The sequence below is a fragment of the Macaca thibetana genome, chromosome 14, assembly GCF_024542745.1.
Source record: "Macaca thibetana thibetana isolate TM-01 chromosome 14, ASM2454274v1, whole genome shotgun sequence".
Classification (NCBI taxonomy): Eukaryota; Metazoa; Chordata; class Mammalia; order Primates; family Cercopithecidae; genus Macaca; species Macaca thibetana.
The window spans coordinates 43,173,589-43,317,767 of NC_065591.1; the positions used below are offsets into that span (position 1 = coordinate 43,173,589).

A 144,179-nucleotide genomic window follows, 5' to 3' on the forward strand; every position below is an offset into this window, starting at 1 on the left:
CTGTATTAGTCCATTCTTACACTGCTATGAAGAAATAACCAAGACTGGGCAATTTATTAAAAAGTAAAGAGGTTTAATGGACTCACAGTTCCACATCACTGGGGAGGCCTCACAATCATGGTGGAAGGTGAAGGAGGAGCAAAGGCATGTCTTACATGGCAGTAGCCAAGAGAGCATATGCAGGGGAACTGCCCTTCATAAAACCATCACATGTTGTGAGACTTATTCATTACCATGAGAACAGCATGGGAAAAACCCATCCGCATGATTCAATTACCTCCCACTGGGTCCCTCCCAGGACACATGGAGATTATGGGAGCTACATTTCAAGATGAAATTTCGGTGGGGACACAGCCAAACCATATTATCCTCCAAATCTTTCTTCCAGACCGTTGCTTTCCCGTTTCTTTCACAATTTAAAAAGGGCTATTTTCTATAAACAACCCTTTATTTCATAATATTCCTAACAGCTTTGCTTTCTTGATTAAATGTTGTCTGTTAAACTCTTTGTTCTATTTGTTCTTAGAATGGGATGTATCCACCATAATTTTTGTCCAGTCTACACTTTTATTTTTTTGAATATATTGGTAAAAGCAAATAAATTTAATTTACTTCCTTTTTTTAAAAAAAAAAAAATAGAAACTAAAGGGCTAGAGCTCTTAGGCTGTAGGATTTTAACTACTTCCATATACAACAGAATTGGAACAGTTCTACAAATTTGGAAACCCTGACTACCTGTCTTAACATACTTCTTCAATGGGCTGGAACAATAAATTAATGTTTGAGAGTCATTGTAGAAATACTTTGGGCTAGGGAATTTGGCATCTTATGAAATTACCATCAGTATTATTACTCCCCCACCCCTATTCCCCAAAACATCCCCCAAAAGAGATTTTTTAAAGCGTCTCTTCCAAAGACTCTGTTTCCAGAGATCTGGGAATAAGAGACCTAGGGGTATGCATTTCTAACAAGCAACCCAGATAATTCTGATGAACAAGGTTGTGGACTTCTTTATGAAAAACATGGGACTAGAAAAAATATGTGTGAGCTATTTCTGTTAGCAGTGGCAGACATCCAAGTTACCCTGAGTTACCAGAGGCGAATCCGTATGGGTCCACAGCAACTTCAGTCCTTGCCTCCTCAGAAGAAAGAATTCAATTGAGGGGCAAAAAACAGAAAAAGAGACCAAGGCATTTTGGAGCAGTGGTGGGACTTTATTTTAAAAGGCTTTAGAATAGAAAAAAAAAAAAAAAAAAAAAGGAAAATTCACTGGGTGGAGACCTAAGTGGGCACCCAAAGCTCCAAAGGAGAAAAAAGGCATTTAACCATGATCCTGGGACTTTATCGGCTTGTCTCTTTCCCATGATTCTTCCCTTAGTGTGGACTTTCTGCATCTGCAGTGCTCTCCTTACCCTTTGGAATTAAACTCACGCCCATCTGAGGCTTTCTTCCTTTTTCAGGTGGAGTGTGCCTGGAAGATCATACTTCGCCATTTTTGTCTCTTAACATGCATGCCCAGGAAGTTGCTTCTCCCTGGGGCCTGCATTCAAGTAACACTTTTAATGTTAACAGGTGTGGATCATCAGGAGGTTGCCTCTCCCTGGTTGCTGAATTATCATTTTTAGAGAAACAGTATGATAATCGTGTAATCATCACCTACATTCCTAGTGAGTGTGTCGGGAGCCCTCTCTTGCCCCGCTCATTGCCTATCTACCTACCTGTAATTTTCAACATGCAATTTTTCTTTTTGGGGGACTCTCTGTTCACCCTTATCTTCCAAAGTAGTAAAAATAAGACAAGACAACAAAAACTACCACCTTCTCAAATTTTTCTAGATTATGCAGCTTTCTACTTAAAGGAATTTGCATTGTCAATATGCAAACATGTACATGTGCAAAAACATGTAATTTCATGAGTTAAACATGTTTTTTATATATATATATATTTTTAATGTTTCTAAACAAATATGACTCAAAAAGGAATAAACTCCAAAAATATCAACATTTTACTGTAAGAACAAATTGAGTTCATGTCAAAATGTAGTTTAATATTAAGTATTACTTTATTCACTGTATAAATTTGATTCTCTTGAGATTTATGTACACATTATTTAAGACAGCTTTTCCTGCATAACTGCATATTATTTTTCCTGGAAGAAAAAAACTTGGAAGAAAGAAATGTTAAAAAGGAGCACTCATTTCCTGGGTTAACACCAGGGGACATAATCTCACACACAGGAGAGATACACCTAGTCAAACCTTTGAGGAAGATGGAAGCAGGTATCTCACACCAATTAAACCACATTATTATTTTCTTTTTAACATTCTCATCATTTTTCACATAATGCTGAAATAAATAGAATACTGGAATTATTACTCATAAAAGTAGAGGAGTCAAAATTTGTCTAGAAAAAGAATAACACAGTAGTTATACCGATTCATTGTGGCTGACTTGTAAGCCTGACCAATGGTGCTTTTTGCAATGCTATTTTTCTTCATAACATTCTTAGTTATATAACAACTATTAACAATTTAAAAAAATATGAGAGTTTCTTTCAAAATAATAGATTCCCTTTTTGAATGATTGTTACAGATTTCTCACCTTCAACTGGAGTCAATCAACAGAGATCCATACCTACTCATAGCGCCCAACGCTACAAAATCACTTTGGAATCTAAGTTTTATTTTGACACATAATAGTTGTCACATTGAAATTTTCTTTAGCTTTTCTCTCGCTTTAATTAGGTGTCTTTGTTAAGAGATATACCTCTTATCAACAGCAGCTGGACCAAGCTTCCTCGGAACAGCTCTTTCCTCCAAAGAAACACACACAGGATTCATAAGGAAATAATTCTTTCCTCCCTCCTACTCTTTCTCATCTCCCGTCACCTTCATCTGTCCTCCTCTTCCTTCTCTTCTTTGATAACTTGCAGAATGGCTTGGTTAAAAGAAGAATATTAAAGCTAAGAAGTGTCAAAAGACACAGCAAAAGTAAGACAGCATTTCATTTAAGTAAAACATTCCCTTCTTAATGGATTCCTCTAAAATAAATGTTTTGAAGTAGATTTTGCTTCCTGTGTGCAAAGGAAAATTGTTGAAGGCAAGGATGAAAGAGGGCATTTGAAAAGAGTTAAGTATTGTTTTGGCTTTGGCACTTAAAAGTTTATTTCACATAAAATCTCAAATGTTCCCGAGAACATTCTGAATACAAAACAAAACAAAACTATGCACTTGGTCAGCGGATATAATCACCTGCCATGCTGGTAATTATCAACTTATAGGTGGTGGTTGGGCTCTCTTAATGCAGCCCTCCTATAAAAACCAATGGTTTAATTGGATGAGACACATCTATCTGAATTGGTTTGGCTCCTGATTTTGGTTAGCACGCTTTCAGGAAAGTGAGGAATACCTGTATTTCATTTTTAAACCTGAAAAACAAAGATAAACTTCTTGGTAAGAAATTTAAAGGTGAATAAAAAATATCAGTCCATAACATTTTAAAAGGAAAATATCTATCAATCATGGGAATTATTTACTCATCTTAAAAACAATTTCTTTCCTTGCTGTTTTCTCCATACACTTCCAGAAACCCAAAATTTAGTTGGTATATTTTAAAATTGCAGGGTACAGATAACTTTGTGAATTAAATTTGTCTTTATTTATCATACAGTCTAGCTCTATGAATACTTTTAAGCTTTAAAAATTAAAGTTTATTATATTCAAGAAACCAGTTTCCATACTCTTTCTTATTTTTATCAGCACCCAGGAAGGAAGCAATATGAGCTGTGTGCACTCTACACTGTAGCAATGGAGAATTTGATTTGACATGCCAAAAATCCTGCATTGGTGGCAGATATCATGGTAACTCTGACTCCACATATGAAATCATCTTTCAATAATGAGATCATTTCAAATTACTCAAAAATATTCATAAAGTCTACTCAGTGGATGACAAATCAGTACCGGGCATTAGTCCCAGTCCAAACTGGGGTGACCGTCTCATAGTTTATAAAATCCATAATCCCCAGTTGTATATGCTTACTATTGATCAGTAGTTAATACCATCTGCCATATATTTAATACTGGCAGTACCACAATAATTTATTAGCATCAGATAATGAAATGTTAGTTTAAAATATTGTGATAAAATTTCTTATGTGTGTGATTATAAAACAATATTCTTTTGGAGGTGAATTATAATTTGAAACTAGAGATTCAAATACTACATAACTTGACTGTATCACTCTAGTGCTAATAATTATTTATATAGATATGTGTGTGTATAGATACACAAATTTATATATACTTAGTTTTTTTTTTTTAAGTGAAAAAAGAACAAGGATTTTTGTGCATGTAACACAAGCCTAAATTTGAGAGGAATAATTCAACAAACATTTTTACCCCGTAGATTATTAAGTCTATGAACTCATTCTTAGTTGGTTGATTCACTTTTGGTGTTCAAGTCTGTGGTTGCTGTTATACTGACAATTTCTTTAAGACAAGCTTACATTTAAGATGTTACATCACATCAAATCACTAGCTAACAACATGACTTCTTCTGTGTCAGAGGTATTGGAACAAGGCACTGAGCATTGTATAAGATGACACATCAATAGAAAAGATTGTAAACTTATTAAAAGATTTGCAATTATTTTAAAGCAAAGAAATGTTTATCATAAACAACTTGTACCTAACTTATACAAACAGGCTTCATGATGTGAAATTGGCATTCCAGAAGAAAAGTGATTTTTAAGAAATTTAGCAATTTTCTAGATTAAAATCCACAAATTAATCAATATACATTGTCTTGCATCCATTAACTACTAAGAAAACACATTTACTTCTCTATTGTATCTTTGCTTGAGAACCTGAAGCAATCTAACAGCTTCATAATGTTGTTTTCCAGATAAGATCAGTCTTGAAACTATTATGACCAAATTATTATCTCTAAGAACTAAGTTGTTTTATGTTGAAACCCAAAATTCCAGTCTCGAGAAAAGGAATTCTGCATTTACTGGGAAGAACTATCTGGGATTCTGATTGTAGTTGAATGTGTCAGGAATAAACTTCCGCTATGATCCATTAACACTTTAATGTGTGAGTTTTCTTATGTCATCTGATCTTGGCAATTCATTTGCACATTTTAAAATGATAGGATATACAGGGCTCAGTCAGCCTCTTTGATCCCTTTCTTTTTGCCCCAACAGTTTTCTTAATGGGGAAGGAGGTATCAAATAACCCAAGAGAAGACCATAAAAATAAACAGATGCACTGGAAAGTGATGGGACAGCCCAAGGCCAGTGTTTCTTACTAAACTGCAAGACTCCATAATATCCCAGTATTCTGATTCTACCTGCACTTTCAACAGTCATTTACTCAGAAAACATCTGAAGAGGGCCCAGTCAATGAAGCAGAGAAGTAGTACATTTCCAGCATCACAAAGTTGGCCTCTATAAAAGTGTATAAAAACTTTTGAGTTAAAAAAAAAAGGGGGGGGGGGTTAAAATTGACACATGGCTTCTGACCTCTGGCCCTAAACCCAGAGGAAAAAGTGAAGTAAGGCAGACCACCTGCTGCTTCCTCATTATGCTGATTAGATTGTTGATTTAGCCAGCTGTGCTTTGTTTTCCTCAATCATGACATGCTTGGCAAATTCATTAGAATTAATTCCCAAGTTCTCTTTTAATTTGTTGAGCTCAAAATCATGGAGAATCTTGATAGTCATTAACTTTTCTCGCTTGATTCTCTCCACAACATCTTTTGGAACATCAGGTATCATCCAGGCCAGCAAAAATTTAACTAAAAACACAACATGCTAGAGGAAATATAAAGGAAAGATTAGACACTGTTAGAAGTGTCGCATGTTCAGCAGAAAGTCTTTAAAAATCATTTCACTTATTTAAAAAACTGCTCAACATATGAGGTAGAAAGGCAAGCAAGAAGATATGGTCCCTGTCCTAGAACTTTCATACAAAGATCAACATTAAACAAATAAATATATACTTAAATATGTAACTAGCAATATTCCAGTTGAACATGATTATTAAATATACTCTTTATCACTGCTCCTTCCTGAAAAGCTGATAAAATATTTATAAAGGAATTAGATATAAAGGAATTAGACTCAAAAGATTGAAAAAGGCTAGCAAACTTGCAAATGATGATGTGGTGACTGACAGTGGAAACCAAAAAGACAAAAGCCAATTTTGTTTTAGATTGTGAGAAAAGTTCAGGAAAGAAGGCAATAAGGACTTTTGAAGGTATTAGTGTGAGTTGGAGTTGAAAACAAGAGGATTAGATAAAAATTTGCATAAGGAGCACTTGAATTTTCGGAGCCTTTCTCCCATCTGTATCCAGGTATTCTTTTACTCCATACTACCCCCTGGAAGCAGCTGAAGAGTTTATTTTCTGCATAAATTATACCAGAAAGCTGTGAATCCAGGGGCACCAGACACAGTGGATGTATGAAAACATATTGAAAAAAAAAAATGTGAAAACAGTGAAATTCAGCACGATGAACTGTGAGATACTTAGTCCCCTCTGCGTTGCTCAAGTCTTAGAACACAGGCAGCCACAAAATATCTCAATAGGCAGATTTAAAGAGTTTTCTCTGGGAAAAGTAACTACTCTGTAAAAGCAGAACTGTGGATGTCAAAATTTTGTAAGGATCCAATGAAAATGTCAGCTCACTTCCTTATCAACCTACGGTGAAACCCACCAAGTGACACCACTCCTGTATGCACAAAATGCTTAAAGTCAGCTTTTCACTGCCACGCTCTTAAACATGAGCAGAACCACCCAATACGTAGGAAAGTCTCTGACATGGAAAAAAAAAAAAAAAAAAAAGAACCAGATATAAGGAAAGGAGTAAAAGAAAAAAAGTAGAATTTTTTAAAAGATATTAATCCAGGTTTTCATAGAGGAGAAAACAAATAATTAGAATTTCAAACTAGAAAGTGTAAATTTGAGTAACAGCAGTTCCAGAGAGACAGCACAAAGAAAGAAAAAAATTTATCAAAGAAATTATGCCCGCAAATTGTCTCAACTTGATGGGTAAGTACGTTTTTAGATCTAAGGGGCTCAATGAGTGTTAAAACAATGAATGTTGACAAATAGCAAAGAACCACCTTGTGAAGCTTCATAAAAATGGGGCTAATGAGAGAATCCTAAAACCGTATTGATTTTAAAAATAGTTAATACACAAAGACTGGGGAGTCAGAATAGTATTGCATTTTGTAGCAATACTGGAAGCTGAATGAAAATGAAACAATGTCTTCAAAACTTCAGGAATACCAAAATAATGTTGATTAAAATTTTTTCAAGAAAACAATTTTTAATTATAAATTCTATTCCAAATAATCACATGTAAGGAAAGAAAAGAAATTTTCAATATTCAATTCCTCAAAAATGGACAGCCCATAATTTTTCCTCAGATATTACTGGAAGATGTGCTTCACCAAAATAAGCTAGAAAACCAAAAATGGGAGAAACATAGATTGCAGAAAATATAGTCTCCAATAGAAGACAAGATGAAGAGGAGTCCCAGGATGATGCTTGGTTGGAGCCTGCAATTATTACAAAAAATTAATACAAATAATAAATAAATTAAAACAAAAGAATTCCTGAACTAATTTACTGGCTGAAAGGTGATCTAAACTTCTGATGCAAAATGTTGGAATGAAAGACTGATAAATTCATAAAGAACTAAGAGACAGAGGGAGAAAAGAAAAGCAATATTATAATAAAAGAAATATGTTCAGAATGTAAGACAGGAAACAGATGTGACTAATATTTATAAAGTCATAATTTATAAACCCTGACTATTGTATTTATATAAAATATCTTACTCAAAACTGATGGATAGAAATATTTCAGAATTGAGATTAAATATCAAAAATATGTAATTTAGTATATAAACAGCAGGGTCTCAGGTGGCACTCTGTATCAAACACTTAAATATTTCTGCAGCAAAGTAAATGAAGAGTCACTCTAAAAATAATAAATAAAGGCTATCAAAAGCCTTAAATTAGATCATATATTGCTGCTAAATAAGTTATCAAAATACTTCCTCTTTCCTGAGGTTTTGAATTTCAGAATAAGACAAAAAAAAATGCTTTAATTATTGAGCGGTAGGAGAAAGAGAAAGTTTTTTTTTTCCCTTCTCTCTTTCTCTCTGGGTGGGTGTGTGTGTGAGAGATCTGCCAAAGTAGAATGTCAGTAATTGATACCTAAAACTAAAAAATAAAAATATATAACTGCGAAATCATGTTCTTTTGCTATACAAGGGTAACTACTAGAAGAGTGAGTTTAAAAAGTTGAGATGTTTACTTTGGATATTAGAATTTTAGGGTAGGCAGGAATATTATGTACGATTGCTCTTTTGTTTTTTTGCCATGCAGAACTATTTGATTTTTAAAATTACATGTGAAACCTTGATAACAATAAAAATAAATTAAACAGAAACTGGTTGGAATGGCATGCTCTTGGGTTAGGATTGTCTTTTATTGGGCTTTATCCAGGGTGAAAAAGTGCCTTTATTTTACTTTTCTCTCCCTGATCGGCCTTTTTGCCATATGATTTGTATCACTCAATTTGAAATTTTGTCCAATACTGCCTCTGTATTGGTTACCTTTTCTTCCATGCCTTATCTCTATAATTACACTAGATATTCCACAAGAGAGGAAGCATAAAAATAATAGATAGAGTACAAACTTGGGAGTGAGGCACATTTGGCATTGAGACCCAGCATTAATGTTAGTTAGTTAACGTTAAGCCAGCTACTTATTTTTGCTGAATCTCAGATTCCTTTTTCAAAGGTGAGCGATAAGGTCTAATTTACAATATTGTTACGATTTAATACTGCCTCTGGAACTAGTAAATAATAGGTACTCCGTAAAATCCGTGGGTTATTTCCCCTTTTCCTGACTTCAAGGGAAAAAGACCGTATTTGTTTTCCTTTCCTTTTCTGTCCCCATGACATGTTCAACAGCAGTAAGTGAGTAATAGGCAATCCATTGTACTGAAAATATCCCTAAGATTCTTTTTATGACAACAAATACAATACTTCCTTCAAGACAATTTATTGAGATATTGCTAACTTTCTGATGAGAGGTTACCTTTGGAAATACCTGCCTAAAGAGAGGAGAGTAACTGGAATGAAAGTTAAGAACAGCTTACTTCCATAACAATGATGAAGGTCATCTTGGCAGCAAGGACATGCCAGAATTGCATATTATGAAAATATTTATTCTCATGATCAGGAGGATATCTGTAATCTCTGTACCTGAAAAGTGGAAGTAAATGCAAAAAAAAAAAAAAAAAAAAAGTTATAGCTTCAACTAGAGAGACCTAATATAATTTCTTATTATTTCTCTTAACAGACCTGTCTAGCTGATCAGAAAAATCAGGTCAAAGTTAATTGATATTATGAAACATTTATCTTTCTTGTTCACATAAAGTCAGGGTATATGCTACTTACATGCAAAATAGAACTAAGAAGAAACACACAAGTGAAACTTCTCTCTTGCCCTTCAAAGACAAGCTTCTCAAATAAGTTATTCAAAATTTGCTGCTTCCACTTCCTCTTTTCCCACTCCTTAACACTCCCAATCCTTTCCTTCTCTCCTATCCTTAAATTGCAGGTATATATTAATCCTTTGATTTGACTTTCAAAAATAAGAATATTATAGGCCACTTCTATCTTCTTGAAACTCTATTTTCTCTTGGCTGTTCTGATGTTGTATTGCTTTGTTTTTCCTAACACAATTCTGAAATTTTCTTAATGTCCAACTTTGTGTGTTCATTCTCTTCTATAAAGTCACTGGATACTGGTCTTACTGAAATAGTTAGTCCAGCTAGTGGGTAATCACATCTAGAAATCTGACACCACTGGCCATGCTCTTAAACACATTAGGCTATGATTTCATTATACTCAAATATGTAATATAGCAATATAATAATGTCTGCTTGTCTTGCAATATTTTGCTCTTTTTTTTTTTTTTTTTTTGAGTCTCAAATGAAACAGCTGGTTTAAATTAAGGGGCCTTGATAAGCATATGTGTGTGTGTGTGTGTGTGTGTGTGTGTGTGTGTGTGTGTGTGTGTGTCTTTAAATTGTATGGTGAAAAGATCCCATAGTACATGATACACTGAGTGTAAAAACAGTAGGTTCACATATGCAATTTTATATTCCCTATACAGAATAAAACCTTTTAGCAGGATAGGTGGTGAACTAATCATATTATTATATCATATTATTATATCGTTATTTCTCTCTCACACACTCTCTTTTCTGAGGACACAGATAAATTCAAGTAAGTTAAATGTATATACAATATGACAATGTTGTATGATCTATAGATTATTGCAGCTTTGGACTAAGGGGCACTTGTTGGTGACAAACCCTTTTGATAAATTAGAAAGAAAAAATTTTAAATTAATGTTATCTTTACCCATAATCTCTTAGTTTTTGCCATTTTACCTTTTCAAATCTGAATCATGCAATGTGTGAATTCTAGAATGGATACAATTTATTTATACAGGATTTTTGTTGCCCTAAGAAAATCCTTTATATTGTAAGACATAAAGGTAATACATAACTTAAGAAATACACTTAAAGGATAAAACTAAAACCTAAACAAACAAACAAATCACCTGCAAGTGATGAAGTCTCGTTTTTCCGAAGGTGCAGTGTGGTTTGGAAAATCGGCTATAAGGAATACTGACAGGCTATTATTCACATATCCTTTCATAGGCTGCGTGGCATTTGTTGAGTAAGCATAGTAGTAAACTAGACGGGGAATGATGTCCGACGTAAATGCAACAATAAAGGCCTGAAGAATAAAAAAAGAGGAAGATCATGGGCTGCCAATTTAGTTTTAATAATGTCTGACTTGTACATCTCTCAGTACCTTAAATTGTACAGATGCAAAATAATTAAATACTATTACAAATCATAGTAATATGCAAGTCTTTGTCCTGAAACACAAAACAGCTCATTTACAGTGTGTGATCAGTATTCCAGGATTTCATAGCTACAAAGTGGCTAAGTAGAGAGTCAGACCAAAATGTATCTGTCTCCAAGAACCATGTTCTTTCCATCAAGCCTTGCTATTTCTTACATTTCTTATTGTTTAACAGCACAGTTCTACTATCCTTAACCAAATTCACTTTCTTAGACTAACCCAATGAGGTAGGACTGCAGGGTGTGGTGTGTGTGTGTGTGTGTGTGTGTGTGTGTGTGTGTGTGTGTAAGAGATTAACAGGAAAGGAATGAAGAAACTGAATATCATGTGTTTGCAAATTTCTCACAGTTCAGTGCAATTAATTTCAGTATTTGATTCCACGGGAATGATATTTTCCCATCCTTTCCTAAGTTCCGGAATAGTATAAATAGCATATTTCTTTTAGGTTAGATATGTCAATTAAAAACCACCTGGCTCTGGCACCTATATTTTTAGTGCTATGCTTTAAAAATTCCATTGTAATTTCTATGGCTAATGGTCCATTCGGGCTTTCTATTACTTAGTGAATAGATCTGACATTTTGCTTTCTAAACAAGTGGTCATTTCAAATATATTTCAAAATATATTGGAGTAAATTGGTACACAACAGTCTCTCATACTTTTTTTTCCAGAGTTTTACTTACTTTGTCTAGCTCTTGATTTACTTAGCAATTATGTCACTTTTTGTTTTCTAATTTGATTATTTCTGATTACATCTTTATTCTTTTTTACTACTTTCTATCAATTTGATTTACAATTTTTGATAGTGTCTTAAGTTATATACTCAGCTCATTTTCCAGTCTTCTTTTAATAATTAAAAATGTATGGCAATGGAGTTTTCTGTAATAGTGGTTTTGGCTCATTCCTATAAGCTTTCATTTAAATTAAGCTCTGTGATTTCAATTTTGTTTTCTCTTATATGAATCCTACTTAAAAGTATTAGATTTTCTTTTTTTATTATCTTATTATCAACTTCAATTTGTAAAGTATATTGTAAGTTAAAATGCATTGTAAAAGTTATACTTTTGGAAATTTATTTTTCTTACATTTTAAGTATTTCATAAACATAACAGGTAAATGTACATTCTCTGTAGTATACAAATACAAATATAATCATTTTTTAATTATTTTATCCAAACACATTATACTGTTACTTATTTTCTGTCTACTTTGTCACATGCTGTGAAACTGTGTCATTGTTCTTGTATTTCTAAGAGTTAGCATGACATCGGTTTTTCTGTATTGGTCAGTGCTTAACAGTTATTTTGGGATCTTTTAGCTTTATAAAGTATCACCATGATGAAATCAATGTAAAGATTAAGCATCATTCGCATCTCCCCGTGCCCCCCAAAATGAAATACAAAGTCACCCCACTGAAATAGGTCCACTTACATTAGTTGCAACAGAAAGGACAGCCATTCCATAAAGAATGTCTTGCCAAACACCTATGCTATGAGCTTTAGAAGCTACAGTTCTCCTGTATTGAGTGGTAAGTTTCCAGGCATCCACTCGAATCTCTACAATATTATTTATGAGAGCAAGAAGAGGAGCCAAAGGAAAAGAGGCCACAAATAGTGTAACAAATCCAAATTGAATAACTGTAGAGAAAAGAAAAAGGCATGAAGTCATTATTGTGAAGGAGAAAGACAAAAACACCCTGTCCAAATCCTGCTACTTCCTTCATTTTGGAGTGATCCACACGAATATGACAATTCAGGCTTCTGTCTGTCTGTCCAATTCCTCCTCTCCACAGGGGACTTACCTGCTTGCTAGAACTGGAAGAAAGAAACTGGGCATGCATGGTTGAGTTCCTTCTTTGCTCTTCCATTAGAAACATGCTTGTTAGAACAAAATCTATTTCTCTTTGCCTTTTATTATGGGCTAAGTTTAGGTTTATGCTTGTCTAGTCTTTACATTTGTATTAGCAATTTAGTGAAGTAACCAAGTTTTTCAATCTTGCTAGCCCATCTACTTTTATGTATGTATGTATGTATGTATGTATTTATTTATTTTTTATTATACTTTAAGTTCTAGGGTACATATGCAAAACATGAAGGTTTGTTACATATGTATACATGTGCCACGTTGGTGTGCTGCACCCATTAACTCGTCATTTACATTAGGTTTATCTCCTAATGCTATCCCTCCCCTCTCCCCCTACCCCATGACAGGCCCCGGTGTGTGATGTTCCTCTTCTTGTGTCCAAGTGTTCTCATTGTTCAGTTCCCACCTATGATTGAGAACATGCAGTGTTTGGTTTTCTGTTCTTGCGATAGTTTGCTGAGAATGATGGTTTCCAGCTGCATCCATGTTCCTACAAAGGACACGAACGCATCCTTTTTTATGGCTGCATAGTACTCCATGGCGTATATGTGTCACATTTTCTTAATCCAGTCTGTCATTGATGGACATTTGGGTCGGTTCCAAGTCTGCTATTGTGAATACTGCTGCAATAAACATATGTGTGCATGTGTCTTTATAGCAGCATGATTTATAATCCTTTGGGTATATACCCAGTAATGGGATGGCTGGGTCAAATGGTATTTCTAGTTCTAGATCCTTGAGGACTCGTCATGCTGTCTTCCACAATGGTTAAACTAGTTTACAATCCCACCAACAGTGTAAAAGTGTTCCTATCTCTCTACACCCTCTCCAGCACCTGTTGTTTCCTGACTTTTTAAAGGTCGTCATTCTAACTGGCATGGTATGGTATTTCATTGTGGTTTTGATTTGCATGTCTCTGATGGTGAGTGATGATGAGGATGTTTTTATGTGTCTGTTGGCTGCATAAATGTCTTCTTTTGAGAAGTGTCTGTTCATATCCTTCACTTTTTGATGGGGTTGTTTTTTTCTTGTAAATTTGTTTGAGTTCTTTGTAGGTTCTGGATATTAGCCCTTTGTCAGATGAGTAGATTGTAAAAATTTGCTCCCATTCTGTAGATTGCCTGTTCACTCTGATGGTAGTTTCTTTTGCTGTGCAGAAACTCTGTAGTTTAATTAGATCCCATTTGTCAGTTTTGACTTTTGTTGCCATTGCTTTTGGTGTATTAGACATGAAGTCCTTGCCCATACCTATGTCCTGAATGGTATTGCCTAGGTTTTATTCTAGGGTTTTTATGGTTTTAGGTCTAACATTTACGTCTCTAATCCATTTTGAATTAATTTTTGTATAAAGTGTAAAGAAGGGATCCAGTTTCAGCTTTCTACATATGGCTAGCCAGTTTTCCCAGCACCATTTATTAAATAGAGAATCCTTTCCCCATTTCTCATTTTTGTCAAGTCTGTCAAAGATCAGATGGTTGTAGATGTGTGGTATTATTTCTGAGGGCTCTGTTCTGTTCCATTGGTCTCTATCTCTGTTTTGGTACCAGTACCATGCTGGTTTGGTTACTGCAGCCTCGTAGTATAGTTTGAAGTCAGGTAGCGTGATGCCTCCAGTTTTGTTTTTTTGGCTTAGGATTGTCTTAGCAATGTGGGCTCTTTTTTGGTTCCATATGAACTTTAAAGTAGTTTTTTCCAATTCTGTGAAGAAAGGCATTGGTAGCTTAATAAGGATGGCATTGAATCTACAAATTACCTTGGGCAGTATGGCCATTTTCACGATGTTGATTCTTTTTATCCATGAGCATGGAATGTTCTTCCATTTGTTTGTGTCCTCTTTTATTTCGTTGAGCAGTGGTTTGTAGTTCTCCTTGAAGAGGTCTTTCACATCCCTTGTAAGTTGGATTCCTAGGTATTTTATTCTATTTGAAGCAATTGTGTATGGGAGTTCACTCATGATTTGACCCTCTGTTTGTTATTGGTGTATAAGAATGCTTATGATTTTTGCACATTAATTTTGTATCCTGAGACTTTGCTGAAGTTGCTTACCAGCTTAAGGAGATTTTGGGCTGAGACAATGGGGTTTGCTAAATATACAATCATGTCATCTGCAAACAGGGACAATTTGACTTCCTCTTTTCCTAATTGAATACCCTATATTTCTTTCTCCTGCCTGATTGCCCTGGCCAGAACTTCGAACACTGTCTTGAATAGGAGTGGTGAGAGAGGGCATCCCTGTCTTGTGCCAGTTTTCAAAGGGAATGCTTCCAGTTTTTGCCCATTCAGTATGATATTGGCTGTGGGTTTGTCATAAATATCTCTTATTATTTTGAGATATGTTCCATCAATACCGAATTTATTGAGAGTTTTTAGCATGAAGGGCTGTTGAATTTTGTCAAAGGCCTTTTCTGCATCTATTGAGATAATCATGTGTTGTCTTTGGTTCTGTTTATATGCTGGATTACGTTTATTGATTTGTGTATGTTGAACCAGCCTTGCATTCCAGGGATGAAGCTCACTTGATCGTGGTGGATAAGCTTTTTGATGTGCTGCTGGATCCGGTTTGCCAGTATTTTATTGAGGATTTTTGCATTGATGTTCATCAGGGATATTGGTCTAAAATTCCCTTTTTTTGTTGTGCCTCTGCCAGGCTTTGGTATCAGGATGATGTTGGCCTCCTAAAATGAGTTAGGGAGGATTCCCTCTTTTTCTATTGATTGGAATAGTTTCAGAAGGAATGGTACCAGCTCCTCCTTGTACCTCTGGTAGATTTCGGTTGTGAATCCATCTGGTCCTGGAAATTTTTTGGTTGGTAGGCTATTAATTATTGCCTCAATTTCAGAGCCTGTTATTGGTCTATTCAGGGATTCATCTTCTTCATGGTTTAGTCTTTGCAGAGTGTATGTGTCCAGGAATTTATCCATTTCTCCTAGGTTTCCTAGTTTATTTGTGTAGAGGTGTTTATAGTATTCTCTGATGGTAGTTTGTATTTCCGTGGGATCAGTGGTGATATCCCCTTTATCATTTTTTTATTGTGTCTATTTGATTCTTCTCTCATTTCTTCTTTATTAGTCTTGCTAGTGGTCTATCAATTTTGTTTATCTTTTCAAACAACCAGCTCCTGGATTCACTGATTTTTGGGGGAGTTTTTTTGTCTTGATCTCCTTCAATTCTGCTCTGATCTTAGTTATTTCTTGCCTTCTGCTAGCTTTTTAATGTATTTTCTCTTGCTTCTCTAGTTCTTTTCACTGTGATGTTAGGGTGTCAATTTTAGATCTTTCCTGATTTGTGTGCATTTAGTGCTATAAATTTCCCTCTACACACTGCTTTAAATATGTCCCAGAGATTCTGGTATGTTGTATCTTTGCTCTCATTGGTTTCAAAGAGCATCTTTATTTCTGCCTTCATTTCATTATGTACCCAGTAGTCATTCAGGAGCAGGTTGTTCAGTTTCCATGTAGTTGAGTGGTTTTGAGTGAGTTCCTTAATCCTGAGTTCTAGCTTGATTGCACCGTGTTCTGAGAGACAGTTTGTTATAATTTCTGTTCTTTTACATTTGCTGAGGAGTGCTTTACTTCCAACTATGTGGTCAATTTTGGAATAAGTGCGATGTGGTGCTGAGAATAATGTATATTCTGTTGATTTGGGGAGGGGAGTTCTGTAGATGTCTATTAGGTCCACTTGGTGCAGAGTTGAGTTCAATTCCTGGATATCCTTGTTAACTTTTTGTCTCGTTGATCTGTCTAATGTTGACAGTGGGGTGTTGAAGTCTCCCATTATTAATGTGTGGGAGTCTAAGTCTCTTTGTAAGTCTCTAAGGACTTGCTTTATGAATCTGGGTGCTCCTGTATTGGGTGCATATATATTTAGGATAGTTAGCTCTTCTTGTTGAATTGATCTCTTTACCATTATGTAGTGGCCTTCTTTGTCTCTTTTGATCTTTGTTGGTTTAAAGTCTGTTCTATCAGAGAGTAGGATTGCAACCTCTGCCTTTTGTTTTGTTTTGTTTTCCATTTGCTTGGTAGATCTCCCTCCATCCCTTTATTTTGAGCATATGTGTGTCTCTGCATGTGAGATGGTTCTCCTGAATACAGCACACTGATGGGTCTTGACTCTTTATCCAATTTGCCAGTCTGTGTCTTTTAATTGGACCATTTAGCCTATTTACATTTAAGGTTAATATTGTTGAATTTGATCCTGTCGTTATGATGTTAGCTGGTTATTTTGCTCATTAGTTGATGCAGTTTCTTCCTAGCATCAATGGTCTTAACAATTTGGCATGTTTTTGCACTGGCTGGTACCAGTTGTTCCTTTCCATGTTTAGTGCTTCCTTCAGGAGGTCTTGTAGGGCAGGCCTCTCAGCATTTGCTTGTCTGTAAAGCATTTTATTTCTCCTTCAGTTATGAAACTTAGTTTGGCTGGATATGAATTTCTGGGTTGAAAATTCTTTTCTTTAAGAATGTTGAATATTGGCCCCCACTCTCTTCTGGCTTGCAGAGTTTCTGCCGAGGGATCCACTGTTAGTCTGATGGGTTTCCCTTTGTGGGTAACCTGATCCTTCTCTCTGGCTGCCCTTAACATTTTTTCCTTCATTTCAACTTTGGTGAATCTGACAGTTACGTGTCTTGGAGTTGCTCTTCTCGAGGAGTACCTTTGTGGCATTCTTTGTATTTCCTGAATTTGAATGTTGGCCTGCCTTACTAGGTTGGGGAAGTTTTCTCTGGATAATATCCTGCAGAGTGTTTTCCAACTTGGTTCCATTCTCCCCATCACTTTCAGGTACACCAATCAGATGTAGATTTGGCCTTTTCACATAGTCCCATATTTCTTGGAAGCTTTGTTCATTACTCTTTTTTCTCTAAACTTCTCTTCTCGCTTCATTTCACTCATTCATTTCATTCATTTGATCTTCAATCACTGATACCCTTTCTTCCCATTGAAACAATTGGTTACTGAAGCTTGTGCATTCATCACGTAGTTCTCGTGCCATGGTTTTCAGCTCCATCACGTCATTTAAGGACTTTTCCACATTGGTTATTCTAGTTAGCCATTCATCTAATCTTTTTTCAAAGTTTTTAGCTTCTTTGTGATGGGTTCGAACTTCCTCCTTTAGCTTGGAGAAGTTTGATCGTCTGAAGCCTTCTTCTCTCAACTTGCCAAAGTCATTCTCCGACCAGCTTTGTTTCATCGCTGGTGAGCAGCTGCGTTCCTTTGCAGGTGGTGTGGGGGGCACTCTGATTTTTAGTATTTTCAGCTTTTCTGCTGTTTTTTCCCCATCTTTGTGGTTTTATCTACCTTTGGTCTTTGATGATGGTGACATACAGATAGGGTCCTGGTAAGGATGTCCTTTCTGTTTGTTAATTTTCCTTCTAACAGTCAGTACCCTCAGCTGTAGGTCTGCTGGAGTTTGCCAGAGGTTCATTCCAGACCTTGTTTGCCTGGGTATCAGTAGCGAAGGCTGCAGAACAGTGAATATTGCTGAACAGCAAATGTTGCTTCCTGACTGTTCCTCTGGACGCTTCGTCTCAGAGGGGTTCCCAGCCATGTGAGGTCTGTCCCTACTGAGGGGTGCCTCCCAGTTAGACTACTCGGGGGTCAGGGACCCAGTTGAGGAGGCAGTCTGTCTCAGATCTCAAACTCCGTGCTGGGAGAACCACTACTCTCTTCAAAGCTGTCAGACAGGGTCATTTAAATCTGCAGAGGTTTCTGCTGCCTTTTGTTTGGCTATGCCTTGTCCTCAGTGGTGGAGTATACAGTGGCAGGTAGGCCTCCTTGAGCTGTGGTGGGCTCCACCCAGTTCGAGCTTCCTGGCCACTTTGTTTACCCCTCAAGCCTCAGCAATGGTGGGCACCCCTCCCCTAGCCTTGCTGCCATCTTGCAATTAGATCACAGACTGCTGTGCTAGCAATGAGGGAGGCTCAGTGGGCATGGGACTCTCTGAGCCAGGCACAGGATATAATCTCCTGGTGTGCCGTTTGCTAAGACCCTTGGAAAAGCACAGTATTAGGGTGGGAGTGACCTGATTTTCCAGGTGTTGTGTGTCATGGTTTCCCTTGGCTAGGAAAGGGAATTCCCTTACCCCTTGCACTTCCCAGGTGAGGTGATGTCTCGCCCTGCTTCACCTCTCACTTGGTGGGCTGCTCTCATTATCCTGCACCCACTGTCCAACACGCCCCAGTGAGATGAACCCTGTACCTCAGTTGGAAATGCAGAAATCACCTGTCTTCTGCTTCACTCATGCTGGGAGCTGTAGCCTGGAGCTGTTCCTATTCTGCCATCTTAGATTCAATCTACTTTTTGAGATCAGGCATAATGACTGATTCATTTGTATATTCCCAGCAGCCATCTGGGGGTGTGTGTGTGTGTGTGTGTGTGTGTGTGTATGTGTGTGTGTGTGTGCTGGAAATGGAAATATACATCTTCTAGAATAAGAAATTTGTTAAGGTCTTGATTCTCCTTACTATCATGACATCTTTCTAAATAAGTTTTATTCTCTGTCTTCATTAAGACTCAATGAAGGATCACATCTGTGTAAGTTGGCTTATCCCCACACTTTTATTCTTTTGTTTACAACAACGTTTTGGGTAAAAGAACCCATGCAACTAACAGCCCAAGCTTCCCAAATGATTGAAGAAAAAAAATAAAAAGCCATTTAATGGAAATGGCTTTCCATTAAAGGAGAAAATAAAAAAAAAATTCCATTATTCTTCCATTTTTAAATATGTTTCAAATGTTTCTGGAATTTAGTTTCTCTCATCTGACTGAATCGGTCTTGTTATCAAGTGAAAAAAGTACATATTCATTTCCTTTTTTCCCTGCTTTCTCTACCTAACCTACGAGGTAGAAAATGAAGAGGAAGTATTATGTAGAAGCAACACGAACTTTCTAGGTTCACATCTAATATCTCTACCTAAAATCTTTGTGGTCCATAAAAATCTTATTAAACTATGCAAGTTTCAGAATCCACAACAATAAAATGTGTAGAATAATGAATACTCTGCAAAATTGTTTCAAAATCAGAGATAATATATAAAGTTTTCAGAATAAATTAATTATGTCTTAATAAGTGGTAAACAATCTTAAGAAACCTTTGTTTCAACTTTTTAATGTCAGTAATAATCTCTGATGCAGGTATGTGCAAATTCATTTGAAACTTACACAATTAATTAAAAATTATAGCCTCATCACCTTATAAAGCAAAGATTATCTGAGCTTACAAAGAGTTGTATAAAATAGATTCTATTTGTCCTAAATTTATATTTCAATCCATGTGTCACATAAATGTATTGCACTGGAGAAGCATGAAGAATTTTGGATCATTTCATACATTCTACCATGGTTTTACGGGCTCTTGAAAGGTAAGAAAATTTTTTTCTTGGCAGGACACTGGGGCTTACAAATGTAATCCCAGCATTTTGGGAGGCCAAGGTGGGCGAATCATGAGGTCAGGAGATCGAGACCATTTCCTGAAGCAGGAGAATCGCTTGAACACAGGAGGCAGAGGCTGCAGTGAGCCGAGATCGGGCTGCTGCACTCCGGCCTGGGTGACAGAGCGAGACTCTGTCTCAAACAAACAAACAAACAAACAAACAGTTTCCTTAATTCTATGAGAGAAACAGGGAAAGTTGCTTGAGATAAAACACTCTGAGCAGACCATATAAGCAGTTCCCAGAAAAATCTCTCTGAAAGTTGTTCCTCAAGAGTCTCTTCTCTATTCAAACCTTGCAATGTTTTGGATGTTTCTTGTGTTCAGCTTGTATTTCCCTTACATAATCACTTTTAGCCTTACTTTTAGCCTCACAGAAAGGACATACACTAACTGCAAGTCAAACTCTGGAAATTTTTCCAAGCAACTTATTTTGTCTTTGAGCTGTCACTGAGGCAAAGAAATGGAGAAATAGCCATCAAAGCGAATTTGAGATGGGTGTTAAAAAACGACTCTTACTTGATTTGGTTCAACAATATTAACATTCAATTAACAGGAATTATGTCTCTGAGATTAGTGTTTTGAAACTAAACTTTATTCCACAGTCTGTTTGATGGAACAGGGAAATAGGAACAAATTTTCTTTATATCCCTCCACTTATCGTTTTTGCCAATCAGCCAGTGATTTATTGAACACCTACCACGTGCAAGGCAGAAAGAAATATCAGGAGCTGAAAAACCACTCATTCATGCCGACTCTATGTTTCAGAACAGTGGTTAAAAATTACCTGTTTCTAAGTACTCATAGAAAAGCCCAAGGGGTCCAAAACTTTCAAGGTCATGATCCTGCTCCCATCGACTATACAGCTTCTCAGAGTTTGTCCGAGCTTTTCGGCGTCTCCACCAATTCAAAGCCAAGCTGTTGGAAATGATAAAAGTTAATATTATGAAATGCAACTAACAAGAAAACGATCAGAGAATCAGAGTGTTAGATCTGGAACCTAGCAGAAATTAGAAATTGAGAAACTTAAGATCACAGAGTAAAGGGAAATGACTCCAGCCAAAGCGCAAATCAAAATCTAGTGTTCTTTTCATGATACATGCAGAAGTCAAGAGTTCTTTATTAGGGTGATCGAGAAAATAAGACAATCTTTACTCTGTTCAGAGAAACATATTCACTCAGAGACAGCATGGCTAAGGAATAAGTGGAGGAGAGGGTTATCACTAAAAACCACTTACTAATCCTGATGCTGTCATGATGCTCGGAAGAAAATTCAAACAAATATGAAATTGATTATAATAGGAAATGACTTAAATAATGTGAAAATAAATACAATAACATTAAACAAAATTTTAACCAACTGTATTCCATGCTATATAAAAAGATGATATATCTTGAGAATGTATTACTTTTTTAAAAAAGAGAGTTTTAAAAAAGAAAATAAAATTAGCAAATCAATAAATATATTACATTGACTGGTTTGAGGTGAAAAATATAAAATCATCTCAATTGATGCAGAAAAATGTATTTGACGTATTAAAACCTACTTAGGAAAGAAAAGTAGAAACAGAAAAAAAAAATTATTTCAATCTTATCAGAAATATCTACTAAAATCCTAGGGCAAACTTTTCCTTCCTTCCTTCCTTCCTTCCTTCCTTCCTTCCTTCCTTCCTTCCTTCCTTTCCTTCCTTCCTTCCTTCCTTCCTCTTTTCTTTTTCTCTTCCTCCCTTCCTTCCTTTCTTTCTCTTTCTTTTTCCTTCTTTTCTTTCTTTTTCTTTCTCTTTCTTTTCCTTCCTTCATTCCTTCCTTTTCCTTCCCTTCCCCTTCCTTCCCTTCCCTTCCCTCCCTCCCTTCCTCCCTCCCTTCCTTCCTTCCTTCCTCCCTCCCTCCCTCCCTCCCTCCCTCCCTCCCTCCCTCCCTTCTCTTCTCACTCTCTCTCTTTCTCTCTCTCCTTTTATCTTCCTCTATGTCTGTCTCCTTTATTTCTTTCTTTTTTGAGACAGGGTCTCACTCTGCCACTCAGGCTGGAGTGCAGTGGTGCAATCACAGCTCACTGCAGCCTTGACCTTTTCTCCTGCCTCCACCTCTCAAGTAGCTGGGACTAAAGGCATGTGCCTTCATGCCTGGCTAATTTTTAAATTTTATTCTGTATGATGGGGTCTCATTTTGTTGCCCAGGCTGGTCTTGAACTCCTGGGCTCAAGCGATCCTCCCTCCTCAACCTCCCAAAGTGTTGGGATTACAGGCATGAGCCAATGCACCAGGCTGCAAACATCATTCATAATAGGGAAAAGTCTGAAGCATTCACTTTAGAATCAAGAACAAAATAAGAATTTGCATGATCACATTCAAGATTACTGGAGATCTTAGGCGTAAAATAAAATAAGAAAGGCAAAATCATTGGAAATAAAGGAGAAATCTGTGATTATTAACAGTGATGTGATTGAATAGAAAACCCAAGTGAAGTCAGACAAAATAATTAGAAATAATATTAGGATTTATTAATATATTTCATTCCTCTATACCCACAACACACAAGTAGAAAACGTATATATTTTTTAAAATATATCATTTACAATAGCAAATAAAAACTACCTAGAAATTGATGTGACAAAAGATTTATAAGACCTATATGTAGAAGTTTAAAATATTTATTAGAATTCATTAAAGTCCATTTTAAGTGTTCACGAGTAAGAAGGCTTGGTATTATTTTTAAAAATTCAATGGTTTATATTGAAACAATTAAAATATAATTTCAATGAAAAAGCCAAATTATTTTTCCATGTAAAATCTGACAAGATGTTTATAAAATTTATACAGATTGATAAAAGACCAAGAATAGCCAAGACAGTTCTACAGATAAAAAATAAGTTGATAAATGTTGCCCCACAAGATATCAAGACTTAGAAAACTGTATTAATTAAGAGATTGTAGTACTGTATTCACAATAGCAAAGACATGGAATCAACCTAAATGTCCCTCAGTGGTAGAGTAGATAATGAAAATGTGGTACACATACACCATGGAATGCTAGGCATCCATAGAAAAGAACAAGATAAGATCATGTTCTTGGCAGGAACATGGATGGAGCTGGAGGCCATTATCCTTAGCAAACTAATGCAAGAACAGAAAACCAAATACCACATGCTCTCACTTATAAGTGAGAGACAAATGATGAAAACACATGGACACATAGAGGGGAACAGCACACACTGGGGCCTATCAGAAGGTGGAGTGTGGGAAGAGGGAGAGGATCAGGAAGAATAATTATTGGGTATTAGGTTTAATACCTGGATGATAAAATAATCAATACAACAAACCCCCATGACACAAGTTACTTGTGTAACAAACCTGCACATATACCTCTGAACTTAACAGTTAAAAAAAGAGAGAGATTGCTGTACTGGTACAGGGATAAACAAATCTTGGGATAGAATGGAAAACTTGAAATAGCCTTGCACTTGGTATAATTGTAGACAGTATTTATATGGCATGTAGATAGCGTTTATATGGCATGTGGATAGTGTTTATATGGCATAAAAAGTATTGTAGATAATATTGTATGTAGATGAATAGTATTCTAGATGATGGAGCACAGGAAAAAGGAACTTTTCAATAAATGGTAATATAAGGGTTTATACAATATATAGTTTATAGATATATATACACATATATGTACAAAATAGACTTGTATCTCATATCAAACATAAAAATCCTGTCCATATGTATTTAGAATTTGAAAGTGAAAAACAATAATGTTAGAATGTATAAAAAATTTAGAAGTAAGTATATGAGAATATATTTGTATATGTCTGTGTGTTTCCATATAACTTTTTATCAGTACATCTGTATATCCAGTATTTTGCCCAGAACCTTACTTTTGGCATAACTTTAACAGATATAGGAAATAATAATGAAAATGTCTTATAATCCCGGGTAGGAAAATATTTCTTAAACAATTGTTTAAAAATGCTAACCCACAAAATAAAAGACTGATAAATTCTACCATATTAAAGTTATGTAATTTTGTTCATCTAAAGCAATGGTTTCCAACTGGGAGTAATTTTGCCCACAATGACACAATTGCACTCTCTGAGGATATTTTGGTTGTCCCAACTGGAGAGGGATGGGTTACTGGCATCTAGTGGATAGAGTCCAAAGATGCTGTTAAACATCTTACAATGCAAAGGATAACCCGTACCCCACAGCTAAGAATTATATCAATAATTCTGTGGTTGTGACACTGTGACCTAAACATACTATTAAAAAATAAAAAGATGACAGTTATCTTAGAATAAAATGTTTTCAACATATACAACCAAAAAAGAAGCAAATAAACAAAAACCAGTAACCAGAAGTTTAAAAGTATTCATAGAAATAAATTGAAAAAAAGATTGACAAGTAGGAAAATGGTTAAACAACATGAACAAGCATTTAATCGAAAAGGAAACAAATATGGCCAAAAATGCTTATTCATGTTGTTAATCAGAAAAAATTATACTAAAATGAGATATCATTTATAGCCTCCAGTTGACAAAAATTAATAAGACAGTATGAAGTACCATAGCAAATGTGGATTAAGAGGAATATTTATATATTGCTTATACTCAAGCTAAAACACAAAGAGGAAAAATGAATGATGTAAAGAGGAAAAAGCACCTGTGATTTCTGAGACACTATCAAACAGATGAGCATACTGTAACTGAAGTCACAGTGGAAAAGAGATCATCCAGTTCAAGAAAGAGAACATGGCTAGAAATTTTGGAAGCTCTTTCATGTGCTTCATTCCATTTATAAATTCTTCAATCCCCACGTCCATAGCCATTATCTTAAATTTTATAAGAATCACTTCCTTGCTTTTTTAAAAACTAGTTTTGCCTATGATCCATTTTGAGTACATTTATGAATGAGGTGTAAGTTTCACATAGCTTTTTATTATTTTGCACATGGGATGTCCAATTGTTCCAACACCATTTACAAAAAAGCCTACTCTTTCATCAATGAATTGTTTTTGCACCTGTCTTAAATTAAATGGTCCTGTTTGGCTAGAGCACAAATTTCTGCAATAGCTGTTTCTACAATCTCTACTCCGTTCCACTGGTTTAAATAACTATCCCTTCACCAACCCTACATTGTCTTGATTAATGTAGTTTTTAGTAAGCGTTCAAATTGAGTAGGGTATTTCTTACAGCTTTATTCTTCTTTTATCATACTTCTTTGGGTTATTTTAGTTAATTGGCCTTCCATATACATTTTAGAATCCACTTGTCTATACCTATAAAAATTCTGCTGATATTTTGATCATAGCAACAATAAAGCGATATATCAATTTGGGGATAATTGACCACCAACATGATATTTCTCACCATTTATATAGTTTTAAAATTTATTTAAGATTTTATAGTTCTCCCTACACAAATTCTATATGATTTTAGATGCTACAAAATTATTTCATTTGTTTGGAGCTAACAAATTCTGTGCTAACCAATGTTTCTTCCATCCTGTACTTTCACTTTGTGATCTCCTTTTGCTTAAGAAAATCTTTCAGTAGTTCTTTCCATGACAATCTATACATGCAAACTCTCCTAGTCTTTTCATGTCTAAAAATGTCTATTTTACCAGCACTGTAAATAATAGTTAACCTGGTTCTAGAAATGAAAAGGGAACATTATTTTCACTGAGAACCTTGAAAATACTATCTTTTGGCATCTAATGCTATTGATGAGAAGCTGATGATAGTATAGACGACATTCATTTGAATAAAGTTAATCTTTTTCATCTAAGATTTTTAAAGATTGTCGGTTTATCTTTGGTGTTCTGTAGTTTCACCATAATGAATCAGGGTGTGAACTGAATTATATTGTCTTGAATTGAATTCTAGTATCTTGATTCATACTCAGAATTTGTTTCCATTTCTGAAACTTGTGTTTTTCCTCATTTTTGAAAAATGTTCAGCAATTACCTATTCAAATATTTTTTTCCTTCACCATTCACTCAATTCCCTTTTTCTGGAACTACTAGTAGATTAATGTGGAAGCCTCTTAATCTAACATACCCTTATTTTATTTTTATTAAATGTCATGTATTTGTTACACTGTATAAGGTAGGTATTTCTCACTATTATTTTCCAATTCACTAATACATTCTTCAAACATGTCCAGGCTGGAATTGTACCCTGGAATTTTCCCATCTATTGTATTCATTATTTAAAGCATAATTTTTCACATATGTGCAATTGCTTCCATTTCATATTTACTTATTCTTATTTCATTTCTGTCCATTTTTATTTATTTCCTTACCTGTTTTAATGACAGTATCACCTTCCCTTATGTTGTTAGTATTATCAACATCATTTTTTAAGGGCTTTGCTAGAATATTCTAGTTAGAAATATCAGCTGGAGTAAGTTCGCTTTCTAATAATTGATTTTGTTCACAGCCTTTGTAGCATTAAATATTATCACATTTTGAAATTCTGGTTATTAGGAAAGCTCGGGGTTTTTGTTGTTAATTTTTTTTTTTTTTTTATTCTTTTACCTCCCCTGTCTTTTGTCTCTCTCCCTCTCTGTGCATATGTATCCCTCATCTTCTGTTTGGTTTAGGTATTGCCTCCATTCAGTCCTCCGGGTTCTCAATCTAGAGCTAGAACTTAAAATAAAAGTTTGGGGGCCAGGCACTGTGGCTCACGCGTGTAATCCCAGCACTTTGGGAGGCTGAGGCGGGTGGATCACCTGAGGCCAGGAGTTCCAGACCAGCCTGGTCAACATGGTGAAACCCTGTCTATACTAAAATTAAAAAAACTTAGCTGGGTGTGGTGATGTGTGCCTGTAATCCCAGCTACTCAGCAGGCTGAGGCAGGAAAATTGCTTGGACCCAGGAGGCAGAGGTTGCAGTGAGCTGAGATTGCACCATTGCACTCTAGTGTGGGCGACACAGTGTGACTCTGTCTCCAAAAAAAAAAAAGGTTTGGCTATTTCTCTTATGGATGTGGTATATCTAAGCATGAAACTAGAAGGTTAGGCTCACATTTATTGCCATTTGTGAGGATAAGTCCGTGCTCTTCTTTTGTTAGTACTTGAAATAGAGCCCTGAGTGGCACTATGAAATTGTGTATATATTGGAGGTGCGAAGGTGCAGGGATGGTGTTTTCAATCTTCTTTCATGAGTGAGAATAAACCCAGTCTCTGGCTTCAAGTGCAGTTAAACTGGATGAGCCGCTGTATTAAGTGGAGCACTTTTACTCCACTTTATATTGCATACCAAGCCCCGACACAGTCATTTCCTAACTAGGAGCCGTGCAGGATCGTAGACTTATGATTTTATAATTCTTTCTCTTTTTATCCATGACAATGTCCATCCACTATTTGAGATAAATTGTCAGTTTAGTTTTCTCTTTTTATAATGTATTCATTATTGCTGTGTTTTGATCAGAGAGCAATCTTTCATTGACCTGAAAGTCTCCATCATTTCATTTACAATCTATTTTTATGTCTAGATTGCATGACACATGGATATTTTTACAAAGTTCACCTTTTAGTAATATCCAGAAATAATACACAGCGTGTAGAATAAACTGCAGAGGATATAGCATTTAGATGTCCCAGTGAAATCTTCACAGGAGAGAAAAGTAACAAAAATGCACATTTAAAAGATTGTATTCATAACATTATATTGTACCTCATAAATACAGATAATTATTATTTGTGAAATAAATTTTTAAAACCTTGCCAGCCATGGAACCAAAATAAATAAATAAATAAAAATAAGAGTTTATATTACCTTAATGCAACCTTCACTGTTGATTAAAAATAAAGCTTTCTTTTGGCTTAAACATTTTCTAACGAAGGCATCATGATAATCAAAAAATTCCATCATGTTCCAGAGGAAATCTCTCATGGTTACTTAAATCAAATAAAAAGCTTGTAAGTCATACATACGGATAAATGGCTTCTTTAATGTTTCCAAAAATCTGTTTTCCGGTCATTATAATGGTCAGTTGCGTTGTCAATTCTATAAGACAGCCTCCAGGATCACACTAGTCAGAAGCAAGATGGGAGAAAACAGAATTGAATGATCAAAAAGATGGAAATTTGCAACATCTAAAGGAAACCCTAAACCATAAGATTAGAATCTCGAGGTTTTGGTTGGAAGGGTTAAGAGATATTTAGTCCAATAGCTCCAAACCTGATCACAGACCAGTGCCGGGCTAGCTGCATTAGATTCATCTGTGAACTGTGTTAAAAAACACAGATTTCTGGATCTCATTCTTAGAAAATTCTAAGTCTTTATATCTGGGTTAGGGTTGGGAGTTGTTATATCTTCCATTTTCCAAAATTTGGAAACCATGGATCTGTTCTAACTCTACTACCTATAGTAGAACCATTTCTACAGAAAGTAATCAGTCTTCCCTTGCAGGAAATTTTTAGGAATAAAGACTTTATGTCATTTTACGTCTCATATTTTACTGCCAAACCATTGGCAAAATGTAACTTCTTGCTCAAAAATAAACTGAGAAGTTTATCAAATGACAGGATTCATCTGTGAACAATACTCTCTATGGATACAGTCAGTGTCTAGGTATCTTTTGTAATTTTTTAGCATGTGAATCAGTGCTTGGCACACAGAAAGTGGTTAATACTGAGGTATTGAAGCTACACACCTCACCTCACCTCTCAAGGAAATTCTTACCTCTTCACTTCTCCACTCATCAAATAAATATGTGTATTTTCCGGGATAGCCTACGAACTTCCCTTTAAAGAAAGCTACGTAGAAGCAGGATGAGTAAAAATTTACAAACTGAAACAGGAACATTTTCAAGGTAAGACTGCTCTCATACTCCTGGTATGTTCGAGGAATTTCTATTAAGTAAAAAAAAAAAAAAAAAATCGTTCAGTGCATCTTCTTATTTTTCCTTGAACTTCGTACTCCCTGGGACAAGTGAACATCAAGTAACTACAGATTTGTGTTAGATTTTCTGTTATACACTTTGTATTAAACTAACCACTGGAAAAGCCTAGGAAGCTGTTATTACCACAGTCAGAGAGACAGCATTCTTGTCTTGGGGTTACACAGAATTTGAAATTCAAACCCAGATGATATGGTCTGGCACTCTGTCCCAAGCAAAATCTCATGTCAAATTGTAATTCCCACGTGTCAAGGGAGGGACCTGGTGGGAGGACATTGAATCATGGGGGTGGTTTCCCCCATGCTGTTCTCTTGGTGTTGAGTGAATTCTCAAGAGAGCTCATGGTTTTATTTATTTATTTATTTTTGAGATGGAATCTCACTGTGTCACCCAGGTGGAGTGCAGTGGTGCGATCTTGGCACACTGGAACCTCCGTCTCCCAGGTTCAAACAATTCTCCTGCCTCATCCTCCTGAGTAACTGGGACTACAGACGTGTGCCACCACGTCTGGCTAATTTTTTTGTATTTTTAGTAGAGACAGGGTTTCACCATGTTGGCCAGGCTGGTCTCAAGCTCCTGACTTTGTGATCCACCCGCCTCGGCCTCCCAAAGGGCTGGGATTACAGGTATGAGCCACTACACCCGGCCAATTGAGAGCTAATGGTTTGAAGGTGTGGCACTTCCCCATGTACTCTCTCTCTCTCCTGCTGCCTTATGAAGAAGGTGTTTGCTTCCCCTTTACCTTCCACCATGATTGTTAAGTTTCCTGAGGCCTCACCAGTCATGTGAACCGTGAGTCAATTAAACCTCTTTCCTTTACAAACTACCCAGTCTCAGGTAGTATCTTTATAGCAGTGTGAAAACGAACTAATACACCAAATAAGAAAACGAAATAATACACCAAATAAGAAACTTATGCTCATCTCCAAACACTATCTGCTATCCTATAAGCCACTAGAACTCATCTGTTTACAATCAGGTTTGAAGAAAATAAGATCACGTCAAGGGCAGGGATGATTTCCAACAGAATTGTGTTGCCCTCTCATGAATTCAATGGCTATATTAATTTTGAAAATAATATGATTAGCAAATAGTGGCAGAAATAGTACACATTTTCCCTCTCCTTTATTTAAAATGCATGAGCATGATCTGTCATTTAATGAATTCTAAAGATAACAAACTATTAAATTATCTTCACCCTGCAATAGAGGGTCATGAAGCACAAAAATGTAGAAAAGTATGTTTTCCTGAGCTGATGATCTCCCAGTAGCATGAGCTGATCCAGCCAAATCATGACATTTTCAGCAATACTGAAAGTATCACAAAATATTTTAAAGACACAGATAACTCCCCCATTTTAGTGAAATGTAGCTGTATTCCTACAAAACTTGTAATGTGAACTTGAATGATTTTTTTTTCCCCACTGAGGAAAACAGTGAGTTTTTAGGTGCTTTTATTTTTTTTTATTTATTTATTTTTTAAATTTATTTATTATTATTATACTTTAAGTTGTAGGGTACATGTGCATAACGTGCAGGTTTGTTACATATGTATACTTGTGCCATGTTGGTGTGCTGCACCCATCAACTCATCATCTACATCAGGTATAACTCCCAATGCAATCCCTCCCCCCTCCCCCCTCCCCATGATAGGCCCCTGTGTGTGATGTTCCCCTTCCTGAGTCCAAGTGATCTTATTGTTCAGTTCCCACCTATGAGTGAGAACATGCGGTGTTTGGTTAGGTGCTTTTAAAAGCAATTTATCTGCTGTGATTTTCTCACTGTTAACAGCAGAAGTAAGAATGAGAGAGAACTCCAAATTTGAAGATAGTATATAATGAAAGTCTCATCTCAGTGCTCATTCCAGCGCTGACTGAATAATGTGGTCTTTTGCTTGACATCGGCCATGATGCCTATGTACAACAGATTCAAAGGAGCTTGAGCCCTGGAGTGAACTCAGAGAAGAGGCTGATGCCTTGATTTGAGTCTCCGATCTTACTGCTAACTTGCCAGGAAAAAGAGCAAAAGCGACTGTGCTCTGTGCTGCTCTACCTAACTCAATCTCTCACTTAACCTGTGATCCCTTTCGATTACTTTCCTTGTGGCTTTAAGTAGAAATGTTAATATTTTAACAAGAAAATAATCCAAGTTCTATGAGATGGCAGTAGAAAAGAAAAGCACTAAAATTTAGATTTATTTAGGAGAAGCTGACTTTTCCGTTTTTTCAGAATAACTTCCAAAATCAATACTTTCTAAGAACCATACACATGAAATAACAATTATCTGTGTCTTCAGTAAAGTGATTATTTTTCTTAGGATTCAGCTAGACCCATCAAGGGAGAATTAAGACAAGAATACTCAGAAAGATAAATAGAGTCCAAATTCTTATTTTTTTTCCAGTTCTTTTTGCTGCTTCCGTTATAATGGACCTTGAATTGTGGCTCTTAAGCAATTTTGAAATAGCAGATATGAGTCTACCTATAGAGAAAAATTGCCTTAAAAGGTACCCTTTGAAAATGAACTCCTGGGGAGCTGATCCAAAATAGACATATAGCATCAATAAGAATCATTCTTCAGAATCACACTAATGATTTGGCGAGCTTACCCATTTTTGTGATCCATGCAGATATCTTTTCATAAAAGAAATTCAAGATCAAGATGACAATAAAGTTCAAGCATGATCCTGTGAGTGATGTGGTTATCTGAGGAGTAAGGAAGCTTTTGACCTGCTTTAAGGATGCATCACTTTCCATGAAACTAGCAAGTGTAGCAAAGACTGACAGGCGATACACAATTACAGCTACCATACTGGTGACAACAAGAGACATCTGGGAAAGGAAAACAAAGAACTGCTATTTGGGTCTCTGCATCTCTGTTAGGAATACATATCTAACATATTGTTTATTCTGTTAATCTCATTATATGAAGTTTAGCAGGTCTCATGTGCAAAGCAAACTAAGTCAGTCTCTCTTTCCCTAGATGGCAAGATGTGAACACTGGCAAGGTAAAAGGGTTAAAGATAAGGCATATACTAGCTGCTGGTTAAGTCTAAAAGAAATGTCTTCATTGTTCATCCTTTAGGCTTATTCTCTAGTAGGGAGTGGCAACCTATAGTAGAAGGCCAAATCCTGCCTGTGGCCTTGCCTGATCTTATATGGTCCTTAAGTTAGGAATGTTCTTTTGCATTTTTTTTTTTTTAGACAGAGTCTCACTCTGTTGCCCAGGTTGGAGTGCAGTGGCACAATGTTGGCTCACTGCAAGCTCCACCTCCCGGGTTCAAGCGATTCTCCTGCCTCAGCCTCCTTAGTAGATGGGACTACAGGCGCCTGCCACCACACTCGGCTAATTTTTTGTATTTTAGTAGAGATGGGGTTTCACCGTGTTAGCCAGGATGGTCTCGATTTCCTGACCTCGTGATCTGCCCACCTCGGCCTCCCAAAGTGCTGGGATTACAAGCGTGAGCAACCGTGCCCAGCCTTCTTTGGCATTTCTAAAGGTTATAGAGAAAAGTAAAGGCAATTATGTTCCAGAGACTATATGTGGCACAAAGCCAAAAATATATATGGCTCCTTTATAGAAAATGTTTGCTGATGCATGCTCTACATTGAAGTTGAAGATGTAGAATCAAGATCACTTATTTTCCTAAGAAAAATACATGCCAATATTGCATTTCACTTCCCCTCAGAATATTGCCATTAGTGCTCTAATATGCCTGGTAGTTTAGAAATTTATATAGATTCTGTATAAATTTTGTACACTTCCAATATTGCAAAAGCACAAAGATGGCTTTCTACCAATCATTAGAAATTTTATTCTAAAAGTTGAGGAAATGAGTCAGATTAAATGAAAACTAGAAATCAAAACCAGAAAATTTTCTGGGGATATACTCCAGATTTCTCAAAAGAGAGTCCTGAATTAATGATTCTCCCTGTTTTATTTTATCACATCTCCTTAATAATTATTACATAATCTAAGAAAACATATTTTTACTGTTTTAAAATATGAAAATAATAGATTTATCTTTAACAAGAAATGTTAAGGATAACATTTCTTGTTAAAGATAAATCATATGGGGTTTATGGACTAGTGAGTCTAAACTATAATCTACAACTGTCAATTATTTATATTTCAACATGCTAACTAACCCCTTAGAAGGTAACACTGCCTGTTTTCCTAAAATTAAACATTAACTGTTAAGAGGGAACACATTTGGAAAAAGGAAGAGCAGGAAATAAAGTGGAAATAAAGATACATTCATGATTTTTCTAAACTAACCAAAGAGTCTGGAATCAGAGTAAGTTTGTTATTCTGTCCTGATTTCAAGTGATCACTTAAATGAAGTGTTGTGAGGCAGGGAGGGACAGGCTTTAAGACAAAGCATCTCCTCTTCCTCGAGATCTTTTCCCAAAGTTTAATTATGGAAAATCCCTATAAATTACAGTTTATTTTGTGTAAGAGCTATAACCAAGATAAAAAGACCAGGGAGGGAGAGGGAAAGGAAGGACTCAAGAGACATTGCAGATAACACTGTTGAGATAGCTCATTTAATCACCTGTTGAAGAAATTATAGCAATTTTTAAAGAAATGCTCACCCATAATGTCACTGTGGCTCCTGAAAGAAAGTACCATGGAATACGTGCATATAGAGGCATGTAAGGTTCCATCTCCTGTGATGTTGAAGAAATCACAAAGAAATTCAAAATCTCCCCTCTAAGTCAAGACTCCAAGCACTAGTCAATATCATAGAGCCCGGTTAAAGCAGGAACCTCCCAAAAGGGCCTACTATAGGCCATGGAAAGCTACATTATAGGAATGGTTCCTTCTCTTGAAGGAGAAATCTCTAGGCGTCCTAGATGGGGTATTTTACACATGATATGAGACAAAATGGATACACACAATTTCCTAAATGCTGAATTACGATGTTTAGGGCCTGGCACTCAGTAAATAAAGTCAAATAATGAAGGTTGCTGCTTAGGCAGACATGCTTTATGATGTTTAATGGTGTTATAATTTTATCTAATTGAATCGAATTGCATTGCTCTGCAATTGCTCTGCATAATATTAGATGCTTTCTTTATATTTTTCAGATAAACTGTGTTCTTCCACATAGCTCAGGAGCCAAGACTTCCACCTTTAATCTTTAAGAGTCATTAATGAAAGATATTGATTATACAGCTGACATTCTTAGGCACATCAAGAAGCAAGTAGATTTTACCTAAAAGAAGCAAAAAATAATAAAAGAAAAAAAAAGCTGTCAGCAGAAATCAAAATCATGTAATTCTATAACATAATATTTCACATTTTAAGAATTTTAAGGGTGTTCTGAATAAAAATACGACTCTCAACAGGCAGGGTAGGCTGTCCAAGAGTCCTACAGACCTCAGAATGTGTGTGGATGTATGTGTATATGTGACTGTGTACATGTATATTCATGTATGCACCCAATGTATGTGTGCTCATGCATGTGTATGCATATTTGTGTGGGTGCACGTGTGTGTTCCCAATGCAGACTTAAATGTGACGGTTCTGGTTGCCCTTAAACACTGAAGAAGCACTGCAATAATTAAAAATAAATACATAAATAAATAAATACATAAAAAATTCTGTTTCTTGATTTCTAAACCACGAAAGCTAAGTGAAGTCAATGATTCACAGTGAATCAATACATATGGCTTTTCAACCGGATTCAAATGTAAGCATTCAATACATTTTTTTTCTGTTAATTTTTGGCAAAGCTGATGGGACTGCTTTTGTTTTATTTTTTATCTCATGAAATAGGAATAAACATCATGTCATTATTCTGTCAATATCTTTTAATATATTTTCTTAATTTCAAACTGCCACCCAAATTGTTAATGTATTTTCTGAGATGCTTTCATGCTCTTTGGAGATGTTTTTGTGATCTTCCAATGAAACTTAGTAATTGTTTAGTGAAGCCTAAATGGTGAAAATAATTTTAAATGTTACATTGCAAGAATAGTTTTCTGAAGAGAAGAGGGAATTCTACTGAAGAGAGTATATTTGGGACACATATTATTCTCTTTTAAATAGCAGCAGGAAACACATTATGGAAAACAGATTATGGAAAAATAGGGGCTCGAAAAATATGTAACCAAGATTCTGGTCTTTAAAGGAAAGCACTTCCATTTTCACATGAAAAAAGTGAGGTACCAAAAAGTTAAACAACTCAGTTAAGAACATACAGCTGGTTTGTCAGCTAAGCATTCTAATACATAGACTTCTTCCCCCACACACCAATACAATGATTGTCAATATAATTAATTAAAAGGGGCCATGTGAAGAAAAGTTAATCTAATAAAACAATCACTCATAAGACCTCAATCTTAATATAAATACTATGTTAATTTTTATATATCACTTAGGATCATTTCAATGTCTATACATTTATATACAAAACCCACAGCATACACACTATTTTCCTTTTTGAACTTAGTTTAACGTTATTATGCCTTGGATTTGTTTCAAAATAATTTAGTGACACAAAGGAGTATGAGTATGAATGAAACAAGATTGTCCATGAATTAAAAATGATTAATTCTGAGTGATGGGTTCATCCATGTGGTTCATTATACATTTCTATCTACATTTGAAAGTGTTTGAAAATTTTCATATATATACATTCATATATATGTATTTATATACATGTATGTATATTAGAGACAAGTAGTTTATGTCATTTATATGTTGCAGAATACTTTAAAGGCAAATTAAACTATGATTATATGAGAAGAAACCTATGGCAGTGTGTCCATTGAGATATGCTGCCCATTTCACAGTATTCTAGTCTACCTTGGTCACTGGATTCAATTTCCTGTGTTTACACATAGCTTCAAATTCTGGTCTCAGCTGAAGCTGCTGCTGTTCCTCTTCAAAGTCCACCAGGTCCCACTCATATTCCAGTCTGGCTTGTCGTTGTTTCCAAAACTCCAAAAATAAGGTGACTACAGGTAAACAAATATATATATAAAAAAGATATAAAAAAAAGTTAAAAACTTTTTCAACTTTTCCCTTTAATCGCTTTGGTTGCAGGATGGTTCACATGTTTCAGGTGGCTATTGTTTCACTGTTGTGTTTGATTAAAACTTCATCAATTATTAATGTTGGCATAATATTGTGTATCCGATAACATACTGAAAAAAAACTCATACAAAAATTTAAATTAATTTCTTGGTCAGTGGTCCAAGCAAGAATTATTTTCAGACATATTAATAGATTTCTTCATTCAGATAATTTGAAGTAATATTTAAAATTAGCTTTTTATTAACACTGAATTTTTTTTTTGCATGTATCTTTTATCTTTTATGGAAATCATTTAAGTCATTGTACTGCTTTCTCAGGCTTAGGGAAATATACCTAGGAAGCATAAAAGTCAATCCCCAGCACAATTACTCTCTCTTTTAAAATACATATATTATGTATACACACAAAACTTCAGCTTTCTTTTCATGTCTTTATTTGAGTCTCCTTCTGTCACCCAGGCTGGTCTCAAACCTCTGGCCTCTAGTGATCCTTCCACCTCAGCCCCCCCAGAGTGCTGGAATTATCAACTTTCAATTGAAGAATATATATTTACAGAAAAGTACACAAAATATAAAAGTACAATTCAAAAAAAATTACAAAATAAATATACCCATATAATCAGCACCAATATAAAAAATATTCCATTACAAATGGATTTACATAAATGGTATACAACTGATAGTTTTTCGTGTCAAGCTTTTTTTTTTTTTTTTTTTTTTTTTGGTTCAACTTTGTTGCTGTGTGCAGTGAAAATTCATTTATTTTCATTGCTGCATAGTATTCAACTGTATGGTTAAATTGCAATTCTGGTTATATATTCTTGGACTGACAGACATTTGAGTTGTTTCCAGATACCTGCTATTACACATAGTGTTGCTGTGAACATTCTTGTAATCTACTGGTGTGCATATACATGCCTTTCTATTGGGATATACTTAGGAAGAGAATACTAACATCTCCAATATGAACTTATGATTTTATCATCTATAAAAGATTCAACTTTCTGACTCACTACCTTTTAAACAATGTAAAGAACTATGGATATCCATACATTTTTTAAAATCCTAATTATATTTTTATCATTGTAGTCATTTAATTGCTGTCTCAGCTTCCAAAATATATTTTTCCAGTGCAAATATATCTATCTTCTGACTGTTGGTTTTTTGTTTATTTGCTCATGTATACATTGGCTTATGTTTTCCTTTGCTCATTATTTAAACTTTAAAGAAATAGTTAAACATTTATTAAGTGGGAAGAACACTGTAGACTAACTACTTAACAATTTTAAAGTGTACAATTAATTATTGTGGACCATTAGCACAATGTTGTACAGACCTTATTCATCTTGCTTAATTGAAACTTTAAAGTATGCTTACTGATTAATAACTGCTCATTTCCTAATCCTCCAACCCCTGGTAACCACAATTCCACTCTTTGATTCCATGAGTTTGGCTATTTTAGATACCTCATATAACTCCTCCAGTTAAAAAGTAATTCAGCCCTCCTCTGTACTCCCTCAGCATTTACAATGCACTTCTATGAAAGTAGACTTCAGATTCTTTCCCAATTAGATTGTGACTTTCTTAACCATAGGTTATATTTCATTCACTTATTCATACTATCATTTAACACTGGTTGTGAATTTCATGAGGCAGAAACTTTTACTCTATTAATTTCATTACTGCTGTATGCAGTAAATACATTGTTAGCAGGGAGAACAGTTTCCTGAACTTGGTACTGTTAAACATTTTAATATTTGCTTGTTTGTTTATACCACAACAGGACAACTACCATTAATTTTAGAAGCAGTATTTGGTTACCATGGCTATGCAAGAGATTGGATGTCATATACATAATGCTAAAACTTTTAAATACACTAAGCATTTAAAATTTTTTGTCTCAAAGTTTGTTAATGCTGAAGTAGAAATAAGAAAGTTGGCTGACATAGAAGGGATTTTGAGATAAATTAATGATGGTACAAAATAGCTAGCAAAAAGAGTACTGTAAGGAAAGAGAAATGATATGGACTAAAACCAAAATTGTTCCCATGATTTCTATGGACTTTTGTGATTATAAGTATATAGGAATCACAGGATTCACATATTTCCTGAAAAGGATTTCAGGAAATTAAAGAGACCCTTGGTTTGGGCCTTACATTTTATGCCTAAATAGGAATTGACCTTTTTTATTTTTAAGAAGAAATACAATTAGCACTTAAATTATTCATTGATGCAACATATATTTGAATACATACCATATGCCTAGCCCTGGAACTATGGAGATGAAAGCCATGGTGTTTGTACCAAAGGAGCAAGTAATCTAGTGATGAACCTGGCTTATACACAATAACAATCATGGAGGCATGTACACTAAAAATGTGTCTTACAATCAAGGACTATGTATGTGCATATTTAAATTCCTATTGCCTAGAATAGTACCTGTTCCAGGGTAGAAACTTTAAAAACTAGTTGCTGAATTATATTAAAGTATAAATAGAATGAAATCATTAAATTTCTGAAATAAAGCATAGGTGAACATCTTACATTATCTCTGAGTGGGAAAGGTGTTCTAAAGAAACACAAAAACAAGAAAAACCATAAGGAAAGTTTTATGACCAGTAATATATATTAAAATGTCCATTGACTATGAATGAGATCAAATGTAAATTACAAACTGAAAAAAATATTTGCAATTTCTGTGGCAGACAAAGGATTACTGTACTTATACAAAAGTACCTGTGAATTATAAAAATAAATTAAATACTTCAAACATCAAGGAGAGCCAATGGTCAGTAAATATTAAAAACGTGACCAGTCTCACTTGTGATTAAGTAACTGCAAATAGTGCTGTGATAGTGCTGTGGGGTGCTCCACACACACCCACTCTTCTATTTATGATGTAATATAAGGCAGGTGTTGGTGCACAATTTCTCTCCATGGAAACAATGGAAAATTCTCACAATGCATTTGTTTTAATCATGCACCTATCATTCATTTTCGATTCCAAGTAAGGAGAGGTAGGATTTGGCAGCCTCATGATAAATAGATGTATATACAACAACTTACAAAAACTGGGGTTGCTGTTAAACCATTAATAAGATTTCTAGATTCTTTGTTCTCTTTGAATCTAGGGTGCTCTCTTCAGACCACAGCAGCCAAGCAGAAATGAGAGAAATCCATAAATCCCTCTGCTTTGCACAAATACCTAAATATTTTGATGTTATTTGCCTGGATAATGCAGCCCTTGCCCAGTTTTTTGTATTTTTTGTTTTTTGTTTTTTGTTTTTGAGATGGAGTCTTGCTTTGTCCCCCAGGCTGGAGTGCAGTGGTGTGATCTGGGTTCACTGCATGCAGCTCCACCTCTCGAGTTCACGCCATTCTCCTGCTTCAGCCTCCCGAGTAGCTAGGACTACAGGCGCCTGCCACCACGCCCGGCTAATTTTTTTTGCTATTTTTTAGTAGAGACGGGGTTTCACCATGTTAGCCAGAATGGTCTCGATCTCCTGACCTTGTGATCCGCCCACCTGGCCTCCCAAAGTGCTGGGATTATAGGCGTGAGCCACCGCACCAGGCCACCCTTGCCCAGTTTTGAATGGCACATATTTGTGTTTGTTAGAGGTGTTTTTTAATTGAGAAAAATGTCTAATTTACACCCACGAATTCCAAGTTTTGTGATATATTTTAGACCAGTCTTTAGGTCTCTTCTAACAAAGTTATTCTTACAGAACATATTTTCCTTGCTAATGATAGGAAAAACTTCATGACACTTTAACTTTCCAAATGAAACGGAAAATATGAAGTCCTGGGCAGGGCATTTTCAAAATTAAGGGAAATTCCACTTTATATGAAGGTTTTTAATGAATGAATGTGGAAGTGGAAACTATAACTTGACAATTTAGATGAAATAAATGTTCATTAGTCCTCAAGTTTTTGATCCTTGTTCCGGTTTGTATACATGACTCAATGTCTTCCAGCCACAAAATATTTGTTTACTCTCTCCTGAATTAAGTACTTTTTGAGCCTGTTTTTAACATGGCACTGAAAGACAGTGAGAAATTAATGTATTTGATGTTTCAAAAATTATGAGAAATGAGAAATGAGCTGATGTTTAATAGAGACCTTTGTGGACCAAGAACCAATGGCCACTAATATGCACTCCATCACTGTATTAATGCTAACAAAGACCCAATGATCTAAAACCACATTTGGTATGTAAGATATTTCATCTGTCATATGTTATATGGAGACAAAACAACACATTAATAGGAAGAAAGCTGTTTCTTTATGGGACTATTTACTCACCCCAAATTCCCATGAATATTGCAAAGAACACTGTTGACTCATTATCAAACAAATGGGAGAACTGTAAAAATAACAATAACAATAACACAAAGATAATTTAGTACTAAATGTAATGAAAAGGAGGAAAATTCAAAGCCTTTTCAAGATATTACAATGTATACATACCTTTGAAGCCAAACACGTACTATTTAGTCTCCAATAATCACACACTTGATCGCAGAGTGGGCACATGATCATCTGACCACCAATCTCAGGGTCACAGATTTCAGTGCTGCAAGAGGAACAGCCAAGTTACTGAAAAGTGATAGGCGTTTAGGTAAAAGTCCAAGCTGTTCTTATTAGAACAACTACTTATATAACTTCTCACATATCATAGAGGGGGCAATCAAGCAGCAATTTCTATAGTGGGTCAAGTCATGCTTTGAGGAGTAGACTTTTCAGAGCCCATCATTAAAAACAGATTTTCCATAAAGCACCAGGTGAAAGGCTACTGTTATGTTTGAGTAGTTTTTGGAAAACATCAATTATCTGCTGCTATAAGGAAACATTCTGAAGGAAACATCAGGGAAAGAACAACAACAGCTTCGTTTGGCACAAGATAAAGACGTTTTCTCTATCTGGGCAACTCAGGTGCACTTACCTGCTTGTGTTATCGTCCATTGATAATAAACCATAAATAAAACAAGCTAAGCCAACTACAGCTGCAAAGAATAGCATTTCTGTGTAAAATCCAAGAAAGACAAAATAGATACCAATTTTTTCTCCATAATAATTCCTGTTGAAAAGAGTAAAAACAGAATCAGAATATGGAAGAATGTTATAGTACAGAGAGCCTTGATTTTTTATTCAGACAGGCATATATTCTAATTTTGGCTCCATTGCTTTCTAGACATATAATTTTGGTGAAGTTACTCAACTCTTTAAACTTCAGTTTCCATATCATTATCATGTTTTAACACAAGATAGTACTTATTCCATAGTGAAAGGGCTGATACAAGGATTAAAAGGGACAACGGATATAAGTAGAAAGTCAATTAAATGGAATTTAAATTTACAATTTAAATAAGATAATTTGGAAAGCCTCTGTATTATAAAGATAATTTAAATGGTCTTTAAATAAACTACAGAATATTCTACAATGTAATTTCTAGGAATGAACTTAACAAATCAAAACCATATCCAAAATCTGCATGGACTTTTGCTTTATCCCTCTTTCTAAAACTGAAAACATTTCTCTGACCACATTGTAGGTATACATTTCCATCTTTCTCCAAGTCTGAATCTTGGAAGTTTACAGGATTATAACATAGGTAGCAGGCCAAGGAATTAAACATGACTACTTTAGCAAAAATTCTATGAAATATGGAGCTCAGCTCTTGGTTTGCAAAGAACTGAAAAGTGACAGCATTTATTGGCACAACCTTTTAATTCTCGCAACCGAGTATTTTGTTTTTAACCGAGTACCCCATTTAGCAATGAGAGAAAGTAGTCAGAAAGTAGACTTTCTGACCAGAAAGTCAGGTTTTCTTGTTATTGTTGCTGTTTAACCTGATTAATCCTCCTCCTTGTTCATATAGATCCCAGCTCACCAAATCTGTGAGTCTTTCCACAGTTTCCTAGGCAAAAAGATGTGATACCTTTTGTGTTCTAGTAGCGTGCTATATGATTCTATGAAAGTACTTAATATTAAATTGTAATTTATATATATGCTCAACAAGAACACATATCTGAACATAACAGTTATAAATGTTTTTTACAATGATATTTTAAAATATATTTATCATATACAATATTAATTTTATTGAACCTCCCACTCTTCATATTTCAACACTCTTAAAATTAGCAGATATCTTTCTGCTTATCCTGTCTTTTTTCATGCTTTTCAGTGATGATGAACATTTTTGCATTGTTAATTTCCCTAATTTGGTTTTCCAGATCACTATAAACTTTAAATTAAATTACAATGCTATAATATTCCCCTGTTAATCTGCCATTCACAACTTCCTTAGCTTACTCATACTTAGAGTGAATGAACTTTGTTTCTCCCAGTTTTTTGCTGAAAAATGTAGAAAATACTGTGATAGTACATAACATCAAAATCAGAAAAAAGTACAAACATATATTTTATGAAATTTACTGTTTACCATGTCTATTTTAATGTTTTAAAAATTACAGAATCAATGTTATTAGAAATATAATATCAACATTATTGCTATAGACTTAAACATTCTTTAATAATTCATAAGGAAACTGGATATTTCAACAACCTTAGTTTTAAAGTACTACTTTTTTCTCCTTTTTGATTGTCACAATTCTTATTCCTTCAGCATAAAAAATAAAATCCCTCAAGAACTCTAGACCTGTCAAAAAGAGAAATTGCTGAGAATTTACTAAATGAAATCAGGCAAGTATTTATTACATGTGGAAATATACAAATTATTTTACTAAATTTTGGACTTGGGTGTCTAACAGTAACAGATTAACACTAAATAATCTTTCAGGATCTCAGAAAGCAAGAGATATTTATTAGACTTGCAATATGGTTAAAATGTATACATTATTGAAATCACATTTAATATTTAATTTAAACTATCTTGTTGGTCATAACTAAGAAAATAAGAGAAATCTAATAATATGAGACGCTATAAAAGCTCAAATATAGGGAGAGACTTCTTTTGAGTATTATTTTTTAGAAAAATATGCCATATATTTAAATCTATGATCTTTTTTAACCTGTCCATTTTACTTACTAGACTTTCAACTGATTGTGGCACTGCACCATCTAATATAGCATCTGATAGGTAGAAGAGATTCAGTAATATTGGTTGCGAGATACTGTGTGAGGGGACTGCCCTCATTTTGTATTTCCAAGATGTACTACTTAGTCGAAAACATAGTAAATAATCAAAAGAATGATGATAGAATTAAATTGAATACAATCTTGAGAAATCAATCAATAAATGCAAACTTTATTTCTAAAGTGATTTATTTTTACAATGAATCCATAAACATCTGAGAAACTTAGCTTCAGTATTATCCTCACATTGTAATAACATTATCCGTACCACACTGTATTTAGTCTATGCTATTTAGTATGTGGCAGTATTTCAATTTTATTTCTAAGCGTTAACATACAACATATGGATATCAAAAAACGTTACATGAAGTGTAAGCTGGAAGGAAAAAAATGAGCTGATAGACCTGATGTGCCAGTGATCAGTCTTCAATTTTATATGCTCTATCAGCCCATTTTTTTCAATCTTGGCATTGCCATCTTACCCAAAATTATTATCTAATGTGACAAAATTATCTGTGCTCAAAAGGCAGAAAAGCCAGTTCCAGATATCTGGACACGAAAGTGATGTTTGATATAGACGTAACATGAAATATGTGAAATCTAGGAACTCAGATTCCTATAAACTGTATCTCTTTCTAGACACCCTATCATGCTGTCTTCCTTATTTTTATCCTCCGTATCCAACAATCCATTAGGTCCAATGAATTCTGTCATAAAAATATTTTTCTAATTCATAGTCTCCTCTCCTTCCCGTTGCCAATGCCTTGAAAAGACTTCTAATATTTATTGCTGAACAATTTTAACAACCTCCTTACTTCCCTGAGTTCAATCTTATATCCATCTAAATCATCTTTTGTTTCCAATAAAATGATGTTTCTAAAGTAAAAACTGAGCAATACCCTTTTCTTCCTTCAAAGCTTCATCTTTTTACTTCAGCATTATTCTTCAGGATTTTGTTCCTGGTAAACATTCAAATCTCCTTTGCCGACACTCCTACATGAAGAACTAAACACACAGTGCTCTTGTGTGTTCTCTTTGCCTGAGATATTCTTACCTAACTTCTTTACCTACTATCCTGCTACTTATCTTTCAAGACATAGTTCAAGAATGAACACTGTGAAGCTTTCCTAGAGGTTGTCATGAAGATAGGTGCTTTTCCCTCTGTATTTTGTTTGGAGTATTACTGTGCTGTAACTAATATGCATTTGTGTGTGTTCCTGCAAACAAATTCATGTTAGGAAACCACAATCTGATTATCTTTGTAGGCACAGTATCTTACTTGATATGTAGTGATGCTTAATAAAGTCTCATTAAAATAAATGTGTAAATTGTAATTATGCATCTATGAATAAATTCTTTCTTTTCTTTTTTTCTTCTTGAAACAGGGTCTCACTCTGTTGTACTAGGCTGGAGTGTAGTGGTGTGATCTCTGCTCATTGCAACTTCTGCTTCTCGGGTTCAAGCAATTCTACTGCCTCAGCCTCCCAAGTAGCTAACAGGTATGTGTGCCACCACACTGGGGTAATTTTTGTATTATTATTATTATTTTTAAAAATAGAGACGGGGTTTCACCATGTTGACCAGGATCGTCTCAAACTCCTGACCTAAACTGATGTGCCTGCCTTGGCCTTCCAAAGTGCTGAGATTACAGGCAAATTCTTTCTATGTTAAGAATATTTTAACTTTTATCAGGTCTACCCATAAAACCTTTACTAAAACCCATGAAATCAACAAGGAGAGGAAAAAAAATCCAAACTCAATACAGGCCTTCAGTATCATGACACAGAACATCATGATCATCAAATTACCTGTAAGTAAGGAAATAAACACAACTTCAACACCTGCTGCTACAAACCTAAGATACAGGAGAGAAGTGGGGATGTTTAAGAAATTATAGGGGAAAAATGTAAAGTAGGGTGGGAAACATAAAGAAATACAGCTAAAATAACGCCTAGAGAAAAGTTTAACTAAATCCCCTAATGCAGAATATATGTTGGGATTTGGTCATTTGTAATCTATAAGAAACAATCTGAAAAGAGCAGGACTGGAAGTGGCAGCCTGAGAAAAGCAATATTTCTTGAGAAGAATCAGATACAAAGAGAAGACTGGTACTCCTTGGAGGAGTGGCAGTAAACAGAAAAAAAGGAAATAAGAGAGCAGAGTTGGAATGGGTGCAGCACACCAACATGGCACAAGTATACATATGTATCAAACCTGCACGTTATGCACATGTACCCTAGAACTTAAAGTATAATAATAATAATAATAAAAAGAAAAAAGAAAACCTGCAAAAAAAAAAAAAAAAAAAAGTAGTTTGTCCAAGGTCATAACTAGAGGGTAAGGAATTAGGAAAAGAAGGAGAAGGGACAGAAATGAGGAAGGGAACAGAGGGAGAAAATTACTTTTCAGGAAACAATCTTGTTCAATATTTATCACAATATTCCTTTCTGTAAATGGGATTTCTTGTAAAACAAATACTACTTTTCCACTAACTTCTTTTATTGTAAAATTAAAAACAATTCTTTAAAAAAAATAACCCATGGCCAGGCGCGGTGGCTCACACCTGTAATCCCAGCACTTTGTGAGGCCGAGGTGGGTGAATCACGAGGTCAGGGGTTCAAAATCAGCCTGACCAATACGGTGAAACCCTGTCCTTACTAAAAATACAAAAATTAGCCGGCTCTGGTTGTGTGCAAAAAAAAAAAAACAAAAACAAAAACAAACAAACAAAACCTACAACAGCATAATTGAAAACCCTGAGGCAAGGGCTAAATTAAAAGGCCAAGAGCTAGATTAAGAGGCTCACCAGGCTTTGAGGACATTATATAGAACCTTCTTACTTCTGGATCTCCTGGTTACTGTCAACATCTTGCCCGGATTACTGACCATCTACAATGGAACTTTTCTGATACTTCAACTCAGCTAAGTTTTGGAACATACAGCCATGGAGAGACTGTAAAATGCATTTTTGATGGCAGGTGCTTTAATCGTGCTAACCTAAAGATTCCACAGGTTTAAGATATGTTATGTGAAAACAAGTAGGTACCTTATTTTGAGGTTCTATAAGGTCAAACTCTGTAAAATTAAATGCTAGTTAAAAGGAGAAAAAAAAAAAGAAGAAATGAAAGAAATAGGCTTCGCAGCGCAAGGGAAGATGGGTGCCCACAGCTCTGAGACTCACAGGAAGCTTCAGGTCCAGCACACACAGAAACAGATTCTCCCTCACTCCCATTCACCAGGTTGAGCATTCCTCATCTGAAAATTCAAAATACAAAATTCTCCAAAATCTAAAACGTTTTGAGTGCCAACATGATGCCACAAGTAAAAAATGCTACCCCTGACCTCATGCGATGAGCCAGAGTCAAAACACAGGCACACAATGATGAAAATGACATTTTTAACACTGCAGAAAATGTGTCTACAGACAATATTTTGAGAATGTGTGATGGACTAACAGAGAAGGGCATTCTAGTGCTAGAAACTCTGTTCATAAATTAAAAACAAATTGAAATATGTAGACCACATCCACAAAAAAATGTAAAAGAAAAACAAAGTCAAAAAATGTGAAGTAAATTATTTAGTTTGATAATTCTCCCCAAATAACATGAAATTGAATAATACTGTAATAAAAACCTAAAAACGGAGTGAACTCTTCTCAAATAAATATTTGCTGATACAAGAAAACCCCAGAAACATAAAAACTAAAAAAAGGAATAGAGAAGAGTGGAAAGATATAAAACAAAAATTGATTGAACACCAGAGATAAGTAGAGCAAATTATAAATCGTATCAGATCATATCAGAAGTAATACTGAAATTAGCAAGTAACAAAGGAAATACAGACAGAGTGCCAGTGATCAGAAGGGGCTCTCCCAGGATCCCGAAGCATACCAGGAAGGAGAGAGGGTCATCTCTCTTTTCACCCCACCACAGAGCACTGCTGTGAACAGGCAGAAATACTGAAGCGCTGCAAGGCGGAGCCTATTTGCTGGCTCTTACTCCTAAGTGCCATCTACTGGATAATAGCCCAAATTACAACACCAAAAACACTGCCAATATACAAAACTGTGAAACTCAAGGCAAGAATCCTGCCACAAAGACCCTGTACAGAGCCTTGGCTCTCTGAAAATACCCAGTAATGAAGCCAATTGATTATATTTAACTTACACTAGAGTTAATGGAACACCAGCCCTCTCAGGCGAAAAAGATTCAGTGCAAGAACTCTGGAAAATCAAAAAGTCAGTGTCCCCTTATCTCCAAATGAACTTCTCAGCAATGGTTCTTAACTAGATGGTAACGACAGAAATGACAGACATAGAATTCAGAATCTAGATGGAAATGACACTCAGTGAGAATCAAGAAAAAGTTAAAACTCAATCCAGTAATCCAGAAATCCAGTAAAACAATCTGAGAGCTGAAAGATGAAATAGCCATTTTAGGAAAAAACAAAACTGAACTTCTGGAAAGGAAGCAATCACTACAAGGATTTCATAATATGGTAGGAAGTATTAATATCAGAATAGACCAAGCTGAGGAAGAATCTTAGAGCTCAAAAACCAGTTCTTCAAATCAACTGAGCCAGACAAAGGTGAAAAAACAAACAAAAAAAAGAACGAAACCTCCAAGAAATTTAGAATTATATGAAGAGACCAAACTTATGATTTATTGGCATTCCTGAGACAGGAAAGTAAACAATCTGGAAAAAATATTTGAGGATATAGTCTATAAAAATGTCCCCAATCCCACCAGAAATTGATACACAAATTTAAGAAAGATGGAGAACCCTAATGAGACACTATATCCCCAAGGCACACAGTCATCAGACTCACCAAGTTCAACACAAACAAAAAAAATTTAAAGGCAGCTAGAGAGAAGGGTCAGATTACATACAAATGGAAGCCCATCAGGCTAGCAGCAGACCTGTCAGCAGAAATCTTACAAGTCAGAAGATATTGGAAGCCTATTTGTAGCATCCTTAAAGAAAAGAAATTCTAACCAAGAATTTCATATCCCAACAAACTAAGCTTCCTAAGTGAAGGAGAAATAAAATCCTTCTTAGACAAGCAAATTCTGAGATAGCTTTTTACCACTCTACAAGACTTATAAGAGGTCCTTAAGGAGTACTAAACATGGAATGAAAGAACAATACCTGCCATCACAAAACACAGTTAAACACATAGTCCAGAGACACTATAAAGAGACTATACAATCAAGTCCACAAAACAACAAGCTAACAACGTGATGACAAGATCAAAATCTCACATATTAATACTAACACTGGATATAAATTGTCGAAACACTGCATGTAAAAGACATAGAGTGGCAAGCTGGATAAAAACACAAGACCCAACTGTCTGCTGTCTTTAAGAGACCCGTCTCATGTATAATGACACTCACAGGTTCAAAGTAAAGGGATGGAGAAAGATCTACCATCTAAATGGAAAACAAAAACAACAGGAGTCTCTATTCTATCAGATGAAACAGACGTTAAACCAACAAGAATTAAGAAGGGCAAAGAAGGCCATTACATAACTATAAAGGGCTCAATTCAACAAGAAGACTTAACTATCCTAAATATATATGTACACAACAATGGAGCACCCATGTTTATAAAACAAGCCCTTCTTAACCTATAAAAACACTTAGAGAGCCACATAATAGTAGTGGGAGACTTCAGCATCCCACTGACAGCATTAGACAGATCACTGATGCAGAAAACTAGCAAAATAATTCTGGATTAAACTCAACACTGGACCAACTGGACCTAATAGGCATCTACAGAGCACTAACCAATCACATAATATATATTCTCATCTTCTCAGAGATCACATGTTTAGTCATAAAGCAAATCTCAATAAATTAAAAAAGACAAAATCATATCAAGCACACACTCAGACCACAGTGCTTTAAAAATAGAAATCAATACCAACATATCTCAAATCTGTACCAATACATGGAAATTAAACAACTTGCTCCTGAATAACTCCTGAGTATAAAACCAAATTAAGGCACAAATCCAACAATTCTTTGAAATTAATAAAAATAAGATCCAACTTACCAAAATCTTTGGGATGCTGTTAACGCAGTGCTAAGAGGAAAGTTTACAGCTCTAATATGCCTCAATTAAATAGTAAGAAAGACTTCAAAATAACAATCTAAAATTCCACCTAGAGGGACTAGAGAATAAGAACAAACCAACTCCAAAGCTAGCAGAAGAAACAACTAAAATTATAGAAGAATTGAACTAAGTTGAGACATAAAAATCTATACACAAGATCAATGAAACCAAGAATTGGTTCCTCAAAAGAATAAACAAGATATATCACTAGCTATATTAACAAAGAAAAAAAGGAGATCCAAATAAGTCTAATGAGAAATGACAATGATGATATTATAACTAATCCTATAGAAATCAAAAATCCTCCAATACTGTTATGAAAAATTCTATTCACATAAATTAGAAAATCTTGAGGAAATGAATAAATTCCTGGAAACACAAAAGCTCCCAAGATTAAACTAGGAAGAAAGTAAAAACCCGAACAGACCATTATAAGTTTTGAAATTTAATCATTAATTTAAATATCTACCAACCAAAAAATTCCCTAGACCAGATGAATTCACACCCAAATACCAGCAGACATACAAAGAAGAACTGGTAGCAACCCTGCTGAAACTATTCCAAAAACTCAAAAAGGAAAAGCTTCTCTATAACTCATTCTACGAAACCAGCACCAGCCTGATACCAAAATCTGATAGAGACACAACAACCAAAAAGAGACAATGTCAGGCCAATATCCCTGATGAATATAGACACAAAAGTTGTCAACAAAATACTAGTAAACTAAATCCAGGAGCACATCAAAAAGTTAATACATCACGATCAAACTGGCATTATTCCTGAGATACAAGCCTGATTCAACAAGTGCAAATAAGTAAATGTGACTCACCACATAAATAGAATTATGAGGAAAAATGATTAACATATGATCATCTCAATAAATGCAGAAAAAGCTTTTGATAAAATTCAGCATCCCTTTCCATTCATGATAAAAAAGACCCTCAATAGTCTTGGTATTGAATGAACATACCTCAAAATAATAAGAGCCATCTATGATAAACCCACAACCAACATCATACTGAATGGGCAAAAGCTGGAATCATTCCCCTTGAGAAATGAAATAAAACAAAGATGTCCACTGTTGTCACTCCTATTCAACATAGTACTTAAGTCCTAGCCAGAGGAATCAGACAAGAGAAAAAAAATAAAAGGCATCCAAATAGGAAAAGAAGAAGAAAAGCTATCTCTCTTTGTTGACAAATGATTCTATACCTAGAAAGCCCTAAAGACTCCACCAAAAGTCTCCTAGACTTCATAAATGACAGATAAGAGACTTCAGTAAAGTTTCAGGACCCAAAAGCAATGAACAAAAGTGAGTAGCATTTCTATCTGTCAATAATGTTCAAGTTGAAAAGTCAAATCAAGAACACAATTCCATTTTCAATAGCCACAAAAATGAAATATCTAGGAATACAGCTAATCCAGGAGGTAAAAGATCTCTACAAGGAAAACTACAAAACACTGATGAAAGAAATCAGAGATTAAACAAATAAACAAAACAACATTCCTTGCTCATGGATTAGAAGAATCAGTATAATTAAAATGGCCATACTGCCCAAAGCAATTTACAAATTCAATGTTATTCCTATCAAACTACCAATGACATTTTTCACAGAGTTAGAAAAAGCTATTCTAACATTAACATAGAACCATAAAAATGGCCAAATAGCCAAAGCAATCCTAACCAAAAAGAACACAGCTGGAAGCATCACACTACCTGGCTTCAAACTATGCTATAAGGCTGCAGTAAGCAAAATAGTGTGGTACTGGTAGAGAAGCAGACACATAGACCAATAGAACTAAACAGAGAAACCGGAAATGAAGCTGCACACCTCCTACCATCTGGTCTTCAACAAAGCTGGCAAAAACAAGCAATGGGGAATGGATTCTGTATTCAATAAATGGTACTGGGATAACTGACTAGCAATACACAGAAGAATAAAACTTGGACCCTTATCTTTCACCATGTAGAAAAATAACTCAAGATGGAATGGAGTTTTAAATGTAAGACCTCAAACTATAAAAATCCTAGAAGAAAACCTAAGAAATATCTTTCTCTACATCGGCCTGGGTAAATAATTTTTGGCTAAGTCACCAAAAGTAAGTGCAACAACAAAAAAAATTGACAAGTGGGACCTAATTAAACTGAAGAGCTTCTGCACAACAAAAGAAACTATCAATAGAGTAAACAATCTACAGTATAGGACAAAACATTCACAAACTACACATCCAACAAAGGTCTAATATCCAGAATCTATGAGGAACTTGAACAAATCAACAAGCAATATCCAAATAACCACATTAAAAAATTGACAAAAGACATGAACAGACACTTCTCAAAAGACGTACAAGCAGCCAACAAACATATAAAAAATGCTCATCATCACTAATCCAGAGAAATGCAAATCAAAACTGCAATTAGATACCATCTCATACCAGTCAGAATGACTATTATTAAAAAGTCAAGAAATATCAGATGCTGGTGAGATTGTGGAGAAAAGAGAACATTTATACACTGTTGATGTGAATGAAAATTAATTCAGCCACCGTGGAAAACAGTTTGGAGCTTCTGCAAAGAACTTAAAACAGAGCTATCATTTGACCCAACAATCTCATTACTGAGTATATACTCAAAGCAATATAAATTGTTCTACCAAAAAGACGCATGCACCCATATGTCCATCGCAGCACTATTCACAATAGCAAAGACATGGTATCAACCTAGGTGCCCTTTAATGGTGGAGTAAATAAATAAAATGTGGTATATATAAACCAAGGAATACTACACAACTGTCAAAAAGAATAAAATTATGTCCTTTGCAACAACATGCATGCAGCTGGAGGCCATTATCCTAAGCAAATTAATAAGAGAACAGAAAACCAAATGTTGCATGTTCCCCCTTGTAAGTAGGAGCTAAATATTGAATACACATAGACATAAGGATGACTACGATATACACTAGTGACTACTAGAGGAGGTAGTATGGGAGAGGGGTGTGGGTTAAAAAACTCCCTATTTGTTACTATGCTCACTACTCGGGTGGCAGGATCTGTAACCCAAACGTTAGCATCATGCAATATATCCACATAAAAAACATGCATGTATACCCCCGAATCTAAAATTAAAAAGTTGAAATTATATTTAAAAATTGGGACAGCCTAATGTTTTTCAATAGAAAAACCAATAAATGAATTATGAAAAATTTATAATAAGGTATTCTGTGTTCCACTAAATAGTATCAGACAGATCTTTGTGTATTCATAGAAGGATATCAGTAATATACTATTTAGTGAATACAGAAAAATCTTAGCATGAAAAAGAAGAGAAAGATGCCATTGCTCTCAGAAAAAAAAAAAAAGTTTCTCTGCTTTTTTATACATAAAAACAAAAATAGGACTAAATCAATATTATCCAAATCAAGTCTAGTTATTTTTGTGGAGTTTGATGAAGGTAGAATTTCACTTAAAACTTTGTTAATCTCCTAATTATTTGAAATGTTTTTGATAAATATTTTAGTTTCATAACTTAAAGTATTAAATGATTATTATTCAAAACAGTTAAAATAATGATTCAAGAAGGAGTTAGCATGATTTATCAAAAGCCCCAGTTTATAAACTGACTAACTGACATTTATTTTTCAAAATGTGTCCTCTAGTTTCACTTAAACATACTGTTGAGATAACATTTCAATTGATTTGGATGGATCCATTCAAATCAGTCTCATGAAACAGATACTGTGATGCTGTGTAAGCATAGCAATGCAAGTATAAATCACCAAGTAAAAAACACTGCCTATAGTAGCAAGAGATCTCTAATCTAATAGCTCATTGAATAAAATCATAGAAGTCTCCTAATATCCTGTATGCTTGTAGTATTGCTATGCTTTAAAGCAATAACCTGCAACCATAGTCTTCTTGCTTAGCTAATGAAACTGTCTAAAGGATTGAGGTCATAGAACAAATGTCGTCACAGCTCACTGAAAGCATACACACAAACATCAATACACAACCTTTGTCTTATGTTCCAAATTTCTGGACTTCAGGAGAAACAAAAACTAATATGTACTAAACACTAAGTGCTAGTCCCTATGCTAAAAAGTAGTAATATCGCTATTCCCATTTTACAGATAGTATAGATACTATAACTACCATGCTAAAAAGTAGTAATATTGTTATTCCTATTTTCATAATGGTTAAGTAACTTGACCAAATTCATATAACTTTCAAGAGGCAGAACTTGGATGAGAATTCAGCCTAGTTAAATGCTAAGGTCTAACCTCTTAACCACTATACGATCTCTGTTGTATTTCATCAATTTAGCAACAACATTTTCCTAAATGAATTGCTAATTGATAGTGTAGATATGAAACCAAGAAGTTGTGAAATGTAGTGGGTAAAAATAGTAGTTAAATAAAACAGAATATTATGCCATTGTGAATAAAAATCACATTATCAAGTTTTAATTGGTCTGATCCTATGTATGAAACTTACTTAATCAAGTCTAATGGCTGCTCCTTGTAGAAATAGGAAAATCGAGCCCAATTCTGGTGAAGTATGTATCTTTCATTGGTGGGATTGGGAGGTTCTGATGGCTTCCAATATTGACCCTGCAGATATTCAAGAGGAGGGTACATAAAAGATGAAGCAAAAGACAAAGGTGAAGTAAATAAACACTGCTGTTTTAAGAAGGTTAGTAAACAAGGGTATGTTTTCTTTTACTTTTAGATTTCATATTCAATTGATATGAAATTATTTCACAAACTATAATAATATTTATTTATTAAATTATCACACAAAGATATCTCAAAATACAAGTAAAAGTGTAAGACTTTGGCTTTACTCAAGCTATTCTTTCACGTGGAATGCCCTTTCTTCTCTGCTCAAATCCTAATGCAATATTCCAGGCCCAGAGAGCCATATCACTATATAACTAGATAGGACTTTAGAAATGGGCTAACACTTTTTTTATAGATGAAAAAAGTAAACCTCAAGGAACGTTAAGCAATGAATCCAAGGTCATACTGCTATTATGGGAAGAGACTCCTGTTCTGTCCTTTCTTATAGCCACTTGCCAAAGAACTTAAAATATTACAAAAAACTTTAGCATTTAAGGGGCTCAGTATTGCTTCATGCATAAGCTCTTCTCCCATTGTTAGATACCGACTAATATTATTTATATATTTTCATGGCCTAGCAAAGTATTGTGTACACTGTGGCTGTTTAAGACATTTTGTTTTCACCGTAGACAAATGAACTGCTGAAGGCAGCACTGAATAGATATCCAGTTTAAAATTTAGCACATGTGAAAATATATATATGATAAGGCGTTAAATTTTGCATCACCAAGATTCCAACTTTTTTCTTCTTCTGTAGGTAATTCAACTGAATCTTAAGAAATTAAACAACCAAAAGAGCAGCCTATGTGGGTATTTTGAAAAATGATTCTGTAAAGCACATAAGGGAAAATCCAGTACCTAATGTTGCATTCAGAAGAAAAGAAAGATTAAAAAGTAAAATCAATAGTAAGTTATAGCTATCTCTAGTGACAGCTCAGTGACATTGCATTTCCAATGAGCCTATATGACTCTACTGAAAAGCTACATGTATAGTTTAAAACTGGTGATGACTGAAGACATTAGTTTGGCTTTATGATATGGCATTGTAAGGATAGAATTAATGCCCTAAAAATTAATTGAAAAAAAACCTCAAAATCTCTAGAAAAAAGAATGAGCCCTTTTGTGAAGAAAGATTGGCACAGAATGCAGTGCAAAGTGTTTATTAACCTACTTTAGATCTCTGCTTTACCAAATGTCCATGTTATTGTTTAGAATCTATAATCTCCTAAGAGTTTCTTTGCCCCAGGAAAAAAAAAATGTGACAGTGGGCCCTCTGTATCTGCAGGTTCTGAATCCTCAAATCTATCCAACAGAAGATTGTAAATGATTTTAAACAGCAGTAAAAAAAAAGACATAGCATAACAACTATTTACATTTATATTGCATTGGGTATTATAAATAATCTAGAGATGAATTTAAGCATGTTGAAGAATGTGTGTAGGCTATATGCAAATACTACTACATTTTATATAATAAACTTGATCATGCTGGAATTTTGGTATTCAAGGGTCAGGGGATTGGTTCTGGAACCAATCCTCAGTGATTAGGTACTATATATGTGTTCAAGGGCTGTTGAATAAAAGAAGAGGCTGTTTGTTTTCTCTAATACTAAGTTACTAAATTGACACTCCTGTTGAAAATGGTGACTCATTTTGGAAAATTTCCTTTACTTTTACAGGAAACACATAAAAAAAAAAAAAAAAAAAAAACTAATCAGTGTCGAACTGACTTAGAGTAAATTCTCATACTACTGAATAAATATTGCATATTGGCCAGTTGTGGTGGCTCATGCCTGTAATCTCAACACTTCGGGAGGCTGAGGCGGGCATATCATCTGAAGTCAGGAGTTCAATTACAGCCTGGCCAACACAGCAAAACCCTTTGTCTACGAAAAATACAAAAATTAGCCAGGTGTGGTGGTATGTGCCTGTAATCCCAACTACTCAGGAGGCTGAGGCAGGAGAATTGCTTGAACCCAGGAGACGGACCTGCAGTGAGCCAAGATTGCACTACTGCGCACCAGCCTGGGGGACAGAGCAAGACGCCATCTCAAAAAACAAAAGTAAACAAAACAAAAATTAAATATTAACAGAGGAAAACTAGCACAACAGACAAAGTCCTAGAAAAGGAAGAGCTTGGCTTTGGGCTTTTGGGAACTATTACAGCAACACTGTTCAAAAAATGGGGAATTATTTAGCTGCCACTTGTTTCAATTAAAATATTTGTTTCTTCTATTACTGAGAACTATATTTCTTGCAAAGAGAATACATCATCAAAAAGTCTTTTTAAGTATGGAAGAGTAAAACTGTAACAAAAGAAACAATAAAAATAGATGTCCAAGGGATGATCTCACAGTAGAATATATACACATTGAGCCAAAGGATTTCTACTGTCAATAGGTGGTGAAATTTAAACACTGGCTATTCAAATGAGAAAGTTTCCATCAAAAAGTTTCCAACATCTGAGGTCAGGAGTTCAATTCCAGCCTGACCAACATAGCAAAACCCCGTCTCTACTAAAAATACAAAATTATTGTATTAGGCTAAGAAATTAGGCTGAGTACTGGTTCCAAGGCCAAGTTTTCAGGTTTGGTTCAACAGGCGAATCATGTAAAATGTCACTTCTCTATTAAACTTATAAACTCAATGTTTTCATACAATGATTTGCCAGCCCCCCCAAAAAATTCTTCTGAATATCAGTTGTCATAACATCTGAAGCATTCTTATGCTTTAGTTTATATTGCAATTGTACGCATGCTTTATTTCTAGGAGAGTCCTAGACTATGAGCTTGGATTCATGGTTGTGTTCCAATAATGGCTAACAGAATGCTTTACATATAATTGAAGCCAATCATGTATTTGATGAATGAATATGTGAATGCATGTAATTTAAATTCCTTACAGCTTCAAAACTTTATAAATGAGAAAAGAACTAATGGATTCAGATAGAAATTTCCAAATATTATGTTCTAAAATGTTCTTTTAATGTGACTGCTATTTTCAAAATGGGTTCTAATAAAGTCTTTTGCAAATGTAAAAGTTTTTAAAATACGTGTCCATTTGAAACTTCAAAGACACATTTAGTATATATCTCGGCATAGCTGGTAAAGCTCTCAGCTTGGAACCAGGAAGTCTTTGGGGATTTTCCCACCAGGAGAGAAAACTAAGCAATTTGAAGTAAAGGAAGATTCTCTCTCCCAGTAATGAACATGGCAGTAGGAAAATGAGCTCAGAATTTCACAATCAAACCTATACATACATCGTGGAGTGGATAGGCAGATGAATAAGTGTTAGAGTTTAGCAGCCTTTCAATCCCAAACCTTTTCTTCCCATCTTCTATGCCGAAAGGACATCTTGAGAGAATATAGTACACCTACAAGGTAAGTACAAAAAGACACTATCACATTTCAGAACTTATGCTTTCCACATTCCTTTAAATCACAATTTTAAAATGTCTACATTGAATGTAGATACAGGTTCTAATTATAGAAGGAAGCTTCTCTTGGTTGTCTGGAATATGCAGAGTGTGGGATTATATGGAGTTTGCAGATATTTTAGCTTCTGAGTCTGAGAGCTCCCCATTCCTTTGACGGGGTGAAAAGGTGAACGGACCATAATTTATTGTTTCTCCTGTCCAAACCTCCTCTTGAGTTCTTTGTGCCAGAATTTCTACTATAATTAGGGCTTCAAGTAGGAGACTAATGTCACTACTGACAGTTCAATTGGGGGAATATGGAGTAGAATTGATATTTATCCAAGCTGTCTTGAATACTTCTTCAATTAATTATTTTTACAAGGCCTTTTACCTGATATCTGAATTTATTAGCCAAGGTGATCCTATCTCTACAGCCACTTTGCAATGACTTGCATATTTCTATCAGTTTTATCCTGAATATAATTGGGCTTTGGTGTCCTCTGTTCTTATATTTCTGTGAATTCAATCTCATCTGCTTTTTGTCTTCCAGCAACTCTTCAAAATTTCTGTATTTCTAATTGCTAAATTTGTTTTTATTCAGCACTGTTTTATACATAGTCCCCAACCTTTCCTTTCTTTTACATTTTACCATTCAAAGACTCTTTGATTGGGATGGTTGTAGTTCTTGAATCATCATCATCTAAACTCATCATCCATGTTAAGAGCAGCTCAATATCCCATCTTGGTAAAGAAATCATAATTTATGCAAGGTAGTTTTAATTTTTATAAACAATGTCATAAATATGACCTGTTTTACATATTTTGGATTATTTCCTTAGGAAAGGTTCACCAAAGTAAGAACTCTGTCTTGGGATGTTAACAAAGTGGAAATATTTATACTACCAGGTATTAAGATGTATTATAAAGCTATGATAATAAGTAAAGTATAGTATTGTAAAATTAAAAAAAAAAAAACTGAATTTAGGCCTGAAAAGACATTATTTGAAAAAAGTTATTGCAACAGGTGGAGAGGGACTATTGCAATAGAAAGATTCAGAGATCTGCAAACATCTGAAAGGTCGGGCAGAAAAGTGATCTGATTAATAGGGAGAAGTAAGCAAGTGTCAGGGATGATCTTTCTTTATGCTAAGGAGGAGCTGCTACACATGACAATATTGGCTCAAGCTGAGGGTAGGTTAATGTCCAGGTTCTTATAGGGAGAAGAGAAGCTTAATTAAAGTTTGATCAAGTTAAGGTCAGCTTCTTGTTCTGATGGATCAATAAGGATAAACAGTTCAGCTAACCATTTATAAAATGAAGAATGAGAATTTGGAGAAAGTGAAGTGTGTCTAGTCTTTGTTACCATAAACTGTTAGTAACAACAAAAGGGAGATACTGCAGGAGGAAGGATAGATGTAAAAGAAGTAGATTTTCCCTGGTGCCAAAAGGGAAAGTGACTTCCCCTACCTCCTTTTTCTCAGGATACAAGGGAGTCTTCAAAAGACTCATGAAAAATGGATATGTGTGGTTTTCAAATTTTATGCACAAAATTAAACTCATACTAACTTGTTATAACATGTCCGAACAGGATTTAGTTTGAGGGACTAAGAAGGACACATCAGTTTGAAAAGGGCTGCTGTCAGAGCAACATAAATTCTGCTAAAATTGAAGCAAGAACAAATATCAAATTTATGGTGAAGCTTGAGGGGAGGAATGGTGACCTCACTGATGCTTTACCAAAAGTTTATGAAGTTTATGAAGACAATCCCCCTAAAGAGATCAACAGTTTATAAATGAATAACTCATTTTAAGAAGGGATGAGATGATGTCAAAGATGAAGCCCACAGCCGCAGACCATTCACATCAATTTGCAAGGAAAAAAATCCACCTTGTTCATGCCCTAATTGAAGAGGACCAAAGACGAACAGCACAAATAATAGGCCAACACCACAGATATCTCAACTGGTTCAGGTTTCACCATTCTGACTAGAAAATTATAGTTCAGCAAACTTTCCAATCAATGGGTGTGAAAATTGTTGTACTCAGTTCACCTGTAGACAAAAGCAGTTTTCAACGGAAATTTTGAATAAGTAGAATCAAGATCCTTAAGAATTTCTTTGAAGAATTATGACAGGGATGAAACATGGCTTTGCCAGTGCTATCCTGAAGATAAAGCACAATCAAAGCAATGGCTACCAAGAGGTGGAAGTGGTTCAGGGAAAGCAAAAGCAGACAAATCAAGAGCAAAGGCCATGGCAACAGTTTTTTTGGAGGATGCTCAAGGAATTTTGCTTGTTGACATTCTGGTGGGCTGAACAATAGCTTCTGCTTATTATGAGAGTGTTTTAAGAAAATAGTGCCAGGCACTGCTCAAAGCTTTTTATGTCTGAACTAATTTAATTATCTAGGTAACCTATGAAGTGGATATTATTCCTGTCTAAGCACAAAGAAATAGTGGCACAAAACCATGATTCTTTGTGAGAGAGGTTTTAATGGGAAACTTAAAGATCCTAGGACTTCAAATGCAGAGAAAACAATACTATTTAGAAGGCAGAAAACAGTTTTAAATGAAGGAAAAAAAGTTTTGAGGTTTCTCAAATTCTATCCATATATAAAGAAATTAAAACATTTCATTTCCATTTGGAATGATAAATATTTCCTTTACTATGCACTGACTGTATAAAACCAAACTCTAAGACTGTAAAACCATTTTACAAAGATCTTACAAAATCAAAGTCCTCTAGATCTCAATTAATTGCTTTTTCCAATACTGTATAACATCTCTTCCTTTACTACATCCATACCATGAACCACTCATTTTTAAACAACAGTTTGAGAGTTAGGGAGGGTAATGAGTTTATGTGGTCTAATTACACTTTCAAACTGCTCAATATCACCAAATGCTTATATCCTATACAGAAACACCTTGCAGAAATGGTATGACATCTGCACATGTATAAAAGCACACACAAGCATACATCTCGGATTCAAAGGGATGTGCCCAAAGGTCTTCTCTACCTACAATTCTGTTTCTTGATGAGGATGGAAAGAAGGTTGCCTGATCTTCGATGAGGAAGAGCTCCTGCCGATGTCTGCTGAATTGGGCAGTAAAGTATTCAGGATGGGGATACTTCACACTCGTTGGGAGGCTCACAGGCCCAAGCACATAGCTCATAGGAGTTTGCTTAGGTCGGGGAATATCACTCTCCTTAATAGGCATTTTGATTCCCAAGACTTCAGCATAGGTAACTAATACCTCCCAAGGGGCATGGATCTTAACAAAATAAGTTCTTCCATCTTCAGAGTCCTGCATAAAAAAAAAAAAAGCAAAATAGCAGAAAGCTTACTGATCAGTTTGTTACTGAGCTGATTAAATAAAATAAATAATATTTTATAAAATCTCAAACACACCAAAGTATTTTCAATTTTTTGAAATTTTCAGGCAAAACTTTGAGAAAACAAAATTCACAAAACATATAGTCATAGTTACATAAACATGTGTATATGTATACATATAACGTGTGTATATATGTGAGAGACAGAAAGAAACATATAAAGACACACACAAACAGAGAAAGAATATTTTTAAAAATATATTTCATGGTCAATGTATACTCATCTCTAAATCCACAATTACCTATGTGGTTCCGGGCAATTTCTTAAGTTTTTAGTAACTAGCTGTAAGTTCAAAATTTTACTTAGGTTATAATATAAGGGATACATATAGACTGTAAAATGTACTCACTCTTCTTACCCAACTTCTTTGTTTTGCCTACACAAAGAGGAAGAACTTTAGATAATAAAGGTTCATTGCATAGGAAAAACTACGGATTGTATGGTATAATAATTTATTAGTTCACTGAAAATGGGAGAACTGGAGAGTAATGCTTTAGGTTTTCTTTTTTCTTTTCTTTCTTTTTTTTTTTTTTTAAGATAGAGCCTCACTCTGCTGACAAGGCTGGAGTGCAGTGGCACAACTATGAAACTCCTGGGCTCCAGCAATCTTCCTGCTTCAGCCTCTCAAGTACTGGACTACAGGCACAATGCCCAACTAATTTTTTATTTTTTATTTTTTGTAGAGACAGGATCTTGTTATGTTGCCCAGGCTGAAACTATTAGAAATTTCATAGATAGGGTAAGATATTAAATAGGACTTTAAAAACAATTTTGAAGGGAATTCTAGAAAAACAGTAAAAATCAGTTTAAAAAGAAAACTTGGTATATTCATGAACAGAAAGAATGTCTAGGCTTAAACAGCAGGTTATGCTGCAAGACAGCCTGGTTAATTATTTAGGGGACCAGATTATAGCCAGACTTCAAAATGAAACTGTTATGAGAAAAAGTCCACATCTTCTTTTTCTTTGTATCCTGAATGCAAACTGTGTCCATTTATTACTGCATATTCACAGTACTCATCTACTTACCTGTAAGACTACAGGCCTTATCATCCCAGTGCACATATCTGTAGCCAAAAGAGCTATTGTATTGCCTCCAAACACAGAGTCTATCCAGTCAAAGGCCAGAATAGGATAAAACAACACTTAAAGAGTCTGGTATAAATTATCAACTACATTTACCCTTTTGTCTTCTATTTCCAACTCAAGACCTGTTTTTCTCAGATTTTTTTCAAACTCTTTTCTTCTTTCCTATGACCAAAAAAAAAAAAAAAATCAACACAATTATGCAGAACACTTTTGTTTTATTTGCTCAGTATTGACAGATTCAATATACAATGGCTGTGACTTTGGATAGCTCTCTGCCTCTCCCATGGTTGTATATAAAAGTGCTCCATCTGAATGTCAGGTACTGCTTTTCTCTTGTGCTATAATTCGCAACAACTACAAAAATGCAGTATATCCAGGAATAATCACCAGGAAATACGCAGAGCTTCTATCTGAAGAAATGCACAAAACTTTACTGAATAACGTAAATTTAAAAACTTTATAAACAGAGAGACATGCTCCAAGTTGAAAAGACTCACTATTACAAAGATCAATACTCTTCAAATAAACTATATATTTAATGGAATTTTAAGCCAATATGTCATCAAGACTTTTTAATCCAGAAGGACAAAATGGCTTCACTTAGCAAAAAGTAAACTTAAATTTAACTATAGGTCATTACTGAAAATAACCACTTGGGTGCCTAGTTTTTCATTTGTTTGCTTGTTTGTTTGTTTTGTAGTGACAGGATCTTGCTCTGTCACCCAGGCTGGAGTACAGTGTTGTGATCACAGCCCATTATAACATCAAACTCCTGGGCTCAAGTGATCCTCCCCAGCCTCCTCAGTAGCTGGGACTACAAGCAAGTATCTCCACACTTGGATACTTCAAAAAAAATTTTTTTTATAGAAACTGGGTCTCATTATCTGCCCAGGCTGGCCTTGAACTCCTGGCCTCAACTGATCCTCCTGCCTTAGCCTGCCAAAGCACTGGTATTACAGTTGTGAACCACCCATCCACCTTTATTAAAGCAATGTATTGATGACAAAAAAAAAGTATTTTTATATTTTTAAGACATTTTTATTGAGTTAAAATACACATATATAACTTACCATCTTTACCATTTTTAAGTGTACAGTTCAGTAGCAATAAATACATTTATACTGTTTTTCTCCCTTTATCTCCCTCCTTCCCCTTCCCTTTCCTGGCTTCTGGTAGCCACCAATCTACTCTATCTTGAGATTCACATTTTTACCTCCCACACATGAGTGAGAACATATGACATCTGTCTTTCCGTGCTTGGTTTATTTCACTTAACATAATGGCTTTGATAATATTTCGTTTTTTCAATGGCTGAAAAATATTCCATTATATGTATTTGCCACGTTTTCTTTACCATCCAATAATGGGCACTTTTCCTTTGCTGTGCAGAAGGTTTTTGGCTTGATATAATCCCAGTGGTCTATTTTTCCTTTAATTGCCTGGTCTTAACCAAAGAAGTCTGTCTAGATCAACATCCTGGAGCATTTCCCCAGTGTTTTCTTCTAGTAGTTTCAAAGTTTCAGTTCTTACAGTCAAAGCTTTAATCCACTTTGATTTGATCTTTTGTATGGTAAGAACTATGCGTCTGGTATCATTCTTCCATATAATTATCCAGTCTTATCAGCATCATCTATTGAAAAGCCTACCTTTTCTCCATTGTATGTACTTGGCCCCCTTTTCAAAGATGAGCTTGTTTTAAATGCATAGATTTAAATCTGGATTCTCTATTCTATTTCATTAGTCTGTGTGTCTGTTGTTATGCCAGTACCTTATTGAAGGTATGAGATGCAGGATAGTCATTTAGTTATGCACAGTTGGAAGAGAAATGTGGACTGGAAAAGTAAATTCAGGGATTGTATGATTAATGTATATAAAATCATAAAATATATTATTTTAAAACACTAAGACAGAATCATCAAATACATCAGCGTAAGTTAAGGAAAGGTGAGGATTAAGGACTGTGCCCTGAGGCACTTCAATACTAAGAGATTTAGGAGAAGACTGAGAAGGAGCAACTAGTGAAATAAGAAAAAAACTAAGATAATGTGGAGTCCTGGAAGCCACATGAAGAACATACACAATAGAAAAGAGAAGGATCAACTGTGTCAAATATTGCTAATAGGTCAAGTAAGATGAGGGCTAAGGCTTGACCACTGGATTTTATACAAGGAGATGGGCAGAGTGGCTGGGACGAAGGCTTGAAAAGAACGGGATTAATATATAATTGGGCAGAAAAAAATACAGAAATAGTAGATAATAGGAAAACTGGGACAAAAAGAGGGTTTTTATTCATAAATTTTTAATACAGAAAAATTAACAGCGTATTTGTTCATTGAAGAAAATGGCCTAGTAAAGAATATCAAATATAATTTAGGAGAAAGAGGAACTAATTTTAGGAGCAATATCCCAAAATAAGTATACAGAAATAAGTTAACAAAGCAGGCATTAAACTCCTATCCTTAGAAAGGCCTGGCTGCAACTTTCAAAAGGTTGGTCCTAGTGTCTGGGACTTGCTTTTCTGAAGAGTTCCTTCCACTCCCAGAACTGATAAGAGTGACTCATTTTGCCTATATTGTTTTTTCAAATAGTGTTATTTATGCTGAATATCTGCTTTCCTTCTGGGAGTATGAAATTTTGGTATGTGCTAAGCTGAAGGCGACAAGGTAACCAGCCCCTAATAAAAACCTAGTGCACTTTAATGGGCTTGCCCAATAGATATTTCACATATGTTTTCATACATTGTTGCTGGAAAAAGTAAGTGTATATCCTGTGATTCTACTGAGAGAAGAATCCTTACAAGCTTGCTCCTGGTTCCCTCCAGACTTTGTCCCATGAGCCTTTTCCCTTGCTGGTTTTGCTTTTTATCATTTCACTGTAATAAAATGTCTCCATAAGCATGACTATAAACTGAGTCCTGTGATTCTTTGTAATGAACCCCCAAACCTGAGGGCTATCTTTGGCACTCCTGAATAGTAGGCAAGAAGAAACAGAATGCAGGGCACACGTGGAGGAGTTGCCTTTAGGTAGAAGGATAAATAGTTGGTCTATGGTAACAGAGAGTAAGATAGCTTACACAAGCAAAAATCCTGGTGGATGGACAGATGTGGTAGTAGAAATTTATAGGTTTTCTCTTCTTGCTTCAGTTTTCTCAATGAAGCAGAAAAATGTGATCAGCTAAGCTTGAAGATGGGAGGAGGTGTTGTAGGTGTGAGAGAGAAAAAAACATTATAAAACAGTCATCTAAGAAAGTGGGAGGCAATAGAATATGGAAGGAAAGTATGATTGCCACAAAGCATAAGGACCCAGTTAAGGTCCATGGGCACGAATGTAAGGTAAAGTCAGTCAGTAAATTGTAAGTTTTCCTTTCTGCATGTGTGCTGGCATGTAGTAGGTGGGGCTGGGTTTAACTAAAGTTGTTGTTTTGTCAAGCACAACTGGGAGAGGGGAAAGGGACTTGATGAGATATGTAACACAGTAATTACAATTGTTGACCATGAGACATAAACTGAATAAAGAGTGAGAGGGGAATAAGAGCAGCAAAAATCAGTAAGATGATTGCATCTTATCTGGTCCTGGTGAGGTGGAAGGAGGAAGAATGTGGATCAGAAAGATGTGAGGTGTAATCAGACAGTTGTACACATAGAATGAAATTATAAATAGTTGCAGTTATTAGTAATGACAAGTTCTAGGTGAGTGAATGGCTGAGTAGAAGCTAAGATCATTGGAAAAGGGAGTTCAAGGAACAGAGAGGCCAGGGTGTCAAAATAATCATCCAAGTATGAATTGATATTATCAATGATTTAAAAAGATTGCTGGAAAGACTGACAGTGATCTAGGAGCTAAAATTGTTGAGGAATAGAAGATGCAGAGACAGATAAATAACAAAAACTATTCAGGATAATAATAAATCTGATGAGATTTAAAGCTCAGGAATTTCAGGGACAAGTGAAGGAGAACATTAGCGACAAGATACAAGGAGGGCAAGCAGCACTTACCCCATCTCTAGGGAAATGCTCTGTAAAGAAAAATAACCATCATTTGAGAGGACTGCTACAGGAATGTTCAGAGAAGAGATGAAAATGATGACGGTTCATGAATTTCAGAGGCCTGGTAGAAGGCTTTCTAGACAGTGGGTGGAAAAAAGGGACAGACCTGTATGTGTACAGAGTCTTGGGGGAATAATATCTTTATTTTTACTTTTTATTTTATATGACATTTATTTTGTAAGTATATAAGTAAATGTGTGTATAAAAATGGATTAATTTATGATTTCAAATACTGAGTATTTATCGAGCATCCATTATAATCCAACCACTGTTCTAGGATTTGGGTATATAGCGATAAATAAGACAAAGTACTTGGCCTCATAAACTTAATTTATAGTGTTGGAGACAGCAAACAAGTAAAAACATGAACAAATAAGCTCATAAAGTGATGTGTAATACAAATAAAACAAAATCAGGAATAGAGCACAATATAAAGGCTATACCTGGAGGAATAGATTAGTCATACGTTTCCAAAATGAAAATATCATACAAAAGGCAATTATCATATTCAGACACATACCTCAAATTTTGGATGTTACATTTAATACTAAAGTGAGCTATAAAAAGAATCAGATACTTGGAAGAAGAAGAAAAAGAAGTTAGCATGCAAAATATCCAAAAAATAACATTGACTTTACATGTCTCTTCTTAAGCTGCCTACTTTACAGTTATCTCGCTCAGTTTAAGGTTTCAGTAACACTTAAGGGCTTTTCACTTTTACAACATAATTCAATGCAGATATCCATGTGAAACTATAAAATGTGCTTCTTTTTATTATTCCCACTTCTCTTATAACGCACTTACCGCCTTTAACTCTGCGTCTTTCTTTATGTCATCAGCATAGGAAAGCACAAAATCGATTTGCCTAATCCCGTCTCGGAAGAAGATAGAATCTTTGCTTTGCTGATTTTTTTGAAACTGCAGGAGACATAAATGACACAATTGTAAATTATAGTTTTATTCTGAAATGGCAAAAGCACAAAAGGAATTATTTATAATTTGGTCACCAGCTACTTTTTTTTCAGTCTTGAAATGACAAGTCAAGACAAATAACCAGAGTTTTTAGCAACAGATTATGTTTTGTTTTATAGTGAAATTCCATATAAAAGATTAAGCAATAATGACTCAGGAAGAAGATAAGCATGTTAACTACATGGACATACAACAAAAATGCTGCAAACATACCAAAATATGAAATGGATATATATTACACACACACACACACACACACACACACATTGATCCCAAAATGCACAGAGACTGACTTGTTATCTTTATTAAACAACATCTCACGTAGTCCACTAAATAATTCATGGCTACATGCAAATTTGGGGGTACAATTAATTACAAACCAATTAATGGAGTCTCACTATAAGAAAACAAATGTATGATTAATGTTTATTCTATGTTTTTATAAAATTGTCACTTCCTAATTCAACTTTGTAAGGATTAAAATAAAATCAAGGTGCAGTTAAATATTAGAAAGCAAGTAGCTTATTAGCTGGCATCACAAGTTAAGTTTCATGCAACTCGCCCTTCAACCTCAATTTCACAGGTGAGCAAAAATCAATTCTTTGTTTAAATTTGCAAGAATTATCTCAGTATAATAATTACACTTATAAGTCCAACTTTCACATGTTGTGTAGTTAGTTCATTAGTTCCTTCACTTTAAAAACAGCAAAAATATGACAGCGCTTCAGAAGAAAGAGATTTCATGTTTGACTGATTTGGTTTTCTTTTAAAGTTTATATCTAATATTTAATATTCATAATAGCCTACATGTATTATTATACTTAGAATTATGCAAATAGATAATACAGTGGCTGTCAATGAGATAATCTTCCAATTGCTTTAGCTCACCTGCGAATGAGTAACTATATGGTTTTAATTTTGACAACCAGTGTTTCTATTAATTTATGAGTTTCTTTTATTGTGTACCCTATGGGATTATTTTACCCAAGTCAGGTGAGACAGGCCTCCCAGAAAAAGGAATGGATGAGGATCAGTTATATGCGAATAAGCCATAAGTCTCATGTTTGATCTGTGGTCTATGAACAAAGTAAGAGCATTTACATAGCTAATGAAAAGCTGATGTGTCTCAGAAAAAAACTAGCTCCCAATGCACAGGAAGAAATGAGTGGAAAAGGGAACAAATAAATTAAAAAAAAAAAATCTAAGGAATCTAGAGATTAAGTGCCAAGATATAGTGACTCAAATGTTATGTCTGAGTTCTCTTCACCTCAGCCAAAGAATGCATAACCATCTTCTATTTCCTAAAAGAAAGTAAAAGAATCTGAGAAAAATCAAACTGCTATCACACTACACTTTGCTTATAAATCACTAAAAATTGAAAAGAAAGAAAAAACAAAACCAAACAAACCATTGGCACTCTTGTAAATCATCACAGCGTTGGCATCTTATGAAATCCACCAAAATTCTTGGAAGGCAACTGAGGCAGAAATAATATACTACTTAGACTAAATAAAATCAAAGCTCAAAAATTAGAAGAAAAAAATAGTACTCTTGCTCTAAGTCTGTGACAGTCACATTTTGTATGATAGGGGTTTTTTGTTGTTTTTGTTTTGTTTTGTTTTCAAAAACTAATATATTAACAGGTACTTATATTGTTTACACAAGCTAAATCTGGGTACACAAAGAGCAGTTCTGGTGACAGAACATGTGCACACAGGAATTAACAAAACTTATATTCAGAGTATTTGACTAGAAAATAGACAAAGTAGCTAAGAGAATAGTAACTCCAGTGATTTTCCTGAGTGCTCAGTCAAAAATAGGTAAACATACTGTCGTCCTGAAGGCCAAAGGCTAGCTAGGAAAACCCGAATTTCTATCATTATATCACACCCTGACGATACACTATAAATCTGTTTTAAATACGGGAAAAAAAATCACTGGGAGCCTTGTAAGTCACCATGAGGGACATGTCTCAGGACTACCAATAAAAATCAGTTAAGGCTGAGGCAGAAAAATCTGATAATTCTGTCACATATAACTGAATGTTACTAAAACATATCATGATTTTGTTTTGCTCAAAACATGACATAAATACATTTTGTAGTATGTGTGGGCATTTGTGTTTGTACTTGGCTTGTCCTTAGAAATACCTATTTGTAATTATGTAAACATCTGAGTGGCTTCTCTGTAAAGGATGTAGTTATCCTGTGGTTCAAAAACCTGAATTACCGGCTGGGTGTGGTGGTTCATGCCTGTAATCCCAGCACTTTGAGAGGCTGAGGCAAGATGATTGTTTGAGCTCAGGAGTTCGAGACCAGCCTGGACAACATGGTGAAACCACTCATCTCTCCTAAAAATACAAAAATTAGCTGAGCATAGTGGCATGCCCCTGTGGTCCCAGTTACTCAGGAGGCTGAGGTGGGAGGATTACATGAGCCCAGGAGGTTGAGGCTGCAGTGAGCCGTAATTGCACCACTGCACTCCAGCCTGGGCGACAGAGTGAGACTCTATCTGAAAACAAAACAAAATAAAACCCTGCATTGCTGATGAAAGTTCATAAACCTCTGAAACTGTATGAATTGTGTGTGTGTGTGTGTGTGTGTGTGTGTGTGTATACATTTTAGGAAGAGGATCTACAGATTTAATCTAATCCAAAACAAATTAAGAATCACTATTCTTAAACTTCAGTTGCCTGGGGACTAGGAATCAGTGACAACGTTCCCCTAAATCAAAGTATTCTATTAGAAGAAAAATAACTAAGGCTACCACTGCAGCCATTCAGAGCATAAGCAGCATCATTCAGCACTGGTTTTACCATAAGCCGCCGCCTCAGGAACAAATTGAATCGCTTTGCAGGCTGTGAAGCAACCAACAAAGAATTAGCAATTCCTGCCCAGAATTACAGTAAAGATTCCAAAAACAGACACAGACAAACTAACCCTCAATATGATCATTTTATAAATGTATGTGTGTGTGTTTGTGTGCATGACATTTCAAACTGGAGGATACAAATTAGCAAGGAAAAGAGAAGAAAAAAATGGGAAGAAAGCAATTAACATGTAAAGAAAATAAGGAGACTTCAAAGTAAATTTTCCTAAATTCTTTAAACAGAGACTAAACATAACAAATATTTGTGGATTTATATTTTATTATATTTATTTCAACTTTTTTTTAAGTTCAGGGGTACCTGTGCAGGATGTGTAGATTTGTTACATAAGGAAATATGTGTCACGGGGGTTGGTTTTACAGATTATTTCATCACCCAGGTATTAAGCATAGTACCCAGTAGTTATTTTTCCTGCTTCTCTCCCACCTCCCATCCTCCACCCTCCGAAAGACCCCATTGTGTTGCTTCCTTCTATGTGTCCGTGTGTCCTCATCATTTAGCTCCCACTTATCAGTAAGAGAACATGCAGTATTTGGTTTTCTGTTTTTCTGTTAGTTTGCTAAGGATAATGGCCTCCAGTTTCATTCATGTCCCTGCAAAGAACATAATTAAGGAAGAGAAAAATAACGATAATAAAGGAAAACATGAAAATAATAAAAATATAGAGTAAAAGAGATATTTTGTTAAGTATGCCTGTATATAACCAGGAAAAGAAAGCAAAATTACTACATTTATACTGAGATGATGTGTAGTATGGAAAGTTTACCCAGGGTTTTTTTTTTTTTAATTTCATGAACATGCAATATACTAGATTACCAAAAAAGTCATTCAGTTATTCAAATGCTGAGTTGTCTCCAATCTTCAATTACATGGTCATTATTTAAAACACAAGGTCAATTACCTAAAAATATCTGGGATACTCAACTATATTTTAAAGAAAACCAAACCTATAGCATAAATGAGCAAGAATTGAGTGTATTTTATACTGTAATGAATGGATAAATAATCCAATACAATTTCTTAACCTAGTCTCTTCCTGGAATAGGCTGAAGAAGTCTAAGCAACTGGTGAAACTATTGGAGTGAAAATTTCTGCCCTGTAAACTAATGCCTTCCATATGTAGATAGAGGAGTTAATATTGCTGTTATTTAAAAATACAAAAGATATAAGACAAACATTGGTCATTGCATAAAATATATTTTAAACTATATTATTTTGATGGCCTGAAATTTTTCACTTCAGCATTTTTATTTTCTTGGCATCTTTCACGAGATTCACAGGTTACTATTTTTCTCAGATGCTTTCCCTAAACTCATTAAAGAATTGTTAAGACAAATGAAAGAGTCCCACACTAAAGGACCATGCAGGGCCATATTATGACTTCCATGGATCATAGACCTAAACATAAAAACTAAAACTATAAAACTGAAGAAAATCTTAGAAAATCTCCCCCACTTTGGTGTAGGCAAATATTTCTTAAATAGAACACAAAAAGCATGGATGATAAAAGATAAAATATGAGAAATTGAACTTCTATACTTCTAAATGTGCTTTTCTAAGAACACTGCATGTAAACGAAAAGGCAAGCAACAAATTGGAAGAAAATGTTCACAATAAGTAAGATTGACAATGGTCTCGCATCCAGAATACATAAACAACTCTTACAAGTCAATACAAAGATAATCAACTCAATTTTTTTAAATGCAGAAAAGATTTGAATGGTTTACAAAAGAAGATCTATGAATGTCCAATATGCCCATGAAAAGATGGGCAACATCATTATTTATAAAAGAAATGAGAGTTGAAATCACAAGATATTACTACTCATCCACTAGAATTACTGAAATTAAAAAGCTATCAATATCAATATCAAATGCTGGTGAAGATGTACAGCAAATAGAACTCTTATACATTGCTGGTAGGAATAAAATATGGTACAACCACTTTCAAAAATAGTGTGACAGTTTTACATAAAGTTACACCTATATTTTCCACATGACCCAGAAATTCTACTCCTAGGAAATTACCCAAGATTAATGAAAACATACATCTCTAAAAACACTTCTTACATGAATGTTCATAACAGCCTTATTCATAATGGTCTTCAAACTGAAAACTATCCAAATATCCATCAATGGGTGAGTAGACAAATAAATTTCAGTATACCTATACAATGAAATATTACTGAGCCATAAAATAAAATAAACAATGATATCTCTAGTACAGATATATTCAAAAAGAATCAATTTACTAGTAATATTGGAGTTTTGGATGAGTCTTAGAAGCATTATGATGAGCAAAAGCAGCTAGAAGCCAGATACAAACTAGTGCATACTGTAAAATCCCATTTATATATTATATTAGGAAGAAAAAAAATCAGCAGTTGCCTAGAATAGGGTAGGAGGAAAACTGCTAAGGGGAACTTTTTGAGGAAAAGGAAATCTTCTACATGAATTTTGTTAAAACTCATCAAACTACACACTTAAAAAGGGTGAATTTTATTGTGTCTAATGTAGAACCAATGAAGATAAAACCTTTTTTTTTTAATTTCGGACTTGAGCAATGAAAAGAATATATTGCGTGTTGTTGCTGAGATGGAAAAGACTTCAGACAAACAGGCTTTTTGGTAGGGGAAGATCAAGAATTACATTTTGGACATATTAATCTTGAGATATCTTTCAGACATCCACATGCATATAATAAGAAAGCATTTGGATATTTAAAACTGAAGTTGAGGAGAAATGACTACACTCGAAACTTAAATTTGAGAATTGAGATGGCATATCAATTGTATTTAAAGCCATGAAACTGGATGAAATCACTAGGAGACTGAATTAATGACTGTATCATAAGGTGATAATATCTAAATATATTCACATATCAATTATAAATACTGTGCTAATATTCACACTAATTGCTTCTTGTCATTTTACTCAAAGGCCCCTTCTGATTGGTTTGTGCCTATGCCATATCAGTTATTAAATATTTGGAATATCATCCTTGAGGTTAACAAGGCCCATACTCCTTCAAAATCTGCTAATTGCATATCTGTCATTATTTAAGCAAACTTTAGTGTATCTTTTCAATTCCCATTCTTTGCTTACTAAACTCTAAATACTTACCTAACTATTCTGTCCAATCCCATATAGTAGTCACTTTAAGATAGGTTATCTTAAGCATAATAGTTTCCATCTTGCTATATTTCATTCAGTGGCTTTACTGTCCTTTCTATACTCACAATCTGTGTAACTATTTAGGTACTCATCCACTTTTCACTATTTTATTTCAAATAGAATTTTAAATTACATTAATTATTCTATATTTATAAAATAATTGATATTGAGTTTCTGTCATAATAATCACAGTAGAAACCGCAAGACTCTATTTTTTTACCCAAAAACATATCCAGTGATATTCCGTTGGTTTATCCCAGCACATTCGCTCTCCACTCCTCTCCACCCTGCTTTTGTCCTGTGCCAAAGAGCTCCCTTGACCTCTTGGTTCTCACGAATGATTGGAAAGAATAGATAGTGTTTTCCTTCCTAAGGTTGAATTCAGGAAGGCTGTGTCCCCTCACTAAAGGTCTTTGTGCCCCCTGATAATGTCTTTGGTATATGACTTTTTTCTTTTGGGTTCCAATAAGTGCTCCTTACACTATTCCCTTCAGTTCTATGGATTTTAATAAATTCAAGATTACTAGACCTATATATACAGAGATTCCCTTACACTCCATTTTTATAAAAGTTTTTATGAAGTCCTTCTTAAATTATCCTACACTGAATAGGCCTAACAGGACCCTGATTTATACAGATTTTTCTTTTGTGATATTTCTATGATAGAAAAGAAAAAAAAAAAAACATTCCTTGGGCACACAGTTGATTCTAGGACTGAGGCAGGAAATGTACCAGATGAGCTTGGAGCATCTTGTCAGAAAGTAGGAAAATACTCAAAACAAAACTAAGCACAACAATAGGGGTATGCCCAGGGAATACAGGAGTCAACTGAAAAGCTCCTGGCCAAGTGATATGGCTTATGTCTTGTAATTCCAACCACTCAGAAAGCTGAGATGGGAAGACTGCTTGAGCCCAGAAATTTGAGAGCAGCGTGACCAACACAGTGAGATCCAATTTTCAAAATAATAATAATAATAATAATAATAATAATTAGCTGGGTGTGGTGGTATACTCCTGTAATCTCAGGGAGGCCAAGGTGAGAGGATTACTTGAGCCCAGGAGTCTAAGGCCACAGTGAGCTATGATCATGCCACTGGACTCCAGTCTGGGCAACAGAGCAAGACGTTGTCACAAAAAAAAAAAAAAAAAAAAAAAAAACTTCCAATAGACAAAGCTAGAACAATTTGAGCAAGAAAATAAAGTAGTATTTGGTTTATAACTGGTTTATAACATAAAGCATAAAATAAATATCCAGAAGTACATACTGACAAAAAGAAAGGAAGAAAGATCTCCCACACACAAAAAACAATTCCAAATAATGGATTCACCTATAAGGAGTGAGAGCATAATCCCAATCTTTTTGTGTAGGCTGCAAATAGTGACTTTCATCCGAAGAATGCAGTATGGAAAGGGAGAAAAAAACAAAAGAGTAACTTTACAGTGAAGAAATCTGTTAAACGTTACTTCAAGCCAGGTAATCAAGGTTAAAACATTAAGGGTGATTAAGTCATGTTGACAGAATATACCCTTGATATGACATGAAGAGAACGACACTTCCATTATCTTCCTCCAAAAACACATAATCCAAGTCTAATCATAAAAAAAAAAAAAAATCAGGAAAGTCCCAATTGAAGGACATTCTACAAAACACCTGACCAGTACTCCTTGTCAAAGCTGTGAAGGATATAAAAACCAAAAGTACATGAAACTGTCACAACCAAGAGGAGCCTGAGGAGACATGACTACTAAATGCAATGCTGCATCCTCAATGAGATATTGGAATAGGAAAAGGATCTTAGGGGAAAACTAAGGAAATCTGGATAAAGCATGAACTTTATTTGATAATAATGCACCAATATAGGTTTATTGTTACAAATGTACCATACTAATGTAAAATTCTAATAATAGGAGAAAATGAGTGTGGGGTATAAGAAACTCTGTTTATATTTTCTTTATAATAAAATATAAAACGATATTAAAATAAAGTATATTTTTAAAAAGAAGCCTACTGTTAAACAAATTACTATTTAATCAAAGACAATGTCAACATTAGTGAATCAAATACCATACATCATTTTAAAGTCATTTAGAATTTAAAAATTAAATTATATGTATTTAACATATTTGGGGAAAGTATCTGCAACTTCTGTCACAGGCAAGGAGATAACAATAAATATGTAAAGAGCTCCAAAAAAATCAAGAGTAAAAAGAAAACTCTGACAGCAAATGGACAAGATATATGAACAGAGTGATCTAGCAAAATAAATTTAAATGACCACTCAATGCAGAAAAAGATGAATATCTCACATATGTGGTGAGAAATGCAATTTTAAATGATACTAAGAACTGTGCTAAGTGAAATAGCTCCCAATAGCCATTATCTATCTCACTACCATGAGACAGGCAAGAATCTAGAAGTGTAACAACACACTGCTGATAGGGTTGTGGGAAACAGGCACTCTCATAGGTTTTTACAAACACAAAAGGCAGGGGAATTTGGCAACATACTTGAAAATTACAAATTACATATACCTTTATTCTCTGATAAATGAATTCCATGTAGAAAAATAAAATGACCAAAATATTATAAGACTAATTCCCAAGAGTATTCATTTTAGCAACATTTGTAATAGCATTGGAAAAATAAACCAAACAAAAATGGTAACTATTATATAAAAAGACTGAGAGGACAAAGAAGAAAGATTTCTCTGAAAACACTTTGTTTCATATTTTTAACCTAAGATAGATTTACCTTCAAGCTAGTAAAGTATGATCTTCAGGGCATCTTACTTGCATCTGCCCCTTCCAAGGGTTTAGGAAGGACTCTAACAATGTGTTCTCATGATAAAATATTTTCGTCAATGTTTTAAAGTAAAATATTTTTCCATATGTTTCTTAAAGAGTGATACCAAAATTGTATAAGCTTTAGGCTCATCTAAATGCTATCTGATCTGTAGATTTCAACTTTGGAATCATGTAAAAATGCTTTATGTAGTTAAAAAAAAAAAAAGTAAAAATAAATTAAAAAAGAAAACAAACCAACAACATTTCAATTGTTTTAACTTGATCAATATCACAATCCTCATTCCAGAACACTAAAGATTAGTACCCTAGTGAAAAGCAAACTATCATCCTTGCTAAAATTATCAGTATAAGAATATAACTCTATTTCCCTATCTTCCCAAATGGAATTTTTTACTTACTAGGCAACTAATGAAAATGTTCGGGTCCCTTTACCAGCCTTTAAATTGACATTTAAGTTTGATTTTTAAATGAATTGTAATTTTTCATGATTATCTGCAGGCATGTACTTAGAGACAAGAAGAGTGATGCAATGGAGAAAGAATACTGAACTAAGCCTCAGAAACTTGAGTGCTAGTCAAGCATCAGCCTCTTAAACATATTGATAACACTGGTCAAGCCATTACACCTCTTAGACTCTTCATTTTCTCATAGAAAAAATAAAATCCAAGCAAAGTGTTATACTTAGTGTGTCATTCTTATTGATATGTCTGATGTGTTTCCCCCCTCAAAGAAACTGATTTTTTTTTCCTAAAGTAATACATTATCAAATACCATGTATGAGAGCATGTCAAATAACTGAACTGGAAAAGAGCATCACCATTGCAGACTACAAAAAATGCCCCATCTGTGTCCATGCAAGAAAGGATAGTACTGGTTGTTGCTTACCGTTGTTTCTTCATTGATGAGAAAGCTGGTCTCTCTGCTGCTCAGGCTCTGCTAACAGTACCAGGGAAGATATAATGTTATTATTAATAGTGCAGGTGGAGCAAAGGGAACTTTTACATTTCAGTAACAAAAACTCTGTAATCTCTATGCAGAAACACTTAATCTGGAACCATGTTAAATCATATGCAAAACTGTAGGCATATATATATATATATATATATATATATATATATATATATATATATGTATACATAGGCATGTGTGTCCATGTATGTGTCCTATGTATCTGTAAATGTGTCTGTGGGGCAGGGCGTGTTTGTGCAGTGAGGACAGACAGTGAGCTTCAGAGAGAAGCAGTATTTGGGAGGTAGCTTTCTCAAATCATAAAAAAAAATCAGATACAAGAAATGGTTAAGAACTACTACATTACTGAGAAATAACAAGGAGGTCTAATCTTTTTATGATGCTGCATCCTGAACAGGACCAACAGGAAGGGCAGAATTAATCGGCTATTTTACGCCCTTCAACAATTATTTGAAATCATTAAAGGGAATACCTTGGAAAATACACCATCAGGATTCTTAAGAATTTGAATTTATAACTCCTCCAAAAAAAGCCATACATGTATAAAAATACACATAAACCACTTATAATTAACACAATAGGGATGCCTCCCTCTGTGTATTGGGTAGATTCCCAATTCCTCAGGTTACATGATGGTCCACACACCACAGGACACAGACCTGAGATAACACCCAATCACTTATCAGCAGTCTCTAGTGACAGGTAGATATGGAGAGACAGCAACTAACAGAAATGATTGGAAATTCATGTCCAGATTGGAATTCACTTACCTTATTCTTGGAAAAATCACAATCAGTATCTCATTACACCCAAATAATGCTGGGGAAATCAGTTTTCAAAATAGCAGATAAAATGTGCAACAGACATATTTAAAACATACTCAAAGAGAACCTTGGAAATATACCCAGTGCTACAAAAGTAAAGTAACAGAATGTGGCAAAAGGCAGTAATTTCTCTGTGTTCTTTAAAAGAGAATGAAAGATAATTTTGAAAACATACAATTTTCATACTACTATATTTAATATAAATTACAAGATAATGCAATCTATTGTACTAAAGTAATACTGAAACGGTGGGGGGGAGGGAGTGGGAAGACTGAGAATCTGTGAGTAAATACAGGCCTAAAATACAGTTATAATTAGAATCCACTTATATGTGATTATATCTACTTGTGGACCTTGAATGAATTCCACTAGCTTGTTTAAATACAACAGATAGCAAATGAAGTTAACAAGCATCTTGATCACTTAATTCTGAAATAGTGGCCTCTAAAAATACACTGTGCAGCTATATTTCTACTAAGACAATAAATAAATTTATTATAGCTTCATTTATATTGACTCCTGATAAGTTTTTCCAATTATCCTAGAGAAATGTTAGTTGTTTTGCTTACAGAAGGATAGAAGAAAACCATATATTCAAAAGCAACCAGGCTAGTCACTTTACAAGCTCTCCCTTTAGGAAAAATCTTTGCTCTGATTTCCAATCAAAAGACATCGTTATAACTTCACTTTGCAGAATGTAAAATAAAATAACTATTTTGCTGAGTATGTCATTGTCTCATTTCTTACCAAGCTTAGTCTTAAGCAAAACGAGAATCCTTGATGTACTTTCAGACACAATTCTTAAAACAGCATTCTTAAAGAAATATTAAACAGTGAATAAGGAGCTTTAGAATCAGATTACCTGTGTTCAGAATCCCAGCTTCAAAACATAGGAGATATAACAATAAAACAATTTATATAGTTTCAGTTTGCCTCATAACTTTTTTCTTCAATTATATAAAACCCATTAAATATGTATGTAAAACTGATTACATTTGTAAACTTGAGCAAGTTAACCTCTCCAAACCATAACTTCCATACAGTGAGATTAAATAATGCAAGGGAAGTTCTCAATAAATTTTGGCTTTTTAAAATTAATGTTTGTTACTATCGAGTAATCATATAATAAGTATGTTAATAATGTGATACATGTTTAATTCACATGCATTTTCTGATTTCCAAAAAGATTGTAACAATGTCCAGTGATGGACTCATACTAATTGTAAATCAGAGGTAAAACTAGAATAGCTCTTTAAATATTTAAGCAATCATGAAAGTACAGAAGACCCTTTCAAAGTATAAAATAATTTTGAAATAATGAACCTAGAATTCCTACATATTCTTCTGTCTTGTAAAAGCCTAAACATTCATAATATCTATAAATTTGTTGCTGGACAAAATCCATTGATTTCTAGTCAATTCTGCCTCAATCCAATAGTTGAATGAATATGCTATAATACTTATTTTTTTGAAAATTGCCTGCCTCCTGTCCATAGATGGGGTGAAAAACAAATGACTGCAATGTGTAGAGCCTGTTTTTATTGCATTTGAGTGTCAGAAAAATTTAGCATTGAGGAAAGCGAAATAAGTTGTATTCACTTTTTTTAACTTTTTATTTTGCAATAACTATAGCTTCACAGGAATTTGCCAAAATAATACACAGAGATCCCATGTAACCCCTACCCAGTCTCCTCCAATGGTTATTTTCATCTTACATAACCATAGTAAAATATAATAATCAGGAAGTTGACACGAGTAATGTGTCTGTATAGTTGAAAGTAATTTTGTCACATTGGTAAGTTTGGGTAAGACTCAGCCCTGTCAAGGTATAGAGCTATTTCATCCACAAAGATCTCCCTCATACCACCTTTTTAAATTTATGTCCATTTTCCTTCCCCTCAACATCCAAGTCCCTAGAAATCACTAATTTGTTCTCCATCTGTATACTGTCATTTCAGGAGTGTCATAAAAATGGAATCATAACATATGTGTTCCTTTAAGATTTTTTTTCCACTTAGCATAATGTCCTGGAGATCTATCCAAGTTGTGTTTATTAATAGTTCATTCCTTTTTACTGATGGGTAGTTTTACATGATACGATTGTGCCACACTTTAACTATTCACCTGCTATAGGACATTTAGGTTATTTCCAGTTTTGGCTACTACAAATAAAGCTGCTATGAATATCTGTGTTTAGGTTTTGCGGGTGAATATATTTTTACATTTCTGCCAGATAAATCCCCAAGAATATGATTACCTAACTGACATGAAAATTACAATTTAGGTTTTTAAGAAACTGCCCAACAGTTTTCCAGAATGACTGTATCACTTTATATTTCACCAGCAATGTATGAGAGATCTAGTTTCTTTGCACCCTTACCAGTAAGTTGTATTGTCACTATTTTATATTTTAGCTCTTCTAATAGGCATATACTGATATCTACTTAGATCTTATTTTGCATTTCTTAGTGGCTAGTGATATTGAAGTTCTTTTCATATGTTTATTTGCCATCATATTTCCTGTTTAGTGAAAGATCTCAACATGTTTTTTGCCCACTTTCTAATTGGGCAGATTTTTTGTGTAAAATATTTAAATTGTATGGGTTCTTTAAAAATCACAGATATAAGTCCTTTGTCTGATATAGGATATGCAAATATTTATCCCAGTCTGTAGCCTGTCTACTCATCATCATAATAGGATCTTTCACAGAACAAGAATTCTTACATTTGATAAACTCCAATTTATCAATGCTTTTCGTTACTGTTTTTGTTTGCAGATATGAAATGACTACAAACTCTTCACCAAGACCTAATCTCCAAACAGTTTGATCCATTTTTTCTTCATAAAATTGTATAGTTTTATGTTTTACATTTAGTCTATGATCAATGTTGAATTAATTTTTGTATAAGTTATAAAATTAGGTTAAGTTCATAAGTTTGCCTACGAATATACAAATGTTCCAGCCTGTTTGTTCCATTGAATTGCTTTTGCATATTTGTCCAAAATCATTTGGCTGTACTTGTGTGGGACTATTTCTGGGATCTCTATTCTATTTCATTAATCTACATGCCTATCCTTCTCCAAATATCACACAGTCTTCATTAGACTGCAGCTAAAAAACAAGTCTTAAAATGAGATAGAGGGTTTTCTCCCACTTTCTTCTTTTTTTCACAATCATTTTCTCTTCTACTTCCTTTATATTTCCATAAAATTTTCTGAATAATCTTGCCTATGTCTATGAAATGTCATACAGACATTTTAACTTATATACCAATTTGAGTTTCCACATTCTTATTACTAGTATATAGAAATATAACTAATTTCTATATAATTTTCTCATTTATTACAACCTTCTTAAACTCAGTTGTAGGAAATTTTGTTTTTGTCTTTAATTTTGTAGATTTCTTGGGATTTTCTATGTATTTTGTCATGTCACCTGGAAATGGGGAGAGTTTTATTTGTCCCTTTCTGATCTGCATACCTTTCCTTTTATTTTCTTGTCTTATTGCAGTAACTGTCAGTACTATATTTAATGAGAAGGGTAAGTGAGGACATTTTGCCTTGTTACTGATCTTAGGAAGAAAGTATTCAGTCTTTTACTATTAAGTATACTATTAGTGTAAGTGTTGTGTGGATGCTCCTTATCAGGTTAAAGTAGTTCCTCTCTATTATTGATTTTCTGAGAGTTTGTGTTTGTTTTTAATAAAAGGAAGTTAAATTTTGACAATATAATTTTCTAATAAAAATCACATGATTTTTATTCTTTAGCATTTGGTGAATTATGTCAATTGTTTTTCAAAAAAATGAATGGAGACCAGGCGCAGTAGCTCATGCCTGTAATCTTAGCACTTAGGGAGGCCAAGGTAGGTGGATCACTTGAGATCAGGAGTTCGAGACCAGCCTGACTAATGTGGTGAAACCCCATCTCTACTAAAATTATAAATATTAGCCAGGTGTGGTGGAACCTGTAGTTCCAGCTTCTTGGGAGAGGAAGGAGAATCGCTTAAACCTGGGAGGTGGAGGTTGCAGTGAGCCAAGATCGCACCACTCCACTCCAGCCTGGGTGACAGAGCAAAACTCTGTCCCTTCCCACACACACATACAAATGAATGGAGCCTTACATCGATACAGTAAACCCCACCTGGCCATGTTGCATAATTATTTTTATATTACTGAATTTTATTTGCTAATATTTTACTAAGGATTTTTGTTTCTACATACATGAGAGATAAAATTTGTAGTTTTGTTTTTTTGTTTTGTTTTGTTTTGTTTTTAACTGTCTGTCTCTTTTGGTACCAAAGTAAAGTAGGGCTCTGACATGAATTGAGAAGCATCTGTTTTTCTTCTATTTTCTGGAAGATATTGTATAAAATTAATGTTAATTCTTCTTTAAACATTTGGTAGAATTCTCCAATGAGACCATTTAAGCCTGGAGATGCCTTTTAGGAGAATTTAAAAATTACACATTCAGTTTACTTAGTAGCTACAGGGCTATTCAAATTATTGTTTTAATGTTGAGTGGATTATAGTAGTTTGTGCTTCTTGAGGAATTGGTCCATTTCATCTTAGTTGTCAAATTTATGTGTGTAGAGTTGTTAGTAGTATTCCTTTATTATCTTTTTGGTATCTACAGAGTCCATATTGATATGTCCTGTTTTATTCCTGATATTGGTTATGTATGTCCCAGCCCAACCCCCTTTCTGCCAGTCTGGCTAGAAGTTTGCCAATTTTATGTATCTTTCCAAAGAAACAGCTTTTGGTTTCAATTATTGTCTCTAATACTTTCTGGTTTTCAATTGCTTTTATTATTATTTCCTTATTCTACTTGCTTTGGGCTTGTTTTGCTCTACTTTCCTATTTATTTATTTATTTATTTATTTATTTATTTAGAGACAGAGTTTCACTCTTGTTGCGCAGGCTGGAGTGCAATGGCGTGATCTCAGCTCACTGCAACCACTGCCTCCTGGTTTCAAGTGATTCTCCTTACTCAGCCTCTGGAGTAGCTTTGATTACAGGCATCTGCCACCATGCCTGGTTAATTTGTTATATTTTTAGTAGAGACAGGGTTTTAACATGTTGGACAGGCTGGTCTTGAACTCCTGACCTCAGGTGATCCACCCGCCTTGGCCTCCCGAAGTGCAGGGATTACAGGTGTAAGCCACCGCTCCCGGCCTCTATTTTCTTAAGTTGGAAGCTTATTACATATTTGAGACTTCTCCTCCTTACTAATATAAACATTTATTGCTACAAATTTCCTTCTCATTACTGCTTTGGCTACATCTTTCAAATGATGATATGTTCCAAATTCCCTTTTATTTAGTTCAATTTTATTTGTCCCCCACCCCTCTCCTTGAGAACTTCTTTGACCCTCTAGATTATTTAGAAGTTGTACATGCTCCTGTTACATTTCTAACTTTATTCTATTGTGATCAGAAAACATACTCTGTATGATTTCAATTCTTTCAAATTTGTTGAGGTTTGTTTTATGGCCCAGGATATAGTCTATCTTGGTATATAATATGGTTTGATTCTGTGTCCCAACCCTAATCTCATCTAGAATTGTAATACCCATGTGTCAGGAGAGGGACCTGGTAGGAGGTAATTGGATCATGGGGATGGTGTCCCCCATGCTTTTCTCATGATAGTGAGTGAGTCCTCATGAGATCTGATGGTTTAAAAGTGTGGCACTTCCTCCCTTGCTCTCTCTCTCTCTCCTTCTCTGTCATGGTAAAGACATGGTTGCTTCCCCTTCGCCATCTGCCATAATCATGTTTCCTGAGGCCTTCCAATCATGCTCCCTGTTAGGCCTGTGGAACTGTGAGTCAATTAAACTTCTTTTATTCATAAATTAACCAGTCTCAGGTAGTTCTTTGTAGCAGTGTGAAAACAAATTAATACAGTATATATTCTTTCATCACTTGAAATATTCTACTGTTGTTAGGTGGAGTAGTCTATAAATATAAGTGATATCCTATTGGTTGATGATGTTGAGTTTATCCATGTCCTTGCTGGTTTTCTATTTAGTTGTTCCATCTATAGGGATACTGAGGTATCCAGTTATAATTAGTTATAATTACAGATTTTGTGTAATACTTCTTTCTTTTTTATTAGTTTTTGATTAACATATTATGATGCTGTTATTTTGTGCATGCTCCTTTAGTACTGCTATAGGTTCTTATTGGATAGACCCTTTTATCATAATTAATGTCCCACTATGTCCTGGTAATTGTATTTTCTCTAAAGTATTCTTTACATATATTAATGTAGCACTCCTTTATTATAATTAATGTTTGTATAAATTTATTGTGATAATGTAGTTTTTTTGATGCATTTATTATCATGTTTTTACTCCACTTTGCAAATCTGTCTTTTAATTGGTATGCTTAGACCATTTACATTTCATGACATTCCTGATGTATTAGGAATTAATTGTGCCATTTTATCTTTTTTTTTTTTTGGTTTATTCCCTATGTCTATGTTTCTGTTTTATTTTTCAGGAATTTATGTGGGTTACTGGAACATTTTTTATAATTTTATTTGAGTACATTTCATTGTATAGTTTTTTAAATGGTTGCTCTTGATATTACATAATATATATATAAATTTATCACAGTCTAGATGTGTACATACTTTACTAGTCAACTGAAATAGAAAATCCTTAATTACCTTTACAGCCCCAAAACTTCTTTGTTTATAATACACTTGTATTAAATATTTATCTGCATATATAGAGAACCACAACAGACAGTTAAATTTTTTAATTTGACTATAAAACAGTTTAGAAAACTGGGTGCCCTACATCGCAGCCACTCCAGCTCCAGCCATGGCTAAAAAGGGTGAACATACAACTCAGGCCATTGCATCAGGGGGTGCAAGCCCCAAGGCCTGGCAGCTTTCATGTGGTGCTGGCCCTGCAGGTGTGCAGAAGACAAGAGTTAAGCTCTGGGAGCCTCTGCCTAAATTTCAGAGGATTTATAAAAACACCTGGATGCCCCAGCAGAAGCCTGCTGCAGGAGCACAGTCCTCATGGAGAACCTCTACTAGGACAATGCAGAGGGGAAATGTGGGATTGGAGCCCTCACACAGTATCCACAATGGGGCACTGTCTAATGGTGCTGTGTGAAGAGGACCACCACCCTCCAGATTCCAGAAAGATAAATCTACCCACAGCTTGCATCACGTGTCTGGAAATGCCACAGACACTGAAGGCCAGCCTATGAAAAGAGCCACAGGGGTTGTCCCTGCAGAGCCATAGGAGCGGAGCTGCACAGGTCTGTGGGAACCCACCCCTTGCAACAGTATCCCCTGGATACGAGACAACGAGTCAAAGGAGATTTTGGAGCTTTAAGATTTAATGACTGCCCTACCTGGTTTTGAACTTGAAAAAGGCCTATGGCCCCTTTGTTTTGGCCAATTTCTCCCATTTTGAATGGGAACATTTACCCAATGCCTGTACCCTCATTGTATCTTGGAAGTAACTAACTTGCTTTTGCTTTTACAGGCTCACAGGCAGAAGGGACCTGCCTAGCCTCAGATGAGAGTTTGGACTTGGACTTTGGGTTAATGTTGGAATGAGTTAAGATTTTAGGGAACTATTGGGAAGTCACAATGGGTTTTGAAATTTGAAAAGAACATGAGATCTGAGAGGGACCACGGGCAGAATGATATGATTTGGCTCTGTGTCCCCACCCAAATCTCATCTCAAATTTTTATAATCCCATGTGTTGAGGGAGGAATCTGGTGGGAGGTGATTAGATCATGCAGGCAGTGCCAGTTTCCTGTGCACACTGTCTCTCTCTCCTGCTGCCTGGTGAAGAAGGTGCCTCCTTCCCCTTTGCTTTCTGCCATGATTATGTGTTTCCTAAGGAACCATGAGTTAATTAAACCCCTTTCCTTGATAAATTACCCAGTGTTAGGTAGCATCTTTTAGCAGTATTAAAACAGACTAATACAGCTATAGAATTCTGGATTGATATTTTTGGGGGGCATTGGAAAAATTTCGTACAACTTCTTCAGCCAGTCTAGTTTATGACAAAAAATCTGCTATCATTTTAATTATGTTTCCCCTATAGTTAAAGTGATGTGCCTCTCTCACTACCTTCAAGATTGGTTCATTTTCTAGTATTCAAAACTAGTTTTAGTTTGATTCATGTGAATTTCTGAATTTCTTTGAGTTTATCCTGATTACGGTTCCTTCAGCTTTTTGAATCTGTAAGTTTATATCTTTTGACAAATAAATGTTATCCTGGTTTTTTTTTGTTGTTGTTTATTTGTTATTGTTTTTTGGTTTTTTTAGCTCCCTCTCTTCCTCCTCTCTTAGCACTCCAATGAGACAAATGTGGGATCTTTTGTTACAGTCCCACAGGTCCCTGAGACTCTGTTCATTTTCTTTTCTCAATCTATTTCTCTATGCAATTTGGATTGGGTAATTTCTACTTTTTTATCTTCAAATTCAATGATTCTACCTCTAGCGGCTCCATTTAGCTGAGATTTTTTTTTAAGTTATTCTATTTTTCAATTCTAAAAATGTCCATCTTGTTCTTCTTTGTAACTTCTGTTTTTTGCTGTCACCTCATCATTGGCCCCGTTTACTGTCTTTTCCTATTCATATAGAGATTTTTCTAGTTCTTAGTATTATGAGTGATTTTCTCCAGAAATGTGAACTTTTAGGTATGATGAGACTCTGGATGTTATTTAAATCTTCTGTTTTAGCAAGGCTTCTCTGACACCACTCTGTTGAGTTAAGCAGGGTGATGCCTCACTACACAGTGGAGGTAGAAGTCCAGATTCCTCTCTCTGCCTCTGTGTAGAGTATTGAGTATTGATGAAATGAGTATTGAAGAGTATTGATGAAATGAGTACTGATGAAAGGATTCTCATTGTTGCTGGGTGGGGGTGGAAGTTCAAACTTATCACTAGACCTTCAATGATCCCAATCTTGCTGAGAAAGGCAAGGGTACCTCATTACTGCTCCCAAGTGACCTCTATCATCTCCACACCATGGTAGAGTGTGGGGTGGAAGCGACTTCTTTACCTCCAGGTGGTGGTGAAATTCCTGAGTCTCCATCAGGCCACCTCTGTCACCACCCCATCAGAGAAGGGTTGTGGCATCTTAGTACCACTTGTGATAGTAGAAGTTCAGGCTTCCCCCATGGACTCCATTAACACCATGCAGGGGTGTAGGGGGAAGGGATGTGTTATCCCCCAGGGGAAATGAAAGTCCTGGCTCCCCAGTCAGCCTCTTCTGACACAAAACAGGGAGTTATGGCACTTTGTTGCCAACAGGTGGGGGGGACAGTCTAGTCTCCCCACTTGAGCTATAGTATAAATGTTGGTATAGGGCCACAGTATTTTTCTGTGGTGTTTGGCTGTAATAGAGCAGTTATTGACTAAAAGTTTACTCTATTTCTACTTGACTCTTTTCCTGTTCCATTGGCTAGAGATAGTAGACATTTTTTGAGGTTTTATTTGTTTGTGTCACTTAGCATTTCTGGACTGCTGGCTTCTCCCTCACCTGTTCTGCAATATGTCAAGCAAAGAGCAAACTTTTTGAGTCTTGAGGTTGCTAGCTGCTCTGCCTTCTTATTTTTGACTTTCAAAGCCGCCTTATGTTTGTTTTATACAGAGTTTCCAAGAGTTTTAATCATAGGTAGCAAAATGAATAGGGAAAACTTTTTCTACTCCATCTTTCTGGAAGGAAGAGCTGTATTCACTTTTGAAATGATTAATTCAATACTATATCCATTTGATAATTCTAAACATTAACAGCCAATTTTTGTCTTTGTTTCAGAGAGATGTTGGTTTTACTCCAAAATACTTTATATTGAAAAAAAAAAAAAAAAAAAAAAAAACATGCTAAACCTAACTATAAGTTGAGTCTAATAGGAATTTGGTATGACACTGCTATTCTCCTAAGATTGAATCCATTGCTATTACTTGCTTTCCTATAAAAGCAAAATTAAAAGCAAATAAGCAAACAAAACAAATCTAGAAGTTATATTTTTGCAGTATTATAATTTAAATTTAATTAAATATGTTTCTAAATTTGGCAAGTTAAACATAAAGCCTTAAAAATTTGAGCAAAATTGTTTCAAGTGAAAACCTGAGCTTGAAGCCAAGAATGCACTAACCATTGTTCTTGAAATATACAAATGGATACAAATTAGCATACAAATGTCCTGATGAAATTCTTTTTGTGTTCTAGAAGCTTATTCCTGGAACATATATAAATGTGAAAGGTGCACAGAAGCAAAAAACATGAACTGTAATTAAAGTTAACTTGAACAATACTTATACAGATCTGTGAGGAGCACATTATTATTATGCTAATATGAGCAAACTGAAAATGACAACATATTTGTTATCACTTAAACTGGATCAATCTTATGAAATGAATCTTTCTTCAGTCCACTCCAAAGACATGAAAATTTTAACGTTTCATATTCTTTATTTCCAAATAATTTTCTTGACTCACTCACTTACTCAGTAAATATGTACTCTGTGCCATATTATGTCACTTCAGTTGTGGAGACACTGCTTTATGACAGTGGTTTTCAATCTTTAGTGGCAAGAGGAATCACCTGGAATGCTTTTTTGTAGTCACAACCCCTCAGTTTATTCCCAAAGATACCGATTTAGCAGTCTCAGCTTGGGCCCAAGAGTCTACAGTTTTAAGAAATTCTTCATATAACTCTCATTCTTATTTGTATATTGGTCTGCAAACTACACTATAAAATCACTGTCTTATATAATCTTCGTAGTTCCCTCTGGTTCTCATATTCTTTTTCTCTCAGCATTTAGATCATTGAACTTTTCTTTGTTAAGTTCAGAGATACAAGTGCAGGTTTGTTACATACATAAACTTATGTAATGTGGGCCTGTTGTACAGATTATTTCATCATCCAGGTATTAAGCCTAATATCCACTAGTTGTTTTTCCTGATCCTCTCCCTCCTTCCACCCTCCATCCTCCAAAAGGCCCCAGTGTGTGATGTTTCCCTCTATATATCTGTGCGTTCTGATAATTTATCTCCAACTTAAAAGTGAGAACATGGGGTATTTGGTTTTCTGTTCCTGTATTAGTTTGCTAACCATAATGGGCCTTCAACTTCATCCATATTTCTGCCAAGGACATGATCTTGTCATTTTTTATGGCTCCATAGTATTTTATGATATATATATGTATCACATTTTCTTTATCCAATCTATCACTGATGGGCATTTAGGTTGATTCCATGTCTTTGCTACAGTGAATAGTGCTGCAATGAACATATACATGCATGTGTCTTTATAAAAGAATGATTTCTATTCCTTTGGACATATGCCCAGTAATGGGATTGCTGGGTCGAATGGTATTTCTATTTTTACATCTTTGAGGAATTGCCACACTATCTTCCACAATGCCTGAACTAATGTACACTCCCACCAACAGTGTATAAGCATTCTTTCTTCTCTATAGCCTCACCACCATCTGTTATTTCTTGATTTTTTAACAATAGCCATTCTGACTAGTGGGTCACTGAACTTTTAAAGGAACCCTGTAACTTCTAGGAATGTTAATGAGCTTATCCAGCCAACTATCAAATAACCAACCTATTCTAGAAGGATGTGTTTTCCAAGCAGAAATTTCAGTCATTCCTGGAAATTTTTTTAAATCCTGTTTATATCTGGCTGGACATCCTGAAACCATTCAAGGACGTCTACCTCTGTGAGAGCTACACATGGGATTCTGTATCACCTAGAGCCATCAGAAAAATCATTTCATTGAAATGCCTTTAACATGCTTATATTCAATATAGAAGCAATATAAATTGTCTGTATCTTTCTTAAAATTTATATAAGAAGGTCTTTGGTTAAAAGAATTCTGTATTTTTACAAGTTGTATTTAATTTATTTATTGTTCTATTTAATGTGTTTATGCAGTTCAGGTTGAATCCCAGCATAGTCATAGATAAGCACCAATCATACTAATAACTGTAAAATAATAAGCTATCACTGACTACACTAACATTACATTATAGCAAAATTTTAGCCAAATACTAGTATCTTGCATATCAATGATCAGCATATCTGAGTTTATTTCACAGGGAGTCTCAAAACAAATCAAAAATCTATTTGTTCCCTTATAACATTTAGAAAAGATCCAATATTAAATCTGCATTGAACATGGAACTTGCTTTAGCTACTAAAAAATGAATAAATTAGAGGACAAACTAGAAGGTATTATAAGTAGGTAAGTACAAAGACTTAACCTTATCTTGATTTTTTATTCTGACTTATAAGGAAGCTAATACATATATATTTAACTTACCTCACTCATTTGGAAAGAGTAGTCTATATGTTTATTGGCGTGTCCCCCTAAATTAAATAAGAAAGAGAAAAACACGTTAAATTAGCCAACTGATCAGAATATGTTCAGAAGTCTGTGTAAGGAAAAAATATGAATTGAATGAATTAAAAAATTCAAAGGAAACATACTAGAAGAAAAGATGCAAGGTTATTCAGGAGCTAAATTGTTTAAAACAGACTCCAAAAGAAGTCTTACCTAAAACTGCCTATAAAAGGAAAAGCATATAATACTGATGTGTAAAACGCAATCTCAATTACTGAGAAATAAACTTAACTCTGATCAATGCAGTTATCAATCTATAACCACAAAACCACTAAGAGTAAAATACCCAATAAAGTGTCCATTGATATCTCTTAATTCTCACCATGTGAGATTTAATATTCTCTCGGCTTGTTTTCCTGATGACAAACCAGACAGGTTGCATGTAGAACACTATCAGTTTCTAAATAGGCCAAAGTACTTTCTGGACATACAGATAGCCCCGTAATGGTTATGCATTTAGTCGTTTGCCCTAAAATACATGTTCAGATAAGTTTATGACACTAAAAAAGTTAAAGATAGAACTGAAATTCTTATTCTTATTTTCTAGTGGTTCCAACTTGAAAAAGCCTTAAGATATATTTAAGCCAAAAACTACATATATATATATATACACACACACATACACACACACACATATATATACACACACACACATATATATAGGAGAAAATATCACAATGGGAACCGCATAAAATGCTAGCACTTTAAGTACAAGTTAGTAACTATAATTTTAGAAATAGGATAGAAAAACTGGTGAATGAAACTGAACAGAGCCCAGAACAAGACACTTTATTATATGGAAACTTGATATTGAACCATTGTAGGGGTTGATTAATGTCTCTCCTACACCCAAATTCATGTCCATCTCAAATCTCAGACTGAAACCTAATTTGGAAATGTAGTCTTTACAGATGTAATTAGTTAAGGACCTACAGATAAAGTTATACTGGATTTAAGGTGGGCCTTAAATCCAATGATGGATGTCCTCCTAAGAAAAGAGGAGGGAACAGAGGCTCAGAGGAAGGCAATGTGAAGATAAAAGCAGAAATCAGAAATGATGTGTCTACAAAGCCAAAAAACACCAAGTATTTCAGGTGCTATAGTCTGAATGCGCTCATGGTGCAGAGCTCTTGTGAATGGTAATAGAGTCCTTATTAAAGAGATTCCAGAGAGCTGCCTTCCCTCTTCCATCATGTGAAGACACAGTAAGAAGATGTCATTAATGAGCCAGGAAACAAGCCCTTACCAGACAGTGAGTTCACTACCATGATCTTAGACTCCACAGCATCAAGAGCTGTGAGAAATAAATGCTTGTTCTTATAAGTAAAAAATAATAAAATAAAGCAATTGTATAAATCCAAAAAATATTTTAAAAATCTACTATTTGTATAGCTTATTCACAACCCAAGTATAATCGTCCAATTCCTTTTCATAGATCACACAAATCACTCAGTTATTCTCTTAAATAATTAAGCCCATTATATATATTAATTTATACTTGACAGAAATTCAACTATTATAGGTTGGCTAGGGAGTAAGGTCCAAAGTTTTCTGCAGAGGAATATTTTGATTTTTGATTTGTACATTGGTTAAAACAAGGCTTGGATGTGAAAATAAACACTGATTTGCAAGAAAGCTTTATTTTATTTATAATTTTATTTTATTTTAAAAAGCAGATTTATGGTTCATAGCTTTGTTGGTATAAGATGGGGTTATTCTTGATATGTTTTCTGCCTTTGGCAAATAGTAAAACTCTTTAAAATTAACTAAAACCAACCTGTGTCTCCAGCCTCACCCTTTTGCGCTCTTAAGTCTGGCCCACTAGTCTCCTTTCAGATCCTTATATCTTCTTTCAGTTTCATTCTACCTCTTTGTGGGGCCTTAACACACAATTCCTCTGTAAGGAATGCTCTCTGCTATGGATTGAACGTGTCCCCCAAAGTTTGTGTGTTGGAAACAATCTGCAATGCAACCATGTTGAGAGGTAGGACCTTGAAGAGGTGATTAGGTCATGAGTGTTCTGCCCTCATAAATGAATTAGTGCTGTTATCACAGGAATAGATGTGTAACTACAAAAATGGATTTGTTATGAAAGAAAGTTAGGCCATCTCATGTGTGCATGCTCTCTCACCAAGTGATGCCTTCCACCATGTTATGACACAGCAAGAAGAGGCTCACCAGATGTGTTCCCCAATCTTGGACTTCCCAGCTTCCAGAACATGGACCAAATAAACTTCCATTGTTTATAAATTACCCAGTCTGTAGTATTCTGTTATAACAGCACAAAAGAGAATAACACACTCTCTCACTCCCGACCTTGCCCTGGGTAATTCTTCACATCCGTCAGATATCAGCTTGAAAGTCACTTTCTCCCCAGGGAAGCCTTCTCTCATCTATCTGGCTAGTTCAAAGCATCTGATATATCTCTACTTGATGGCACTTGTCAGGGTTTCAATTTTACATGAATATGTGTGCTTTTTTATTAATATCTTTTTATCCCCAAAAGAAGATAAGTTTCTGAAAAGTGATCACAATTTCTAATTTTGTTCTTTTAGCATACTGATTGGCAAACGAAAGATGGCTGATAAACATTCATTAAAAAATTGAATGAGCAAGCCGACAACGGAGCCAAGTTTTTCTACCACTGTGGCTGCAAATGAAAAGCGAAAATATAATCATAACTTGCCATGCACCAGGCACTGTGCAAAGAGGTATAACAAATATTTACATGGCATTTCCTTTGTATTACATATTATAAGTAATCTAGCAATGAATTAAAGCATGAACAAGGATGTGCATAGGTTATACGCAAATACTATGCCATTTCATATAAGGGACTCGAGCATCCTTGGATTTTGGTACCAGTGGGATATCCTGAAACCAATGCCTGTGGATACTGAGAGACAACAGTACTCACACACATACATAACACACCAACACAACTTCTCCCTCTAAGTGATAATTCAAATCCTATATCAGCAATTTTAAAGTACTGTCTGCCAATCCCTGTCAAGATACAATTTATTTTACTTGCAGTATGTGTCACATTTACATATTTTATTATTTATTTAAAGTTTTATGATAATATTAAAACCATATTTGTCTTTTCAATTCTGTCGACATTTGCACCAATGATGCAAAAACAATGGGATAAAAGTGCTGGTCCCATCATATGAATCAACTCCATGGCACCAGACTATACTAGCAGTCATTATATTCTCCTCCATTATGCACTCTCAGCATAAAAAGAAACAAAAATGTAGTTTAACTTAAAAATGTCCTTGATAAACAGTAAAGCTTATGAAGTTTATAAAATCTTGACCCTGAACACACAAATTTTTAATAATCTGTAAAGAAACAGGAAGAATGCATTAAGCGCTGCTGCTGCATTCCAAAGTACCATGGTTGCCTCATGAAAAAGTACTTTACATTGCAAGGTAAAGTAGCTAAATTTTTCACAAAAGATCATTTTAGTTGAAAGCATGATGGGAAAACATATAGGGTCATACAGACCTGACTATTTGTCAGATATTACCTCAAACATTAATGACATGAATCTATCATTTCATGGAAAACGCCTGAGAGTATTTATTGCCAATGATAAAATTTGAGTTGCAAATGAAATAATTTTTGTAAACTTGTGTCCGTCACTGTGAGCTTAACAGATTCCCAAGGCGTTCCTGATGAAATCAGTGATGATGTTAGCATTACGTTTTGGTGTTTTAAAATGAAATATGTCAACATTTGGAAGATCTGTATAACTCAGTAGATAACTGTTTTCCAAATAAGCAATACATGATGTTACAAAACTATGCATGAGAAAAAGATACATTCAAAGTGAAGGAAAGACCAATAGATTTTAACGTAGCAGTGAAATAAAAGTTCATTTCAGTGGTTTCAAATTCTACATTATATCTAACTTTAAAGAACCTATTATACATTGAATATGGAGGCAAATCAGAGAATATCCATAATTACTCAAAAACTCTTTAAAAGTATCCTCCTTTTTCAACTATAGATCTGTAAGAGGCCAGAATTTCTTCATACACTTCAACCAAAACACAACACATCACAACAGAGTGAATGTAAATGCAGATATGAGAATATCTATATTTTATCAGGCCAGAGATTAAAGAGATTTTTTTTAAAGTAGAACACTGCACTCTTATCACTAAATTTATTTTGTTTTAGAAAATATACCTATTTTCATAAAAATATGTTAAGATGAAATAGAAGACTCCTAGGCATGAGAAATTTGAGAAGATGCCATTTAAGAAAACAGGAGAGAGTGTTAATGGTGGGTGACTAATACAGCAGAGGCTGCAGGCTACTGACAAATATCTTTCCTCGTCCTCCTCCTTCTTTCCTAATAGAACCTAATTATATAGTGTGGTAATGTACTCAAGCAAGCAAAACATTTCCTAGCCTCCATTGCAAGAGTATGACATAAATTCAAAGCTCTCAACTGTCATAAGTGGTATGTCTATCTCATAATGTTTGTGTATGCACTAAATAGATAATGCATGTACTTGGCATATAGGAGGTAAATGGATGTTATTCTTGTTGATATTGTTGTTATTATTCTATTCTACTATTAAACTTCAAAACTGCTGTAAATTCCTTGGGCTAAGTTTCAGAATGTCAGAATAAAATTGAAATAACTCCTTTCGTATTCAGATCTTTGTGTGGCAGAATCTGCTCTTAAAATGTTTTACTCTAAGCAAAACATGAAAACTAACCAACTATACCTATACCACTTAACTTTCTGAGTGCAGGCTTTCTCATGTAAAAGACACAAATCTAAAGAGAAATGCTCTGAAAAATATTAAACATCATACAATATTACCGTCAATGGGTTTTACTCATAATTACTGCCTAAACATATAGCTCAAAACTCAGTTGATCCTGATCCTGATCATCTCTCATTAGATCTGTGAATGAAAAGGAGACCAATTTAGCATGGCTTTATAATGAATTGATAAAGAATAGGATTCTAAGAAATACAAGCCTTGTCTCTCAAGATATGATAGTTGACATTGACTTAGAGAGGTTTTTTTTTTTTTTTTTTTTAAGGACAAAAACAGTCACTATTATGCCAAAGAACAAAGCATCAAACAAAATATAGTTCCAATCACAGAACAATCAAGCAACTGCAAACCTTAAGCTAGGTTTAAAGAGCTTTACAATTCTATTTTTACAACAAGAAAGTTGAAAAACTGCAAACACTCATCCTTCTTTTTCCTAATTATTTTTGCTCCATTTAACATAAAACAAGTAGGTGAAAAAATATTTTCAAGCTGCTATTACAATTTGATGTAATGCATTTATTTGAGAATGTGGAAAAGGGACAATATGAATCCTCCAGATCACCTCCTATTGTTACTAGCTCTCCCTTCACACTGTAACCTTTAAAATTGCAGTTTTCTTTCTCTAGAACTAGCACCTGTTTTCTTCCCTTTCTAACTCTTGCTTATTTTTCACATTATATAAACCTAGACCCCTTCCTTTCAGGCCTTACCTGAAACCTCAACTGTCCCCTGGGTTGGCCTCCCACCGGCTCCCATACCACCTTGAATGCAGCCCTCTCTGGACACCTAGCTCAATTATACATCCCTCCACAAGACTGTCAGCTCCAGAGAACCAACAGGGACACATTTTGTCAACTGCATCCTTTTGTGAAATACCGGGACATTCAAGAGGATAGATTTATTTTCATACACACCATGCTCCCTCTCACCCCTGCACACTTACTGCTCGCTAGCTCTCTCACATGCATGCACCCTCGCAATTAGATATTTACACAGACCATAGACTCAGACACTTTCACACTCCCTCATGGAGTATAAAGATGCTGTAACTATGCATAATCACCAAACCTCTGTCAAAACAGAGGCCTGACTGAAGAGGTGGGATTTGAAGCCAACAACTCTGTCAGTTTCTTTCTATTCCTCCAACTTCCTCTAAAATGAATGGATAAGAGTATACTCTCCCTACAGGCTAGATTCCAGGGATATGACAGATTTGATACCAATCGCTGTGGAGAATCATCAAATATGTGCTAAAAGTAAAGCCAGCCTAAAGACTGAGTCTTGAGTTTTCACTGAAAGCACATTACTAAGAATACACACTCCAGCAAATCCACAGCCCCAAAATAGCACTTGTATTTACCAACTGGTCTTCTCAGTTTACACTCTTACTAGCAGTATAAAATAAAATATTTCTAATCAAATATTAACATTACTAAAGACAGGTGGCTTAGTTGAACACAATGCTTAACATAGCTGTAAAGATGCAAACAACCTAACATTCAACTTTTAATCTACCTTTTCCGATATTAAACTCTCAAACTGTCTTTTCCAATACTAACTATATCAGAAATCAGCTAAAGAATGAACATTTCTTGAGGCTATGGTGAGCTATAATTACACCACTGCACTCCAGCTGGGAAAACAGAGAAAGATCTCAAAAAAAAAAAAAAAAAAGTTAAATTCCAGCAATGACATTTTACTGGCAATGTTTGTTTATGTAACTAATTAAGTGCTCTATTACCTTCTGCCTTTAGAATTTCATTTTTAAAATTAGAAGATAGTAGGAAATTAGACAGCTGGAGATCACTGATTCCTTATGTGTTTAATTGTGAAAAAAGTAGAGAAGATGTAATAAATCTTAGATCTATTATATCTAAAAGGAAAAATGTTACATTGTCTCTCTTATAATCAATTTTATAAATTAACTCTCATATTCAGTATTTAAAGGTGATTTAGAAAGCACATATGAAATCAACGCTTACCTACATGGGTAAATTTAGTCTAAAAAGTCTGCTTACATTTTAAAACATAGAAATGAAAGTAGCTACTAAAACTCAATGCTCTGGAACTTGAATTTTTCAGCCTTCTTCAGCCAACACTTTTGTTTTCATAACAGTGTCATCTGTTTTATTTTGTATTTATTCTATTTATTTATTTATTTGAGATGGAGTCTCACTCTGTCGCCAGGCTAGAGTGCAGTGGTGCAATCTTGGCTCACTGCAACCCCCACCTCCCAGGTTCAAGAGATTCTCCTGCCTCAGCCTCCCGAGTAGCTGGGACTACAGGTGCATGGCACCACACTCAGCTAATTTTTGTATTTTTAGTAGAGACGGGGTTTCACCATGTTGGCCAGGATGGTCTTGATCTCTTGACCTCACGATCCACCCGCCTCGGCCTCTCAAAGTGCTGGGATTACAGGCATGAGCCAACACACCCAGCCAACAGTGTCATTTAACTCAAAGAGAAAATATATCTGGAAGTAGAGTTCTAAAAATCCACTGGAATGTATATATATATAAAAAAAAACAAACAAAAAAAAAAAAAAAACCTCTCATAACAATGCACTTTTCATACGCCCTAGTGCTATGGTTTAAATATCCCTCCAAAACTCATAGTGGAATTTAACTGTCATTGTAATGGTATTCGGAGGTAGAACCTTGAAGAGGTGATTATGTCATGAGAGCTCCATCCTCCTGAATGAATTCATGCCATTCTCATGGGAGTGGGTTAGTTATATCAGAATTGGGTTCCTAATGAAAGGATAAGTTTGGACACATTTATCTCTTGGTCTAATGTGCTCCCTTGACCTTCCAACATGTTAAGAGGCAGCACAAAGATGTCAGATGCCAGTACCATGCTCTTGGACTTTCCAGACTCCAGAACCAAGAGCCATATATTTTCTTTATAAATTACCCAAGCTGTGGTACTCTGTTATAGCAATAAAAAAAAAAAAAAGTGGTCTAAGACACCTAATAAGAACACAAGTCTCAATAATGGGCAGTAAAACTAAACCAGCAAAAGAACTGACATGCTAAGAAACATCTAAAAATATACGAGTCATATGAGTGGCCTGAACTATGTTGCTCCTTAGGCCCTGCTCTCATCAATGCCACACTCCTCTGCTGCTTGGATTCTGGATCTTTGAATATACCTAGATACAGGAATTTGGGCAGAATGCAGTAATTAGTCCCAGCCATCAAATATAGGGTATTCCTCATCAATATCTTTTTCTCTCACCTCCACCCTAATCAGAGGCACAATTTGGATCACATGCAAGCATAAATAGATTACAAAGGCCTTTTTTAAAAAATGGGGGAGTGTGACTGGGTATTGTGGCTCACATCTGTAATCCCAGCAATTTAAGAGGTCAAGTCAGGTGGATCAGCTGAGCTGCGGAGTTCAAGACCAACTTGGGCAACAGGGTGAAACTCCATCTTCATAAAAAAAATAATAATAATTAGCTGGGGAGATCGTGGTGCAGCACTTATAGTCCAAGATACTCCAGAGGCTGAGGTGGCAGGATCGCTTGAACCTGGGAGTCAAGAGGTTTCAGTAAGCACAGATGATGCCCCGGCATTGCAGCCTGGGCAACAGAGCCAGACCCTGTCTCAGAAAATAAAATAAAATAAAATAAAATAAAAAATAAGGGGGGTATGCTTCAATTGACACCATCAAGAACATAGAATGATAACACTCAGAATGGGAGGAAATATTTGTAAATCATATATCTAATAAGGCACTTGTATTCAGAACACATAAAGAATTTTTGCAACTCAATAATGAAAAAGACAACTCAATATTTGTAAACAGGCAAATGATCTGAATAGACATTTCTCCAAAAACATGAATAACTAATAAGTAAATGAAAATACTTGCTACATTAGTCACTAGGGAAATACAATCAAAATCACATTGAGATACCACTGTACAACCACTAGGATGGCTATAATAAAAAAGACAATAACAAGTGTTAGTGAGGATGTACAGAAATTGGAATCCTCATACATGATTGATGGGAAGGTAACATGCAGATGCCTGGAAAACTGTTTGGCAGTTTCTTAAAATGTTCCATATAAAGCTACCACATAATCCAGCAATTCCACTCCCAGACATATACCCAAGGAAAATAAAAACATATGTTCATATGAAAACTTATACATCAAGGTTCATAGCAGCATTATTCATAGAAGCAAAAAAGTAGAAATAACACAAATCCTACCAAATGACGAATGGATAGGTATGCTATATCTCTACAATGGAATAGTATTGGGCAATTAATAAGAATGATGCACTGATAAAAGCTGCAGTATGGATTAACTTCAAAAACATTAAGAGAAAGAAGCCAGTTACAACAGACCAAATGTCGTATAATTCTGTTTATGTGAATGGGCTTGAATAGGCAAATCTATAGAAGCAATAAAGAGATTATTGTAGGAAGTGAGGAGTATGGGAAGTGACTGCCTAAGAGGTTTCTATTTGGGGTGATGAAAGTGTTCTAAAATTAGATAATGATGATAGTTACAAAACTCTGGGCCGGGCGCGGTGGCTCAAGCCTGTAATCCCAGCACTTTGGGAGGCCGAGACGGGCGGATCACGAGGTCAGGAGATCGAGACCATCCTGGCTAATACGGTGAAACCCCGTCTCTACTAAAAATACAAAAAACTAGCCGGGCGAGGTGGCGGGCGCCTGTGGTCCCAGCTACTTGGGAGGCTGAGGCAGGAGAATGGCGGGAACCCGGGAGGCGGAGCTTGCAGTGAGCTGAGGTCCGGCCACTGCACTCCAGCCCGGCGACAGAGCGAGACTCCGTCTCAAAAAAAAAAAAAAAAAAAACTCTGTAAATACACTAAAAAAAATCCAACCTTACACGTCCAATAGGTGAATTTTACAGTATATAGATTATATCTCAAAAAAGCTGCTTTAAAAAGGGAACGAGGAGGATGCAGTAACACACGGTATTTCCCGGTGCCTGAAATAGACTGAATAGTTATGATCAGATCTTCTGTCACTTTGGAAAACGGTTTCCATGTTTAAATCCAACACTAAACAAGACACGAAAATAAAGTATCATTGAAGAAACTGGGGTCCTGGAGACAGTAACAAAATAGTATGTGCATTTTAGGGAAAATACGTGTATTAAAATAGGTCCACGGAATACAGGTGGTGTAAAGGCTTTGGCAAACAATGGGTAAATATTTCTCAGCGGAACTAAAGAGCTTAATGAAAGCTGTTTAAAAGCAACGGCAGCAGCAGCAGCAGCAGCAGCAGCAGCAGCAGCTTTTCCAAGTGCCTATTGCTCTCAGTATCTCAAACTGACAGATTTTAGGATCTGCAACTCCTACAATTAACAAGCATCTCAAAGCATGATCAGTAACGGGAAGAGAGAGTGAGGTAATAAGACTCGAGGACCAGCTCCTTACACGTGGGATAACTGTCTTGCACTCTATACTGCTACTTTCTTTGGGAAAGCCTTGGTTTCCAGTGGCTGAATTCGGAGGCCCAAGCACCGCAGCGCTAACGTAGCAGCCCCGAATTACTCGGCGGTTCCCAGGCCTGCAGGGGAGCAAGGAGGGTGTTCCGCAACCATAGGGGTCACGGGTCGCAGGTCCCTGGCGCGCAGGAGCAGCAGAGAAATCTGTGGGGCGCCGAAACCAACCCCACTCACCCCAGGCGGGGGACTCTGCCCTGCAGTCCTGGTTTCGCGCTGGGCACGCCACGCTGCGAACCTCCCTAGGACTCAGGCCGCAGGGCGGCCAACGTCCCCCCGGGCCCCCGCGCCGCGGGTGGCGGTGTGCAGGAAGCCAGCCCGGCTCTCCCTTGACGCCTCTTGGCGCGGTCCTACCTTCCTCAGTCAACACTTCGAGGAGATTCGGGTCGCCCATCTTCGCCAGCTCGTTAATGACACTGGTGCCCGAGAGGCAGCAGGAGACGTGCAGCTGAGACGGGCGTGGAGATATGGACCAGGTGCTGAATCTGATTGTGGGCAGCCGGAGTTGCTGCTGCTGGATTTCTAAGGGACTGCTCTTCCTTCTGCAGGCCTCCTTCTCCTCCTCCTTCTCCTCTTCCTCCTCCTCCTCCTCCTCCTCGGACTCCACAGTCTCTGGGCACCTCAGCCAGCCGGCCTTCTTCTCCAGCGGGTACTTCCACTCCACCCGGTCCCCGACAACCTGCTCCGTGAGCTTGGCCCCGGGCTTCCCCACCCTCACCCGGTAGCGCTCTTGGGCGCTCTCCCAGTACTTCTCCAGACACCTGTCCCTGTGCCTGCCCGGCAGCCGATCTCGCAGCCGCCACTCCTCCCGGCGCTCGCCAGGGTCCTTTCCACTCCCGCCCTCTGGCAGCTTTCCTTTCCCCTTCGCTCCGTTCCTGTTGTTTCCACGCTTCTTTCCCCGCCTACAGACCGCAAGACCGGCCGGCGCCCCACCCTCGGAGACCGCCATCTCCCCGCCCCCCGGCCTGGCTGGCTCCACGCCAGCCACCTCCTCTCCGCTCAAGCAGTCCCCAGGTCCCTGCTCTGCCGCCTCCCGCACCTCCTCCGGACTCGCAGCCTCCCGTCTCTCCTCGGAACCCGTCGCCTCCGGTCTCTCGTTGGGACCGGCCGCTTCCCGTCCCTCCTCAGGACCCGCGGCCTCCGGTCTCTCCTGAGGACCCGCAGCCCGCCGGGCATGTTGGCCGGCCTCCTCCATTCTCTACAGGCTTCGCACGTCCTTTTCCCCTGGGTCCACCCACGACCAGGAATCCTGGTTCCCCAGGGCTGCCGCCTCCCTCCTGTCGGAATCCTCTTCCTCCGATCCCCACAGGGGGTCCTGATGCTCCCTCAGCCGGTTGGCCAGGTCCTCATCGATCCGCTTGGCCCTAAGCCCACCCTGCGTGCCACTGGGAGAGAACCCCCCTCCCAGTTGGGAGTTACTTTTTGTCGCGTGGGGAAAAGACCCTTTCCCTTAAAGGAACCCCTCCCTATTTAAGGCCGGCGCATGGCTGGAGACCAAGATGCGAGCAGCCCCTTCCCCATAGCGTCTGGAGCGGGAGTATTACCTTTTCTCCTGGCCCTGCCTGCTTCCTGGGCTCCCAGCAGGAACTCTGCCCTCTACAGGTGAGGGAAGGTCATTCCATGTGGCCTGAGTTCCAAGTCAGCCTCTGCCCCTTTGTTAGTGTGGGGCAAGTTTCTCTAAGTTTCAGTTTTCACATCTTTAAAGGAGAATGATAATAGTACCTACCTCCTAGGGTGTTGTGAGAAGCACGGTGCACAGTCATTGGCACAGAATGTGTTAAACATTTAACTGCTATTAAGATTAACCCATATTATAGTCCAGCTGGTATGATACCTGTCATCATCTCAGCTGGACGATATCGCTTGAAATCTCAGGAGTTCGAGACTAGCCTGGGCAACACAGGGATACCCCTGTCTCTACAAAAAATTGGAAAATTAGCCGGGCATGGTGGCAGGCACCTGTGGTCCCAGCTACTCAGGAGGCTGAGGTGGGAAGATCTCTTGAGCTTAGAAGATTGAGACTACAGGGAGCCACAATCATCCCACTGCACTCCAGCCTAAGCGATGGAGAGCAAGACCCTGTCTCAAAAGAAAGTGAAGAAAAGAAAAAAGAAAAGAAAAGAAGAGGGAGGAAGGAAGGAGAGAAAAGAAAAGAAAATTAACCCATATTACATTGATCCCTACTCCATTTCAAAGGGTTGCTTTGTTTCCCCCCTCCACTTCCTGCCCACCCCAACCAGAACTTTAACCTCAAGAAGAATGGGTCCTTCTACTCCTCACAGGCCCCTCTGCATTGGTTCTGTGCTTTTGAGACCCGATCAACTGCCAACTACACAATAATTGAGAGACTAGATTCACTGTCTAATTGTGGGGGGAATAAGACTGATGATGAACTAACGGTGAGGTAGAGGTCTCAGCTGAGAGCCTTGAGTGCTGAGGAGGGAGTGACTGTATTAGTCTGTTCTCATGCTGCTAATAAAGACATACCTGAGACTGGGTAATTTATAAATGAAAGAGGTTTCATGGACTCATAGTTCCACATGGCTGGGGAGGCCTCACAATCATGGCAGAAGGCAAAGGAAAAGCAAAGGCACGTCTTACATGGGGGGAAGGCAATAGCTTGTGCAGGGGAACTCCCATTTATAAAACCATCAGATCTCCTGAGATTTACTACCAGTAGCATAGTATGGGGGAAATCACCCCCATTATTATCTCCACCTGGCCCTGCCCTTGACACATGGGGATTATTACAATTCAGGGTGAGAATTATTACAATTCGCTGGGCACACCATGCAGCGAACCAGATCAGTGACTGAGTTTAGGACAAGGATGGGGTGATTTGAAAGTCAGGATGAGGTAACCAAAGAAGTCTTGACCTTTCTTCATTTTTCTGCTACTGCATTCCCCTCCCCGCCACCATTCTATTGATATTTCAGAACTGAGAATCACTTTTTGCAAATGAGAAAACAGGCCTAGAGAGAAGTGTTTTGGTAAAGGTTATGATTAACCAGAGAACTGGAAATCAGTTTTGCCCCTATACCTTACTTTCCTTCTTACATGTCTAGGAATACATGAGCTCTTGTCAAGTGATTTGATACTATATGTAGGCAATTCCTTACTTGATGTCATTTGGAATTGTGTTTGAAAGGTGACGATACATAAGCATAGACTTACACATTAAATTATAAAGACTAATTGTGATAGAAGTGTTTGGTTATCATCTCTTGATTATTAATCCTTGTTTGGGCTTCTAAGAAAATTTCTACAATATGAATGTTTTCTAATATTTTTCCTGTATATCAGGTATTTTTCTAGGTGCTATGGACATTGTGAGTTAAGAGCTGGGGAGAATCTTTGCTTTATATAGATTAAGTTAAAATAAATAAAATAAAATTATTTTTCTATTATTTTATATAATTTCTTGCTTCATGTTTTTTATTCTGTTCTGTATTTGAAGTGATGTGTATAAGAAGACATTATATGTTGATGATTTGGCTCCAAATTAAATGAAACATTTCGAGGCTCAGTTTGATTAGATTTTTATTAACATGCTTTAAACTTTGTTATAGGAGTTGAAAACCAGCTATGTTCTTTTAATAAAGGTCTGGGTTGTGACCATAACTCTTTATATCTTGAGAAATATTTTCTGTATTCATATCATTGACATATTTTATATTGCTTATCCATTTATAATTTTAGGATATGCCCATTTTCTCCTCCATTACTATACTCTGCATTGTTAGATACAATCTTTAACCATACATTTCTAGAATTACATTCTGAGTAATATATACATGTTCCTTTAATGTAATTGAACATTCAGTTAAGTACTGAATGTAGCCCAAAAGTTGTCTTTTTAATTGAATTCAGCCCAAAGTTGTCTTTTTTAACCCTCCAAATGATTTCAGCCTTTGTTTAAATTATTACAAGCATCTGGTAACACTTCTTCTTATTTGCCTTTTATATCTTATACTGAGTAGTATGCCAAAGTTTTTAAAGGATGATGTAAGCATAGTTACAAAGATATAAATGGTGATATTTTGGAAACTAAATTATCAACTGGCACCTTACAGTATTTGTATGCCTGCTGATCAGTAAAAGTGTGAATTCCCTATAGGAAAGGCATCACAGGAATGTAAGTGTATAGCGTGTGAAAAAAAGAGCCTAAGCTGTATGAAAGTTAAATGTATACTCTTAAGCAACTCCTGCATGTGAAGTTTTTATTATTCTAGCAGGCTGATTCAATCACTAAACTTAACTCAAATTAAAGAGCATAACTTTACAAGCTAGACTCCGAAGACCAGAAAAGGCCTTAGGAACCCACCTAATGAATATATTTTCCTTCTGGTGTTTAAAGCAAGGATATGGTACCTCCCATCTGTGGCCTGGATTAGTTTGCTTTTTTTTATTTCTTCACAAGTCAAAGCTTTGACTCCTGGAAGTTCCCTCCTTTTGGACTTCTTATCATGCAATGGTTTTAAAATTCATTTATTCCATGTATTTTGAATATCTCTGCAGTTCACATAAAATGCCATACTCTAATACATGGAGTGTTGTGCAGGAGTGAAAAGACATGCATTAAATCCCTGTCCTTACCCCTTAATAAGGTGGGCAGCACAACGATCATGGACAGATGACTTGGCTTCTTTCATCCCTAGCTCCCTTCTCTGGATATGAAGTTTCTTAACTTGTTCAAGCCATTGAATGGCTCACATACAACAAAATCTGTTGTAAAAGTCAAATAAATCCTATGCATGAAAGAAATTTGGAAACAATTAAAATGTACCAAAATATGAAAAAGTTTTATTGACTGGCAGAGGTAAAGTTAAATTAATAGAGTTACCAGAAGGTAGGAATACTAGTTGAGGGTGTTGTTTCCCCCACACTCCTACAAAATGCCGCTTCCACAGTTTCTCTGGAATTTGCAGTGACTTTCTGACTCCACATATTCACTACTCCTTGGTTTCAGAGGAGAGTCCAAATCTCTTTATTTTCCAAATTGATCACCTTGAATCCTGACATTTTTAGGCCCCAGGCCTTAACAATAGGTCTCAGTCCTCTTTACTAGCTTGTTCATTTCTACCTGCCATCTTTCATTCTTCTCAGAAAAAGCTCACTTTACGGGCTGATACCTGGAACACTAGTGGTCATCAGAAAATGAGGTTTAATACTTGACAGTCACATGCATGCTTGATATTTCCCAATCTCAGTGCCTAGGATGGCATATCCACTCTGTCTTATAGCCAGAAAACTGCCATTTGTCCTCAGACTAAAGAGATCATGGAGAACTGTTTCAGCAATAGAAATGGAGCAAGAAAGCATTATTCTCTCCTACACTTTGCATATGCTACTGCATTAAATCTCAAGATGATATGAAATACATGCTTATCAGACATTTATTGTATTTACTGCATGTCTTGGCTCATCCTTTTTTAAAATAACCAACTTTATTGAGGTATAATTTATATTTGTCTTAGTCCACTTAGTGTTGCTGTTACAGAAAACCCAAGGCTGGGTAACTTACAAAGACAAAGAAAAGAGGTTCATTTGGCTCATGATTCTGGCAGCTGGAAGGTTCAAGATCGAGCAGCTGTATCTGGTGAGGGCCTCAGGCTCCTTTAACTCATGGTAGAAAGTGGAAGAACAGACGTGTGCAAAGAGATCGCATAGCAAGAGAGGAATCAACAGAGAGAAAAGCTGAGGAAGCCAGACTGTCCTTAACAACTTGCTCTCATGAGGGCTAATCATTGCTGTGAGAGAAAGAACTCACCCCCCTTGGAGGGCATTAATCTATCCATGAGAGATCTGCCTATATAACCCAAACTCTTCCTACTAGGTTCCAGTTCCAACATTGTTAAATTGAGGATCAGATTTCAGCATGAGTTTTGGTGGGGAAAAACCACATCCAAACTGTAGCAATATTGGTAATTATATTTGTATTAATAATTAAATTGCCAATTGTAAGAGTACAATTAGAGAAATTTCCTGACATGTACAGTATATGTTTATGTAAACATCACACATTCGTTATATAGAACACTTTCAAAAACCACCCCATTCACCTTTGTAGTTAATCCCCTCATTCTATCCACTGGCCCCTCGCATCCACTGATATCCTTGCTCTTATTGTACCTTCTTGGCTCACCTTTTTACTCTAATCTTTACTATAGTAAATATCTGTAAACACATAACAGTACCTTGCCTTAGCCCTATCTTATACCTTGTGCATTCTGTCCCAGGGCCTCTCTACCACCATAATGTGGGTTGCCTATTCATGTCCACAATTCCACCCTGACATATGTGCAAAACTGTAAGTAGGAGGAAGTTAGGGCAACACAGGGCAAGTCTGAACAATAGGTGATGATGGGTAAATATTTCCTTTTTCCATTCCTTCAAGGGGCAATTCCGAGATGCATTTTGCATAGCTCTTTAGGTATTCTTTAGAGACTAACACTTATTTGCCCATAATGGTAGCTAGCTCAATAGCATGTTCCCTGATTGGCTCTCTTTTCATGTTTGAGTCTTCCAAGCTCCCCATTTCCTTACTAGGGATCATTTCCAAAAATAATCTTCCTGTATATAAGTCTCATATCAGGCTCTGCTATTAGAGGAAATCCACACTAAAACAGCATTATTGTATTATCCCTTAAATAATTCATTAAGGAAACTGAGGCTAAAAGAGGTTAAATAACTGTCTAGAATTGCATCGCTATTAAAAGATAGAGTAACAGCTTAGTTTCAGGATAGCCCATCTACAAAGTTCATGTACTTAATCACCATATTGCTTTTCAAGGCAGAAACAAGTCAGCTTTGATTTTTGTCCAATATTTTAACAAATTGTACTACCAGATTTTATTGTCATTTCTTCTTTTAAATTGTCTCCCTCACCAATTATTGGAAATGACTTCATCTAGCTGAAAGCCACAGTGGGTAATTTTAGGGAAACATCCAAAATTCATTGCTGCTTCTCCTTTCCTGCTGCTGTCACTTTACCTCCACTCTTTGATTCATACAATAGCCATCAGTTGATTTTTATTTCTTCCAACCAGACAATATTGCGTAGTGGAAAGTGTGTTGGCTTGATGGAATTGATTTCAAATCCTACCTCTCTCATTTTTTAACTTGGTAATACTGGATCTTTTAGCCTCCCTGTGCCCCAGTTTTCTTATTTGTACACTGGAGAAAATAATTTATACTTTTTGGTGGATTAAATGTAACAACTCTTGTCTTCGTTTGTTCAGATAGGAAACTACAGGATCCCACTTTTATTTTATTGTATTTGTTGTTTTTTTTTGTTAGGTTCATTTTAAGCAGTAGAGATTTGGAGAAGATGGAGCCTTTTGTTGTTAAATGCAGACTTATTCCTTTAATTTTCATGAAAATATTTACTTTAATTAGTCTATAATACTTCTAGTAACCTATAGCACAAACCCAAAGATTTCTGAATTTTAAAATGAAGTACATGATGCATAAGAATGCCAATACAAATATTGCTTGAAACAATGAAAGGAACTCTTAAGAGCCAATGGACTCACATATTGATTAAAGTACTCCATTAAGCAGTATTCAGATGATTGTTACTGCTGTGGCAATGAAATAAAAGCTTCTGAGAAATAGAATGTTCCCATTAAACGATGATTTAGTACTTGGATTCAATATGCTGTTGGCCAATTCACATTCCCTGAAATATGTTCAACACTAAAATTCTAAAAGGGTCCTTAAAACTGGTTAATAGAAAACCAAACCAAACTTGATGGAAATACAGGAACTTCAAGTTTGGGAATGCATACTATTCATGCACACTAAAATCAGCCAGACCTTTGTTTAAGAAAACAAAGTCTATTTTCAAAGTATCTAATTCATATGCAGCTTCAACCGTAAGTACAAAGAGAGTGAAATTAAAGAGTTTCATTGACTGAGTGGTTACATCTGGGGTTTTATCCTGTGAATTAAATCATCTTTTGTGTTCTCCACCCACTGGCTACATGATTTTCACCAGAAGCATCAGAAGCATCAAGACCATATTTGGCATCCCACAAATGATGAGCATGCTTGTAACAGAGCCTTCTGTGGTTTGTAATCTTATGTTTTAAGGAGAATGTTGTTAATTACATTTTTTATTTAGCCTCCCCACGCTAGATATGCTTTTTTTTAAGCAAGTAGTCTCTCCCAGAGAGAATGAGCCCACCCTACATAATTATATATTTGCTTTCCATTGAAGGGATGGTTCTAATCTGGAATTGCCAGAAAAGTCATCTACAAATATAAAAAAGAGAAAGTCTGTAAAATAAATACAGGCTGCTTCTAAAATTTACTAGCCACCTCCCATTTCACTGAAGTCAAGGAAGATCTGCAGATGAATGTTAAGGCAAGTTCAGAATGACAGGATGTATGTAGATGGGGTGTTTAGTCAGCAGAGAAAAGAAGTGATGGGTACTCTGAAAATATATTACATCTGTAATTATGTAATTATTTGTTTTCTACTATCTCTGCCATTGTTCTGTAAGGACAAGAACCATGTATCTTCTACTTACCACTGCATCCACCAGAGACAAGCATAGGGCATGACATATATATATTCACTGATTGATGACCAGTTGAATTTCTCCTTCATTGTTTTGCCCTTTGATAGTTTCTTGCATGGTTATCATATCTACCCAACTAGATAGTAGTCATGTAAGAGCAGAAATGATATCTTATATTCCTTTAAAATCTTTTCTAATGGTCTTCTGTTCAAATCAGTGTTGATATCTGTAGGATGTTGGGTTGTTAATTTGGAAAAAAAAAAAAAGTAAAGGAAAAGATAGAGAAAGAAGAGTGTTAGTGAAGAGTTGTGATGATTTTTCCACAGTATATTTCTAAATATACATTGAACTATATGGAATTGCCAAACGTGACTATTTTTGGCATATTTCTTCTCAATTTCATTTGATTCCGTCTAACTACTGGAGAAACCAAACCAAATAAAACAAAAACACATGGCAATTAGGGTAGGCAAACTGGAGTTTACATCATAGCTCTGCCATTTACTAGCTTTAGAATCCTGCATAAGCTTCCAATACTTACTGTGCTTCAGTTTAGGAAAGGGCGTAAGACCATTTTGGAGGGTGGTTGTAAAGATTAGATGAGCTGAGAACTCTGACGTTCTCTAACCCATTACAGATGTTTCACTTCCCAATTATCTTGTTCAAGTATCTTAACGTCTCCTTGTCTCAATCTGCTCGACAAAACAGGTAAAATAAATGCAATAAGTTGTTATAAAAAAAAAAAGGCAATTTAAAGCATTTTGCTATATTATTTGATCCCCTCAATAATACTATGAGGTAGTTATTATTCCCATTTTACAAACAAGGAAACGTGTGACTCATAGCTAATGCTCATAGCTATTATATTACACTATACTGCATTATACCATAGTTTTATAGTGGTTAAAATTCAATTTGTATAAAAATGTATACTCATTCAGACAACAAGATAATGGAGGTAGTATAGGAGATAGAAAAAAGCATGGTGTGTGTGTATGTTAGAGAGAGAGAGCGAGTGAGAGAGAGAGACTGAGAGGGTCTAAAGATGTCTGTGTCTGACTTGCGTCATCCATTTTTCTTCTCGATGCAGGAAAAAGAAGCTAGTATGTGTCATACTTCATAAATCTTTGCATAACTAACCTTCATTTGCCAGGAGCCTGAGGTGTTTATCTCCCAGTTCGCAGATCTATTCACACTGTAAGTCTGACCATTTTAAATAAAAGAAGGGTAATAGTACAAGAGTTTGTATCTTTTTTTCCACTTAAGGAACTTCTGCTTAATCATTTTAACAAACTGATTTCAGTTCTGACTGTGATACTGTTCTAAGAACATTAATGTATTAGCTCATTTCTTTTTCTTTTTTTCTTTTCTTTTTTTTTTTTTTTTTTTGAGGCCGAGCGTCGCACTGTCCGTCCAGGCTGGAGTGCGGTAGCTGGATCTCGGCTCACTGCAAGCTCCGCCTCCTGGGTTCACGCCATTCTCCTGCCTCAGGCTCCTTAGTACCTGGGACTACAGGCACCTGCCACCACGCCCGGCTAATTTTTTGTATTTTTAGTAGAGACGGGGTTTCACCGTGTTAAGCCAGGATGGTCTCAATCTCCTGACCTTGTGATCCGCCCGCCTCGGCCTCCCAAAGTTCTGGAATTACAGGCGTGAGCCACCGCGCCCCGCCCTCATTTAATTATTATAACAACCTCTTACAATAGATACTATTCCCTTGCCTTTTCAGATAAGGAAACTGAGGCACAGAGGGTTTTAGTAACTTGCTGAAGATCACACAGTTGGTATGTTCTGGAGGTAAGGTTTTCACAGAGGTAGATAGGCTCCAGAGATCATGCTTTTCTCTCTGTGCTATTCTGCCTTCTAATGATTTATTAATTTTGTATATTATTAGCTGAAAACTCTTACTACCTAGCAGATGTGTTCTTATGAATAAATGATTATAGTTAATGTTATAGAAATACCCCTGGGGGTGCCCCAACAAAGATACTTCTCTGTCACTAATTGCACGATTAAATTTTTATTCTTTTGAAACACAAGTTACCTTCTTTAAGATGCATTTGGTGTGTGAGAATATAAGGCTAGGTAAGAATGCTAGGATTGGAGAGGAGGAGAATGAATTCTGGAGCATTGGCTAATTGCTGGGCAGTTAGGACTGAATTTGATGACTTCTTAAGGGGAAGGTAGAGGGGGAAAATACAGACTTTCCTATCAGGTTAGGTAGTCACGACAATGAGATAGTTTGTATGAGTTCCAGTTTTTGAATGATGAAGCTGAAGATCAGGAAGGTTAAGGATTTTCCCATGGTCACATAGCGGCTAAGCAGCAGAGTATGGATTGGAAATATGGGTGTCAGACCCCATATGTAAGTGTCATTTCTTCCATTACTCTGGTTATCTTCTAGGGGTGGGGAGAAGTTGGTGAAGAGGTACATCTAGAATATTAAAAAGGAAAATAGGAGAGTATGGAGAAAAATTTTCTAATTTTCTTAGGTTGCCTTGCTTTTGACTTTTTATTTATATTATTTTATTATAAATTGATGACAAGTTGTAGTCCTCTGTATTCTGCTTTACTTGAACATATTTTATTGATTGGCTGTGATGTATAAAGCACTGCACTTTTTGCTGTTTATGTCTGCAGTTTCAGTATAAGATGGGTCGGGGCAGAGGGATAAACACTTTATCCTTCTAATCATTAATGGAAATTACGATCTGGCTAGAGAAATAATTTATATATGTTTTCCGGGACATAGACTAAATTTTTGAACCTGGCATTCAAGGCTATTCCAAATTGAATCAGCCTTCTTTTTACCCTCAAAACTCTCTCCTCTTCACTGTGACCTCATCTGACAATCGTCTGGGAACATCCCACTGCCCACTTATGCCTTGGTATTTTGGTAAGCAGAGTTTTTCAGATTTTTTTTTTTTCAGTTGAGGGTGCTCCCCTACCATCTAACGTAGAAGCTAATGGGCCAGCAGCTGAGGGGAATCGGTCACATGACCTAGAGTTTGCCAATTAAATGTTCTCATTTAGCTCTTTGAAATTGAGCAAATGATACAGAAATAAAAGATCAGAATTAATTCATCATGGTGGTAGATGGGATCTAACAGGAGCCATGGTCAATCATGTCACAATGCCAGCAGCAATATTGAGGATAGTAGGGGGTCCTGGCTAGACTATTTCTGCCAAGAGATAGTTTTTGTGCTTTCTGTTTTTGGGCGCATTGTCACTGCTTTGATTCCTGTCTCTCTCTCAAGCCTGGCCCTCTTATTAAACATTGAATCTTTGAGCCCTGATAGTCTTTTCCTAAGTCCCCCTGTGTTGCTGCAACCAAAAACAGCTAATTTCTATTCTCTGTTCTCAGACTGTGAAACCTTCTTTTTCTCAAGCATCTTCTGGTATCTTCATTCAGAATTGACTACTTTTCTTTGCAAAATGTGCTAGTTACTATGGAAAGTACATTACAAATGTAGACAAATGATTTGAAAGAATATTATTCTCTAAGAGTTCAGTATGGTATAGTATAGTATAAAATCTTTTTATAGTACAAGAAAAAAATAAACTCTAAACTTAACTGATGAAAATTTATTGTAAGTTTTTAACAAGTGATCTTTTTGAGTGTCTGCCATTTTTCTTTTTATTTCCCTTTTCTCTCCTCACTAATTCATTCACTAAATATCCCTGAGCATCTTCACTGTTGCTTGGCATTGTTCTTGGCTCTGGGGATACAACAGTGAACAAGGCAAATAAAGTCTTTATTCTAAAGTAACTTCTTTTTTAGTGCCTAGGGAGAGAAAATAAACAGGTAAAAAAAATTAAAATGATCATTTCAAAAAGTTATAGGAACAATATATCACAGTAATATGGAAAATTATTGGGTTGGGTACATGAATGTGATTACATAGAGTTTACACTGGGATATTTAGGAAGGCTTCTCTGGGAAGATTATGTTTAAGCTGAAGCTTGAATGATAAAAAGCCAATCTTACAAAGAATTGAAGAAAAGTAATCTAGGTAGAGAATGTAGTGCATGCAAAAGTCCTGAGGTAGGGATGGGCATGATATGTTTAAGTCCAGGAAAGGGACCAGTGTGAGGAACATAGTAAAGTGTAAATGGCAGGAGAGGAAGAGAGGAAAGGGCCCTTTTACACAGTGTCTAATGGATCTCTTTGAAATGTTAAATTTTACTCGAAATTTTCGTGGAACACTCTACCCCCATTTTGTATCTCTGGATTTCAACTTTCCTAATTGGAAAAGATCTAACTGAATAGATTGTGCATCACCTTAGTTACTTGTGTTAAGAGAATATTGACTTCTTTGACAGATAATCCTCAAAATCTTGGTCATTTAATACTGAGTGGAAGAAAAGTGTATTTCTTACTCCATTAAATTCCCAAATGCTATTCCTGATCAGTGTTGGGGAGTTCTATTTTACTCAATCTCTTGGGGACCCAGATTGATGAAAAATTTACTATCACCAACACAAGGTTTTCATGTTTGCCCTGAAGGTAGAAATTTAGGCTGGGGTGGTGTATTAGTCTGTTCTCACACTGCTAATAAAGACATACTCGAGACAGGGTAATTTATAAAGGAAAGAGGTTTAATTGACTCACAGTTCAGCATGGCTTCGGAGGCCTCACGAAACTTACAATCAAGGCAGAAGGGAAAGCAAAGACATCCTTCATCACATGGCAGCAGCAAGAAGTACAGAGTGAAGGCAGAGGAAAGTCTTTTATAAAACCATCAGATCTTGTGCGAACTCACTGACTCTCAGGAGAACAGCCTGGAGGTAATCACCTCCATGATTCAATTACCTCCCACTGGGTCTCCCAGGACAGATGAGGATTGTAGGAACTACAATTCAAGATGAGATTTGGGAACGGGGACACAACCAAACTGTATGAGGTGGGTTGGGGACTGGGGACTGTGGGGAGAGAGGAGAGTGTATGATCTTAAGGAAGGGTTTGATGGGCTAACTGGAAGTGATAAGCACCACTTCTCACATCCCTTTGGGTAGTTCAGTCTCATGGCCACACCAAACTGCCCAGGAAACTGGAAAATGTTGTCTAGATAATACCTAGGAAGAAAGGCAAATGGTTCACTCAGTCGTGGCCTGGATAATGAATTGCATGGAGCTGCCTAACTTGGTAAGTAGGCAGGGGAACACAGAGCAGTTGGCAGGCATTTTGAGGCTTCTTACCTCATAGGAATGGGGAGTGGGTAAAGAGAGAATGTACTTTGAAAAATGAAATTCAAGTAAATATATTTTTTCTAGAATAATACTAAAGTTTAGATAATATACACTACAGAAAATATAGTGATTCTCAAAGGAAGTAACATTTCCACAGGGGGATTTAGTGGCTTGAATAGTGTCTCCTCGAAAACATATGTCCATGTCCTACTCCCTGGGACCTGTGAATGTGACCTAATTTGAAAATAGGATCTTTATCATATATAACCAAGTTAAGGATCTCGGGGTGACATCATCCTGGAGTTGGAGGTCCCTGTAAATAAGTTTCCCCTTAACATTGTTTTCACTCAGTCTTTCCTATGTACCCCCACATCCCTTCTCCCAGGAAAGTGTCTCCTCTTATCATTTAATGCCTCAAAGATTATAAAACATTATCGAAACGTATTCTGTTTGTTCAGCTTCAGCCAGCATCTAGGCCCTGCTGCAACTTGCTCAGCTCTCCCACTTCATAATCCAACAGCTGGAAGGGAATGAATCTCCATATACTTGTGATGATGTACACATCCAGTCAAGCTGAAGCTGCTGATGTCCCTGGAGGCCAAAGCACGGTATTGAAAGGAAGGGAGGAGAATGATTCTCCCCTCAGCTTTCTGGCAACTGAGGCTCAAAGCAGCAGTGCCAGTTCTTAGACTTTCACTAAGTCCCTCATGTGAGAGGTTCTGTCATGCTCTGGCCCTAACTCCTCTCTCCCCTAGTATCTCTCACACAATCTAAGGGGCTTTGTGGCAGCAAACATGGTCCCATTGCCTGTACTCTCTTCATCTCTTCCATTGCCTTGGCACCTCTTACAAAAAGATAAAATAAAATAATTGTTTCTCCAGCCAAAGCAAAAGCCCTATGTATAGCAATTTATATAAAGCGAACTCTTGGAAAGCGGGAGAAATCTTATCTACCCACAAATAGCTCCCCTCCAGGAAATGTATTCACTGCATAAGGAAAAATTTTTTTAAAAAAGAAAATAATTTGCTATGGTATGGATGTGTTTTGTCCCTGCCAAAATTCACGTTGAAGTTGAATTGCCAGTGCAGCAGTGTTGGAAGGTAGGGCCTAGTGCGAGGCTTTTGGTTTGTGCTAGTAGATCCCTCATGAGTAGATGAATGATGTCTCTGTGTCTCAGGAGTGAGTGAGTTCTTGCTTTCTTGAGACTAGATTTATTCTCACCACAGTGCGTTGTAAAGCACAATTTCTCCACTCTTTGGTCCCTCTTTGTACACACCCACTTTCCTTTCTGCTTTTCTGCCATGAGTTGAAGCAGCACGAGACCCTCATCAGAAACTGAGCAGATGCCTGTGCCATGCTCTTGGACTTTCTAGTCACCAGAATTGTGAGCCAAATCAACTTCTGAAAAAAATAAATAAATTGCCCAGCCTCAGGTAATCTGTTATAGCACTGCTAAATTATGAAGACAGGATTGTGGGCATAGAGCAAATGTAAAGTTGTCAGAGATAAATGCCTCCTCCCCGAGGCCAGTCCTATTGTGCTCATGAGCCTCCAAAGGCTTTGAACTTGTACTCCAGCTTTCCTGTGACTTGTCACTATCTCTTATGCCTAGGGGAAGTCCACTTCTTGGCTTGGAGGGATATTAGTTTATGAGAAGTTTATAAGGTATAGCTTCTGGGCTTTAGCCACAGGATTTGGGTTGAGAAGGAAAAGAATGGAATCTGGTGATTGCATTATCCCCATGAAACAGGTATCAGGAGAGTTCCTAACACCTTAGATTTAGTCGTTTGTACCTGTAGAGGATAAAAGGAGTCCTGCCGAAAGAGAAGGGATGCCAAAGAGAAGGGATGCCAACTGTAACTAAGGAAAGAAACCAAGAACAATAGCAGAGAAAAAGGACAGTGAATTAAGTTAAAGGAATGAATTCAAGGTCAGAAAGAGAACAGGAGCATGTTGTGGAATTCAGTGTGATATGTTGCTATGGTTTAAATGTTTGTGTCCCTTCCAAAGCTCATGTTGAAACTTAATCCTCAGTGCAACAGTTTTAAGAGGTGGAGTCTTTAGGAGGTGATTAGGCCATGAGGATTCTGCCCTCATGAATGGGTTAGTGTCTTTATCAAAGAGCTTGGCAAGGGAGTTTGGTCTGTTTTGCATTTCTTCCATGTAAGGACATCTAGACAGTGCCATCTATAAGGAATGGGCCCTCGCTAGATGCTGAATTTACCAGCAATTTAACGTTGGCTTTCCCAGCCTCCAGAATTGTGAAAAATAAATTTTTGTTCTTTATAAATTACTCAGTTGTGGGAAGTCAGGGACCCCAAATGGAGGGACTGGCTGAAGCCGCGGCAGAAGAACATAAATTGTGAAGATTTCATGGACATTTATTAGTTCCCCAAATTAATACTTTTATAATTTCTTACACCTGTCTTTACTGTAATCTCTGAACATAAATTGTGAAGATTTCATGGACACTTATCACTTTCCCAATGAATATCCTTGTGATTTCCTATGCCTGTCTTTACTTTAATCTCTTAATCCCGTCATCTTCTTTGTAAGCTGAGGAGGATGAATGTCGCCTCAGGACCATGTGATTGTATAAACTGCACAAATAGTTTGTAGAGCATGTGTGTTTGAACAATATGAAATCTGGGCATCTTAAAAAAAGAACAGGATAACAGTGATGTTCAGGGAACAAGAGAGGTAACTTTGAACTGGCCGCTGGTGAGCCGGATGGAACAGAGCTGTATTTCTCCTCTTTCATAAATAAATAGGAGAAATATCTCTGAATTATTTTTCTCAGCAAGAACATCCCTGAGAAAGAGAATGCGCCCTGAAGGTAGGCTTATAGATGGCCCCTTTTTAAGGTATCTTTTATGGTTGAAGCCAAAGGGATGAAATAAGACCCGATCTCCTATAGTGCTCCCAGGCTTATTAGGTGGAGGAAAATTCCCACCTAATAAATTGTGGTCAGACAGGTTATCTGCTCTCAAACCCTGTTTCCTGATAAGATGTTATCAATGACAATGCATGCCTGAAACTTCATTAGCAATTTTAATTTCATTTCTTCCGGTGGTCCTGTGATCTCGCTCTGCCTCCATTTGCTTTGTGATATTTCATCACCTTGTGAAGTATGTGATCTCTGTGACCCACACCCTATTCGTACACTCCCTCCCCTTTTGAAAATCGCTAATGAAAACTTGCTGGTTTTACGGCTCAGGGAACATCACGGATCCTGCCGACATGTGATGTCTGCCCCGACACCCAGCTTTAAATTTCTCTCTCTTGTGCTCTTTCCCTTTATTTCTCAACCCTTTAAAAAAATGAAAGAGGGAGTAATACAGCTCTGTTCCATCCGGCTCACCAGCGGCCAGTTCAAAGTTACCTCTCTTGTTCCCTGAACATCGCTGTTATACTGTTCTTTTTTTAAGATGCCCAGATTTCATATTGTTCAAACACATATGCTCTACAAACTATTTGTGCAGTTGATACAATCACAGGGTCCTGAGGCAACATTCATCCTCCTCAGCTTACAAAGAAGATGATGGGATTAAGAGATTAAAGTAAAGACAGGCATAGGAAATCACAAGGATATTCATTGGGAAAGTGATAAGTGTCCATGAAATCTTCACAATTTATGTTCAGAGATTTCAGTAAAGACAGGTGTAAGAAATTATAAAAGTATTAATTTGGGGAACTAATAAATGTCCATGAAATCTTCACAATTTATGTTCTTCTGCCGCGGCTTGAGCCAGTCCCTCCGTTCGGGGTCCCTGACTTCCCGCAACATTCAGTCTCAGGTATTTTGTTATAGCAGTACAAATGGCCTAAGACACACATAAAATATACATAGGTGCTATTTATTCGTTCGCTAGGGCTACTATAACAAAATACCGCTGACTGGGTGGCTCAAACAACAGAAATTTATTGTCTCACAGTTCTGGAGATAGAAGTCCAAGATCAAAAGCTTAGCACGTTTGTTTTTCCTAAGGCCTCTCTCCTTCACTAGCAGGTGGCCACCTCTTTGCTGTCTTCACTTTCCTCTGTGTGCTCGCATCCCTGGTATCTCTTTATGTGTCCAAATTTCCTCTTCTTACAAGGACACCAGGCCTATGTGATTAGAACCTAATCCTTATGACCTTATTTAAACTTAATTACCTCCATAAAAGCCCTATCTCCAAACATTTTGAGACACTTGGGAATGAAGTGTTCAACATACAAATTTGGGGAGAGGGGAACACAAGTCAGCCCATAATGGTCACATACTCAGTAAAATGAACAAACATGGTTTTTAGCACAATATAAACACTAATTCATATTAGTCGTCCAATATCTCTTAAACATCTATTTAGTGGAGGTAAAAATTTCCGGATCCTGAACGATATTTGGAAAGTCCAAAAATTGTCAAACTTTCAGAGAGTTTAAAGCTCATTTAAATTTACAAAACATTGTTTCAATTCAGTAATTAGGATGCACCCATTTTCAGATATTAATAAAGTAATTCAATATTTATTGAAAGTTAAGATTTTTCTCCACCTTCCTGTAGATGGCAGCTGCCTGCCTTCAGCAAAGGGAATGTTTGAACTCTTCATCTCTGTCCTTCTCCTAACCCACATACTAAGTGATGTTTCTGACTTTCTAGAGGCAAAGGACAGAAGAATGAAAGTGGAGGTGAGAAAAGGCAAGATATGTTATAACTAGGCCGGATATCTTTTTGTTCTCCATCTTCAGCAAATGCAAATGGAACCCTAGTGATCACCATTGATGAGCACTTCTCTCCAGCATTATCCTTAACCTGAGTGGATGTACCCTTATTCCAACTGGTTACTTATGGCTTATTTCCCTACCCTTTATCCAACTCCTTGCAGGTCAGAACCCCCTGCCCTTCTAGAGAGCTTTATTGGTCAGGACCATGGATGACCCAACACTGCCTTTTGTTCCTGCATGTTTCATGTCTGGTTAAGGAAAAATCTCTCCCATCCTCTTGCTCCAGTGAAGTCTGAAAGTTCAGGTCTATCCCAATGCATCCCCTTTTACTTTGTTGCCATAGACTACATTGGCATTCTCAGGCACAAATCAGTTAGTGGTCCTCAGCATTTCTCAAATGCAGGATATACATTTTAATCTCATTAATGGTTCAATAATTACTTCTTTGCCTCAATAAGCTTGAAGAGAGAGAAATATGCCAAAAATATTATTAAAACTTTATAAAATAAGTATTAATGTAGGAATGGTGGAAAAGATTATTTCTTTTCTGTCCATTCATTTTCCATATTTTGAACATTTTACATTGATTTTTAAAATGAAATTTTTATTTTAGAATAGTTGTAGAGTTACAGAAAAATTGCAAAAATATTAGAGTTCCTTTATACCCAACAACTAATTTCTTATTACTATTTATTTATTTTAGTGTCTCACTATTTTGCTCAGCCTGGACTTACACCCTTGAACTCTAGTGATTCTCCCACCTCAACCTCCTGAGAATTTCCCCTATTATTGACATTTTAAATTATATAGTAAATTTGTTAAAATTAATGAACCCAAACTGATACATTACCATTACCTAAAGTTCACACTTTATTCAGATTTTTTTTACTTTTCACCCAGCGTCCTATTTCTGTTCTAAGATCCCATCCAGGATACCACATTGCATTTAGTTTGTTTTGTCTCATGCTCCTACAGGCTGCGACAGTGTCCCTGATTTTCCTTATTTTTTGATGGCCTAGACAGTTTTGAGGAGCGCTAGTCAGGTTTTATGTAGATTGTCACTCAATTGAGATGTGCCTAACATTTTTCTCATGATTAGACTGGGGCGATATATTTTGGGGAAGAAGACGACAGGGTAAAGTGTTATTTTTATCACATCATATCAAGGGTAAATACTCTCAATGTGACTTATTACTACTGATGTTTATCTTAATCACCTGGTTGAAGTAGTGTTTTGTAGATTTCTTTACTATAAAGTTATGGTTTTTTAACCTCCTTTTTATATTGTATTATTTGGAAGGAAGTCACACTGCATAGCTTACTCACTTAAGGTAGTTACGCCCTCACATCCTTGAAGACAAAGTAACTACATCAACTATTGGAATTACTTTGCATATGAAACTTGTCTTTGGTTCTTGATTTATTTATTCAGTCATTTATTTATATCAGTATAGACTCAGGGATATTTGTTTTGTACTTTGGGTTATATGATGCTTTTTATTCTCTGAAAAAATTAAGTGCGAAAAACCAAGTAAACAAAAATATTTCCAATTTGGAACAAAATTGAAATACGCTAATTAGTAGTTTATAATGCATTTTGTAAGGACCTCCAATATGACTTCTTTAAGTAAGTTAAATTTAACTAAATATAATTATTGTCGTAAAAAACTTTTCTGAATAACATCTAATCACGCTAAAGGGAAGGACTAACAAAATAACTTTTAAAAATATATTTTAAACTAAATAGCTCTTAACATTGTACTTTGATATGCATGTTTATTCTACAAATAAAATAACTGTATGTATAAGTTATAAATTATTTTTATAATAATTATCTTTTAATTATTATAAATTATTTTTTATTTGCCTGATGGGTTTGTATTTCACAGTAGTATGTGTGTACTGATTCTGAAACTATTTCTCTGTGTATTGTGAGATTGAGTGAATGAGTAAAGACATTGATGTAGCTAGAATTTTCACTCTTAGACAAAGGAGATACAAATACGGAATAGAGGAAGGCTACAAAGAACCCAGTAGTGTTGGACTGGAATTTTCCAGGGTCTTCCAGAGAAAAGAGATACACAAGATGAGCCTGGAACAATTTATGGTGCCACAAAATAAGGATGTAGTCAAAATACTAGTAATAATAATAATAATAATAACAATAATAGGGCATGTCAAAAGTACAATGGGGCTAACCCAAAATGGTTCTCAGTGGTCAAATCTGGAAAGAAGATTAGAATACCAAAATAAATAATGAGAGTAATGGATGACAACTCATTGCCTAAAAGAAGAGTCCATGTACCCATACCAATAATAAAAATATAAATGAAGGATTGAGGGAGAACGGAAAATTTAAAAAATAACAGAAGGCTAACAATTAAATGAAGAGGAATAATGATGTTAGAAAATCACCAGCTTGTGATTATCATAGCAGTATATCTTTTAACCTGGAAAAGAATTGATTCTGTCATGAATCATCAAAGGATGATAAAACTACAGTGCAAATTGTGATTAAAAAGTATATACATAATCACAAAGCATCTTCCCAGAAATTAGTTATTAATCACTGTAGATTAGACATCTGATGTGATCTACTGAAGAGAAACATTATGTCATTTTTATTCCAGACAAAAATGTATAGCTTGAACTGAATTACAGGAAAACAAATACAAATTTTTGAGACAAAGTCTATAGAATACTGGCTTGTATTCTTCAAAAAAAAAAAAAAAGTCAACGTCACTAGAGATTAAGAAAGCCTATAGACTAGAAATTAAGAAGATATGTAAAGTAAATCCAATATGTAACACTAAGTTGGTTTCTTGATTGAAGAAAAAAATTATATAAAGGAATGTATTGGTATAGAGGTGAAATTTGAATATGAAGTATAAATTAAACAATAACAAAATTCATGGCAGTAGTAGAATTACTAATGGCCAGAAAATTATAAAAAAAAAAACTTCAATTTTAAAAGTAAGCAATGTAATATAAAACAAAATTAAAATCGTATCATTCAATGCAGGTAAGTATATAGCAAAATGGATACTATTGTTTATCACTCACATATGTATATTGATGGCTCTTTAGATAGATAACAATATATCTTCTAACCTGAAAAATTCCAGCTCTTTAAACTTAGGCTAATAAAAATTGTTTTTAACTGTATTTATATTTTGAGGGGAACTTATACTTTTTTTGAAATAGAAGTTAATTTTTTTCTCTAACTATAAAATTGGTGTGTTGCCCATTTTAGAAAATTTAGAAAATATGAACAATTTTAAAAGAAAATTAAAAGCATCTATAATTTTACAACATGAATCTAACTACTATTAATAAAGGCATAGATTTTTTTAAACATTGAGAACATACTTGTATACATTCTATTTTTTGTTTGTCAAACTTAACATCATAATGTTATACTGGCATTTTTTAATTTTTGAAGACCTGAATTTTAATGAAAGCATAATATATTATTTATGGCTATAAAGATAATAGACTTTTTTTTTTTTTCAAATGGAGTCTAACTCTGTTGCCCAGGCTAGAGTGCAGTGGTGTGGTCTAGCTCACTGCAACCTCCACCTCCCGGGTTCAAGTGATTCTCCTGCCTCAGCCTCTCGAGTAGCTGGGCGCGCACCAACATGCCCGGCTAATTTTTGTATTTTTAGTAGAGACGGAGTTTCGCCATGTTGGCCAGGCTGGTCTTGAACTCCTGACCTCAGGTGATCGGCCTGCCTTGGCTTCCCAAAGTGCTGGGATTACAGACTATTCTTTATTCTGTAGAGCATTAAGCTTATTTTCATTTTTTTTCACTATGCTATTGCTCTGGCACATTTCTCTGTATATTTATATTTTACATGCCTCTTTATTTTCTTAAGTAAGTTTTAAAGAGATACAAATTTTCAAGTTTAAAAATCTATTATCTATCTAGTAGCTAGCTAGCTAGCTACATAGCTACCTACCCACCCAACCACCTACTTACCTACCTATCCACACATGTTTCCACATTGCTTTCTGAGTTTTTTTTTTTTTAATCAGTTTAATACTCATACCATTAGTATATGAGAGGGCCTATTTTGCTATCTACTTACCAGCATTGCATATTATAATTTTGTTTTTGTCCTATATTTCATTGCTTGATTGCTACTATAGCTCAAAATTATATATGTATACAGTGTATACATTTTATACATATATGGTATATACATTATATACATATATGCCACTAGTGATTCTGCTACATGTGTAAAGTATGTTTATATTGGGATATTAGAGTTTTAAATAATTGTCTTAAATTTTAAAATTATTTATGTAAATTTTATGTTACATATAAAATTATCACATATATAATCAAGTGATAAAGCTAGAGCTATAGCTGAAGAAGGATATGGAAATAAAGGGATAAGGATAGAGATGATAAGAAAGAAAGGAGGGAGAAAGAGAATGGCGGAAACAAGGATAGAGAGAGAGGGAAGCAATGATATATGTGATTTCGATACAGATTTTACATCGCTTTAAAATTCCTGAACAATAGCTCATTTTCTGGTTGATTTTCATTATATTCTCCTAATATGTTTTTCTAGATTACAGTAAACATGCATTCCCCTATCTTGAAGTAGTGTATATATTCTACCTAGGGAGAGACTCAAGAGTATATATAGTATATTATTTTAATTTTTGTAGTACCTCTAGTGAGTGTATGCCTTGAAAAATAGCTAACTTTTTCTTCAGTATTTAGTGCCCTCTAGTGTTTACAAAGAAAGGATGACAATACATTTTGCTTCCAATCCGTTTTCTGTTTATTTAGGATTCCTTGCTATAAATGAATTGTATCTATAAAGATTGAGGAAATGCTTAAGTATTTTCAAATTTACTTCAAAAATAAAAATGAGTGCCAGTCAATTCGTTATTTTGTGAGAATTAGAATTTCAGCTTTCAAATATATACATAGGGTTTCTATCTGGCACATGAAGAATGAAAAGTGCTTGGGAAACCTAGTTACCAGAGTGACCGCCCTTTACAAAGTCAGAAAATGAAATATTCACATTGATCCTGTGAAGTTCATTTCATGATACTTTAGCAAATATTGTGAGAATAAAATCAGCATGAGAGAAGGGGAACTAGCAAAGAAGAGAAAGGAGGAGACATAAAGGAGCGATTTTTTCTTTGTTATCAGAACAGTACTATATTCTTTCCAGGGGATTTTCTCATTCTTGAGGATTTTTTATTTTTTCCATGTAATATAAAGATTTGATATTAACCAACTCTGCAGCTTTGGCTTATTTCACTTGCTTAATATGAGCTTCAGCTTTCTCATCTGTACACTGAAATTGGCTAGTTCAGTAACTTCCAAATCTTTTTGAGGTGGCACAGATGGAGTATACACTTATTCAAACAAAACAGTGCATGGAATTCTACTGCATAACACAGGCGACATCAAAAATAATCTGGCTAAAGTGGACCTGGGAGTTTGGGATTGTTTTGGTCCCTGCCATTTAACATCGCCTCTTGTCTAATCCCTAGTTGACCCCTGGGTCACCTCTGAGACTCCTCAGTTTCTTGAGGAATGTGTTTTGAGAAATAAGAGCAGTAAAAGAGAAATTCAAAAAAAATTCTCTTCCCATTAGTTGTTGAAATTTACCCTCACATGCATAAACTCTGCTATCTATAAGTTATTTTATATTTCAAAAACTAGCAATTTTTTTTCCACTTACTCATGTGCTTAACAAATACTTAATGATAATCAGGTGTTATGCTAAGTTCCAGGAGTGCAATAAATAGATATACTCCTTGTCCTTATGTGTATAGTCCTAGAGTGGAGATTAACTAAATGATTGCATAAATATTTATAACATTATCAAAGTGATACACATAATGGAGAAGAGATGTGTTACTATGAGAATACATGATTGGAAGATTTGATCTATATGGAAGTATCAGGAAATCTTCCTAGGGGAGGTGATGAATGAAGTGGAATCTAAAGATAAATTACCAGTTACCGGGGTAGAGTTAGGAAGTAGGAATATTTTATGCAGAACACGGGGCAAGAAGCAGCATGGCATTTTTATTAATTGACATATGATTAATGTGGCTAAAACAAAACAAGCAAGGGATGGAGGCTGGTGGAGAATTAGATGAATAGGGGCCAGGACAAACCGTCTTGTAAGCTACTCAAGGATTTTGATCTGTAGTCTAAAAGAAGTGGAAAAATCTGTAGTTGAAGAGTAATACTACCAAAATATTTTAAGCAGAGGTGATGTAATCAAATCACTCTGGCTATAGGATAGTGAATGCATTGGTTTGGCATGGGTAAGAAGATGTATAAACATGAATACAGTAACACATGTGAGGAGACTACTTCTATTGTTTTGTAGAGATATTAGTCTTAGACTGAAATGTGTCAGTGGAGATTTTAAAAAATAGGTGTCTTTAAGACATTTTTAAGGGATAAAACTGTTTAACTTGAGCATCGATTGGATAGAAGATGTAGGAGAGGGGGAGATATTAAGGATAAACCCTAGATTTCTGTCTTATTCAATGAATAAGATGTGGCCCATTCCAAGAAGGGTAAAATTTTGGTGAAAGAAGGAGGGTCATGAGTGTGGTTTGGCTATATTACTTTTGGAGAACTTTTGAGACAAATTGTCAAGCTGGTTTACAAATTCATACTTGAAATAGAGAGGATCTATCTCAGCTGAAAAGATATAGATTTTGGAGTCATTTATGTTTCAATAGCATTGAAGATATAAGCATAGATGATGGTTCCTACAGACAAAGTGCAAAGTGACAGTACAGTAGAGTCTTAATAGAACTTTTAGGAGCTTCCACATTAAATGGCTAAGCAAAGAAGGCCAAAAAGTTCAAAGCAAGTAGGCAGAGCTGTTACTAAATCAAGAAACTATGATATCCTGGGATCTTGGAGAAGAAAGTGTTTCAAGAAGGAAAGGGTGGTCAGAAGAGTCGAAGAGTGCTGTGAACTTAAGCAAGATAAGAACCAAAATTATTCACTGGATTTGTTACCGGTAGTTAGACAGGCATGGATAGAGCAGAAGAGTTCTCTCCCCGCCACCCACTAGAAATACTGGATGATGGTTTGGCAATGATCACATTGCTTCTCTAAAAGTGATAAATTGGAAGCCGGTACCAGGGAGAGGCCATTTCCTGATGATCTAAACCTGTTGCACTAAAGTGTTTCATTGAATGCAGACGCCAGGGAGAAGCAAATTCCTGGGCATGCACGTTAAGAGACAAAATGCTGGAGTACAATCTTCTGGGGACACACCACCGGAAAACAGAAGAAAGAGTCAGATGGGCATACATACAACTTCCTAAACACATTGCGTATGCTCACCTTCCAAGGGTTAGCAGGGCACTGCGCATATGGGCAGCCCACCTTAAAAGAAGAATAATGGGAAAGGTGACAGCCTATAAAGATCTAGGATCAAAGTTGAACACCACACTTGACCTTGGTGCCCGCTTTGGTCTCTTCTAAGTGTACTTTGCTTTATGTATGTATGTATTTATTTATTTATTATTAGAGGGAAGTCTCGTTCCTGTTGTTGTCGCCCAGGCTGGAGTGCAGTGGCACAATCTCAGCTCACTGCAACTTCTGCCTCCCAGGTTCAAGCGATTCTCCTGCGTCAGCCTCCTGAGTAACTGGGATTACAGGTGCCTGCCACCACGCCCAGCAAATTTTTGTATTTTTAGTAGAGATGAGGTTTCGCTGTGTTGACCTCAGGTGATAGGCCTCCTTTCTTTCCTGTTTTAAAGCCTTTTAAAGGAAATGTCCACTCCTGCTCTGAAACTCGCCTTGGTCTCTTCTTTTGCTTTGTGACTCTCAGTTGAATTCTTTATTCGGAGGGGGCAAGAATTGAAGTTGCTGCAGACTCATACGGATTTGCCACTGATAACTCAGATACCTTCCACCAGTAACAGATTTAGTACCAGGAGGTTTTGGGTGATCTTCGTGAGACATGGTTCAGTAGCATGATGGAGGCAAAACTCCAGGCTGGAGTAGTTTGAGGAATGAGTTAGAAGTGAGTTGAAATATTTCTTTATAGAAGTTTACCCTTAAAGGTGAGAAGAGAGATAGTCTGCTAACTAGTATAGGATGTAGTATTGAGGGAAGGACTCTTACATTTAATTGGGAGAAACTTGGGTATGTTTAAACACCAATGAAGAATCCACAGAGATGTTGCAATATATGAGAAGGAAGAGGAATAAGAATGTTAATCAACAATCCAGTTTTCTGGAGAAAGTAAAGGTGATGTATCTGAAAGCATGTAGGAAAGCATTGCCCTTAAATAGAAAGAAGATACACTTTACTTTAACCAGGGAGAAATACTGTTAAATTAGTTATGTATGTATGGCAAATTTGAGTATTTCTTGGCAGGGAAAAGATGTATTTGTGTGTGTGCATGTATATGTAATGTTTGTATTTTCCCTGTAAGGTAAATGGTGACATCATCTCCTTAATTTTAAGAATAAAATGGAGACTTAAGACTTGACGATAGAGTAATAAGTGAAGTAATAGAAGAAAATGAGTTCACCATATAAATGTAGAAGGATGAACTAGCAGTGTTGCAATTATATCAGGGTTGGTTTCCATGCGTTTATAGTGTATCCAATCTGCTTTCCTCACTTTTATTTTATTTTGCTTTTTACCACATACAATTTAACTGGACCAAATACAATAAGAAAGTAGCCATGGAAATAACATTTTACATCTATTTCAGACAGCCTGTATAGTGTCCTGCCCATTCACTATATATAATAACATTTTGACATGCCCTGGATCACTGCTAATGTAATTGAATACATACACATGTAAAACAGTGATCTAATCATTGAACACATGAAACTATTTAGAACAAGAAGAAAGAGAACATGAGAGACCACATGACCACAGATTCTGGTGGGATAGTGATGTTTTGATGTACTAACTCTTTCTGGAGTTGGGGAGAGAGAAAAGAGGCATGGAATAATTTCTTTGTGCTTTCAGAATGGTTATAGAGGCAAATCTATAATGAGATGAAGCATGAAAGTATACAGAGATGAAAATGATGTCATATAAAAGAAAGAAAACAGGGAATTAATTTGACAAATTTCACTTCCAAATCAGCTTTTCATGCCAGTACATAAAACCTGGGGTCCCAAGGTTGAAAAAATAATTAAAAACGGATAGGGTACACTTTACATATATAACAAACCTGCATATGTACCCCAAACCTAGAATAAAAGTTGAAAAGAAGATAGAAGAAAAGGAAAACCCTATGACATTTTTGACTGCTGCTTCTCCTTTTTTATATCCAATCTATTATCCTTCCAATGAGACTGGCTATAGAAACAACTACATTTGTTTTCAAGAAAATCTACCTTTAGGGTAATAATACTATAGCTTCTTTTGCTTCAGCTCTTCAATGTATTTGGTACATGAGTAGCAAGGAGTTTAGCCAGGTCATAAAGAGATCTGGCCTTTGTCTTAGGTTCCTGGGAGGTAACCTTGGAACCTTTGAAATTTCCTTATTGATAGGAGTGTCTTTGTTATTTGAGCTGGATCCCCTAATAGTTTATGCTATAAAGGTAGCTCATGGTAAGCCCTTTTGATCATGTGATCTCAGTTTAACCTTCAGGGAGTGTGATTCAATCAATTTTGCCTAAGTAATGGACCCTAATAAAAATTTTGGACATCAAACCTCAATTGAGCTTCCCTGGTTGGCAACATCCATGTGTAGCGCCATAGCTTGTGGCCAGGAGGAGGTAACCCTGTCTATCCCTGACTCCTTGGGGAAAGGATGACTAGATGCTCCATGTTTGTTTCGATCCTTCCGAGACTCTGCCTTGTGTGTCTTCCTTTGTCTGATTCTAATTTGTATATTTTCCTTTTAATAAATGTGACCTTGAGTATAATAACTTTCAGTGAGTTCTGTGAGTCTTTCTAGCAAATTATTGAGCCCAAGAATGATTCTGGGAGCCTCCCAAACTTGTCTGTGTCAAAAGTCTTGAGCAGACTTGGCAGTCTAGAGGACTGTGACCTTCACTTTGCAGTCTGGCTAACTCCAAGTGGTACAAAACCAAATCAAAACTTTTGAATGTCCCTCTTGGTTATTTAGATGACTTTGGGCTCTATGCATATCTGTTTTGTATTCGAAGTGAAGGTTTTTGTGTCTTTCACATGTGGTTCTGCCATTCCAAAAGCCTTGTTACTTTCTTCTGACGTCTCACCCCCAAAACAATGATCCTTAGAGAGGCTTAGCAGTGAAATTACAAGATCTTGTTTGTAGGCTGGGAGCAGTGGCTCACACTTGTAATCTCAACACTTTGGGAGGCTGAAGTGGGTGGATCACCTGAGATCAGGAGTTCGAGACCATCCTGAACAACATAGTGAAACCCCATATCTACTAAAAATACAAAATTAGCTGGGCGTAGTGGTGTGTGCCTACAATCACAAGTACTTGGGAGGCTGAGGCAGGAGAATTGCTTGAACCCGGTATGTGGAGGTTGCAGTGAGCAAAGATCACGCCATTGCACTCCAGCTTGGGCAATAAGAGCAAAACTCTATGTTAAAAAAAAAAAAAATATATCATTCCTAACAATAGCATCCTGGAAATAACAGTATTTCTGAGTCTCAAAATCTTAGAGCTGTGTATCAGTCAATGTCCAATCAGAAGACAAAAATTACACGGTAATTTGAATGGGAAAAATTTAAAGAATTATTAACTATAAGAAGGGATTGGCACAATAAGGGTTTGGTTCTTAAGAAGTAAAGAGAATTCTAAGGAATACGGGAGTAGCAAATGTAAAGAGCAGCCAGTACCTCCCAGGCTGAGATAGGCTGGAATAGAGCAGCCAAGGAAGATCCACTCCCAGTTCCTGGGCTGAGACCCAGATCTTTTGGGAGAATGCTCTGCTGTGGCTCACTGGATAGCAGAGAAATTGCTGTGGCACCTCACCGGTGGAAACCTCTGGAAATCTGCCCTCTGAAACTTACAGAAAATCTACACTCTAGAGACTGGAAAAAGTTGTTCACAGAAGTTGTCTCGCCTGAGGCATTGCAATACAAAATTGCCTGAGTGAGGGGATGACAGGGGAAGCTGCTGCCTATTGGGTGCTGCTGATACCTGTCTGCTGCAGGAGCTCGACTCTGGGGAAGCAGGCACTAGAGAAACAGTTCACTGAAACAGCTGGGCATGGGAAAAGTTGTGTGGGCTGCAGAGGGCTTCTGAGCCAGCTCATCAGAACCGGAAAGGAAAATCCTTCTTCTGCAATGTGTCTCTAGTGCCCTCTGCTATACAATGAGGAAACGGGGCAGGGACTAGGTCTGAGATCTCCCAGTCCAGTGTAGTATTTTTTTGTTTGTTTGTTTTTACCAGAAGATCATGTAACTTCAAACTGCTGTTAAAAAGGAAAAAAAATGAGTTAATTTCCCGAACAATTTTCTTTTTTTTTTTTTTTTTTTTGAGACGGAGTCTCGCTCTGTATCCCAGGCTGGAGTGCAGTGGCCGGATCTCAGCTCACTGCAAGCTCCGCCTCCCGGGTTCACGCCATTCTCCGGCCTCAGCCTCCCGAGTAGCTGGGACTACAGGCGCCCGCCACCTCGCCCAGCTAGTTTTTTGTATTTCTTAGTAGAGACGGGGTTTCACCGTGTTATCCAGGATGGTCTCGATCTCCTGACCTCGTGATCCACCCGTCTCGGCCTCCCAAAGTGCTGGGATTACAGGCTTGAGCCACCGTGCCCGGCCAATTTTCTTTTTTAAAGTGACAACAACAACGATGACTATATTTTCAGGGCAGAAACTACGTGCTCACAAAATCCAGTGAAGACGGTAATATTATCTCCATGTTACAGATAAAGAAAGTAAGACTCAGAGAGGTTAAGTGATTTACTTAATGTCACACAATAAGTAGCAGAGCAGTTTGCCTAGTTCCAAAACCTGGCTCTTAGCCTTACATCAGGTAAATCATATACTTATTATTTACAGAATTTAATTACAAGAATTTCTTACATAGGTAAGAAATGGGAATGTTCCTGGGTTTAGAAAAAGAGGAGACAATTATGGTAGGGAGTGACAATTAAAAAGTAAGAGATAAACCAGTATGGGTTGGCTGGCTGGGGGAAGTATGTTATTGGGTGGAGAGGTTGTGGATAGGTGTAAGTTGAGGGAACACTGGCACTTGGCAGCTAAGCAGAAGCTGAAGACAATGAGAGCAGGGCTGGAAGAGGATTGCAGGAGATAGAAGGCCTTTATGCACCATCCTTGCCTTTTTCAGAGCTTGCTTAACCTACAGTACACAAAATCAACTGAATGGTAGAGTGTCTTCTCTCCTTTTTGCCTTATTTCTTTAACTACATACTATAAATTTTATGGGTTTTTTGTTTGTTTGTTTGGGTTTTTTTTTTTTTTTTTTTTTTTGAGACAAATCTCACTCTGTCACCCAGGCTGGAGTGCAGTGGGATGATCTTGGCTCACTGCAACCACTGCCTCCCGAGTAGCTGGTATTATAGTCGCCTGCCACCTCTCCCCGCTAATTTTTTTTTTTTGTATTTTTAGTAGGGATGGGTTTTCGCCATGTTGGCCAGGCTTGTTTTGAACTCCTAACCTCAAGTGATCCACCCTCCTTGACCTCCCAAAGTGCTGGGATTACAGCCGTGAGCCACTTGGTGCCCAGCCTATAAATTTTATGTTTAAATTTAGGGTTGGGTAGCTACATAATTTAGATGAGGGGAAGGTTTAGATTTTGAGCAATTACTCTAGTTTTATAATGCCACCCCCAATCCCATTCTTAAGGCAAGCATGCAGAAACTTTGCCAAGTTCTTCAGAGTACACACAGTGTAAGTACAACCATTGTCATAGAGCATCTTCTTAAATGTGGTTTCGTTTGAGTCCTTGGATAGAAAATAAATGTTCAGTGAAATGAATGAAATGTTACTTGTGGTTGGGAAGGGAACCCTGTAATATTCTAGAATTGGTTATATTTAAATCTCTTGTCCAGTAAAAGCAGAAGAGCAAATCTCTGGCTCATTGCTAGTTGGTGGACTCAGGCTGGTGGATTCTGAGCCTCTGAAGTTATTTGTGCATGTGTGTTTAGTGAATGCAGACAGATTTCTTAATGACTTTACATAAAAATGCAAAAATATTGATAAGCATAAAGCAGAAAGAGATGAGAAAAACAAAAAGTTCAACAAACACTTTATAAATTAATAGAACTGAAAAATATCTTAGATATATTTTCATCTAGCCTGTTTCTTTTACAAAAGTAGAACATGAAAGTTGAGTTTTTCTTTTAAAAAACAACTTGGACTTCAGAAAGCTTTTTAATAATGCAAATATATTACCATGCAAGGTATCATATGAACAAAGAGTTGAAGTTGTAATTATAAAAACCACCAAAGCAAAACCACAAACTCAGAGCTGAAAGAGACATGAACCTCAGTTGGTCTAAACTCCTTATTTCAAAGTTGGCAAAGGAGTCCCTGTTAAGATGGAGTCCTCTGGAAGCCAACACCATAAACAACTTCTCTTGTTTTTCTGTTAGTAGCTCTGACATTTGCTAGGCATAAGACTTGGGCCACTGTCATCAGTGAACTTCACTTAACTCTTTTGTAAAATTGGGGTAATAATTCTTCAAGGATTGTTGTGAGGATGAAATGAATTGGTAGCTACAGAAGCAACTTCAATCTATGAAGTTCTATATATTCATATAAGTACATATGAGTATGCTATATGAAAATATATAAAAGCAATATAAGTATTATTGCTTTTATTACTTGAAAGGAAGACTCCTAGATAGATCTAAGCACTGAGTATAGCTTTTACGTTCACTCAGTTTTTTTAAGAATGGATACCAAGTAAAGCAGACAGCATTTAAGGTAAATCAACAAAGTATATTTTATAAATTGATAAAATGCAGCATTGTAGAAGTGGACAGTCACTGTTCCTTGTTAGGAAATGTGCCTAAGGCTTCATTTATTTTAGCAACTACAATATTTAAGGTACTAAATAGCAGACTACTAGTTGCTTTAAAATAGTCAATCATCTTGTGATTCTTAGTGTACCTTTTATTATTACCCTGGCAAAAATTGATTTGTCAGATACAGCAAATGGAATATGGAACAAATTCATTCTGATGAAGAGTGGAAGGGTGAGGAGGGTGTCAGCATGGAAAACCCAGCATAACAGAGCTTCCACAAAATTTCTGCATTCTTGGAAAGTTGTATTCATTTTTCAAATCTAAGTACAAGGCTTTACCCAGCTCCTATGACAACTGTCAAATACTTTTCCAATATAGCAGCTGTCTTTCTGGAGTGAACCTATGTTATTTCTGTTCAGCAGTTAGCCTTTCTGACGTTATTACCATGGTTTCTTCACGTATACCTGTATATATGCAAAAGAATGGCTTCTGACCAATAAGGCCTAAAATATCCCTCAGGTTGACTAACCATTGGACATATTTATTATCTATATTAAGCCCATCACCTCTCTTTTCTTGGATTATTTACTTTAGAATATTTCTAATCCTAAATTCTTTCTCCACTCCTTTGAGATGTCAATATTTTAAAAAGCCTCTTGCTAGTTTTACCACCCAGAAAGTGGTTTCCTAAAAACTTGGAAATGAACTCTTTGAAATATAATGAATGAGGAAGACAGCACCGCTATCTCCCAGTTTTTGTGGGAGCTTAGGAATCTACCTTCAGCAAGTGCTTTGCTCCAAGTTGTGAAAGGATCTCCAGTTAGGAAGACATGAGAAAGTCTTCTTTTCCTTTGGGTAAGGCCAGTTAGCAAACACAGATGGCCTATGACCCCCAACCCCAGCTCTTAATAAAGACTCTTTCCCCCTTTTCTAAGTGGAGCTGAGTGTCCAGACTTTGTGCCCTTTCTCCTATTGCTGGTGATCAAATTGGAACAAAACCAACTTGGGTGTTTACTGTCTTGTCCAGTGTGATGTTTTTCCTTTAACAACCCTCTTTTTATGGTATTTATGTATTTATTTTTATAGATTCAAGGATTACATGTGGAAGTTTGTTACTTAGATATATTGAGAAGTGGTGAGGTTTGGGCTTCTCGTGCACTTGTCACCCGAATAGTGAATGCCGTACCCAGTAGGTAATTTTTCAACCTCCTCTCCACTCCCATTCTCCCCACTTTGGGGGTCCCCAGTGTCTATTATTTCCATCCTCTTGTCCATTTGTACTGATTGTTTATCTCCTACTTATGAGAATGCACAGTATTTGATTTTCTGTTTTTGAGTTATTTTACTTAGGATAATGGTCTCCAGTTCCATCCATGTTGCTGAGAAAGACGGCCCACCTTTTTACACTTATTTTCAAAGCCAAAAGCAGAACTCATTTGAATGCTCTGTGTAGACCCCGATTGATTGGGTTTTCTGGATGCCTCTTGTTTCTACACACACACACACATACACACACACACACACACACACACCAACACACAAAGGGAGATAGAGAGTGAAAGGGAGGCAGTCAGGATTGTATTTTTAGAAAGCTTTCCTTGATATTTTTTTCTCTTTTGGAGTTTCCTGCCATGGTGTTATGGCTATAGCTGAGTGTTATCATTACTGCTATTTGTATTGGCAATAACCACTTCATGATATAGTTAAATTTTACATAATGTTTTCCATAGTACTTTATGTAGTACTTGGATAACTCCTAAGGGATATGCATATGCTCAATGAAAATCAAGGAGTTTTGCCTGACTAGCCTTAATTTATTGAATTTTTTTTCAGGGGTACAGTTTTCTAATTCTAGTTTTTAGTAAAAACACATTTATTAAAAATGTCTAATGGGACAGGAACCTTATACCTCAAGGTAATGTGATTCAAATAGGACCACTTGAGAAACAGGAGCCATATAAATCAGTTTTTGGTGATTAGTTCCCGAATCAGTCAAATAAGCCACATTCTCAGCAAGAAACATGAGGTAAGCAAGTCTCATAAAGAATACTTTTCCTAAAATTTCTAAATACAAATATAAATGACAAGTAAGAAAAGGAAAAAGCAAACTTAATTCACCCTCCAAACCCAAGTGTTATTCATTTTCTAGTGACACTGTAAATTCTTGATCTCAATATGCTTGCCTTTTCCTTTTGCTTTCTGCCCTGAACCTAGAGTAATGCTTGGATAAAAATAAGCCCTATTAAGTGCCTAGAAGAGATTCCTTGTTTTAATTTCATTTTACATTTGTAGGTGGTGGAATCAAAGTGAAGGAATTAACTAATGCTTTTCTCCTAATGATTCCAAGTGCATAGTGTCACTGAAAGGTGGGTGTACTGTGGCTCACTTAGAGGAAAGAACAATATGGTTACCGTGTAGGGGTAATTTTACCATAAAAATTTAATAATAGCAAACATTTATTGGATACTTACATGTGTCAGGGGCTGGGCTAAATGCTTCATATGAAATATCTTCTTTTAATCTTCATAATAACACTATATGTTCGATTCTATTATTATTCCCCTTTTACAGAAAAGGACAGTTCTGGTTAGTGCTTTGTCCTGGACTATATTGCTGGACTGCCCTCCTCTCCATGTCTCCATGTATTTTTAAATGTATAGTGTGCACTGAGATCAGGAATGGATAAGTCTAAAAAGAAAATTAAGAAGGAAGAGACTGCAGATTAAATGAAGTGAGGGAATTTACCAGGTACAAACCCTATGGAAGAAATCAGAAGCTGAGAACAGAGAACTAGTAAGGTGAGGAATTCGGTTTGGATTTTGTGTCCCCCTAAATTTACCTTACTTTTACAATTATAGTAGAATATAAATATTCAGATAATCTTAAAATACAGACTTAACTGATTTGCTTTTCTTGCATTTCTTTGCTATTCAATGGGAATTGAATGACAAAGTTTCTCCTTAACCTCTGGAAGGATTTGAAGATGAATTTCTTTCCCTCAAGGAAAGGGGGAAATACTTAGGATCTGAGTTTAATAAGCTGTCAAAGTCAATTGAAAGAAATGAAAAGGAAGACAAGGGTTTGATATGAGATGCTGGGGAAAATGGAAGGCAGAAACAAGTTTCCCTCAGTAGAGGACTAAGGAAAAGAGAGGAAGGTGTGTGGTTCCTGGGTCTGTGGCAATCCAAGCCCTGATTCCTGGCAGTGCCGGGCAGAGGTAACAGAACCTCTGAGGAGGGTTGTATAGTGATTTAGGGAGAGGAGATTCATAGTTCTTTTTCCTCCTCTAACTATGCAGGTAAAGACTGTAAAAATTCCTCCCCATGTCACTACTGTGTTCAGGTGAGCAGAGGATAGCTTACACACTTTGTAAGCCAATGCATTCAGCAGGAGGTGGTGTAAGACGGGGGCTTAAGAGCAGGATCCCTGTGAAAATCTGATAAGACACACCCAGAACTTCTTGGGCAAGTCCTCCTTCCAGATGTTCCTTCTGAGCACTGGTACTAGTGGGTCTAAGTTTATTTTGTTGAAATAGTACTATCTAACTCAGCACTCTTAGTCAAAACCCCTGACATAAAATATCTATATTGTGAATTTATGCTAAATACATTGCTAGTTTACTAAGATGCTTATAGCTGAATTTTCCTGATTTCATGCCTATGGCTAGAAGAGGTACTAAGGTACAATCAAAATAGTATTCTCTGTGCTCTGAAAGAGCCAAGAGAACCAGACCCAGACCCAGTTCTGCAGTTTACTTACCATGGTGAGGCCTGGGCAAGTGATTGCCCCCTCTAGGCCTTATGTTTCCAACTTGTAAAATATAAATGAGGGGTGTGGCCTCATTGCTATATACAGCTCTACTCAATCCTGACTGGATCCCCCACTCTCCCATATACAGTTATGTGATGCCAATATTACCTGAAAACTGCCAAATGGGCCAGGTAATAAAGAATAATACATATGATACTATTTAAGAATTACCCTGAGGATCAGTTCAGATTGAAAAAAGGGAGGAGTAAATCCCACAGAGCTGAACATTGAAGAAGTTGCTAATTTGGTGGCCTCTCTGCTGCCACTGTCCCTTCTTGATGGAAATTTTAAATGATGGAGAAGGGAGTGGAAGAAAGAGCCTGAAAAAGTGAATGAGAAACAAGGCTAGTAGGCTGTAGCTGCCATCTGCTTGCACCAGTGCTGCCTGAGATGGTTAGAAAAGCCACCTTCTCAGCTGCATCTGGAAGCAGCAGGGTCTTCTTGAGCATTTCAGATAGCCAAAGAACTATGAACTAAGACTTAGAAGACACGTTTCATGTGTATTAATAATAAAAATAATGCCTTTACCATCAATTGAGCACTTAAATGTGCACCAGGACAAAGGTCTTTTGCAACATGATCTCATTTCATGTGCACAGCAACACTGTGAAGTGAACATTTTTAGTAACTCTATTTTAGAGACAAGAAAACCAAGATTCCAAAAGTATTAGTGATTTTCCGAAGTTGAGCCAGCTAAATAGCTTTGGATTAGGCGCAGAACTTAATAACTATTATTTGGGGAAGGAGTGAGAAGAATATGGCTATCACATGTATTGTTTATACCTCCTTATGCCCTCTGAAGATTCTTTTAATATTTAATGATAAAATCAGATGATGACTTATATCCCAATAGCAGTGAAGGTGGGGAAGAAGTGTCAAAAGGGTTACAACTTGAGAGGGTTTCTGTGAAAATGGAGAGGAAAAGACTTCTTGATGTGGAAGTTTGGGAAGTGCCACAGGCTGATTGCTTAGGCACTTATAAGACTCAGATATTTTTCCCCTCTTTCCATTTATAATTCTGTATTTCTCTTCTTGGTTAAGGTCCTCATGCCAGTCCCAGTAAGTAGAGGGTGGCTCTCTTTCACTTCAGCAATTTGTCCTATGAAGTGGAAGGGCTTTGCATATGGAGTCTTCCTAATACTTCAGGAAAGAGAAGTAGCCACAAATGCTCTAAAGAGATAAAGTGGTTTTCCGCCTAAGTGTATTCGAGGCCAGATTTCTACCCACAATTACGTATCTCCCTTCCTCTACCTTCATTTCGTTTTGATTAAAGGGATTGAAATAATTTGGGTCTTCACCAATTCCCAGTTAGAAAAAGAAATTCATAGGTGGTGGTGGGTAGTGACTAGTGCTATAATCTAAGTCTTTAAGTATGTACCTTAAGCTACCTTTCCCAAAATGGATTCCAGGAAATAGTAGTCTCACAAGTCTCACTCCAAACTGAAGGCTCTTTGGTCAAATTCCTTTTGGGAATGCTGCAGTCTTTGATGATGCCAATAAGAGGCTACTAGCACTTACAGCCAGACAATTCTTTGTCTTGTGCAATTATCCCCAAATATTGCAAGGTATTTAGCATCCATGCTATCTGGCCTTATCAACATGATAATCAAAATTGACTTAATACATTTATAAGTGATTAATATGGTTTGACTGTGTCCCCACTCAAATCTCATCTTGAATTGTAGCTCCTGTAATCCCCACATGTCGTGGGAAGGACCCAGTGGGAGGTAATTGAATCATGGGGGCGGGTTTTTCCATGCTGTTCTCATGATAGTGAATAAGTCTCATGAGATCTGATCGTTTTATAAATGGCAGTTCCCCTGCACAGGCTGTCTTGCCTGCCACCACGTAAGACGTGACTTTGCTCCTCCTTCACCTTCTGCCATGATTGTGAGGCCTCCCCTGTCATGTGGAACTATGAGTTAATTAAACCTTTTTTTTTTTTCAATAAATTACCCAGTCTTGGGTATGACTTTATTAGCAGTGTGACAACAGACTAATACTATGATCCTCGTAGGATGGTACCAAATCTCATTGAGAACTAATGTAGCTATTGCCTTATGCAAATTTCCAGAACGTATCATATTGGTATATTAAAAACTCTGAGAAGAATTTGTTTTCACTGTATTGTTTTGCTTTGTTTTAACTTTTAGTCTCAGGAGTATAAGTGCAGGTTTGTTACACAGGTAAACTTGTATCATGGGATTTTTTTGTACAGATTATTTAATCACCCAGGTATTCAACCTAGTAACCATTAGTTGTTTTTACTGTATTGTTACTCAATTCAGCATATCCTAAATAATTATAGAACCTCTTACCCCCTCTGTCTTGTTTTACTTTAGGATATCAAGTGACATCCCATGAAATGCCCTTTGGAAAATTCTACTCTAGCAAAAAGGATGAGGAAAGGGATATCAGAATTAGAAGAGACAGTAATGATTGCCTAATACCTGAAGGCCGCTATTTAGCCCATGAGACAGATATGGCCCACTTGGCCCTGAGAACTTTTCAAATTTTTGCTTTAGATATGATTACTATTCATGAACTTTCAAGCCACTGGGACCCAACCATTTATTTCTCTCTGAGACGTGTCTGACTAATAAATTAGTTATTGTATTTGATGTTGTTAGTAATTCATTACACGGTTTGAGCTGTTTGGTTTTATTTTATAAACATTTTATCATAAAACAATAAGGAATCTTTAGGAAAGATTTCTGCCAAAAGAAAAAATAGGGCCAGGTGTGGTGGCTCACGCCTATAATCCCAACACTTTGGGAGACTGAGGCAGGTGAATCACGAGGTCAAGAGATAAAGACCATCCTGGCCAACATGGTGAAACCCCGTCTCTACTAAAAATACAAAAATTAGCCTGGCATGGTGGTGCACACCTGTAGTCCCAGCTACTCGGGAGGCTGAGGCAGGAGAACCCAGGAGGCAGAGTTTGCAGTGAGCCAAGATCATGCCACTGCACTCCAGCCTGGTGACAGAGTGAGACTCCGTCTAAAAAAAAATAAAAAATAAAAAAAAAGAAAGAAAGAAAAAAGATGTGCATAAGGCCCCCATATTCAGTTTGCTTATGTTTGGATCATGTATAATTCTCATACACCAACTGTGGATCCTTTGACTTGCTTTTGTTTTCAATTCAAAAGATTATACTAGATAAGCACATGTACATGGATGCCTAATTATGTAGTAGTCATTAAGAAAATCAATGCATTTTTCTATATTCTAAGCTCATATTTTGCCATGGGAGAAACTGTTCCAGAAACTGGTCAGGGGCAGAGATGTGATTCAGATCTACAAATCCTGACTCCAAGCATACTGCTTCATACTGCCTCATACATCTTCATACTGCTTCATTTTGTTATCTCTTAATAGAAGAAGAACTACTGAGATGTGGAAAATAAAGATTTGGAATGAAAGGTGGATGAAGGGAAGAAACTGAACTTGAACAGGAGCGCCTTTTAACAGAAAATTCTCAGAAAATCATTATTTAACTATTCCAATGCTAAAAAAAAAAAAAAAAAAAAAAAAAAGCCCATCTCCACCGTCCCCCAAAACACTCATTTCATGCTAAATATATAAGTACGGTAAACTTAAAGCTGCTTTGGTGAACCACCAGTGCCTGGCCCCTCTATTATCAAGAAGCAGTGAGTCCAGATGGCAGGTTCGGGTTTCTTGGGGGCAGATAATAACAGGTCAAGGCTTTGCTCTTTATCCAAATGCAGCGTAAAAGGAGTTTTGAGTTTCCTCCATTTCAGTTTGTCATGGCCAGGTCTAGATAAGATTATATGGTCTTTTCTTAAAAGACCTCAGCTATTTCTTTCATCCCATTCTCAGTCACAGTGTATTTTTTCTTCTGCTACTTGACTGATAAAGTTTTTAAATACTAGTCTCTCTCTTATTCCTTCCTTGCAGCAATAGAAATTGATTCAGAAGTGAAACAGTACCGTAAGGGTATTATTTTCATAGTTCATTATTAAGAGAAATCTCTACATGCATTTTTCTCAAATTTTAACTCCAAGTGGTAAAAGCAGCTTCATTATGAGCCCATAAGTTCTAAATTACAGTTCTTATAGCATACATTTTCCTAGGCATATTTGCTCTTTTTATGTCAAAATAACAAAAACACTTAGTTTGCAAGGTGTTGAGGTATAAGTATTTGGAGGAATCAGTAGTGAGTTTTGGAGAAATTGGTATCTGCACTGTTTCAAAACGGAAGTTCAAAATTCAAATGTCTGGTGGAATCTGGGCACAAAACAGTAATGAGTGAAATTGGCCAAGTATACAAAAAAAATAACAGCTCATGCCTGATGATAATGGGCAACTGACACCCGGTAAGTGTGAGTCATGGCATAGCAATATTGGTAACTGTGGAAAATTCTAGTGTGCATGCCCCATCTAAGAAGGGCAAACACTACTTTACCACAGCTGTGGAACAATATTGGCTCTCTGTTGGCAGCCGTTCAAAGGAAATGAAAAATTCATATTTTAAACATTAGTAACCAATTCATAAAAACATGTCAAATCGAATGGGCTGTGTCTCACTGGTTCTTAAGTTAAATAAGCTTAGTATTATCTCCACATCTCTCTGCCCTTACAAACTGGAATCTTCCAATATCAGGCATCATTCTGATGCTCTGTCTCTGGAGTTGGTTTTCAGTATATAGGTATCCCCAAGTTTTTTTAGCTTGTGAGTTCTAATACTTAAAGAGCCAGCAGGGGGAACCCACAGACTGTGTGACTCAAAATTAAAGGAATGGATTTTTAAAGTTGATACATGGAAAAAAAAAATAAGGTATTTTGAGGACCAGCAACTAGTAGCCAGTGGTCTGGCCGGCAGTTTGAGTTGTGACTTACACCCAACCCTGGTTTTTACTTGTCTAATAAAATATTGTCATACTAACAACTATTTACACAATTGGAAACACTGTATGCAAATTCTTCTCTGGAACTTCCATCAGGATATGGAATGTGGCTTAAATGCTGAAAGTAGAAATCATGGCCGGGTGCGGTGGCTCACGCCTGTAATCGCAGCACTATGGGAGGCCGAGGTGGGCGGATCAGGAGGTCAGGAGATTGAGACCATCCTGGCTAACACGGTGAAACCCCATCTCTACTAAAACACACACACACACACACACACACACACACACACACAAAATTAGCCGGGCGTGGTGACGGGCGCCTGTAGTCCCAGCTACTCGGGAGGCTGAGGCAGGAGAATGGAGGGGATCCAGGAAGCGGAGCTTGCAGTGATCCTAAATCATGCCACTGCTCTCCAGCCTGGGCAACAGAGCGAGACTCGGTCTCAAAAAAGAAAGAAAGGAAGGAAGGAAGGAAGGAAGGAAGAAAGGAAGGAAGGAAGGAAGGAGAAATCATGCCCTTCTCTGGATCTGTCTGAATGCTGGCTCAGATGGGCAAGGGGGTGATGTGTCATGCCATATTCATTCATTTCGACATAAAATGGACTTATATCAACCAGCATTTTATACTAAAGATTTCACTATATGTACAGTGATGTACTAAATGTAAAATTGTATAATATTGATTCACCGCCTCCAAAATTGTTTAGGGTAATTGTGAAAGCTAACACACACACGCACAGACATACAGACAGAGAGAGAGAGAGAAAAAGAGAGACAGATAAATTGCTAGATAAGCGTAATCTGTCTTATGGAGAAGGCTTGGTCAGAATTTACATCAGTCAATGAATTTTAACCTTTATCTTATAATGGCACATGTGGGAAATAAAAATATTCATGGGCACATTGGATAAACTTAATGGTTATGATTACATAAAAGATTAATAGCTCTCACCACCCCAGGCTACATCTGGCCATGGAGAGGAATATGAGGATTAGCATCTGGGCAGATATTTAGTCTCCTTTTTGCATGGCAGGGTCCTGACATTGGCCAGGAGCCTCTGCTTTACGTAGGTAAGAGAGGAGCGAGTAACATAGTGGCCCCTTTGGGAATGATTTTTCTTTTTCTTTTTGCTATCTTATAATGTTGATGTAGTTATTTCCCACCGGTATTGGTCAAAAAAATAAATTCTTTGTCACTTTCCTTTATTTTGAAAATATAGGATGAAATAGAAGGTTTAGTTTTCCAGATTTTTTTTTCCCTAAAATGAACTGAATGCTTGTGTTCCTCTCAAAATCCATATGTTGAACTCTTAAGCCTCAATGTGTTGGTATTAGCAGTGGGGATTTTGGGAGAATATTAGGTCATGAGGGTGGGGCCCTCATGAATGAAGTCAATACCTTTAATACCTATTAATACTACATAAAAGACGCAACAGAGCTCTCACTCTCTTTTTGACATGTGAAGATACCATGTACAATAAGAAGTTGGCAGTCTGCAACCTGGAAGATGGTCTTCACCAGAACCCAACTATGCTTCCACCCTGGTCTTGGATTTCCAGCCTCCAGACTGTAAGAAATAAATTTCTGTTGTTTTAAGTCACTTGGTTTATGGTAATTTGTTATAGCAGTACGAACTGACTAAGCATCCCCTTTTCAAAGGTTCTAAGAATAAAGTATCATATCTCTAGACAAGACAATATATTTTATAAAGTAAGAGCTAATCCAACTCCCAGTGTTGGTTTAGCCTTTTTGGCTCACTTACTTTTGATAACGCTATTGCTTGGAGAGAAAAGAAAGGTCAGTAAGAAGGAAAGCAAGAAAGAGAATAAGGCCATTGCTGGCATTATCATTATACCTAAAAAAATCCTAATGAATGCCCTCTCTATGCTATCAACCTCCATACTCATAATTGCTCATTTATATTAAAAAAAACAGGCTACTGCTATTTTGGAATAGAGTAATGTGTAGTTATAATCGAGCATATTGAAGTCTAAATGATAGAATTATTAGTGAACTGAGAGGAGACTGAAATTGTTCATCTTTATGCGGAACAGCATTATTCCGTATTACTGCATAGTGGCTTTCCTTTGTTCTTTTCCTTCATAGCTAATCAAGTTAGATTATGCCTATTCAATAAATATACTCAAAGGGGCCAAGATGGCCAACTAGAAACAGCTGCGGTTGGAGGCTCACACCAAGAACAACGAATACAGTGAGTGAATCCTGCACCGGCCACTGAGGTATCCAGGTTCTCTCATTGGGACTGACTAGGAAGTTGGTGCGATGCACAGAGAGCAAGGAAAAGCAGGGTGGAATGAGGGCCCACCCTGGAGCAGCACAGGGCAAGGGGAACTCTCACCCCTAGCCAAGGGAGGCAGTGAGTGATTGTGCTACCCCGCCCAGGAAACCACACTTTTTCCATGAATCTGTGCCACCTGCAGATCAGGAGATCCCCTCGTGAGCCAGTGCCAACAGGGCCTTAGGTCCCAAGCACAGAGCTGTGCAGATTTTCGGTGGTCACTCCTCTGGAGACTGCCTAAGGCTACCGAGTTTCCAGGGAAGGGGCAACAGCCATCACTGCAGCTCCAGTCTGTCATTTTTCCCTGCTGGTGTCAGGGAGCCTGGGTGGCTTGGACCCAGGAGGAAATCCCCACAGTGCAGCACAGTAACTGTGGCAGTTTGTGGCCAGACTGTATCTTTAGGTCAGATAGATCCATCCCTTTTCACTGGAGGGCCCTCCCTGAGGGAATTTCCACAACTGCAGCCAGGAGTTTATGGACAGAACTCTGATCTCCTTGGGACAGAGCCCCTGGGGTAGGGGTGGCAGTTGTTTCCATGAAATCAGTGGACTTGACTTAGTGTTTCCCTCTGCTGGCTCTGAGAGATACAGGCAG

General features: G+C 36.2%; 1 protein-coding gene and 1 long non-coding RNA gene across 8 annotated transcripts; one reads left to right on the plus strand and one right to left on the minus strand.

Moving 5' to 3' along the window:
- Positions 1-2,038: 2,038 nt before the first annotated feature.
- On the minus strand, positions 2,039-101,862 carry ANO5 (anoctamin 5). Of its 7 annotated transcripts, XM_050755360.1 has the most exons (23): positions 100,634-101,788; positions 89,905-89,951; positions 76,687-76,737; positions 69,752-69,793; positions 66,769-66,882; positions 62,012-62,080; positions 60,457-60,741; positions 57,279-57,392; positions 53,896-54,011; positions 41,131-41,265; positions 40,656-40,761; positions 40,491-40,551; positions 35,959-36,110; positions 33,741-33,815; positions 31,754-31,976; positions 28,933-29,102; positions 28,182-28,279; positions 21,036-21,166; positions 12,394-12,599; positions 10,652-10,830; positions 9,177-9,282; positions 5,570-5,814; positions 2,039-3,427 (listed from the first exon to the last, which is right to left on the minus strand). In XM_050755360.1, the coding sequence occupies exons 1-22, from the start codon at positions 101,472-101,474 to the stop codon at positions 5,593-5,595; spliced, it is 3,543 nt and encodes a 1,180-aa protein (XP_050611317.1). In that variant the 5' UTR covers positions 101,475-101,788; the 3' UTR covers positions 2,039-3,427; positions 5,570-5,592. The 7 variants fall into 7 exon arrangements, with proteins under 7 accessions (XP_050611317.1, XP_050611322.1, XP_050611321.1 ...); XM_050755365.1 differs by lacking the exon at positions 100,634-101,788 and adding an exon at positions 101,824-101,862 and having other exon boundaries at positions 2,039-5,814; positions 76,687-76,734; XM_050755364.1 differs by lacking the exon at positions 100,634-101,788 and adding an exon at positions 101,824-101,862 and having other exon boundaries at positions 2,039-5,814.
- On the plus strand, positions 44,686-55,110 carry LOC126934731 (uncharacterized). Its single transcript, XR_007719101.1, has 3 exons — positions 44,686-44,786; positions 54,018-54,093; positions 54,778-55,110. It is a non-coding gene; the product is annotated as an uncharacterized LOC126934731 (long non-coding RNA).
- Positions 101,863-144,179: the final 42,317 nt, after the last annotated feature.

Coding starts and splice junctions, on each gene's coding strand:
- ANO5 (XM_050755360.1), bottom strand. CDS start 101,474: ATGGAGGAGGCCGGCCAACATGCCCGGCGGGCTGCGGGTCCTCAGGAG. Junction 66,883..69,751: donor TCCTGAGGCGGCGGCTTATG/GTAAAACCAGTG, acceptor TGTCTCCTGCAG/TTTCAAAAAAATCAGCAAAG. Junction 12,600..21,035: donor CTATGAGTACTTAGAAACAG/GTAATTTTTAAC, acceptor TTTTCTCTACAG/TTATTCAATTTGGATTTGTT.